The 101,523-nt window shown below is 44.6% G+C and overlaps 4 protein-coding genes and 3 long non-coding RNA genes across 10 annotated transcripts; 2 read left to right on the top strand and 5 right to left on the bottom strand.

Moving 5' to 3' along the window:
* Window positions 1-18,542: 18,542 nt before the first annotated feature.
* LOC9269634 (uncharacterized) lies at window positions 18,543-20,353 on the bottom strand. 2 transcript variants are annotated; one of them, XR_010742822.1, is made up of 4 exons: window positions 20,195-20,353; window positions 19,972-20,068; window positions 19,266-19,364; window positions 18,543-18,837 (listed from the first exon to the last, which is right to left on the bottom strand). It is a non-coding gene; the product is annotated as an uncharacterized lncRNA (long non-coding RNA). The 2 variants fall into 2 exon arrangements; XR_001544597.3 differs by lacking the exon at window positions 18,543-18,837 and having other exon boundaries at window positions 19,133-19,364.
* An 11,632-nt stretch (window positions 20,354-31,985) lies between these two features.
* Window positions 31,986-47,411, bottom strand: LOC112939034 (uncharacterized). Of its 2 annotated transcripts, XR_010740022.1 has the most exons (3): window positions 46,986-47,411; window positions 32,643-32,858; window positions 31,986-32,509 (listed from the first exon to the last, which is right to left on the bottom strand). It is a non-coding gene; the product is annotated as an uncharacterized lncRNA (long non-coding RNA). The 2 variants fall into 2 exon arrangements; XR_010740021.1 differs by having other exon boundaries at window positions 31,986-32,858.
* Window positions 47,412-49,581: 2,170 nt separating this feature from the next.
* Window positions 49,582-66,516, bottom strand: LOC4325446 (bifunctional 3-dehydroquinate dehydratase/shikimate dehydrogenase, chloroplastic). Its single transcript, XM_015765669.3, has 11 exons — window positions 66,189-66,516; window positions 59,120-59,225; window positions 57,505-57,723; window positions 53,788-54,134; window positions 52,484-52,547; window positions 52,278-52,383; window positions 52,049-52,189; window positions 51,584-51,732; window positions 51,062-51,227; window positions 50,928-50,974; window positions 49,582-49,803 (listed from the first exon to the last, which is right to left on the bottom strand). Exons 1-10 carry the CDS (start codon window positions 66,377-66,379, stop codon window positions 50,931-50,933), a joined length of 1,533 nt encoding a protein of 510 aa, XP_015621155.1. The 5' UTR covers window positions 66,380-66,516; the 3' UTR covers window positions 49,582-49,803; window positions 50,928-50,930.
* A 2,397-nt stretch (window positions 66,517-68,913) lies between these two features.
* Window positions 68,914-82,292, bottom strand: LOC4325444 (bifunctional 3-dehydroquinate dehydratase/shikimate dehydrogenase, chloroplastic). Its single transcript, XM_015765667.3, has 11 exons — window positions 82,009-82,292; window positions 76,912-77,017; window positions 75,526-75,744; window positions 74,161-74,507; window positions 72,905-72,968; window positions 72,709-72,814; window positions 72,484-72,624; window positions 70,566-70,714; window positions 70,226-70,391; window positions 70,071-70,117; window positions 68,914-69,283 (listed from the first exon to the last, which is right to left on the bottom strand). The coding sequence occupies exons 1-10, from the start codon at window positions 82,194-82,196 to the stop codon at window positions 70,074-70,076; spliced, it is 1,530 nt and encodes a 509-aa protein (XP_015621153.1). The 5' UTR covers window positions 82,197-82,292; the 3' UTR covers window positions 68,914-69,283; window positions 70,071-70,073.
* On the bottom strand, window positions 73,482-73,894 carry LOC136352512 (uncharacterized). The gene is made up of 2 exons (XR_010735850.1): window positions 73,774-73,894; window positions 73,482-73,678 (listed from the first exon to the last, which is right to left on the bottom strand). It is a non-coding gene; the product is annotated as an uncharacterized lncRNA (long non-coding RNA).
* A 1,724-nt stretch (window positions 82,293-84,016) lies between the features above and the next one.
* Window positions 84,017-89,743, top strand: LOC4325443 (uncharacterized). Of its 2 annotated transcripts, XR_010742514.1 has the most exons (5): window positions 84,017-84,217; window positions 84,293-84,387; window positions 84,494-88,822; window positions 88,910-89,029; window positions 89,174-89,743. XR_010742514.1 is itself a non-coding variant. In XM_015765662.3 (3 exons), exon 3 carries the CDS (start codon window positions 84,639-84,641, stop codon window positions 87,663-87,665), a length of 3,027 nt encoding a protein of 1,008 aa, XP_015621148.1. In that variant the 5' UTR covers window positions 84,017-84,217; window positions 84,293-84,387; window positions 84,494-84,638; the 3' UTR covers window positions 87,666-88,068. The 2 variants fall into 2 exon arrangements, 1 of the variants encoding a protein (XP_015621148.1); XM_015765662.3 differs by lacking the exons at window positions 88,910-89,029; window positions 89,174-89,743 and having other exon boundaries at window positions 84,494-88,068.
* Window positions 89,744-96,506: 6,763 nt separating this feature from the next.
* On the top strand, window positions 96,507-100,122 carry LOC4325442 (guanine nucleotide-binding protein-like NSN1). Its single transcript, XM_015765383.3, has 8 exons — window positions 96,507-96,810; window positions 97,323-97,461; window positions 97,549-97,722; window positions 97,811-98,025; window positions 98,497-98,761; window positions 98,956-99,135; window positions 99,217-99,428; window positions 99,586-100,122. The coding sequence occupies exons 1-8, from the start codon at window positions 96,547-96,549 to the stop codon at window positions 99,910-99,912; spliced, it is 1,776 nt and encodes a 591-aa protein (XP_015620869.1). The 5' UTR covers window positions 96,507-96,546; the 3' UTR covers window positions 99,913-100,122.
* Window positions 100,123-101,523: the final 1,401 nt, after the last annotated feature.

Genomic DNA, 101,523 nt, shown 5'->3' with positions numbered 1-101,523 from the left:
ATAAATTATAATTACATAAATCTTTTTACTAAGACGAATGGTTAAACCTGTGAAAAAAAATTAACGGTATTATCTATTAAAAACGGAGATAGTAAGATTGCTAAGGCTAGGTCGGCTAATAAAAGGTCAAGCAGTTAATTTGTTACTAAAGCCTGTAGCCATGGCAGTGCATCCATTGGCCAAAAATGCGTGGTAGTATTAATTAATGGATCTGTGTCAAAAGTCTCATGCCATATGCATTTGACCAAAGATAGCTCTATCGATCGCTTATACGGTGTGTCGTTGATGAAGTCGGATTATTCTACATGGTACCATTTGTTCTAGTTCTTCCGTATATGTTTGTCATCCTTGTTAGTCAACAGTTAGTTATGCACCTAGGGTGAGATTGTGAGTTTGTTTGTTTCGTTCTCCGCGTGACGTTTCCCGAACTATTAAATGGTGTGTTTTTTGCAAAACTTTTTTTATAGGAAAGTTACTTTAAAAAATCATATTAATCTATTTTTGAAATTTAAAATAGTTAATACTAAAAAAAAGTCTCTTTCTTTCCCCCCACAAAAGAGTACTTCTATATTTTTTTACCAGCAATGGCGCTATATTTTCCCAATAAAAAACAATCAAATCGTTTTTATACTGTGAATTTTAAATGTTACACCGCCGTAAATCACTTTACAAATTTCAATAATTACAATCTAAATTTTATAATACAAATTTTATAATGAAATTAAGACTAAAAGTAATTGATCAGAAGAGGAGATAGATGAGATAGAAACATGCTTAATTAGATATAACATACAGAGATACTAATCACTACTACCTCCGTCCCAAAATAAGTGCAGCCATGAGTTTTCACGCCTATCTTTGATCATCTATCTTATTTGAAATTTTTTCATAATTAGCATTTTTGTTGTTATGAAATGATAAAATATGAATAGTACTTTACTCATGACTTATGTTTTAAAATTTTTTCAAATTTTTTTTAAATAAGATGAACGGTTAAAGTTGGGCGCGAAAAACTATGGCTGCACTTATTTTGGAACGGAGGTAGTAAAAAAAATTGACTGAATCAAGTAAAATGTGGCCCGTGTTTTTGAAAACAGAACATATTGTCTTAATTAATGCCTAAAATACCGTTATCTGCTTTGTACAACCAAAATTGTATTCCATTTTCCTTTTTAGTTTTGAAAAACAAACGAGAATCCATATATCACGATCAGAGAACACTACAAGAAGACATAATTCATACTATATATTCATCTTACCGATGTGCAGGAAAAAAAAACAAATGAGTAAATTTCCAAAACTATTGATGTTTTGACCAAACTATTACAACACTAAAGATTTAGGGTGTTGTACTACAAAATTATAGAATTAGCTCAAAATTTATCACCAAACTAGAAGTACAGATCTATAGATTTGGGAGTTTAAGTCCAGTGATAGTTTCATTATTATTGAATATGTTGTTTTGCTATATATGCACTCTGCGTTAAATATGTAGTTAGTAATAAATTATCGCTAAATTCATAGTTATGATACAACATCTTAATTAAGTATGCAGTTTTGTAGAATTCAGTCTAAATAAATCTAAATTTAAGGATCCAACTATAGGGACTAAATTAGCAAATAGCCACCGCTAGCTACAGCACAAGTTACTATATATATATATATATATATATGCTCTTATTAATCTATTATAGTTTTATTCAACTACACAAAAGTTTTCAAATCTAGAAATATATTCCACGGTTCTAGATGTCAAGCACATGGTACTACACGACTATAGCCAAAGTCAATAATGACTACTCTAACAAACCTGTATACTAACATAAGTAGTGTAGGAACATATCACGTGCGTACTCTCACTAATTGCAAGTATAAGGCTGTGTTTTTCTGAAATTAGGAAGAAGTTTGGGGAAAGTTGGTAGTTTAAAAAAAAAAGTTAGAAGTTTATATGTGTTGGAAAGTTTTGATGTGATGTGATGTGATGGAAAGTTGGGAGTTGGAGTGAAGTTTGGTGTGAACTAAACACACCCTAAGTCATCTTATATTTATGCATGATAATTGAGGAAACAACACAACTTTGTAACCCTTTATTCATTCTACTGATTTACTTGTGAGAACAAGAACACATTAACTTATTGAAGTTAATGTTTTTGAAGAAGAGTTGATGATCTTAAAGAAAGACTTACATTTAGAAAAGAGTTAGTGCAACTAAAACAACTTACACTGGGAAAAAAAAAGATGAATTGAGCTCATTTCATTACTTTGAAAAGTGGAATTTCAAATTAATTTCAGAGAAATTTTGCTACATGTCATCCAAAATTTGTGTAATATGCTGATAGATATTAAAAAACATGCTAAGGCTAAAAAACACCTAAAAATTGGTAATTACGAGAGGACATTTCAAGCTCAATTAGAGAGAAAAATTATTTAAAAAGATAAGAATGCTTCTGAAACCACAAATTTCTAACCTGATCATGCAGTGAAAATTTTGAAATTATGCAACTCTCAATCTACCATCACCCAAAGTACACTAGTAGCGCACATCATACTTCATCTTTACTCTTGCATCAAGTTAGAATTTCTAACCCCAAGACATTCTTATCTTTCTTTTTAAAGAATTCCTCTCTCTAATTAGGTCAGAAATATCACAAGTTACCACTTTTTGGTTGTCATATAGCCATGATACATTTTTTTGATACCCACTAGCATATTACACATACTTTGAATGCCCTATATCATAATTTGTCTTAGTATAATGGTCACCTAAGAAACTGCCCCGTTTTTTTCTATTCTTAATTCATTTTTTGCTCCTTTTCTAGGGGTATACTTCTGCTGATCGTTTTGGAGAAAAAGGGAATATTAAATAAGATTTTCTAGTCAAACTTTTTTCAAATAAAATTTTCTAGTCCAACTTGCTTTGCGTTGAGATGCAGACTGACTGGACGTATTGTCCACATCTAGAACGTACAGGACAATCTAGCACGGATTGTACATTTCTAGAAGCTCTAGGACGTATGAACTGGTCTTCCTTTGTCTGCAAATATAAAAGACATATACTCCCTCCATCCCCATAATACAGGAGATTTTGAGTTTTTGTTTATATTATTTGACCACTCATCTTATTCAAAATTTTTTAAATTATTATTTATTTTTTTTGGCTTACTTTATTATCCAAAGTACTTTAAGCACAACTTTTCGTTTTTTATATTTGCACAAATTTTTTGAATAAGACGTGTGGTCAAACAGTACAAGCAAAAACTCAAAACTCCTTATATTATGGGACAGAGGGAGTAGTATACTGACGAACTTAATTATGCAGGGTCTATTCTGCAGATTACTGCTAAAATAAACCGTTTTAAATTTTGACAATACCAAAATTTTAGAAAGTTAACATTATTATTAAGGAAAAAGTACGAATTACCCCCCCCGAACTATCGTGGTAGGCCGAATTACCCCCCTGAACCACAAAACCGGACATTTTACACCTTCAAGTATTCATACCGGATAAATTACCCCCTTAGCACTATTTTGAGTGGTTTTGACTTAAGCTTGCACACGTGGCGCCAACGTGGCAGTGCAGTCAGCAAATAAAAAAAAATGTTCGGGCCCACCTGTCATCCCTTAGACTCAACAAATTCCTATCATTCCCCTGGGCTCTCTCTCTCTGGCGACCGGTGGCGGAGGTGTACCTCGTTCCGGTGGCCGACGGCGGAGGTGGACCTCGCTCCCGGCCGGGACGGGCGGCGGATGGCGGCGCGCGGGAGGCTGTAGCGGGGCGCGCGAGGACGGGCGGTGGACGGCGGCATGTGGAGGTGGGTGCGGCGAGGATGGCCGACTTGGGCACGCGCTTGGACGGCCGGCTGTGGCGGTGGAGGTGGAGGCGCCCGGGCGGCTGGTGTCAGCGGACCGGGCGGCGGGTGACGGCAGCGCGCGGGAGCGGGCGGCGGGCGGCGGACGGCAACGCACTGGGGCGGTGTAACGCCCCGATTTTTGTTCGGGAATTAAAAATCATTAAATAATGCATTTTCTAGAAACTAAATAAAAGTTAAAGCAATTTAATCAAGTGAAATACTGGGAGAAATAAAATTTTACTTTAAAAATCATTGGCCGGAAATATTTTGTAATATTCTCTGTGCCCTAAAATACTCTGTGAAATTTTCCATTAATTTTCGGAGCTCGAGTAATAATTTGAATAGCACAAAGTTTATTTAACCAATTTAATAAAAAGAAAAACAATTAAATCTACCCTCCTTCACTTTGGGCCACTTCCGGCCCAAAGCCCTCCTTCCCTCCCCGCGGCCCGTCCCCTCCCTTCTTCCTTCCTTCCTCCTTGGGCCGTCGACCCATCTTCCTTCCCCTCGCGCAAAATCTAAATAACCCCCCTGGGTTCTCCTCCCTCTCTCCCTCCCCGACAGGTAGGCTCGGCGACCCCACCTGTCAGGCCCTCCTCCTACCTTCGGCTTCCAATGCCGAAGCCGCCATGGCCGGCGGTTGCTGCCCACGTCCCGCCAAATCCAGCGCCCTCCCGCTCGCACCCTCACACCCAAACCGAGTGAAACCAGTTCCCCTCCAACTCCTCCACATTTTCCCCCACTTTTCCCCAATTTTTGGCGCCAAATCGAGTCCCCACTCCGCCCACGTTGAGTCCCACGTCACCGGCCGGTTGCCGCCCGATCCCGCCCCTCTTGGCCACGATTTCACCCTCCCGAGCCTATATAAACCCTCCCCGTGCTCTCCTCTTCCGTTTCCCCCTCTTTCCCGAGCCCATCGCGCCTTCTCCCGCTCTCTCTGCACGAGCCCGAGCTCTGCCGCTCACCGCCGTGCTTCCAGCTGCATGCCATCGCCCCTCCAGACGCCGCCGCGCTGCGCCGCCACCACCGCTAGCCTCGCCGTCCCGAGCTCCACCCCGGCATCCACTTTATTTCCCTGAACCACCGCCGTGATGCCGTGTCCACGCACAGCCCGAGCCGCCGGTGCTTTTGCCGCCTCCGGCCGCCTCTTGCTGCCGCTCCCATCGCCGCTGCGCCGCGCAAACACCGCCGTCGGCATCGCCATGCCTTGCCGCACACTGGCCTTTGCTTGGTTTTCCCAAATCGCCACCGCATCTACCACCCCACCGTGAACCCGAGGTCGCCGCCGTGACTGTCGCCTCCGGCCACCTCTTGCCGTCGTTTCCGACCTCCTCACGGTGTGCTGTCGCCTCCGTCGGCTTCTCCGTCTGGTGCCGCACCTCGGCCGCCCCATCGCCCTCGCCTTCCACCGCCGGAGTCCTCTCCTTCCCGTCGAGGTGAGCTACTCCCCATGTCGCCGGCTTTCGGCCGAGTTTTCCCGCCGCCTCGCGCCTCCTCCCTTTTCCCTAACCCTTCCATCGTGCTCCCCATGTCGTCCCGGTCGCCGTCCGCAGCCTCGTCGCCCGTTGGCCGCCGTTGGAGTGCCGCCGCTATCTCGCCTCCGTCCGGTGTCGTGCCGCTTGGTGAGCATCCCCTTCCTCCTCTCCTTTCCGCCACCCTTCGCGCGCCCTCTCGCGCCACCGCTCGCCGTCGGTGGCCGTTCACCGCCGCGCATCGTGTCTCGGTTGGGCCGGCTCTAAGCCATGCCCGTGCTCTGGGCCCTCCCCTAGTCCCGCTGACGTATGGGGCCCGCCTGTCGGCGCGCCCTTCCTCTTTGATGACGTCAGCCGTGCCTTTTCCCTTGAGAAAACAATTAATAATTGTGCAATAAATCGATATTAATTCTAGAAATTCATTTAAATGGCTCAAAACTTCTAAAATTCATATCTAATTCATTCGAACTCCGAATTGAGCCATTCAACTTGCAAAATTCATCTAAAATTAAGCTCTACATGTTTGTTTACTTTTCATGTACTGTTTTCTTGGTGTTTATTAGAGTTTTTCCTCGTTTTGCGTGCTAGCATGTAGGATCCGTCGTTTCGGAAGTTCGCGGTCGCGAGGAAAAGAGTTCGGAAGATCAAAGTAAAGAAGCAAGGCAAGTCACACATTCCCCTTGAGCATGTTGATCCCAATTTACAAATGTTTTACCATTTGCAAATAAATATGCATGTTTTGCTAATTACATGGGATCAGAGTTTTACCTATCTGCTCGCTTGTGCCATGTTTACTTGATATCCGTCCTTTGTCAACATTGGGTAATAAATTGGCTAGCTCATGTTACTTATGTGACCTAGCTAGAACTATATGCTTAGCCATGCTTAATTACCACTAGCTCAGTTGATGGGATAATTACAATATTAGACCTTTTTAGTATCAGAATGAGCTGCGTGCTCGAGACATCTGGCCATGCTTCATTGTCGTAATTATCCAACTAGAATGCGACTGAATGGTGGGCTGTGGGTGCATGGTTATGCTAGTCGCACCCATGGCAATTAAAGACCGGTTCGTGGGATGCCCTAGAAGAACTTATCGTACTTACCACAAGCCAGCGTGGTAACGGCTGGGCTTGTAGTGTAGCTTTCCTCTAGCCGACGTACCCAGGCGAGGGTGGGCATGATGGAGTTGGGTCGGCCGGGGTGTCCGGTTGATCGGCTTCTGGATTCATCGCGGCACGAGAGGAGGGCTGCCCATTGTCTGCTGGGGGCGGGGGCGAACCCTAAGGTGTGGTGCGATCGGTTAGAGGGGGTTATGCGAAGGGTCCTGTCACGGCCTCTTTCCAGTATGTCGTGGTGGCATGTCGGCGCACGGAAACGTGTCGTGGGGCTGAGTCTTGTGGGTACAGTTGTACACCTCTGGCCAGAGTAAAACTATTCGAATAGCCGTGCCCGCAGTTACGGGCGGTCGACCAGATTCACCGTGATTAGTCCCACCTTAATAAATCGACTCAATGCACTGTAGTTCAGGTGGGTTGGTTGGGCCTGTTCAACGTGGTGTAGCGTTGATGAGTGGAGATTTAATGTTACTTTAATTACTCAACAGTTTTACTGTTTTGCTCAATAAAATGTTTTACAACCGCCTTTATGCAAATAGCCACAAACCGTCCTTGTGTTCCCCTTGCACGTCTGCATCATTGATGTGGCTTGCTGAGTACGGTGGTTGTACTCAGCCTTGCTATTATTCCCCATTTTCAGAAGTATTGTGCTTCTGAGCTGAAGACGAAGTTAGAAGACCAAGGCTCAGACCCCAGTTGAGTTTTGCCTGTGGAGTGGAGCTGAAGCCCCGCTAGGATCGCCTTTTTCCGCTGCTGCTGCTTTTGTTTCGGTGTGAGGACTAAGTGCCTCTTCTGTAAGTATTTTACGCTTTATTTACGTTTGGAACGGTATATTACTTGTCGTTTTGTGTACCCTGGCTGGTTCTGGACAGAGATTTAATACACAAAATAGTCTGGAAATTTGGGCTAAATTTCTGGGCGTGACAGGCGGGCGGTGGATGGCGGCCCTGTCGCACTCGTCGGGGAGGGACGAGGCTGTTGCGGCGGTGGCAACGGCAACGGCGGTAGAGGCGAGGCGAGGCGAGCGCGGCAGGGATGGCCGAGTCGGGCACGCGCTCGTCAGGGCGGGAAGAGGCTGCGGCGACGGTGGCAACGTCGGTAGAGGCGGCGCACGACATCGACGTCGGCGGCAACGACGGCAGAGGCTGCGGCGCACGATGGCACTTCCCCCTCGCCGTCTTCGAGGCCCCGCCGCCCTGCACCAGAGACGGGATTGGAAGATAGTGGCGGGCGGGGGCGGAGGGCGGTGGCTCGCTTGGGCAACAGACGGCGGCGCGCGAGGAAGTGCGGCGGGCGGGGGCAGGCAGTGGGCGAGGACGGGCGGGGGTAGGCAGAGGGCAAGGACGGGCGGAGGCGAGAGCGGCGGACGGCGGCGCAGGAGGAAGGGGGCGGCCGCCGCAGTGCCGGTGTGTCCGAGCTCTGCGCCGCCGCGACGGTAGGGAAGGAGGTCGCCGTCGCCGCCTCACTCCACGTCCCGCCGCCCTTGCCTCCGCCGCCGCTACCACTGGAGCCGAAGATGAAAATGAAGATAAAGATTAGGTGTTTCACACGAAACGAGGCGGTAATAACATGTGATTAATTGAGTTTTAATTATTACAAACTTGAAAAATAGATTAATCTTATCTTTATAGCAACTTTTATATAGAAAGTTTTCGCACGAAATGTACCGTTTAGCAGTTTGAAAAGCGTGCCATTTTTATCCAAAAGTTTATCCAGTTTTTGTTGGAGAAAAGAAGAGGGCCAATTTATAATATACAATGCATTCAATAAGAAAATACTTATGATCCATTTCATCATCTAAAAGAAATTAGACTTAGTTTGTTTTAAAAACAAGTAGGTGTAAATTCCTTTTCTTTATGGAAAGTTTAGGGGCTCTCTCTTTTTTTTTCACAAATATAAAAGCACTATTGTTGCTAATAATTATGTTTAATTGTACAATCAAATTAGTCCTCCCTTGTAGCGCCCGTTCCATCGTGGCGCCTAGCGGGAAAACTATCTCTTAAAAACCCTATTTACGAAATCCGTTTCTTTGCTTGTTGTCTAGTGTCCATGCCATCTCAGATCTCAAATCCCCAATCTATCGTCGAGTTCAATCCCGAATCCAAATCCTTCCCAAATCAAATCTCTCCGCAAAAGTCTATTTTGCCTCCCTCGGGTTCGATGGGCCGAACTCCTCTCGGCCCATCTCCCCCTCCCTCCCCGGCTCTCTCTCTCTCTCTCCCTCTCCCTCTCCCCCGCTCTACCCGTGCGCTGCGCACGCGTGCGCGTGAGCCGCGCCGAGCCGAGCGCTCTCCGCCCTCGCTGCCGCTTCTCGCCGCGCCGCCCGTTGCTTCCCGCGCGCGCGCGCGCCATGGTGGCCGACCGCCTGGTCGCCACCGCCGTCAGCGCCTGCCCACGCCAGCCGCCCGTGTTGTCGCTCCGCTCCAAACCGCCCCGCCGTCATCGCCGTCGTCATCGACTCGGCCCCGCCTCTCCCCGCGCTAGCCTCCAAGGGACGAAGGCAGAGCTCCTCCTCCCTCTGCCGCGTCGCCCCCATCCCCTCCTCCTTTTCCCAAAGTGGCAATGGGCAAGCCCCCTTTCTCCCTTCCTTTTTCCTTTTCCCCTCCCCGCCGACGTCATCCGCCTCTGTCGCCGTTTTGGCCGCGAGCGCCGAGCGCCAGCTCGCGCCTTGACCGCCCAAGGTCGGTTTCCAAACCGACATCGTCGTCCTATAAACCAAGGCGCCCTCCCATCGATTCCTCCTCCCGTTTCGCTCGCCGCCACCGCGCCATTGTCGCCCCTCTGTCTCGCCTCCGCCGTTCATCGCCAAGCACCGGGAGAGCCGGTGCGTTCGTGGACGCGGAAGGGGACTCCGGGCGCTCGCCTTCTTCCTCTTCCCCGGCCCGAGGCCGGAGAGATCACTCCCGTGCCGTCGGCCTCTTGTCACAGCGCCCCGCCTCATCTCGGTAGTGCATCTCCCCGTTCTCCCTCCTCAATCCATCTCTTCCCCTTAGTTTTCGGTAGTAGCATGTGTAGCCCCCCCTAGCTAGCCGGCGCCGCCCCGACTGCTGCCGTCGCTCGCCGTGTGCTCGCCGCCGTCGCCGCCCGAGCTCGGAAGCGCCTCTCGTCGCCGGCCTCCCTCGATGCGATTCCTCCTAATCCGGCGCAAGGGGTGGATTCCCGTAGCCGCGTAGATGCTCTCACTGCCAGGAATCGGCCCCTCGTGACCTCGTCGCCGTTTCCCCCTTTTCTCTCCGCCGGTTGCCGCCGCCGCAATCCGCCGCCGTCGAGCATCCCCCGGCGAATCCGAGCCATTGGCTCGTCTCCCCTCGTCCTGCGCAACATCCCGGTGTGCTCGCCTTCGCCTGTATCGCCATGGTTTGCTCCGCCGCTCGCCGCTGTCGACCGCCGTCCGTTCTGGCCGGCGTCGTCGTCTACCTCCCACCGGCCCGCGTGGCAGCCACGTAGGCGCCACCTCGGCGCCACCTCGGCCGCGACCGGGTCAAGTAGACCCCGGTCCGCCGCTTCCCTCCGCCCCCTCGCGCGTGCGGTCCACCGCGAGCCGTGAGGCTGCGCGTGGGCCCGCCGCACCGCGTCCTCCGCGAACCGCGCGCATGCGCCGCGCCTCCCTCCCCAAACCCTAGCACGCCCCGCGTGCACCTCGCTCACGGTGAGCCGAGTCGCCGACAAGCGGGTCCCACCCGGGACCACGCGGGATGGACCCGGCCCACCGGCTCTCTCTCTCCCCTCCCCGCCCGCGCGCGCGCCTTGGGCCGCCTTCTTGGGCCAGCCGGCCCATTAAGGTCGGCCGAGCCGCCCCATTCTCTCGGGTCGCGCCCTAGCCGCCCGAGGGAAGTCTAATTTCCGTCCCTCCTTCTTTTCTTTTCTTTTATTTTTCAAAAAGGATTTAAATAAATCCTTTTCCTTTAGACTAAAAATCCAATAATCTTAGAAATTCAATATCTTCCCAACAGTAAGTCCGTTTGACTCCGTTCAACTTCCAAAATTCCTCAAATCTCGAGATCTATCTAATGGCACGCTTAGAGGTCAATAATAAGGCTTTATTTTCGCCGTTTGCTGAGTTGTCCCGTTTCGCGTGTAGTTTCGGAGCCCGAAGACCCGTAGTGCGAGGATTTCGAGGATCAAGCTCAAGATCTCGAGCGAGGCAAGCCACCTTTGAACATCTTGAGCCTATATTTGAACTTAATTATATTGCTTGAAAAATATTATGCATTGATAGGATCGCACTTAATCTGCTTGTCCCGTCTGCAAGGCAGATTGGCGGACCTACCTAATTTGTTGCATTTGACCCTTCCATTGTAATTGTTATACCATGTTCCCTTGTATACACCTAGTTGCGCCTCGGTAATCGTGCACTCTGCACAGGTATCGACGGTCGCCTTCAAACTTAAAATCTGAGAAACTTCTTGGGTAAAACTTGGGTTTTACAAAAGACTTGGAAAACCCGACAGCTGGGTCGGTGCTTGCGAACTAAATGAATTTCCAAAATCGCGGACCGAGGAACGTACCGGGTGTACGGTTTCCCGCTCTTGCACTTAAGGACCGTTTCCTTGGAATTTCATCCGAACATAAGACAAGTACGACCACATGGGTGGAATGGGACACCCCTGGCTGAGTAACTAGCTTATCGGGGGAGCCATGATGCCAAGAGACATGTGAATTCGCCGGGGTGGTGTCGGGGAGGACCCCTGGGCTTCCTGGCATAGTATGGTCTGGGACCTAATCTGGTGTTGGTCTGGGACCCCTCTCGTTGGCATATGGTGAAACTGTGTCGGCTTTCGAAATGCCTTGTTATGAAAGCCTTAAGGTCTCTAGTCGTGGCCGTTCTGCATGGGCTGGATGATCCGGGTTAGTAATGTCGTGTGGGTAAAGTGTACCCCCTCTGCAGAGGTTATTAAAACTGTTCGAATAGCCGTGCCCACGGTCATGGGCGGATGTGAGGTGATTCCTAGCGTAGTTTTTGTTTGACTACTGCCTTGTGAAATTTGCTGTTGTGGAATGGGTTTGATGTTTGGAAAATCTGCGGCTGATGGGATCAGCCAGGCCCGGGTGGCCGTTTGAAAGCTTTTGGCCGGGTGCCAATCTTGATCAATTCAAAAGACTGAATCATTGCACATACTCCGACCGGACGAGACGCACTGTCTCATCCGTGTCATTTGAGAAGCACTCCCTTAGTTGTTTCAGAAAAGAGTTTAAATAAAATCAATCGCAAAAACAACAGCCTTTCTTTGAAGCCTACATTAAACACTTATTTCCCATGGCTTGCTGAGTACTCCTGTACTCACCCTTGCTCTATATAAATAATTCCCCCCCAGTTGCTGAAGAAGATGAAGCGGATCCCGCTGACGAGGAGTTCTTCCAGGAGCAAGCCGGCTACGATGAGTTTTAGGGTTTCGGCCTAGTTCCCAAGTCGCGCCTGTGATGTTTGGTCCAAGTCTTGGCTTCCACTTCCCTTTTGTAATGCAGTTGTGAGCTCGGGATCTGTCCGCAGCCCAACATGACTGTACTCCTACTCTATAATAAAGAGACATCTGTTGCTGTGATATTCCGTCTTCCTGTGATACCAGCACTGTTTCCTGGGACTGGTATCGGTTAACAGGTTAATTTGGAGCGTCACGGGCTAGTTCCGCTCGGGACTAGTTCGGGGCGTGACATCCCTCTAATTGGATCATACAAATAAAGATAGAGAAGAGACATATCTAGACCATGCTTCCTTCGGATGTGTGAGATCCATAGTACTTCCTCCGTTTTACAATGTAAGTCATTCTAGTATTTCTCACGTTCATATTGAATGAATATGTCTAGATTAATTAGCACCAATATAAATATGGAAAATATTAAAATGATTACATTGTGAAACGGAGGGAGTATATCTTAAGGAAAAAAAACATAGTCAATTATGTATTGCTACCTTAGTGCCCTTATATATGTAAGATATGGAGGAACTAATAACACCGTATAGGACTGTGAGAAGGCTATTAGGATCTAAGCAATTAAAAATTATGTAATGCTACGATAACGGGTGTTCCAAATTTGGTGAAAAGGAACTGAGATTTTTATAAGATTTTCTCGAATTGATCATTTTACTTCTTATTGGCATTTCCTACATAAAATTATTGTTTCATGTTCAACTTCTGTGAGATGGTAAATAGTGACATAGAGTTGCACCATTTGTAATTTTTAATAAAAACCAATCACCTTTTGTATAAGCAGCTTGTCATGACCCAAAATTTCTCATTTTTTTTTGGAGTCTGTCGTATCCTTATAAGCATATATACTGATTATATATATACATATGTTCCATAAGAATACAAAGGGATTATATATATACATATGTTCCATAAGGATACAAAGGTAAGATGTAATGTCTAACTATCCCAACTAGAGTTTGCAAAACTAGAGCAATGGCTTCATTTATTTTGCACCAGCTACATGGCTTAAATACATCCACTGGTCCACTGACCACCATGTTGTCATCAGGTCTATTCCCTACACCTGGCAAGCAGCTATATATCCTCTTAATTTAAACTGAAGACTAAAGAAGACAACACTCCCCATTAGGCCTGTCTGTCGCCATCCCCCTTTGACATGTCATCATGACTAGTTTCTATGCACATCAAATAGCAAGAAATAATATGAGTATGTTACACATACTAAGCAAGATTAGTATATTTACTCTTTTTCTTAGATGAAACATTATTACTGTAGATATTAATAGCCATCCATTAATAAAAGATACTAAATATAGTGGTTCAAATACACTCTTCAGAGGTATTAAAATAATTGTTATAATCTTATTCCTTTAGTCTATTTTCCCAACCAGTGATACCTTTAACTGAGAATCACGTCACTGAATTCCCTACTTGTGTGAGGTATTCCAGATATCGGCTGACCCTATATTGTTGTTTCAGATATCGGCCATCTCAGGCTAAGTATCACAATCATGTTCTATGATTATGACATTATTATTCTCATAGATAAAATCATCAATCTGTTATTCTTTAATAATATTTATTGTTAGCATCACCATCTCAATATATAATGCAAGTAAGCAAATTTAGTTAGAGATGATTAAGGGGGTGTTTGGGAGAGAGGGGCTAAAGTTTAGCCCTAGCCCCTCTCTCTCAAACATCCCCTAAGTAAAATAATCGATGCGCACAGTTTTGCCTGGTCTCCTGCTGTTCTACTGGTGCGTCCCACCTAGTCAAATATACAAATCTTTGACATTAATTGATATCTAAATTTTTCATGTATGGCATTAGCTGCTAGCAACATACTCCCTCTGTTACCCCTCCTAGGTTGTATTTTTTTAGGACGGAAGGAGTAGGTAGCTAGTTGACGTGACTGTACTAGAGAAAGAGAACCAACATGTAGGTGTGCTTTCATGCATTAGTCCAGCATGCATGCATGTAGCCACGGCCAAATAACTAGCCACTGAAAGTACTAACCTTTACACTAATATATCTACTAAAACTACTATAAAACATCAAATAGGTGTCGGCACTGTAGGTGCCGGTTTTACTAAAACCGGTACCTATAAGCCTTTTCCCACCTCCGTGGTCCGAAAACATAAAAAAGGCATCTTTAAGATGTTATAGGTGTTGGTTCTATGAAAAAAACACCTATAATAAATTAAAGGTGTCGGTTTTTTTAAAAAAGCTGGCCCCTTTCTGATCGAGCCATGAGCCGAGCCGCCTGAGGAGCGGATAAGGAAAAGCGCCTCGGTCTCATCGAGCAGATAAGGGAGACTGCGCCTTTCTCACGCGTCTCTCTCTCTCTCTCTCGGTCTCTTCTCTTCCTTTCTCTTCTCCACCACATACCTCCTCTTCTCTTCTCTTCCTCCTCTCTTTCTCCTCTCCCGGTGGCAGGAAGAGCGGCAGGAGGAGCGGCGACATCGGTATTGGCATTGTCAGCAGCTGCAGGGAGGAGAGGCGTGCGGCGGCGTCGGCGTCGTCAACGTGCAGCGGGAGGAGCGGCGGCCGCCCGGAAGTATCTAAAAGTACCCTATTTCTATCGAGAAAGTATCTCACAGTTCATTTACATAAAGACTAACCCATTACCCCAAACATAAATCACTTATCCATCTACTCCGTAGCTAGACATCAGAAGTTCGTACTATCCATAGAACTAGCCATATGCTCGTAAAAAACCAAAGGACAAGGTTCTATGCATCACCGAAGGCTTCTACTAGCTCTACTGCTCTCCATCTCCCATGCCCCTTGTCACAGCAAGAGTAGAAAGAGTTATACTGATGGTGTAAGTATAGTATAGGGTCAAGTATAGGCTTTATATAGGGCAGTTTCCTTCAGCCTAAAGGAGAACATATGTCCCAGATTCATGATGAGCTGGATAGGTAGATAGGTTTCCCCCTCTCTCGTCCTCACCTCAAGAGTGGTTGATCCTATCCATTTCATCAATACACAGATATATTTGTCTGTCTTCCTCTCCAAAATAATTCAAGAGTTAAAACAGATTGTACATAGTTAAATGTCATGTATAGTACTATTCCTTATTATTATTATTATTATTATTATTATTATTATTATTATTATTATTATTATTATTATATTCTTGTTGTTTATTAATGGGTGGATTTGGGTTGGACATGATCCTATGCTTAATGCACAGGCTCGTAAAGTCCAATTCAATTGCACAGTGTGGAAGACAACCCATCAAATAACTTTTCGAGCAGAGTGTGAGTAAAGAGTCCACGCAATCCAGTGAGAACACAATGGCTAAATATAACTATGTGTGCATCATTGTTATTTATATGATTTTTTATGATTGCTTCTATGATTTAAATACTTTTTCTAAAAAATCAACAATTAAATATTATGAATTATATGTAAGGATGATCCACTTTTTCAACGGTTTGTACACTAGAACAAATTATGTTCATCTATGATGTATTAAAAATACATTAAACATTGTCTAAATTCGATTAGATGGTAATATAGAATATATTTTAAAGCACTTATGTGAAACATTATTTGGCTTGCTTGGATTATTTTTCTCTCACTGAAGGCATCAGATTGTTTATGTAATGGTTTTAGTTATTCATTTTGGGTTAGTTCTTTTTTCTTACATAGTTTATATTTTATCTATTCACATTTGCAAAATAATGTATAATGGTGCAACCTTTGTTGTTGAATAATTTTGTAATGTTTTTATGTCAGTTGAGATGAAGTTTAGAAGGGTAGGGTGTTGTCCCTCGATAAAATATCGCTGAATAGTTTATTTTCTAATCTTTGTTTGGATACTGGAAATTTAATTTAGCCATACATATGCCTATAGAATGGTATATGGTGATGCAATATATGCTAATTTTTAAAGTAATTTATTGCTATTTATATGGCATGCAAAGTGCACTGCTTTTTGGCCGAATGACATATATAGCAAAAATAGGGGCACTATGGATTTAATTATGAATGCAACAACATTTTAGTTAGATTAAAAACATTTGATTTTTTTTCTCTTTTAATTTGATATATAGCTACAAAATAGGAATAGGAGCTTCAAAATGGGAAGCAGGAGGGGAAGCAGGAAACGGGTATGCGCAGCTGCATGCACATGCGAGGGGATGGGGAGGAGGTGAGGTGGGAAGAGGGTTGTGGATTTAATTGTTTTTATTTTCCTTACTTATAAATCCAATTCATAGATATAATATAGCTACAAAACATGAATGGGAGCTACAAACTAGGAAGCAGGAACGTTTAGGACTGCCCTAGAAACGTTTGTAGAAAATTTAATGGACTAGATTATGTGGGATGATGATTTAATATATTTGTATGTATAAGCTTTAGAATATAATACATATAGATGATATAGCAATGTTTACATGAGGATTAAAATATAATAAATTACTATTGCATGATGATGTGTTATTTTTGCATGTTAAGTATTACAAATTTAGAATGTAGTAGGTTATAGTAATTATTACATCTGGATAGGACAAATGTATATTAATTTGAGTTTTACTCTAATACATAAATTTTTGCTTTCCCTGATACGATCAGTACTCTAACACGAAATTTGGAAAAATGATGCAAATCAGCAGCCCAATGAATCGGACGAACCCTGTTACTGTCACATGCATGTCTAGCTGTTTCTTCTCCTTCTTTCCTACTCTCTTTAAATATTCTTTCTCCTAAATTACTTATTCAATCTACGATCCGATCACACCGTTGTATTCATTGCAATTAAATCTTCACAACAATATATCATATGATTATATTATGTCAAAATAAAAACATGTGTTTTAAACCGTTAAAACTAAATTTTTTATACGTGGTAGTGATATGTTTCAATGTGTGTCTTCATTGTGTTCCACAAAATTCCTTAAACTACTTGCTACTACTCTCTCTCTCCACTTTCTCCACCTCATCCATACATACGTGCATGTATTTTAGCAAGCTTCAAAATGATTATTTTTCTCCTAAATTACTTATCCAATCAACAATCCGATCACACTATTGTATTCGTTGTAATTAAATCTTTAGAACAAGATATCGCATGATTATATTTTGATGAAAGGAAAACATATATTTCAATCTGTTAATACTTGTTGTTTCATATGTGATAGCTAGGTGATTTTCCTATTAGATATCTCGGCATTCCTATGCATTATAGAAAGCTTAGTAATAAAGATTGGATAACAATTGAAGAAAGAATTGAAAAAAAAACTTAGTAGTTGGAAGGGTAAACATATATATGTTAGTGGGAGATTGGTTTTGATTAATTCTGTTTTGTCAAGTCTAGTTATGTTTATGATATCATTTTTGATATTCCTAAAGGGGTTCTTCAAAAAATTGGTTATTATAGATCCTGTTTCTTTTGTCAAGGGGATGAACATAAAAAAAGTATAGATTGACAATATGGGATATTATTTGTCAGCTAAAAGATCAGGGCGGACTTAGAGTTCACAATTTAGAAATAAAAAACCAATGTCTTTTAAGTAAATGGTTGTTTAAATTAATAAATGAGCAAGGTGTGTGGCAAGATTTACTGAAAAGAAAATATCTTACTGGTAAATCAATAACTCAGGTTGAGAGGAAACAAGAGATTCCCATTTTTTATCAGGTCTGATGAAGGTTAAGAATTCATTTTTAAATATGACTTCCTGGATTATTAATAATGGTGAACAAGTAAGATTCTGGGAGTAAGATTCTGGGAGGATAAGTGGCTAGGGAATTATTCTTTGAAGGAAAAGTACCCTTCGTTATTTTCTATAGTTAGAAGGAAAAATGCCTCAATTGCTAATGTTATGGGTTCTATTCCGCTTAATGTTACTTTTAGAAGAGCATTAGTTGGTCAAAATCTAATTAGGTGGCATAATTTGTGTGCTTCCATTGTACATATTAACTTAACAGACGAGGATGACATTTTTAGATGGAATTTTCATCAAAATGGCCAATTTTCTGTTCGATCTATTTACTTAGCTTTAATTAATAATACATAGAGAGAAATAAGATTATTTGGAAACTTAAAATGCCTATTAAGATTAAGATTTTTATGTGGTATCTCCTTAAAGGGATCGTTTTAACTAAAGATAATTTGACTAGAAGGAATTGGAATGGTAGTTTAAGATGTTGCTTTTATATGAAAAATGAATCAATATACCATCTATTCTTTGAGTGCCATGTTTCTAAATTTCTTTGGAGAGCTATACAATTATTTTTTGGACTTTATCCTCTACATAGTACATCTCATACGTTTGGGAATTGGCTTTTGGGTGTTAGTAAAAAAATAAAAAAAATTATTCTTGTTGGAGCTTCCGCTGTATGTTGGGCTCTTAGGCTTAGTAGAAATGATATGGTTTTTGATAAAAACACCATCAAAATCTTATTTGCAGGTGTTTTTCAGGGCAACATATTAGTTTCGAGGATGGGTTCAATTACAAAGACATGATGAAGATATCAAGCTAATAAATGATGAATGTCGTAAACTTGACACGACAATTATGCATCTATTTGCCAACTTCGGGTCGAGGTTCTCTAATAGAATTAAGTAGTTAGGGGATCTTTTTCTTCGGTTGGTGTCTATGTAACATCCCAGGTAACCACGTACCTAGAGTGCCATACCAAAATACACTCAAAAACCACTTAACTCCGAAAATTATTAGAAATTTCGGCAGTCTCCTCCTAAAATTACGGACATCCACGACAGTCAGTTATAAGATAACTCAATAACGATATAATCCACACAATCCAAACCATCCTAGCTCCTCAAATTCCACGTGAAAATAAGGACCGGAACTTTAAATGACCGTTACAAGTTCTACGCAAAACTTATGCTAAGCAGAAACATAATCTAAAACTAAATTCCAATAGTGTGCAATAATAATGTGTAGTCCAAGGGTGCTACTCCCGCCCCATGCCGATCAATGTCATTAGGTACCTAAAAACCAAATTAAACACAAGAGTGAGTAAAGAATACTCAGTAAGTACAATATTGAACTAGTAAAACATACGCAGGTTTAGTGCAATAAGAAACCAATATGAAGCATTTGCTTTCCATTAATTTAAAACGAAGGAGACAAAAAATAGTAGTTCCCTCCCGAGCAGGTGTGAATATCCTCTTAGCATTACCGGTAAGCCGAGCAAGCGTGATCAGCGCTTCTTAAGGATCATGAATAAAGATCCAAATTGCACTCCCATAACTACGCATGGTACTTGAATAACGTAAACAGAAACTTCCGGAAGAAAGAAACATGAATAACGTCGTGAACTTGAACATGAAGTGAAATATGAATATGTAACATAATACCAAAACCACACAATTGATAATAGGAAGCTTCGAATAATAATTGGGTAAATAAAACCAACAAAGCAACACAGTTTATCCATCGCACAAGTCCGTCTTGTACTTGCTTTAACTCCTTCGATACTCCGACTCAACTCCTTCAACGTTGGAACCCTTCATACCTGTGGAGCAAAACTACGCATAAACCACTATATCGAACTAATGACAGATATAAGGGATATTTACTAAAATCGATAACCTGAACATATAAAATAACCTATAGCAGTTCCCTTACTATTTTATACGTAACTCACAAACCGTCTAACGGAATCTAGCAAATAATATAACTTCGGACATCTAGACAAAATTGTCTACAACCTTCATGTTGAGTGAAAAATCAGATTATGCCTCTGAAAATCCCAGATTAAGGAAAACGAATTTGCTGTCCTGATTTCAGGACCCGGTCAGCAGTACTATTTCTGTTGTTTGTCCTAAACCGTTTATCGGAATCGAGCGAAACCAGCGGCGTTAGAAAGATATCGTCGATGACTACAAACTTTATTTAGGACAACTAACCTGAATCGTGAAGGTTTAATGTCAGTTTTGAAAATACCGTTTCCAGCCCATAACCAATAATCTCAGAAATTGCACAAACTGCCAACGAATTAATTCCTATTGAAATCTTTTACATCTAGAGACTAAAAGAAAGTTCCAATTGCAGAGAAACACTACTTTGCAACAAATTTCCCTAATCTGCGAAATCGCTGAAATTCCCCAAAGTTGTTCTACCTTTTCCTTCCCTTGTTACTCCTGTTCAACTGCTTCCTGTGCTGTCTGGAGCCTTCTCGTCTCTGATCGATGCAGCAGCGTCAAGCAGCAAGCCACGCTATAGCATGAGCAGCAGCAGGAACGTTAGCATGCACAGGCAGCGGCACCAACACCAGAACAGATCCAATTGGCGGCAGCATTAGGGAAAACAGGAACAGCAGGGAAGAACACAGCAGCAGCTCACCAAGGAGACGAGCGGATGGGGTGGCGAAGGACGACGACGGCTGAACCGGCGGCGGCGGCGGCGCCGGCGGAGACAGGAACAGCGGCGGCGGTGGTAGGACGCAGGAGATGTGGCGGCTAGGGCTTGCAGGAGCGATCCCCCTGTTTTTTTTTCTTTTTTGTTTTTCGTTTTTCTTTTGGTTGGGTATATAAGGAGACTGAAAAGATCTAACGGCCCACATTGTTTTAACTTATAGTCTATTTGCACTACTCGGCGAACTCTATGCATCCACGATTCCTGATCGCTTATTCGAACAATGGTTTAAAAATTAAACTTTTGCGCATTTGTTCTAATATTCCCCAAAATATACTAATTCGAAACTCAGGGCATTACATTCTTCCCCCATTTAAATCGAAATCGCCCTCGAATTCGCCCAACCATGCTCAAGAACACCGGGTATTACAGTCTATTAGTTTGTGTTTGCTTAGCTTTGTTTCTGCTATCGTGAACTTTCTTTGTGAGTTTTCTTCTATGTGAATTATGTAATAATTGGCTGTAACTCTTTGAGTAAAGACTAGGATGTTTCATTCCATTATATAAAAAATATGTGATAACGACATGTTTTAACGTGTATTTTCACCATGTTTTATAAGATATTTAAATGTTTTAGTTGCTGATTTTTTTTGTTTCACCATATATAACTTAATGTTTCAGTTGTTGGTCAACTGCAATATTTGATCATCCTCCTATTTTTTGGAGGCATTGGGCGTCCCACTCCCATGGGTAGATTCCTCCCGAAATTGATGGCTACTGACTATCTAAGATGCCATTGGCATCGGGCGTCCGCGATGCCTTCTTCTTCAGTTCTCCTTTTACTTCTTGGTTGCACTGTAGATGAAATGCACGGTAGCTCTAGGATCATCGGCTAGACAAACTTTGTTGGAGGCATGCCATGAAGCCCTTCGGCCAGATCTACCGAAACCATAGTACCAGCAAGGATTCAAGCCAAAGACATCAAAACCATTCAGGCGAAGCCCTATGGCGAAAGCCATAAGCGAAGATGGCGAAGGCTGGAAAGCCGCATCGGTACTCCGAAAGTAAAGGCATCTCGAGCGAACTACAAAGACTTCGCCATGACGAGTTCGGCATCAAGGAGGACCAACAGGCTGCCCCCGGCCTTTTAGGCCCGTTCGCCATAGACCAGGCCCAGCCTATCAGCCCATTAACGGCCCATATGTACAAATGACACTGCGTACCCATGTAAATGTCCCTTTCATAAGGGCAACCATGTAAAATCCCCTATAACCCTAAACCCTAGAAGGTGCAAGCTTGTGCTAAGGCTATAAATAGACCTCTAGGGCCATGTAATAGGGGGATCCCTAAAAAATTTTACGAATTAATACAATTGCTTTTACATTCCAAATATTGTTGAGAGAACCACGCCTTTCAATGTGACATAGTTGTCCATTCGACAACAGCTGGCGCCGTCCGTGGGGATACCCAGACCGAAAGGGCAAAATGGGACCCTTCTCGCCACACGCCACGCCCTTCGCCATAGTACCAATAAGGTACGTCGTCAAGGGCTGCGGGTGAATAGGTTTCGCCACACCCACGCCCTTCGCCATAGTACCAATAAGGTACGGCGTCAAGGGCTGCGGGCGAAGAGTTTTCGCCACACGCCGCGCCCTTCGCCATAGTACCAATAAGGTACGGCGTCAAGGGCTGCGGGCGAAGAGGTTTCGCCACACCCACGCCCTTTGCCATAGTGCCAATAAGGTACGGCGTCAAAGGCTGCGGGTGAAGAGGTTTCGCCACACGCCACGCCCCACGCCACGCCCTTCGCCATAGTACCAATAAGGTACAGCGTCAATGGCTGCGGGCGAAGAGGTTTCGCCACACCCACGCCCTCACGCCCTTCGCCATAGTACCAATAAGGAACGGCGTCAAGGGCTACGGGCGAAGAGGTTTCGCCACATGCCACGCCCTTCGCCATAGCGCCAATAAGGCATGGAGTCTAGGGCTGCGGGCGAAGAGGTTTCGCCACAACCACGCCCTTCGCCATAGTACCAATAATGTACGGCGTTAAGGGCTGCGGGCGAAGAGGTTTCGCCACAACCATGCCCTTCGCCATAGTGCCAATAAGGCACGGCGTCAAGGGCTGCGGGCGAAGAGGTTTCGGCACACGCCACGCCCTTCGCCATAGTGCCAATAAGGCATGGCGTCAAGGGCTGTGGGCGAAGAGGTTTCGCCACACGCCACGCCCTTCACCATAGTACCAATAAGGCACGACGTCAAGGGCTGCGGGCGAAGAGGTTTCACCACATGCCACGCCCTTCGCTATGGTGCCAATAAGGCACGGCGTGATGGGCTGCGAGGCGAAGAGGTTTCGCCACACCCACGCCCTTCGCCATAGTACCAACAAGGTGCAGCGTCAATGGCTGCGGGCGAAAAGGTTTCGTCACACGCCACGCCCTTTGCCATAGTACCAATAAGGTACGGCGTCAAGGGCTGCGGGCGAAGAGGTTTTGCCACACCCACGCCCTTCGCCACAGTACCAGCGAGGTACGGCGACAAGGGCTGGGGGCGAAAATGGGTTAAGGAGTTGCTCCCAAGAGCAGCCGAAAGAGATTTATCATTTTTCAAGATGCTCCGAGGGGCCGGCAAACTCAATTGGACACCTGAGTGTCAAGCCGCATTCGATGGGCTAAGGTAGTACCTTCGGCACTAGTGTAAAAATCCATTTGGAAAAACATTTTCTGTTGATTCGGTGTGCCGAAAGAGTTCATTACCGGCAATAACAAGCGGTTTGACTCCGAGAAGTCCAAGGAAATATGTGAGGGGCTAAAACTTGAAATCAAGTTCGCATCGGTTGCACACCCGCAGACGAACGGGGCAGCCGAAAGGGACGAACGGCAAAACCCTAGCAGCACTAAAGAAAAGACCGAAAGCCGATAACAGTTAAAAAGGTCGAAGTACTAAAAAGACCAAAAGCCGGCAATGGTCAAAACGATCAAAGTACCTAAAAATACCTTTGCCAAAGGCAAAAAGGGGAAAGTACAAGCCGAACAGCCGTAACACGCACCACACCCCATTTATTTGCCAAAAAGCACAAGTTACAGATAAATTCCATTGCCCACCAAAAGGCATTCGGACTTTACATCCGATTCATCAGCAAAAGCAGTCCTCAATGGCGAAGGACTACCCCCTTGAGCATCTTCTTCATCGCTAGTTGTTAGATCAACACAAAAAAAATTTAAAGCGGCGAAGAAGGAAAAACGGGGATTATGCTGCGTCGACGCTGGGCAATGGCAAACTGACGCTCAGTCATATAAAATTCATGGGTGTCTTCGCCTTTTTTGTGTATGATATTTCGTGGAAAAACCCCAAGGCAAACGTTTGATCAACGAAAACACCAGGGGGGCGATACGAATCGGTCGAAGCATAGCTCGCCGAACGTTGAAACCGCGAAACCGCGACAGCTCGTTTTCAGAAAACATACCGATCGTCGCTACACTCGACTTCTGCAAATACTTAAGCATTTCTGGATGCATATGCCAAAAGTCGAGAGCGAATGATGCGGGCTAAAAGTCAATGTGAATTCCTTTTGCTAACACACAAGGGGACCGACATGCTTCACCCTTCCGAACGTACAAGTTACAAAATGCAATGATAGCGAAAAGAAACTTAAAAACACGCACAAGCTCCATCGGGCAAAAGCACATACGTGTTATACAAAGGAGCAAAAAATTTTATAAGTATATTACATCATCCGTTTCAGGACATTTTCGCCTCGCCCCTACTAAGTCCGGCGAACACGGTTCGTCATCTATACTGTACACGACTTTAAGGTGGGAAGGAGGCGAAATACATACCGACGTCAAGCGATAGCAGCTCAATGATTAGTCATTTCGAAGTCTAACCAAAGTGTGGCAATGTCATCGCGGCGCTGGATGTGGCACCGGTCGTAATCCTCTAAGGTTCGACCAGGATGTCTTCGCCTCCAATTCGCCATTTTGACAACCACATAGCTACATAAGAGGCGAACGCTTGATTGACGAAAATGCCAGGGGGACGAAACGAATCGGCCGAAGCAACGCTCGCCGAACATTGAAACCGCGATAGCTTGTTTCAGAATAAAGATACTGAACGCCGTTACATTCAACTTATGCAAAACACAAGCGTTTTTCCCAGCGCAAAATGCTACGAGTCGAAAACAGAAGTCGAAAGCTGAAAAGTCAACAAATCTTTTCGCCAATCCCCGAAAGGGGGCCGAACGCATGACTTTTGGCAAAATCCCCTCTAAAACAACAGGGAAAAGGGGAAAGAAAAAAAAATACAAGTCAAGAATCGTGCAAAGCAGACAAACTTGGCAAAATATAATCACCCAGTGTCATAATACAGCTTCGCCATTTTCGAAAGGCGAATGCCAGTGTTCATATTTTTTCTGCAGGAGTCTAAAAAGAGGTTTCGACAGGAACATCAGCCGAAAGGGGGCGCCTCATGCCATACCGTATAGTTTGCACGGTCTCGGCCGAAGCTCCTTACTCACCCTTGCCCGTGAGGGGCTTGTTGGAGGCATGCCATGAAGCCCTTCGGCCGGACCTGCCGAAACCATAGTACCAGCCAGGATTTAAGCTAAAGACATCAAGACCATTCAGGCGAAGCCCTATGGCGAAAGCCATAAGCGAAGATGGCGAAGGCTGAAAAGCCGCGTCGGTACTCCGAAAGTAAAGGCATCTCGGGCGAACTACAAAGACTTCGCCATGACGAGTTCGGCATCAAGAAGGCCCAACAGGCCGCCCCCGGCCTTTTAGGCCCGTTCGCCATAGACCAGGCCCAGCCTATCAGCCCATTAAAGACCCATATGTGCAAATGACACTGCGTACCCATGTAAATGTCCCTTTCATAAGGGCAACCATGTAAAATCCTTTGTAACCCTAAACCCTAGAAGGTGGAAGCTTGTGCTAAGGCTATAAATAGACCTCTAGGGCCATGTAATGGGGGGATCCCCAAAAAATTTTAAGAATTAATACAATTGCTTTTACATTCCAACTATTGTTGGGAGAACCACGCCTTTCGACGTGGCATAGTTGTCCATTCGACAACAAACTTATTAGAGAAGGTTAGTGATTTGATAAACAACGTTAGTTAGTCAACTGGTTGCATCATTGCCCCATTTTCAAGGTAAACCAAAAAATTATCAAGAGTAATGCAAATTAACAGCCTGCATTATCTCATAAGTTGAGAGTGTAGCTCCTGAGACAAGTCATCTGGGCTGATGGACAGGGGTGGACAGAAATTCCCCGAAGACCGAAGGCCGACCCAACCTGACCCGAACCGAACTACCGGTTTTTTTCGGTCTTCGGCTGGAGCTTGGGTTTCTAATTTTGTTTTCTTCGGTGTTCGGCTGTTTTATCAGCTTGTAGATAACGCAAACCGAACGCACCGCATACACCGATCTACTATAGCATGTCTTGTGTCTCACAATCAAGAATGGCATGTGGGCCCCACATGTGGGTGGGTCCCACATTATTTTGATGTGAATGACAAATGGGTCCCACACATATTTTTTTAATTCTAGAACACATAAGCGCCACATCAACCCCATATGGACCGAAGACTAAGTCAACATCGCCACGTAAGCGCCATGTCAGCGAAACCGCCCTCCAAAACCGCCGAGGGAGTCAAATTGTACCGGTTTTAAGAGTTGGGGGTTGAGATATCCGGTATTTTGGCTTAGGGTCACGAATTAGATTTTGATCAGTTTTGAGGGTCACAGAATAAACTTATTCCTCAGATAAAAGGCAAGCAGAACTGAAAAAGTACACTGAAGGTCCCTAAACTTGTCATCGGGATAAAAAACGTCCTCAAACCGCAAAACCAGATATGTGGGGTCCCTTAACTATATAAAACCGGTCACCCGAGGTCCTTCGGTGGTTTTGACCCTGGTTTTGCTCTACGTGGCGGCTGAGCCAGCGTGGCACCCACGTGGGCCCCACATGACAGGTGTCCACGTCGCCCTCTCTCTTTCCCCTTTCTTTTTTCTCTTCTCTTTGCCACGAGTGAGTAGCAAGGGACGGGCGGCGGTGAGTGGGGCTGAGCGACGATCGGCGGAGGCGGCTTGCGAGCGCACAGCGGCCGGCGAAGTGGAGTGGAGCGGGGGCGCGGAGGAGGAGGCGGGAAAGGAGGAGGGCGGCGCCGCGACAGCGGAGGACGCCGGCGGCGGCCGCCGCCGCCGGCGTGGGGAGGCGGTCGTTCCATGAAAACCTAACCACTACCAACCCTCTTGCCCAGACGCGGACAAAGTGGCGAAGCTCGGCGCCGCCGTGTCCGATGGCCGGAGCGAGCGCGTCACCACTGCGGCGGACAACCCAGAGACGCTGGAGGAGGTGATTGGCTTCTCCCCATAGAAGCTTGAGGCTATGGGTGTGGACGCACTCATGATCTAGGCGAAGATGGCCGATGAGGACGTGCCGTTCGAGGTGGCGCTGGCCGCGGGTGACACCATCACCGTGTTCGACACGCTAGTGTCACCCGACGAGTAGTTGGAGTCACACGGCTCCAACGCCTGTGTCACGCTGGTGGCGACCGTCCAGCTACGTGACCCGTCACGGCGCTGCGATGCGTTGGTTGCGCCCTGGAGGCTGGAGGGGGGAGAGAGAGGGGGGAGAGAGAAGAGGGTATTTAGGCGTTGACTCAGCACCGAAGACCGTGGTGAAAGCGCCATGGTGGACAAAACCAGCGCCATGGTGGACAAATCTGGCGTCAATACTGTCCTGGGACCTCAGGTGACCTGTTTTATACAGTTAAGGGACCCCGTATATCTGGTTTTGTGGTTCGAGGATGTTTTTTATACTGATGACAAATTGAGAGAACTTCGGTGTACTTTTTCCCAACCAGAACCAGTCAACCACAATCTCATGGAAAGGCATGCTGAACTTCTCTCGATATTTAGGGAGTCGCTGCACTAATCCCTCTCGGAAGTGCGGAGCAAGCAAAAACGTTGAGGGGCGGAGCCTGCGACACGAGCAGCGGAGCGGGAGCGCGCAGCTAGCAGGATGGCGAGCACTGGCGCTCGTCAGAGCGGCTTACTCCATGGCAGCGCTAGAGCTGGTCTGCGGAGGACTCGGCGGCAGCGCAGAAGCTCTGGTTGAAGGGGCACTTGGCGGCAGTGTCAGAACTTGTCGACGCCGCTGCTCAGTGCCTTCGAATCGAGTGGTATCGGCGCATCCGCGCGGTCAAAACTGAATCCCGTAAAAACCGAACCGATTTTCTTCGGTTTATTCGGGTCGGTTTTATTTTTTGTAACTTTTCTCGGCTTGTGTTTTAGAGAAACCGATCTAGGAGAAAACTGAAGAAACCGACCCAATTTATCCGAGTAAACTGAACGCCCACCCCTACTGATGGAGTTCATGAAACTATTCATTTCTCTGCTTGGGTATAAACCAAAACTCTATACAATAATTCTATGATTGGATTAGAACATTCATAGGTCAAACGTCACTCACGTACACCTTTCTTCTGAAGACTCGCACGAAGTACGATGGAATAGATTAGAACATCCTCCTTCTGTCCCGAAAAACTGTACTAATTTTTCCTAAGGGTTAATTAGATACCTATCATGTGAAATCATTGTCATGATTAATATTTATGATGAACAAATTGACTTTGTAAATGATTTAATCAATGAAGTGGTTTGGAATTATGTGTGGATGTTTGTGTGAGTGCGTGTGATTAATGTGGGTCAGGTTATGATATATGTACTCAGGAACGATTGTTTTATCTAATTCGATTGTTTTATCTAATTGTGTGCAGGTGACTTGAGGTTAGTCTTGGTCAATGGTGAGGACCGGGACTATCTCAGGGAGGAGCAGAGGTCTAGTGCGATCGGGATACCATGTGAGAAGGTAAGAGAGTCAGGATTCTTGAAGGACAATTTCAGTCAACGGTGGGGATCGGAACTAGACTCAATAAGGAGTTGAGGTCCAGACGGTTAAGAATGCCGGGTGACGAAGTTGGATACGACAGTACTACAAAAACCCTCATAGACAACGACTCAAGGTGCAAGGTTCATTTAAAACCGATACCAATGTAGCTTTTCCCACCTCCCTACGATGAAAAAACATAAAACCGACACCTATGCCAGTTCTAACAAAAAAACCGACACATATACTATAGGTGTTGGTTTTTTAAAAGAACCGACACCTATAATATATTATAGGTACCGGTGTTTTTTTTAAAAAAACGGCACCTATAGCTTTGAGCCAAGCCCATCAGCACCGCACCCACCGCGCATCATTATTATCTACTCGTTTCTCCGTCAACCCTTATCCATCCACCTTCTTTCTCTCGTTTCTCTGCTCTCGCGTCTCTCTTCCTCCCTCCTCCCTTTCTCTCTCTCTCTCACGGTGGTTGCCCGGCGAAGGCGGCGGGCCCTGCGGCTGGTAGCTGGCCTAGCGGATGCGGCAGCGCCCTCCCCTCGCGGCGGGTTCCGTGGTCGGCGGCGGGCACCCCACGAGCAATGGCGGCGGGCTCCCCTCCGCTAGATCCGGCGAGAGGGGAGCCTGTGGGGCAGGAAGTGGGGATGCGGCGGGCTCCCGCACCGACGGCTGCCTGGCGGAGGCATCTGCGGCGCACCTCAGCAACGGTGGTGGCCATGCCATCCCCATGCGGCGACGGCGACAGGGGTGGAGAAGGACGCCGATGGTGCGGGCGAGGTGGCGGCCCCGGCATGAGTTCTTGATTTTTTTTCTTTTTGAGTTCTTGTGTTCTTGAGTTCTTGTTGAGTTCTAGTCCCAAACTTGTTGAGTTCTTAATGCTTTGTACCATGCATATACTAGTTTGTTGTTGATTTTGATCTCGGATCCGAGAGACGGTGATGAAGGGGAGTAGTGCTGGGCTCGAGGGAGGATGACAACAATGGTGGTGTGTGGTTGGTGAGTTTAGCTCGATTCGAGCCGTCTCTCTTTTTTTTTTTTGCTCGAGCAAAGCTAATAGTGCCGGTTCTATTTTTCCACATAGGTGCCGGTTTCTTGTATTAGTGCCGATTGAAAAACCGGCACCTATAGCCCGTTCCCAACCGGCACCTATGATGGTTTCGGTACTAATGCGAGATGGCACACGATGGATGGATATCGTGTGAGAGAGATCTTCGCAACGGGTTTCACGAGATGTGCGTGCAAGCGTCGGCGTTCGCGAAGGAAAACTGGAAGAAAAATTGAGTGATTGCTACAGTTCTCGCGGTACTGTAGCATGGCATGCATATGTGTGTGCACTGTGTCCGGGCTGGTGGCGAGCAGTATGCATATGTTGATGCATGTAGGTGTGTGTTGACGTCAGCTTGCATGCACGGGTTTCGGTTGGCTCGGTTGGTTAGTAAACCGAGTCGGCTAGGGAGCAGCAGCGGTCGGCCTGGTCCGAGCCGGCCCACGCGAGGACTCGCAGGAGTCCGAATGGAAGTCCGGCTGCGGTTTTGGAGAAAAAGAAATATGATGGATTGAGTAATATCGTGAAATGGAGTTTTACACGTCCTTTAAGTTGAAGTTGAAGGTTCTTGGTATAAATAGAGATGGAGGTTATGCCTTAAGGTAAGCCAAGTTTGAGAGATTAGAGTGATAATCCTAATTCGCACGCGCGCGCCGGCAGCGCGCACTCCCGGCCCATACGGCCCACGCGGCGCGCACACGAAATCTAACCACCGCTGTTTTCTTTTTTTTCCGCTTTCTTTTGCTTTTTTTCCTGATTACTTTTTAATCTTCCAGTAGCAAGTGTTTTCATTTTTTAAAAAAGTTTTTAAATCTTGACTTGAAAATTTTTAAATCTTAATTTAAAAATTTTCAAATCTCGAGTTGAAAGTTTTCAAATCCGAGTTGAAAGTTTTCAAATCTCAAGTTGAAACTTTTCAAATTTGAGTTGAAAGTTTTAAAAAATTTTCTTGCAAATTGAAATTTTTCAAAGTTTGAGTTGAAAGTTTTCAAAATTTGAGTTCAAAGTTTAAATCTTAAGTCAAAAGTTTTCAAATGTAACTTATTTTTTTTCAATCTATTAGTAAAAAAACTCTCCTAATAAAATAAAAAATCTATTGTTAATTACCATCATTATCTTTAACTAACAGAGTTAGTAAGGCTACCGCGTCCTTCCGAAAACGTGTGCCGCGTGCGCGCTAGTTCTGCTCGCGGCGCGTACGCGCGTACTACGAACTCCCATATTAGAGAGGGTTTCGTGAGAAATTTATAAGGGGTGTTGTAGCTACACCTTGTGAACAATATATTTAAGTGATAAAGATCATATTCAATCATCAAGGCATCGATGATCTATTCTGGTTTCGTAAGTTTTACGTTTATATTTGGTTTTGGCATTAACTTGTGATTGTTTGTTTTGCTGCGATTTTGTTCAAGTTAATCCATCCAAAACCTTTCTAATACTTCATAGATCAGATCTGGAAAGTTTCGTTGATTGGTTCTTACTAGATTCGAATTTGCTTAAGTTTTAGGTTTAGTTCAGATTTGCTAAAATTCTGAGACAGCTGACTTTCGAGGGTGTTTTCTCTTAAACCGTTTATAGTTTGCAAATCTCTCAGGTGGAGTTGTTCCTTAGTTTATTTAGTTTATTCTATCGAGTCTGCAACTCGATCTAATGGTTGGTTTAAGAGAGATCAAGTTTTCACAGAAGCGTTGTCGTGCTGGTTTTAGGGCTGACGGTTAGACCGCCGAGTGACCTGCGGTTAGACCGGCTAGGTTTTGGTCAGACCGACTCTAGTAGGTCGGATAGACCGCCGGACGTGTATTCCATTGGTTTTTGAGGTTGGGGTGTACTTTTAATCTATTAAGATTCGATTATTTGTTTTCCGCTGACATAATCTACCATTCACCTCCTCTGGTAGGCTTGTCATCGTAACTTTTGTAGTTTTGAAATATAACACTACCATTTATATATTTGAACATATATACCATTATAAACTTGTAGATATTGGATATATGCCTCTCACTGCCCTTACAATGAAATTTTGGACTAACTTAGCATTTCTTCCTCCTCCATCCTCTCTCTTGTTCATCTTCTCGCCAATTCGATTTGATAAAAATTCCATTAGCACTATTCCGCGCTCTACAGCGCGGAATATTAGTTCGAGTGCCGCACAACGCTCTCTCCTTCCGGTTTTCCCTTTTTTACCACCCCACCTTTCCTCCGCATCCCACCTTTTCTCGGTTCGTTTTTTTCGTTTTTTACCACTCCACCTTCCGTGTTTCTTTTTCTCTTTTCCATCTCATCCGTGCTTCATCAATGGGCCCACTAAAATATTAACCATCCAGATTTTTCTGTTTTTGGTTCCTTCTCTGTAGTTTTTCTGTTTTCGCGTTTTAGTAAAATATTTACCGTCTAGTTTTTCTTTCCGAGTTTTCCATTTTTCTAGTATCTCCGCACGTTTCAAAAGTAACGAATTTACTCCGTGGAGTTTTTCATTTACTCCCAGCCTCCCACATCTGCTCATTTAAAAGTAACAAATTTACTCACATGAATGTCTCCACATCGTATGACGCCATACCTAGATGGTCGTAAAAGAATTACTACCAGCTTACAATGCTAGTAGTTCTTTTACCAATATTATAAATATTGTTTAGATTTTGTGGTATGTTAGTAAAACAATTACTACCTTCCTCTCGATATAGCCCATGATCTCGTAACCACCATGTAGTAATATGTTTACTGATGTGTTCAATACATAGTATAAGAGTAAAAACTGAGATTCCTTGGTCTGCGAGTAAAACAATTACCACCTTCCTCTCGATATAGCCATGATCTCGTAGCCACCATATAGTAATATGTTTACTGATATGTTCAATGTACAGTATAAGAGTAAAAAATTGATACTAAGAGTATTGTTGATCTGTATCATAAAATAGTCATACAAGTGAAAAAATTACAGGCTCAATCACACACAAGCGATAAAATTACTCACAGGTGAATCAAACTAGAAATGAAAAAAAATGATTCAGCTAAAAATCCATCTGGTGGCTTTGCTGGATCTTGCTATAAGGATGAAGAGAACAGTCTGTGTCTTCTGACTGGTAACACAGACTGGTAGTGGAGAGGGCAACCAGGGAGCGAGTAGTAGTCGACGATGGAATAATAGAAGGATGTAGCGGTATGGTATAGAGATGAGCCCGACGTTGCGCAGCCATCCATCATCTAGCAAGCACGAAAAAATGTAAAAACATTCTCGTTCATGTCAATAGAGATGACGAGCAAAAGAAAAATATCAAACAACCTACATCACCGACGGACTCCACCCTATCCTCTACGGCCAGCCACATGGAGCACGATGTGCAAATGTAGGACCTGTGCAGCCCATCAATTGAGATCAGGTAATATTGGAGATTGCACGTTAATTTGATTTGAAAAAAATATTGGGGCTTCATGCATGAAGTTGAAGGAGAGTATGCAGATGCAAATCAAAGTGTCATTTCCTTACTTGCTTATTCTATCAATGCCGCCGACGTGGTGGAGTAGCCGCTGGTTGTTGCTATTGGCCCAGGTGAATACCTTATTGCTGGTTAAGGTGCTGCCCAACGTCCGGCAACGAGGCCCGAAGCAGTGCCTTCGCCTCAACCGCCGCCGGCCATCGCTCACCGGCCACCGCCATCAACCGCCACGGTGTCATCGTCCTCCTCCATGGTGTGTCGCCGATCTGTGGGGTGGGATGGTGGATCGATTTAGATCCAAAAAAAAGAGAAAAAAAAGGAAGTGAGGCGAGAGTGGTTGGTTGGGTACGGGAAAAATAGAATATATACCGAAAACAGAAAAGTTGTTTTTATCGAAGTAAATCATTTACTCCAATAATGGTCGGAGCACGATGCGGGACGTGGGGTGGGATCAGAAGCAGGGGAGTTGTTTTTATTATCAAAGTAAATCGTTTACTCGAATAAAGGTGGGTGGTTGAGGCGTGCGATAGGAGTAAATCGTTGACGGAGCGTGGGGCTCCTCACCGGGAGACCGCGCAGGCCCCCCTTTGCCGGTTCGGCCGGGGGCGCTAAGTGAGGTTCTTCGCCCTCGATCTGAGGAATGTCAGCGAGAAGAAGCGCACAAGACACGGGCCACGTAGACAGGTTCGGGCCACTGAGAAGCGTAATACCCTACTCCTGTGTTCTGGTGGATCTGTGTGTGAAGGAAAACAGAGAGCTCCAGAGCCAGAGAGCTCGAGAGCGAGAGAGAGTTCAGGCTCTCCGATCAAGTGGCCAGCCTCTCACCTCCCCCCCCCCTTTTTTGTCTCCTTAGGCCTGGGCCTCCTTTTTTTATCTGGTTAGGGGTCACCACATGGGCCTCTCTCTGCCTAAGAAAAGAAACATGCTTTTTACAATGAGGGCTAATCTACAGCCGGAAATGACCTCTGACAAGCAGTACACACGCCTCCTGCTCCGCTCGTCAGCTCTCCCGGTGGACGCCCGTTTCATCCTTCATTCAATGGCCAGCGATTTTCTTGCCATGCTTGCACTGAAGCCTGGAATGGATCTGACCAGGACTGACATACCAACTCCAGGAGTCAGCACGCCAGCTCCGGCTAGAGACGAGAACCAGGAAGCTCTCATCATTCCGACGGGACGGGGCGAGGCGTGCGACAGGCCGCCTGTTGCCACCTAACCCGCGATCTGACCGGTCTGTGACCGGTCACATACCGCGACTGGTCACAGATCGGATAAGCATGCGCTGCGCCGCATTGAATGCGGCGTGACGCGCTCGTCTAACCCGCTATAAATGCGGTTAAGTGAGCGCCGCTGTGCTCACCTAACCCACACACGTGGCGCCAATCACCACAGGGGGTCGGGGTGCCCCAGCCCTCGGGGCCGAAACAGGAGCGGCCCGACCCCTCGGGGAGACAGAGGGAGAGGTGGCCACGTCACCGTCGGGCCCGACCCCCCCGAGGGGGTCGGGCCACGTGAGTGATCGCGGCTACCCAAGCCTCTAGTCACGATACCCCCGGCCCCATGTCACCGACAGTAGCCCCCGGCGTCACGCCAGGGCGACCGCCCCCCTCGAGGGAGGCGATCGGGCATGATGCCACTCCTTAGGCCCGGTGACAGGTGGGGCCGGTCCCCACAGGCAGGCAGAAACCCAACGGTCGCAAATCGCGCGCATCGGCAAGGGAGAAACCGATCGACAATAATGAGCGGCCTCTTCAAGACCGCTACATTACTCGAGCAGCGCGCGAATCGGGACGAGCCGGTTTGTTTCGCCTGGGGACATGATGATGGCGTTTTTCGCGGTTGGCGAGCGCGGTTAATGCGCGCACGATCTGCCCCATCTCAAACGCCACGGCCGCACATCTATCGCGTGCGCCGCAAACGGGCGAGTGGGGTTAGTGGAGGCGCGGGCGCGAGAAACGAGGGGGCGAGGTAGTGGGTGCGGGAAGCGAGGAGCCGGGCATAGCGTTGGCAAGGGTACAAAGACGCCAAGGAAGGGATTTGTTTCCTTCCTCTCGCCACTCTCCCCCTTGCCTTCGCCACTTGTGCTCTGACTCTCCGTTTCCTGCGCCCTAACCTTGCCATACTCGCTCGCTCTCAAGCTCCTCCTCCGCCGGCGTCATGGCACGGGGCTCCGCACCGCTCGAGGGTAGCGTGCTGCCGCTTTCCCGCATCGTGAGCGAGAGGCAGGCCGGGCTGCCGCGCCGATTCAAGCCGGAATCTGCCACCGGCCGGGAGGTGGTCGCGCTGGGCGAGGGACGCCCGGCGCCACACTACCCGGGGCGGTCCGTCTTCTTCCTCTCTTTCGCAATGGCGGGGCTGGTCCCGCCATTCTCTATTTTTTTCATGGATATTCTGGAGTTTTATGATCTCCAGATGGCACACCTCACCCCCAACGCGATAATGACATTGGCCATCTTTGCGCACTTGTGCGAGATGTTTATCGGGGTACACCCGTCTCTCCGGCTGTTCCGGTGGTTCTTCACCGCACAGCCGGTGTCGCCGCCGACGGTAGTCGGTGGCTGCTACTTCCAGCCGTGGGGGCAGGTGCTGAACCGCTACATTCCCTGCGTCGTTCGCAAAAAGTGGGACGACTGGAAGAGCGATTGGTTCTACACCCCCCTCGCCGACGAAGCGCGCCTCCGACTTCCGAACCAGCCTCCGGCGCAAGCCTCCAGCTGGCGGGCGGCGGTAGATCTGGGAGACGGCTACGACGCCGTTCTTGACCGCCTGGCGGGTCTGCGATCCCAGGGGCTCACGGGGGCCATGGTGTTCGGCGACTACCTTCGTCGCCGGATCACGCCGCTCCAGCGGCGCGCCCGGGGCGCCTGGGAGTACACCGGGCCCGAGGACGTCATGAGGACCCACCAGGGGCGCAAATGGGACTGGGACCCTGAGGACTTCAGGATGGTGGTCCAACGGGTGCTTAATCTCAGCTCCGTGGAGGCATCCCTCATCCCCCAAGGGGTCCTCCCCCTCTGCTGCGATCCAGAGCGCGCCAACATCCTGACCATCATGCAGTAGGTCGGGGCGTCGGGGGAGCGGGCCCCCCGAGGCCACGATGGCGTGGGCGGGAGCCGCAGGGGGGAACAATCTACCCCGGGAGAAGGTCGTGCTTCTGGGCCCCGCGACGGGGGCCCGGGGGGCAGCCGCCCTGCCGACGCCCGGGGGAAGAGGAAGCAGGAGGGCACCCCTCCCCCATCTCCCCGAGGGGACGGGGCGGTGCGTGCCAGCAGCAGGCGCCCGGAGGGTGCCGTGCCGACGCCGCAGCCCGAGGGGGAGCGAAAGAAGAAACGGCTCCGCAAGATGGGGGGGATTGTGCCATGCCGGGGGAACCTCATCTCGCCCCCGAGGTGGTCGTTTAGCCGACCTCCCCGCAGGTTCGTCCCCGCGCCCATCGCGGCCATATTCATTCTCCCGTCTCCCAAGGCAAGTTTTCACTCACCCGTTTCTTTTTGTCTTCTGGTTTTTCTTCCGCCTCAGCGAGATCCCGTCGCCCCGCCCCCCCCCCCCCCGCCCTTCCAAGTCCGGCCGGTCTGAGGCCGAGGAGACGGCGACCGCGGAGGCCCGGAGGCGGGAAGCTGACCGGCGAGAAGCCGCGGACCGTCTCCGAGAAGCCGAGGAGGCTGCCCAGGAGGCCGTCCGGGTTCGCCAGGCTGAGGTGGCCGCTCGGGAGGAGGCCAGACTCCGCCGGGCCGGGGAGTCCGTCCGGGAGGCAGAGGCGGCGCGCGCACGCCAGGCGGCCTGCCAAACCCTCGACCCGACTCCGCCCGAGGGGACGACAACTTCCGAGGCCACCCACGACGAGGCCGCGGGCACGCCGCTCGGGCCCGACCCCTTGGGCGACACTTGGGACGAGCCAGCTTCGAGGGACGCCCCCGAGTCCGGCACGTCGATCGGCGGGCCGAGCCGCGCGGCGCCCACACCGAGGCGGCTCTCCCCTCTGTCTTCCGCTGCCCCACTGAGCGCGGAGCCCTTCCTGCAGGCCTTGGCCGCCACGAACAGCACGGTGCTGGACGGGTTAAGTGCCCAGATGGAGGCCCTGCAGGCGGAGCGGGCGGAGCTCGACACGGCGTGGGCGCGCGTCGAGGAGGGGCGGCGCTCGGTGGAGGCCATGGTGGAGGCGGGCCGCAAGGCGCACCACCGGCAGACCACACAGCTCAAGGCCCGTCGTAGGGAGCTGGCGGAGATTGCCAGGGAGGTGGAGGAGGAGCGGGAGACTGCCCTCATCGCCACCGCCGTGCTCGACGAGGCGCGGAACGACCTCCGCCTCCAATACGGGAGCCGGGCGGCGAAGCTGGAGGAGAAGCTCGACGCCGCCCGGGGAGTCCTTGATGTCGCCGCTGCCCGGGAACGGCGGGCGGCGGAGAAAGAGGCGGCGTCCCGCCAGCGCGAAGAGGCCCTTGAGGTTCGCGCCACGGCGCTGGAGGAGCGTGCCCGCGCCCTGGACGCGAAGGAGAGAGACCTGGCGGACCGCGAGGCCGCCGTCGCCACCCGGGAGGCAACACTGGCGGCGCACGAGGCCGCCTGCGCCGAAGAAGAGTCCGCACTCCGCCTCCGCGAGGACGCGCTCACCGAACGGGAGCGAGCTCTCGAGGAGGCCGAGGCCGCGGCGCAGCGGCTGGCGGACAGCCTGTTCCTCCGCGAGGCAGCGCGGGAGGAGCAGGCGCGCCGCAATCTGGAAGGCGCCCGCGCCGAGAGGGCCGCACTGGATCAGCGGGCCGCTGAGCTCGAGGCGCAGGCGAAGGAGCTGGACACGAGGGCGCACAGCGGCGGGGCGGCCGCGGGCCACAGCGACCTAGCCGCCCGCCTCGCAGCCGCCGAACACACCATCGCCGAGCTGCAGGGCGCGCTGGACTCGTCCGCTGGGGAGGTCGAGGCCCTCCGCTTGGCGAGCGAGGTAGGGCCCGGCATGCTTCGGGACGCCGTCTCCCGTCTAGACCGCGCCGGGCGGCAGGCGGGTCTCTGGGGCGGGCGGCACGCGAAGTACGCCGCCAACCAGGGGGGCCTCGCCCAGCGCCTCTCAGAGATGGCTGGGGCCCTCCAGCGGCTCCCCGAGGAGCTCGAGGAGACGATCAAGTCATCCTCGAGGGACCTCGCCCGGGGGCGGTGGAGCTCGTACTGGCAAGCTACCAGGCCAGGGACCCTGACTTCTCCCCGTGGGCAGCGCTGGAAGAGTTCCCTCCCGGAACCGAGGATGGCGCGCGCGCGCGGGTCCGGGACGCCGCCGACTACATCGTCCACAGCTTCGAGGGTACGGCCCCTCGGCTCGCGTTCGCGCTCGACTCCGACGAGGAGGGCGGTGACGACGGTGCGGACGACAGTGGCGACGAGGCCGACGGCCCGGGGGCGCCGGAGTGAGCCCCCAGGCCCCCGCCAATCTTAATAGCTTTTCCTTCTTCTTCCGAGGCCTTCGGGCCCCCTTCTTGTATAGACTGATTTAATCTGTAATCAAGTAAAGAGGAAATTTCTGCGTCAGTTATGTTTGTTGTGTGTATGAGACGAGGATGGTCTGTGCCGCGGTCCTTCTGTGTCTTGGCTTGAACGAGGGCTCGTGCCCAGGTCCCAACCTCAAGCGGCGCGGGTGGGGGCTAGTGCCTGGGGAGATCCGCATGTCGAGACTGGCCAGGCCGGGAGCGTGGTGACCGAGGGTTATGGATGACCCGATTGTGGGCCTTTGCCGATTCCCCCCCCGGAGTTCACCACGCCCCGGGGCACGGCTCGGTTCTGGGCCTCGTTTGGCGATTTTAGCCGGCCCGGGCCACCGAGGGCAGGGTCGAGCACGAGCGTGCTAACTCAAGCCAAGATTCTTCAAAAGGAAACGATGGCACAGGCACAGTCCTCAGGAAATCGAAAATGCTTTTATTGAAATACGGAAGAGAAAAAAGATAAGGATATGCATGTGGTAGCCCCCGGCCAACCCTGCACGCCCGGGGGGTGCGGGGTTGGCCCGAGCCCGAGACATGACGCCCGACCCCCACTAGGGGTAGAAGCGACGAAGGTGTTCGATGTTCCACGGGTTAGGCAGCTCTGCGCCGTCGCCCGTGGCCAGCCGAACGGAGCCCGGCCGGGGGACACCGATCACTCGATACGGACCCTCCCACATTGGTGAGAGCTTGCTCAGTCCAGCACGCGTTTGGACGCGGCGTAGGACGAGGTCGTCGACGCAGAGTGATCGGGCCCGGACGTGGCGCTGATGGTAGCGCCGCAGGCACTGCTGGTATCGCGCGGCTCGTAGGGCCGCGCGCCGCCTTCGTTCTTCCAAGTAGTCGAGGTCGTCTCGGCGAAGCTGATCTTGATCAGCCTCGCAATACATGGTGACCCAAGGGGACCTCAGGGTGAGCTCAGATGGGAGGACCGCCTCCGCGCCGTAGACGAGGAAGAAAGGCGTTTCCCCGGTTGCTCGGCTTGGCGTGGTTCGGTTCGCCCAGAGCACCGCTGGCAGCTCCTCGATCCACGAGTCGCCGTGCTTCTTGAGGATGTTGAAGGTCTTGGTTTTGAGGCCCTTGAGGATTTCCGCGTTGGCGCGCTCCACTTGGCCATTGCTTCTAGGGTGGGCGGGGGAGGCGAAGCAGAGCTTGATGCCCATGTCTTCGCAGTAGTCACCGAAGAGCTCACTAGTGAATTGGGTGCCATTATCCGTAATGATACCGTTAGGCACCCCAAATCGAGCAGTGATGCCCCTGATGAATTTAAGCGCGGAGTGCTTATCGATCTTGATGACCGGATAAGCCTCGGGCCACTTAGTGAACTTGTCGACAGCGACATACAGATACTCGAACCCGCCCGGGGCCCGCCTGAACGGACCCAGGATATCGAGCCCCCAGACAGCAAATGGCCACGAAAGAGGTATGGTCTGCAGGGCCTGGGCCGGCTGATGGGTTTGCCTGGCGTGGAACTGGCACGCCCTGCACCGCCGGACCAGGTCGACCGCATCGTTGAGAGCCGTCGGCCAATAGAAACCCTGACGAAAGGCCTTGCCAACCAAGGTGCGTGAGGCGGAGTGGGCTCCGCACTCGCCTTCATGGATATCGGCGAGAAGCTCGACGCCTTGTTCCCGAGGAATGCACTTCAGGAGGACTCCGTTAGCCGCGCGCCGGTAGAGGGTCCCTTCCACCAGCACGTAGCGCTTGGAGATGCACCGGACGCGTTCACTCCCTTCGCGGTCCTCGGGTAGAGTCTTATCTACGAGGTATGCCTGGATCTCAGTGATCCAAGCAATCAATCTAGGGGAGCTGGGAGCGCTTCCCTCGGGTCCCGAGGCCTGGACTCCGACGGGCCTCAGGGGCCGTTCAGGCGCGTCCGTCTCCCCTAGGGGGTCGGGTCGCGCCGACGGCTGGGCAAGCCTTTCTTCAAAGGCGCCCAGTGGGGTCTGGGCTCGCGAGGAAGCGAGCCTTGAGAGTTCGTCGGCGACCGCGTTATCCCGTCTGGGCACATGCCGAAGCTCTATCCCGTCGAAATGGCGCTCCATACACCGCACCTGGCACACGTAAGCGTCCATCTACGGGTCAAAGCACCGGTACTCCTTACAGACCTGGTTAACGACTAACTGGGAGTCGCCTAACACCAGGAGGCGGTGGATCCCCAGTCCAGCTGCCACTCTAAGTCCCGCAAGGAGTCCCTCGTACTCCACCATATTGTTGGTCGCCCGAAAGTCGAGGCGGACCAGATATCTGAGGACATCTCCGCTCGGCGAGGTCAACGTGACCCCCGCACCGGCGCCCTAAAGAGACAAGGAGCCGTCGAACTGCATCACCCAGTAGGCGGTGTGAGGCAGCTGCGGGGGGCCCGAGCTGGCCTCGGGGGCGGAGACGGGCTCGGGAGCTGGGGTCCACTCCGCCACAAAGTCGGCGAGGGCCTGGCTCTTGATCGTGTGGCGTGGTTCAAAGCGCAAATCGAATTCAGAGAGTTCGATTGCCCATCTCACCACCCGTCCAGTACCCTCTCGGTTATGCAAGATTTGGCCGAGGGGGTAAGACGTAACCACCGTGACCCGATGCGCCTGGAAGTAATGGCGCAGCTTCCTCGAAGCCATCAGAATAGCGTAAAGCATCTTCTGGGCCTGAGGGTATCGGGTCTTGGCGTCCCGGAGGGCCTCGCTAACGAAGTAGATGGGCCGCTGCACCTTTCGGCGGGGCCGATCCTCTTCGCCAGGGGCCGCATCTCCAGGGCGCTCTTCGTCCGAGAGGCCTCGCGGCCCCGCACTCGGCTTCTGTGCTGACGACCTCGGGGTCAGAGGGCGATAGGCGCGGCCTTCCCGCAGTGGCCCCGGGGCCATCCTGGGGGTCGGGGGCGCCTGGCACCGTCGGACAAGCAGGCGGAGGGCCAGCTCCGGCCGTCGGGGGCCTCGGGCCGCCGTTCGGCTCGGGGGCCTCTCCTCCCTGCTCTCTCCCGGGTCGAGTCGACACAGGGTGGGGATGCACGGGGTGAGGGTTGTCCTCGTCGCGCTCCACAACCAACGCCGCGCTAACCACCTGCGGGGTTGCCGCCAGGTAGAATAGCAACGGCTCATCTGGCTCCGGGGCGACCAGGACTGGGGGAGAACTGAGGTACGCTTTCAACTGAGTGAAGGTCCGCTCAGCCTCCTCCGTCCAGGTAAACGGCCCGGAGCGTTTGAGGAGCTTAAATAGGGGTAGTGCCTTCTCTCCCAGCCTCGATATGAACCGACTTAGGGCGGCCATGCAGCCGGTGACGCACTGCACATCCCTAAGCTTGCTGGGGGGGCGCATCCGCTCTATAGCTCGTATCTTCTCGGGGTTGGCCTCGATGCCTCGGGCAGAGACCAAGAACCCGAGAAGCTTGCTCACAGGCACGCCGAACAGGCACTTATCGGGGTTCAGCTTTATGCGGGCGGAGCGGAGACTTTTGAAAGTTTCCGCTAGATCCGAGAGTAAGGTCTCTTGGTTGCGCGTCTTCACAACCAAGTCATCAACATAGGCCTCAACATTGCGTCCTATCTGGCTACCCAAAGAAATTCGAGTAGTACGTTGAAAAGTAGGACCTGCATTCTTTAACCCGAAAGGCATTGTCGTATAACAATAAGTTCCTATGGGGGTAATGAATGCAGTTTTTTCCTCATCCTCCCTAGCCATGCGAATCTGATGATAACCAGAGTATGCATCTAGAAAACACAAAAGGTCGCACCCCGCGGTGGAGTCGACAATCTGATCTATGCGTGGCAGGGGGTAAGGGTCCTTAGGACATGCCTTGTTAAGGTCGGTGTAGTCGATGCACATCCGAAGCTTGCCGTTCGCCTTGGGAACGACGACCGGGTTCGCCAGTCACTCCGGATGGATGACCTCACGGATGAATCCGGCCTCCAGAAGTCGCGCCACCTCCTCGCGGATGAAGGCTTGACGTTCCGGGGCCTGCCGCCGCACTTTCTGCCGGACCGGCCTTGCGCCCGGCTGCACGGCAAGACGGTGCTCAATCACCTCCCTGGGGACCCCGGGCATGTCCGCCGGTCTCCAGGCGAAGACGTCGGCGTTTGCCCGCAGGAAGGAGACGAGCGCGTCTTCCTATTTATCGTCCAGAAGACCACCGATTCGTGTGGTCTTGGACGGGCCGTCGCCTAGGACAACCTCCTTGACCGGGACCTCGTCGCACGTGACCATCCGCCGCCTTGGGGCGGCCGGGACGGAGGTGCTGAGCCTCTCGTCGCCGCCCGCGGGCTTGGACGCCGCGGCAAGGTGGTCCGCGCGTTGCTCCATACAAGCAAGCGCGACTTTGAGGTCGCCATGGACGGTGATGGGGCCACTGGGGCCCGGCATCTTCATCTGGAGATAGGCGTAGTGGACCGCCGCCATGAACTTTACCAACGCGGGCCTCCCCAGAACCGCGTTGTAGGGCAGACTGAGGTCCGCCACATCGAAGTCCACCCGCTCCGTGCGGAAGTTGGCGGAACCACCGAAGGTGACCGGGAGGTCAATATGACCCAGCGGCCAGGTGTGCCCCGGCGTCACACCGATGATCGGCTGGGACGGCCGGAGCACCATCCCCGGGACCTTGATGGCGTCAAAGGCCGCGGGGGAAAGGATGTTGAGGGCTGCACCCCCGTCTATGAGGACACGCCCCAACTTCACATTGCAAACGGTGGGGGAAACCACCATCGCGATCTGTCCTCCCCGGGCAACGCACGGCGGGTGGTCGGTCTGGTCGAAGGTAAGGGCAACCTCCGACCACCGCGCCCGCCGCGTCGCCTCATGGTAGGGGCCGCGGCCAGAAGCTCTCACTTCATGGCCTTGAGGCTCCGGCGAGAAGCGTGAGCGCACGCTCCCCCATCGACGGTGGCGACGGTGGCCTCAGGCTCCTGGAACCCCAGGTCATCGTCGCCATCGTCGATGTCCTCGGCGATGGCCTTCTGCTTGGCCTCACCTCGCCGGTTGCCGGCGGGAGCCGCCAGGGTCTTGCCCTCACGGCGCTCCTGCCTCTTCTCCTCCTCCCACTTCCTCGTCCGCTCAGCCAAACTTTTGACCGCGCGGCAGTCCGCGAGGTCGTGGAGGGAGGTGTTGTGCACGGTACACCACTTGCCGGTCGGGCGCTCCCTGCTGGGAGCGCCGGCCTCCTTCTTTTTGTCGCTCGCAGGCCTCCCCTTTCGGGGGGCCCGCGAAGCGCCCTCGACGGCGAGGACATGACCCTCGTCGTCGAAACGGGCCGACCCCTTCTTCCTCCTCCTGTCCCGCCGCCCTGACCGAGCGGCGGACCCGGGGGCGGCCGAAGCTGCCACACCAGAACCGGAGGAGTTCCAGGTCCAGGCCTCCTCCTTGCGAGCCACACGGTCCGCGAGCTCAAAAAGCTGCGCGGTGGTCTGGGGCTCCTTGGAGGCGATCTTCTCGAGCATGCGGTTGTGCCGCACGCCCCCCCTGAACGCGTAGATCACCGCGTGTGCGGGGATGCACGGTATGGTGTTGCGGACTTGACAGAACCGCTGAATGTACGAGCGAAGAGACTCATCGTCCCTTCGCTGTACCGCGTGCAAGTCCGCTTCTTCGCCTGGGCGCGGATATGTGCCCTGGAAGTTCGTGGTGAACTGCTTGGCACAAATTCTCCCAAGAGTGGACCGACGCGGGGAAGAAATTAGCCATGACCCTGTCGTCACCCCCGGCGGCCTCGATCCCGGTCGTGTAGATCTGGAGAAACTTGGCGGGGTTGACGCTTCCGTCGTATTTTTCGGTGATGGTGGGCCGGAACCTTGGGGGCCAACGGACGTTCCGAAGGCTCGCCACAAAGGCTCGACAGCCGGCACCGCCAACCGGGGACACGGGGGGCCGGACCAGTGCCCAGACCGAAGCGGCGCTCCGGACGAGGAAGCGCCCTCCGTTGCGCGGGCGGCGTGACGAGCGTCGCGCTGGCGCTCGATATCGAGGCGGGCATCCGGCCCCCCACGCACATCTTCTTGGGTTGGAGGCATTGACGAGGGAATGGCGGACGAATGGCGGGTAACGGCCGCCGCTCGCCGCGCCCTCCGCCTCGACGACTTGGAGCCGGCGGCGGCTGCGCCAGAGGCCTCGGTGGCGGAGGACCGCCCGCCGGCGCCTAGTCGCTGCTGCGCCGTCATGACCAAGTCGGCCACGTCATCCAGCCAACGTCGGGCTGGAGTCTCTGGATCGGGGACGACGGGCGGGTGACGCAGGAGCGCGCCCGCAGCCTGGAGCGCGCCCTGGGGCGTACCGCCATCGCCGTAGACGAGGCGGCGACGCGCTCCGTCTCGCCGTCCTCCCCCGTCGACCGCGAGTGGCGAAGTCGCGTGTCCTCCGACCTCCCTGAGCGCCTCCCCCGCCCAAGATTTCGGCGAGAGGGGGACGGTGGGGTGCGAGCCCGACGGCGCGGGTTCTGCTCCCCGTCGACACCGCTAGCGTTCGGAGAGAGGCTGTGCGCCACTGCCCGTTCGGCCATTGGGCTGAGCGGGCGAAGCTTGGCGCACACGAAAGAGGACGAGGGCTTCGAAAGACACGCGCGCCCCCTACCTGGCGCGCCAGATGACGGAGCGTGGGGCTCCTCACCGGGAGAACGCGCAGGCCCCCCTTTGCCGGTTCGGCCGGGGGCGCTAAGTGAGGTTCTTCGCCCTCGATCTGAGGAATGTCAGCGAGAAGAAGCGCACAAGACACGGGCCACGTAGACAGGTTCGGGCCGCTGAGAAGCGTAATACCCTACTCCTGTGTTCTGGTGGATCTGTGTGTGAAGGAAAACAGAGAGCTCCAGAGCCAGAGAGCTCTAGAGCGAGAGAGAGTTCAGGCTCTCCAATCAAGTGGCCAGCCTCTCACCTCCCCCCCCCTTTTTTCTCTCCTTAGGCCTGGGCCTCCTTTTTTTATCTGGTTAGGGGTCACCACATGGGCCTCTCTCTGCCTAAGAAAAGAAACATGTTTTTTACAATGAGGGCTAATCTACAGCCGGAAATGACCTCTGACAAGCAGTACACACGCCTCCTGCTCCGCTCGTCAGCTCTCCCGGTGGACGCCCGTTTCATACTTCATTCAATGGCCAGCGATTTTCTTGCCATGCTTGCACTGAAGCCTGGAATGGATCTGACCGGGACTGACATACCAACTCCAGGAGTCAGCACGCCAGCTCCGGCTAGAGACGAGAACCAGGAAGCTCTCATCATTCCGACGGGACGGGGCGAGGCGTGCGACAGGCCGCCTGTTGCCACCTAACCCGCGATCTGACCGGTCTGTGACCGGTCACATACCGCGACTGGTCACAGACCGGATAAGCATGCGCTGCGCCGCATTGAATGCGGCGTGACGCGCTCGTCTAACCCGCTATAAATGCGGTTAGGTGAGCGCCGCTGTGCTCACCTAACCCACACACGTGGCGCCAATCACCACAGGGGGTCGGGGTGCCCCAGCCCTCGGGGCCGAAACGGGACCGGCCCGACCCCTCGGGGAGACAGAGGGAGAGGTGGCCACGTCACCGTCGGGCCCGACCCCCCCCCCCCCCCCGAGGGGGTCGGGCCACGTGAGTGATCGCGGCTACCCAAGCCTCTAGTCACGATACCCCCGGCCCCATGTCACCGACAATCGTTTACTCCGACAATGGTGGGAGTGGGATAACGGGACATGGGGTGGGGTGGGCCTGGGCTGGGACATGGGGTGGGGTGGGCCTGAGCTGATGCATGTTTGGCGCTTGTAATATTAGGAGCGCGCCTAATAGTAGAACTACAATTTAATGATAGATTTTACATCAAGGACCTTAGAAGTTTTTGGCCATGCTCAACACTTGGATAGGTTTAACCCAATATATAACTAAACTAATTCCTAAAATAATATGACACTATAAATCTTGAAATACTAGCACTTAGCAATACCTACGGGCTAAAAATCACAAGCACGCCCATTTTCTAGTCATATCTTAACTAATATAAATATTGCTATTTTTCCAATCGTCTCATCCTCTGATCCGCATTTTTTCGTCCATCACCGCGTTTTTCCGATTTCTAATCTGGCGCTATTTTTTCCACCGCATCCGATTTCGGATCGGGACCACCTATACATTTGTCGACAAATTTTCTTCTAAAAATTTGATAGGTGTAATTATAGTACAATCGTAGTGTAATTATACTGTAACTTATATGTAATTACAGTGTAACTTATATGTAATTACGCTGTAACTTGCATGTAACTACCGTATAACTTGTATATAAGTTTCACGTAATTTTGAATCGTTAAATAAAAAATCACAGCACACACATATGTGTAAGGATTTGTTCCCACAGCCTCCATTTTACCGAAATAAAATATTACAGAAAGATTTTTGAAAGTTACATACAAGTTACACTGTAGTTACAGTGTAATTACATGCAAGTTACAGTGTAATAACACTACGATAACTGCAGCGTAATTACATGCAAGTTACAGTGTAATAACACTACGATAACTGCAGTGTAATTACATGCAAGTTACAGTGTAATTAAACTACGATTGTACTGTAATTACATCTGTCAATTTTTTGGGATAAAATTTGTCAACAAATATATAGCAAAAAAATTTGTTTCGGATCAGATTTGGTTAGATCGCATAAAAAAAGCGCGCCCAATTGTCACGCAAAAAAGAAACCCACACCGATTCCTACTCCAGTTTGAGATTAAGCCCATAGGCCTAAATTAAAAAAAAAATCGCATATACCGTCTGTTCCAAAAAAAAAAAACCAAGTCGTTCGGCAGCTAGCCCGTTTCCAAATTTCCAATTCGTACGCGAATATGATAAAGAGAACTTTGAATTGTCAAATTGGACTCTAATCCACCCAAATAAAATCAGCAGAGGGATCCATGAGAGAACTCCAATCCACCCCAATAAAATTGCATTGCAACATGAAACATGAGAACTCCGGTACCGGCATGAACATGAGGCGAGATGCACCTTGGACTGACAGACGCGATGTGGTGGCGGCACGAGCTTGACGCAGCGCGTGCGCCCGAGCAACAGTAGACAACGCGCGCCGCCATCGCTGGGACCACCGCTGCCGCCGCCCTCCCCCCTCCGGCCAGATCTGGGAGGGAGGGGAGGGAGCGCCGCCTCCGCCACCGTGGCTCCCTCCTCCAGCCAGATCCCGCCTCGACGACCTCCCCGCCGGCCGTCTCTCCCACGTCGCCGCTGGGGAACAACTGCCTCTCCACACGCCTCAGCCGCCCCTGTCCGGATCTGAAGAACGGCTCCACGACGACGAGCGCCCATGGCCTCCACCGCCTCCCGCCGTTGCTGACGTGCTGCGCCAAGCCGCCAGCAGCCACGGTGTTCAGTGTTCACACATGGATGGAGACATGGAGTAGGTCGTGGGAGGATAAGGGCAGCCACAATGTGGCCATAAGAAGAGGCCATAAGATTTTATAGTGACCATATACATTGTGAAACAAAGCCATAAGGCATTAAATGCAAAAGAAAGCTTTAAGCTTATGGCTTGACCACAAGCAATAAAATAATAGGGTAAAATGAATGTGATGATGAAAAATTTGCATGGCTGATAAAAGAAGTACTAGAATAGTACATTGTGGGACCCATCTTAAAGTTTACTCTTGCTTCAAACATTGTGGTAATAACCATAAAAATAGTGAGACACACCTTAATGCTACTCATGATCATAAACATTGGAGATGCCCTAAGGCTGATATGGCCATATGGGGTCGGCTGACTGGGTTTCGACAGGACATGGACTTGGTCTATAGACCATGGAGCACTATGGGCTGGTTACTGTGCTGCGCTTGCTGTACCTTTTTGTTTTTTTTTTCCCTTCAATGAACGGGTTTGCGTCGTCGACTCTTCGTGTCCCCGACATCAGCATTAATTCTGCTCCGTCTTCGTCGTCTAGCCCCGCGCAACTTTGACTTAATCACCGTTCAAGAGCTCGGCTACAACGATTTCCTCGACAATGCCGTGATCGACTACGGTCTACGCGGCATCTCTCACTCCAGTGTCGTACTGTGCGTGGTTGGCCTGATCACCCAATCAAGCGCCCATCTGCGACACGTCTTCATGGGATGAATCGTCTTCGAGCAAGTGTACTATGCCAAGCTTCGGTCTCTTCTATACTATCCAACACTGGAAGCTAGGGAGGGAGGGAGGAGCTCCACCTCCATCACCTGCAGTGGCCGCCCCCACCATCGCTCCCCTCCTCCGGCCATATCCAGGAGCGTGGAGGGAGGAAGGGGAGGTGAGTGTCGCCTCCACGCCGCCGCCTGCAATGGCCACCTCCATCCGCGAAAAAAAGACGAAAAAAAATTAAATCTGTCCGATTCAAAAAAAGAAACAAACTCGGGCGAAAAAATGGGGCGAAAAATAAAATCGAATCCGATTACATGTGACGCGGTAAATCCATCCACGGGAAGCTGTCGGCGCCATCGGTGAAGCCGGATCGGTGATGTCTACGTCATCGCTGGATCCACCGCAGGAAGCCGCCGGTATCGGATCCGGCCGCGGGAAGCCACCGCCGTTGGGAGGACGCCGCCGGATCTTGAGGCTGAGAGGGAGGGACGGCCATCGAGGCCGATGGGGAGAAGGAGAGGGGGAGGGACGGCCGTCGCTGCCATCTCCACCGTACCCCGCCGTCGCCGCGCCATGCCGGTGAGACAGGAGGGAAAGGGGGAGAGGGAGCAGCACCACCGGAGGGAGAGTGGAGAGGAAGTGGCGCCGCCAGAGGGGTGAGAGGAGGGGGAGATGCGGCGCCGGTGGGGGGAGGCTGCGTCGGGCGGGGGAAGGCGGCGTCGGGCGGGAGGAGGCGGCCGATGGTGTGGTGGGGAAGGGTGGGGGGAGAATGATTCTAGGGTTAGGGTTGCACTGGGGTTGTTGTCCATCGAAACGAACGGCTCAGATCGATCGAGTGTTGGGCAGGCCTCCATCACCACACGGTGACACTTGAGCCGCATGCGGGCCGACAGTCCATCACAAACGTGGAACTGAGAGGAGTATGGAGATGTTAGTTAGACTTTAATACCTTGCGGCCTGAGAAAAGTGGGACGGCTCGGTTGCGGGCTGAAGAAGAAAATGGGCTAAAAATGGCCCATAGAGAAAGAATGTTTTTTATTTAAATAAATGCTAAAATGATGTTTAGTTTGTATTATCAAAATTAACAATTAAGCTCTGTAAATTTCAAGAAAATTTCAAAGAGTGTAATTAATATGGAGAATTTAATAAAAAATAAATGCAACCATATCATTTTATTTCTCACACTTAGTTTACTTATAAATTAATTTAATTATATACCTACCTACTTAAAAATACCCAAATATTCCAAAAAATTTATATTTCAATTAATTAGAATTTAATATGTTTGAATTCAATTTTCTCTTTTTTCTTCCCGTTGCAACATACGGGCACTTTTGCTAGTATTATATATTTTAGTAGCAAGCAAGTCGACAGGTGTAATCTTACGTGATGAACATGGAACCATCTGATCGTATAGCTTGATGCTTTATTAGTTTCTTTGAAGCCCATCATGATCATCATGCAAACTGCATAGTCATGGATGCAAGTTCTTAATTTATTGCAAGTACGATGAGATTGAACACTTAGCATTTTCTGTTTACATCTCTGACAGGCGACAAGTCGGAGAAATTAACGTTACAACAAAGAATCTCCAACCGAGGACAAAACTGGCATCCAAAACTTTTGTTAACTTAACCCAGAGGAATACTTGGGCTATAATTACTCACAACCGTTCCCGCTTCCCCATTCGCCTACAGCCCTACACAAACACTTATATCAAAACAAGTTGATTCCAATGAGCGCTAATATAATAGGCTAAGGTACTACCTTAGTAAATAAATAAATAAAAGGAAATGGTCTCCACAGAATTTATTTACAACTCAAGTCATTTCCACATGGCCAACCTAAACAAACTGCAGATATATAAGGGCACCCACAATGGTTATCTATATGCTCTCTACAAGATATTCATGTCAGCATATTTTACTATATGGAAGAGACTAAATGAAGAGAGAGAGCAAAGCTATCTACTAACTTGGAGATAGTCTATAGAGAAAAACGAGGCAATATATTAGAGAGCTATAGATACCCATGTAGACACACTATTGAAGCGGTTTACTATTAATCTAATCTATTGCTGAGATGTACATGTTTTATAGAGAGCACCTTACTTTACCATTGCGGGTGCTCTAAGTGACCACAATTCAACTAGGTAAGAAAGATCACCATAACCACAGTAAACTAATTGAATGTTTGGTTTGTGAAATGGAATCTTTTTGCTCCATCACCACCTAAATCCCTCCACGTAGGCATAGGCAATAATTTCTCGACGACATTGAATTTTTCACATACGTTTGGTCACTCATCTTATTTAATTTCTTTTTGCAAAATTATGAAAATGCAAGTCATGCTTAAATACCTTTAATGACCAAGTTACAACAAAATAGATAATAATTATGTAATTTTTTAATAAGACAAATTGTTAAACAAGCGTAAAAAAAATCAATGTTGTCAACTATTAGAAACCGGAGGCAATACAAATTAAGGGACAGGACCATCCCGCCAAAGTTCATGGCGTGATCCATGATAGACCAACCAATTAATCCTACAAGGAGGTTCTCAAATAAAAAAACCACACTAAGAATCAAATCCTACAACCAATAGTTAAACATTATTGGCATTATATATAGTTTGGCGTTTAAACTATATTAATTCTATCGGTTGGTTAGTTGGTTTACAAAAACATCTTGCCCTTGTGGTTTTGGCATGGTGTTAGAGAACGTCTTCAATGCAAATGATACAACAGAATCTAATAAATATACTAAACCATCATCACTACGACTAGAAGAATAGAAATGAAAAGGCAAAAGCTGAAGAACGAACCTGTTATGTGTGTTTTGCTAATACCTCACGCATCAGGCTTTCAGGAGCTGTAGAAAGTAGATTATCAGAAAGAGGAATGGGTGATAGCATTTGGCATAACAAAGTGTATGATATAAGTTAGAAGGACACAATACCTTCAATACCATTTGTGAAACGCTCGAACTGACCCAAGGCTTGTCTGAGAAACATCTCCACACCGCTGACAACTTTAACCCCACATTCTTCTGCTTCTCGTAGAAGCCGGGTGACTTTCGGAGCATATACCGCATCGAACACAACATCGTAGAAGCTTAGTGCTTGCTGCACATACAAATGGAAAATATTGTGGCCGCAATGAGCGGACAGGTATATCAAGGTAGTATCAAATGTGCTAATTAGAGAGCATGCCAAGATTAATTGAAATTAAAGATGGTAACAGAGTAGAAGGGAGGGTTCCACCAGTTTATAGCTGGAATATATATGTTAAGAGTTTGTTATTGCTACTTCCTGTAATTAGGTTCGGATTCCTTCTGTACTCCCGATTCTAATTTTATAAGTTGGTAGAGATATAGAAGGCCTAACCTATATATGTACTCCCGCTATCTGGCAATAGATTATTGTGTTGAGTATATTCCGTCTTACAGAATATTAACATGGCGTGCGTGTAAGAAAGAGACCTTTGGAATAGGGGTGCCATCCACATTGGGGTACATTCCCAACGATGTTGCATTAGCAAGGATCATCCCTTCTTCAGGCCTGAAAGTTTCAAGCTCGGCTAATCTCAGGGCATGACCACCAACCGCGGCAGCAAGACTTACTGCTTTTTCTGAAGAACACAAGAAAATTATCATATTAAATGATGTACGTACTCAAATATGATCAGCTTTGAGCTTTATAACTAGTGCGAAACAAGAATTGATGGAACAAAAATCACCCATGACAATGATACAAACATGGATATAAATGGATGCAATATATCTTCCCATATTTCAGCATTGATCATTGTCTGAGCGGCATAATGAGTACAGAACTTCCAATACTTTACACTAATAAAATGAATTATGCTTTGCATATGAATAATTGAATAACTGCAGCCAACATAGAACATTTTGTCTCAGAAACAAATACAAAAAAAACCTTACCGTAGGTACGATTTGCTACTACAATTCTTGCACCCTTCTCCTTTGCCCCGTAAGCAATTGCCTTGCCAGCTCCACCAGCACCTACAACAACAAGAAGCCTGCCAGCCAAAGGTGTGACGGCAGCATTCTTTGATCCTGGACCTGTGAAATGTAAATTATCAGCTACTTTTTTCCCATGACTCCGAAAAAACAGTTGAACGATTGTTTCAGGATTAAGATTATAAAAAACCTCCTATGCCATCCTCAATGGCACAAATTGCTCCAATGTAGTCATTATTGTAGCCCAGTAGTTTGCCATCTGGCCTCCTAATTATAGTGCTTATGGCACCTATTGACTGCAGATTGAAGAAATGTCAGGTTAAATAAGTCTAAAAAGGTAAGTAATTAATTAAATCAAGTAAGCAATTAGAGAAAGTGTACCACACATCAAGGTACCTTAGCAACTGGATCATGTTCATGACAACACTGTACGGCATCAACTTTAAAAGGAAGAGAACAACTGCATTACATAAAGTCATATACCGCTCAAATTTGTTCTTGTGAAATACCCCCTCCAGTTGTCAAAAGTAGTAGTTTGAACATACATCAAGTCAAATAACTAAAACTAGAATCGTCGTATAATTAAATACATCGATGTATATTTGAATATTTATATGAAAATCAGATTTCTAGATGTGTCTTGAACAGTGCTTTCATTACATCATAACTCTATTGGAATCAACAGACATATTAAAATAGAAAAGAGTGGTCAATGTTTCATCTTCCATACCCAGAGGAACTATATACTAACAGAAGGCTTTCCACAAAAATGACTTTGTGCATCTGAATTACCAAAAGTCTGGTTACTTTCAGCAAACTGGATTCTTGTTTACCGTCAAACTAAAATATCTATTCTGAGCTCTCTCCCAGAATGTGCAAAACTTATTTAAAAAATTTTTTACCATCAAACAGTGGAAAAGCCCCTATGGTTTATTTCAATTATATAAAAGAGTTATTTACAAAAGGGAAATAAATTAAAAACATCGCAGAGGGACCTAGATTACAAGTAATTATCCATGATTCAAACAAGGGTCTGTCATCTTCCCTAAGCATAATCAGATGTAGGCTCAGTTCATTTTTAAGGAGTTGTTTCCATATATTTGTAAAAATATGTGCAAAGCTATGTTCAGTAAGTACTCTGTAAATGTTAGAATATCAAGGGAAATGTAAAAGAATCACAGTAACAGACCTAGACAAGGGAGGGGGAGTGGCCGTTTCACATGTTCAGTACTATTTTTTGCTATGTTGGCTAAAATTTAGCTTAGAGAGTTGGATGGAGAGTCTCTTGGTGATGCTCTAACTGCGGGTTGGGTGGGTTTTTTGTGTGGATTTTTCGCTGTGATTTCCACAATTTGAGTATGTCACATGTGGACAGTCAGTGATGATATGACTGTACAAACCAATTATTCATACCCAGTCAAAGAGCTGCCAGGAAAAATATATATAGCTGAATTTTTCCCATGAAAACTAACAAGGGATTCATTAGGTGAGGTTTGTACGAATGAGGTTTGTCTAAGGAAGACATCAGATTGGGGGATCCCTCATGTATGATTTATCAAAAAATTACAACAATCCTTATTCATGTGGTCCCTTGAGAGTCAATACCACTTAAATCTAGTATATCCAACTCCTAGAAAAAATTAGTCCATCCAATTCCAAGAAATAGTAAAGTAATTATTTCTACTTTTTGAAATTAGTACCTGAATCCTGAAAAATCCGGAGACGAATATGTGCTAAGAAATCTAGCAATGTTGTCTGCCAAAAGTGGAAGATAAACAGCATTGTATCCAACAGATTGAAGACATGTATTGTGCAAAACTGGGCTCTTGCTCTGTTTTACTGGGTTGGCTATAACACCGAGAACCTTTGTATCAGGTCCTATGCGCCTTATATCATAAATGTCTATCAGCTCTTCGACGGTTGGCTGCCCAGGTGCTGATACCTTTGTAGCATCAAGACTCCCAAAGGTTAGATATCCCCCAAACTTGGGGGATAACACCCTTGACATTAAACCTTTTTCGCCCATAACTAGTCCAATCATAGGCACCTGTCATTTCCATTTCTACTGGTCAGTCAAATGGAAGTTAATACAAAATGGTATGGATTAGAGGAAAAATAACATAAAAGTACAAGTCAGACATATTACGACATTATCCCACATACTATTGCATACCTCCTAATATAATAACACCAAACTTGATGAAATACAACAAGAATGAATAAGCTAAGAAAAGAGCACAACTTTTCCATGAGCTTAGTGTTTTTTTCTTCTTAAGAATCTCCTCAACACATAAAGGTTTAATAAGGCTGAACTAGTCCCATCGTAAATTCACATTGTTTTAGTTGCTTTCACTAGGAAAATAGGGATTACGGAGACTCGAATATGGAAAGAACATGAGAACAAAAGGGGTTATATATTTTTTTCTTTCGTTTAACAGGTTCAATTCCATTTTTTCTAACCAATTGGTTTTTCGAAAAGTTATTTTGAAATTAGACCGTGCAAAAAACTTCAACAAAAAATAGGCCGTTGGCTCAGCACCAACTGTCTTGGCGCTAAGGCTAGACGGCTCGTGCCAGGGCTGTTGGTGCTGAACCCCCTGCCAACATGACAGTCGAGGCAATCCCCTCGTCTACGTGGCAGGGTCTCAGTGCCAACCGCCTTGGGGCTGAACCGTCTAACCTCAGCGCCGGCCGTGTTGGCGTTGAGCTAGGTTACTAAGGGCGACACGAGGCCGCAACAACCCAACATCTCTTCTTCCTCTCCTCTCCTTTCCTCTCCCCTAGTGCTCGTGTGACGACGCCAAGTTCTCTCTCCTCCCTTCCCCAAATCTCTCCAAATCCACACAAAATCAAATGGGATTTCGTAAGGATTGAGTGTGGGGTCGAGTTTAAAGATAAACTCCCTCGAAAACCCTAATTTCTTGAACATTTTATTATGTATTTTGGTTGTTTTGGTTCTAACCATGATTTGAGGAATGTGGCTCGTGATCTATTGTTAGTTGGGTTGTCTGGGTCGTGATTAGTGTGGAAGTTCCATATTGATGTTGCTTCGGTTGATTAATGTTGATTTGTAAATTTCTGAACCTATATTTTGAATGTGTGATGATGGCTAGGGTTAGATGTGTGGTTGTAACCCGAGATAAATGATTTGTTTTAGGCAATTTGTAGGAGTTTGAAAGTTAAGTTGTACTATGATTCATGTGTTTTTTAAAACATTAGGACTTAGTGGTGGGGTTAGTGGTAATTTATAATTTGTACGTTGTTAGATTTTATTTAAAACATTTGAACGTTCTTAGGTTTGTTAGTTTTGGGATTGGCGTGGCATTAATCAGTTATTTTGAAATACTTTATTTTTATTTATCGGTTACATATTGGATGGATAGATTAGTATACGTTGTTAGGGTTTTTTTTTGAAACATTTGAACGTTCTTAGGTTTGATAGTTTTGGGATTGGCGTGGCATTTATCAGCTATTCTGAAATACTTTATTTTTATTTATTGATTACACATTGTAGATGAATAGATTGGTAGCTGTGTGGTAGATGAAAGTACTGGTGGAAGCCAATTTGCGGGGGAGACTGTTAGATAGTTAGTGTTTCATGCCAAATCCACATTTGAAGAGTTAAAGTCCCGCACGAAAGATGAATTGGATTGGAGTGATGAGTCGGTTGGTATGAAAGGAAGATACAATGTGGGCGCAGGTCCCATATCACATAATTTTATGTTAGACTTGAATAGAGAGGTGGAATGGGAAACATATGTAGATATAGTACTAGGGTCACAATTCAAATCGCTTGAGATGTTTGCTTGGAAGAAAGAGCGCAGCAAATCGGAGAATGAATTTTTAGACCTCAATTAAAGTTCGCGCATAGAATCCCCCTGTACTGTCATGAACCGAAGAACGATATGTTTGTCGCGGATCGGAAGGAATAATTAATTGTGGAAGATGTGGAGGTAGGGCAGGAAGTACAGGTTGAGGAGGATATGGAGGTAGGGGGAAGTACCCGTTGAGGATGAAGTGGAGGTAGGGGAGGATTTGTCAGATGTTGGCCTAGATGTGAATCAAGTTGAGAATGAGATGAAAGTTGAACTTGATGATAGGCAGATGGCTTCATACATCAGAGAATTGCTTTGAAGAAAAATTTACACCCGACAGGAGTGTGAGGAGGCTATGGTATTTAATGGATTGAACATGGATTTGTTGAATGTGCATTCAGATGATGATGTGGATGAGTATGCTTCTAACTCCAATGACGATCGTCCAATGGGCAAGATGTCAGAGGAAGAGAGGAGAGTGTTTGAGAAAATCGTTGGTCGCAATCCGGAAATCACTCAATTCAAGGATCTTAGCAATGATGGGCTCGCAGTTGCCGATGGGGATCCACAATAAGATGGAACCATCGATGCCATAGGGGAGGAATCGAGAACGGGGTTGGAATTTCAATCTATGGAAGACTTGAAAATATGGCTGCAGAGCTACTCTATCCGGGTGCATCCATGTTTCATGTGAAGGAGTCCAATGCATCTATCAAGTACACCATGGCTTGCCTCGGGTATTGGCGTTGAACCCTCGCATCAGGGCAGAGCCCAACACAGGAGCTGTGTTGAGCGGGCCTGTGGTGAGCGACTAAGTCACAAAACTTAGCGCCGAATTAGTTGGCACTGAGATCTTTAGGGTCATTGCCAATTACGTTGGCACTGAGATTTGACGGCTCAGCGCCTCTGGGCCGCCCAACATATGAGTTGTGTTGGGTGGCCCAACTGCGAGCAGCTAAGTCCCAAAGCTCAGCACCAGAAATTGGCACTGAGATTAGTAGCTTAGCGCCAATGCGGTTGGTGTTGAGCCCCTGCCATGTAGACGAGGGGATTGGCTCGGCTGCCACATTGGCAAGGGAGTCGGCGCTGATCAGTGTAACCTCAGCGCAAAGGCGGTTGGCGTTGAGCCGACGGTCTATTTTTGGTAAGTTTTTTTGCACGGTCTAGCTTTGAAATAAGTTTTTGAAAGGACCTATTTATAAAAAAAATAGGGTTAGATTGGTGTAGTTCTCATGTAGCTTAGCTGAAGTACAATTTGTGAAATACAATTTTCTGAAAGCCAACATGCTAAAATTAAATTACAAATCCTAATGTTTTTCACTTAAAAAATACTTCCAAACCATAGAAAATCCCCCATGCCGAGTGATGTTTACAGGCCTTAGGGACCATTACACAAAGTTTTGACATGTGCAATAATTCAAAAACATCATGGATCTGAATAGCTTCCTTTATTTTTTTAAAAAAAAAAGAATCTAAAGGGGGCATGCAGTAGTAGTGGGCTAGAGGCAAGATGTACTGGGACAACTATACAAGATAGGTGACATGCAAGTTTCCATGTAGAAAAGTGAAAGCATTTCTTGGATTTTATAAAATGACACTTACTTGGCAGTGCACCATCACTTGGAACATCTGTGACACATCAACAATGTCATTAGCTGTTGTTGCGATTTTCACTATATCAGCTCCAACTGCTTGTATTCTAGCCACAAGATCTGCAAGCTCCTCACAGGATGGAGTACTTTCATAATTATGTGCCGAGACAATAAGTTTGCACTTCTCTGGCTTACTCCCATAAATAAAGCTGATAAATTTGTCAGCAACCTACAAGAAAAATAAACTTGGTTAGTACATATAGTATGCATGCCGTTATGTATGTAAATGCCTAGTGGCTAATGAAGATACAAATGTGCCCCCATACAGTCCTAATCATGTACTTAGATAAATGAGGCATAGAGCCTACATGGCTAGATGATTGGTGAAAATTAAATTATATTAAAGCATTTGGCTTTTTAAATTGCTTAAAACTAGGTTTGCATTGTGTTCCAAAACATATACTCCTTCTGTTTCATATTATAAGAGTTTTGATCTTTTTTTCCGAGTCAAACATATTTAAGTTTGATCAAGCTTATTGAAAAATTAGCAATATTTACAACACCAAATTAGTTTCATTAAATCTAACAATGAATATATTTGATAGTGTTAATATTTTGTTATAAATGTTGCAATATTTCTCTATAAACTTAAAAAGGTTTGACTTAGGAAAAAGTTAAAACATCTTATAATATGAAACATATAGAGTATGAGATAAGAGATACAAGAATAAAAACTGAAGAATCGTCCCGAAAAACTATTGGCTAGAGCTACCTTGTGTTTTTTTTTCTTTTTTTAGGTTGGCATTTTTGTCTTGAACAGTTACATGTTACTTTTTTTTCCAAATTTTTTATTGTTTGTTTGCTCTCCTTACTTAACATAAAGATGCAAAAAAAAATATATTTGGTGTGTTCCCTAAAGGAACAAATGGAAAACATGAATTTTTTGACTTCAAGTTTATTAAGTAATTACAAAAGGAACTTTTTACAATTTCATTCCAGAGCATCTTAAAAGAAACCACATGAGCATAAGAACGATGTATTGAGTATTCATTGGACGTTTTTAAAATAGATTTCCCCCTTCAGTGTTATATTTTAGTTAACCTTCCTAATGCGATGGCCAAATGGCAGCTAGACTCTAAAGAATAAAATAGTATGATTGACAAATGGATTCAATTTGAACTTAAGAGGAATGATCTATCTTGTCATGAGCAATAGAACTGAATATTAAAATACATAAAAATATTAAAATTGCACCATCCATAATGCATGAATGAGTGTCATATTTGTACCTCCAGCTATGAAGCTACAACATGATATTCCAAATTTACTCAAAACTCATTTTCAAAGTTATGTACAGGCCACATTTTCATGCTCAAATTAGTCATATTGTGGTAGAATGAAAAATGGAGGCAATGTGGATGCACTTGTGTTCCACAAATAAAAGGAAAAAGTAGTGGTGGGGTTTAACCATGAAAAGAAGGCATTTTTCAGAATCGTTTTTAATACAATGTGTTATGCATTTTGAAAAATAGTGGGCACTAATCAATTTGAAATCTAAGGATGCTTACAATATTACATATTAACTGGGAACAGCGTAACAGTTTAACTTATTTGAGGTAACAAACCTTCAATTCAATATCGACATAATTTACTCCTAGCTCCATTGCTAAACGGAGTGCTTCAAATCTTGTAGCATCATCACCTTCATATTGGCCTCCTTCCCAATTGGGTCTGCAAAAGAAATATGCACATACAAATGTCATTTATGCAAAGCATAACGGTGAATCTAATATGCAGTAGTTATATAAATATAACCAACAACTACAAAGTGGGGAGCAACATTGTGAAGTAAAACAAATGTACCTGCATTGCATAGTAAATCAATTAAAGCACAGAAATTGAAAAGATAAATATAAAGAAGAGAGAATCAAATAAGTCTGGTCATTCTGTTTACGTGGACCTTTTTTTTTTAAATCCCAGCATAATATCAATTTCTAGAGTGTCAAGGGTAATGATGAACGATCTTATGCCACTTGTCAAGGGTAATGATGAACGCAAGTCCTCTCAACTAGTTTAGCAAGCACCAACCTTGTCAAAAACGACAAATGATTTCACCTTGTCTCAATCGGAAAAGGACGAACAAATAAATTGGGTTTAGGTTCTTAGCTGGGCACTTTTCAAAATTTGTGGTTCTACTTGAAATCTTGAACAATTTATTCACATATTAATAAATATTCAAACTTAGTCAAACAATATAGATTAAGCTATATATTCAGGAACAAATATAAGCTTACAACTTTTGCTAGTTTTAATGTCCCACAAAATTTAAGAATGTGTTATCACAAATTCACAACAGCTCCATAATCCCCCAGAAAAACAGAGAACTAAATTTTCTCCAAGTTGTTCTCTATATTTTAATAGAGAGAATTATGTTTTTCTTATCTCCTCTCTAGTGGATCTCACATCAATTTGCTCGTTTATTTCAGATCACAAAGCCATGTAGCAGGCCAATGTGGCAAAACTTGTGGAATTAGCAATTGTAAAAGATAGCTAGGTATAGATTATTGCCTATTCTATCATGTCTTAAAGAGCATGCATGCTGGATTTCTCAATAACCTCGTGCCTACTTTCACTGAGTGCGTAGAGAATGTGCAGTAATATGGTCCTATACTATTGTAGTAACTATGCCATGCTCATGCAGTAACATAGTGCTTCCTCTTTCCAAAAATCTGAGACCTATTTCATTCTTTAGTTTTTCTAAAAATCTAAGTCCTATTTATAGTTACTATGTGCTAAATTAAATTGTTGATCAATTGCATGTTTATTTGTTTTGCCACATGGTGAGTGAGTTAATTGCTTATTGGTATTGATGAAAAAGAAATAGATCTCAGATTTTTCGAAGGAGGGATTAGCTTGTATATAGGTAGAGTAACACGCTCTGGGATAAGCAACTGGTGCAATAACATGTTGTTACCAACTATTAGCCATGTCATTGCTACATTTGCCCTATTTATCCTGATATGTTGTTATGACACAAGTCTTGACAAAAAGAAATGGTTTCACTGCCATTGGTAATACTGTTACTATGATCAGCATCTACAATATGAAATAGGGAATTAAGTAATTGTTAATTGCCAAAATAATTATAGCTGTTAAGGGTAGCAGTGTGCGCTTAGGCCATCTCCAATGCTAGGTGCTTATATGGGAGCTTAGAAAAGAAAAAACAAAATCCATTTTACTACCCAAACTAATCCAATAGCTAGATCACTTAATCTCTGAAATATTTTTTATCCTCCAAACTATTGAAAATGGCACTTTACTTCTTAATAACATCTCTTTTTTTTACTCTTTATACAAGACTAGAAAAAATGCCCGTGTGTTGCAACGGGTGAAGTTTATTTTAATCTTATTATTGCTATATTGTTTAGTTGAGATGAAATTCACTGTAGTAATTCGCTTAGATATATATATATATATATATTTTAAAAAAAATCATGAGCTGTATTTAGGAGTCCGATTGTCTCAAGCTAGCATGCGAGTGTTTTTAAAGAGGCTTCTTATATGACTCCTTTATTTTCAAAAGCGAACGAACTTAAAAACCGACTCATACACAGAAAACGTTCCAAAGTACCGATAAAAACTTCTTCAATTTTTATAAGAGTAGAAATATATTTTAAGATAAAACTTTTTATAATCATAGATGGCGCTATCATTAAAGTTAAAACTACACGAAAATTACTTTGCACCGGCCAAGTAGAGACGCCTCGCGCAGATGCCATGGATTAGGCTGCCGAAGATGTCAAACTGATAAGTTTGCTTCAACTTCTTACATAATACTTTCTCAGAATAAGTTCATTTTTCACCAATCTCACACATATCAACATAAAACTGAAAAGACTAGAATACATCCACTTTATCAAATTCTAATTCAATTATTTGCACTTTATCTGCTCCCAATGCATTTATCTGGCCTCTACTTTCACAAATACCGATGTAATGTTTATCTAAAAAAGAACTTATTTTGAGATAAATAGGAGCAGCCAAAAATAAATGGAGGGAGTATATGTCTGCTTCCTCTCCTCTCATTGATTGGTGCCAGTTCTTTGCCGCGTGAGCATGGTGGCAAAACAGGATAAGAGAACCTGAGCTGCTTTCTTCGTCTCAAAATACAGCAATCTAAGATTGGATATCGACAGGGGTGAAAACGGGCGGATACGGTCGGATTATGGCATTCCCATATCCTAACCCATATTTTTCTTTAAACTCGGAGTCGGGTACGGTTAGTGACGGATAATATATCACTCATCTCGTATTCTATCCCATATTATTTTCATCAAATCGGATTCGGAAACGGATATCTATTTGTATCTCTAATTCATAGATATTAAACATAATAAGGTAATTAAAGTATTAAAAGAGATACATCAAGAGAAAAATTATGCAATATTACATGTGAGCTCATAAAAAATAGTGATTAACCAATCTTTTATCATGTTTGTAAGTGGATTTATAATAGATTTTCATATATATTTTATAATATGGGGTATGCGGGCGGATACATGTTTTCCCGTATCCTAACCCATATTTTCTAACGAATTCGGATTCGAACTTGGATAGTATTGGGTATCCCATTTTTTCTCCCATATTCCTCCTGTGAGCCTCGGGTAGGGCGGGCGGTTGGAATATACCCGCCCCATTTTCATCCCTAGATATCGTTATGTTACAAATCCGAATAAGTGTACTCCTTTTTTTTATTATTTCTTTTTAGGAATGCCTAGAATCGGGCGCTCGACGTGGGGAGTAAAATCGGGCGCCACACGTCATGCCCTCCCGCGCGCGCGCCCTACCCGCCACATGTCCCCGCGCTGCTCCCGCCACGTGTCCCCACCATACACGCCGTTGCAACAAATCACCCACATATTATGGAAACCCTCTATAATGTACTCATAATGTTTCACTATGTATGGATCAAATGTTGCAGTGAATTGAAACAATTCTTTTGTAACAAATTACCCACATATTATAGAAACCCTCTATTAAGGGAATCCATTTCATTTTTTTCCACAAAAAAGTTCACGTAATTTACTTATTGTTTCACTATGTATGAATCAAATGTTGCAGTGAATTGAAACATCATTTCGCTATTCGCTGAAACATTGTTTTCATATAAGGTGAAACAGCGTCCGATGAAACATTTTCGATCTACTTAGTAAAACAATTCCATATACTTAGTGCAACAGCGTGCAACATTTATTAAAAATAATTCAATAATAAGCTTAAAAAAGTTCATCGGATTATATTCATGTGTGGTCTTGTTTTAAAGATTTAATTGCAATAAATTTAATGGTGCAATCGGATCATGATTTGGATAAATAATTTAAGAGAAAAAAATAGTTTAAAGTTCACTTATGTATGCAGGATGACGTCATGATGACGTGGTCGTCCGATTCGGACGTGTCGCCTCCAGTTTTTTCCCTTATTGCCGCCTGCTGTAGCACTGTAGCAGTGTAGCTGCTGTTTGAGTGTTTGCTTCGCTCTCTCTTTCTACTGCGCATGGACCAACCGGAGAACTCTCTATCTTGACCAGATAAATAATTAGCCTTGTTACCTCGAGTATCACGAATTGTATATCTTATCTACTATCCCATTTGATTTTTAATTTTTAACGCCGTTGCCTCGTAGATACAAGTTTGATCATGAAGCTATAGCACCATACGCATATGCAGTATTTCTTCTCTTTGATCGCAACAAAGCATGTGCTCGTTGTTCTTCGGGAAGCATATGCGACAGGAATCGGCAGAATTATCTATCTCACGATTAGTTCGTCGCCATTCCCGTAGCTTCAGAACTTCATGACCGCCAGACTGAATGAATTTGGGCCTGATATGGGCCTTCCTGCCCCCGCAATCAAAACACGCCATGAAAAAACTAACCGTGCAATTAAAAAGCAATGGCAGAGCGATTTTGCTATATCTCACTCGAAAGATTTTTTCTTATCTCTCACTCGATTTTCTCACTCAAATTTACAGTGCATTTTCTTGTAAGTTATAGTGTAATTTATGAAACTTACACTGTAACTTTTGTAAGTTACACTGTAATTTTTGAATCTTCACATGTAAATTTTAAATTTTATATTTGATTTGGTCTTTTTCTTGAGGATATGGTAATTTAATGTTCATTATGGTGTTTCTTAATTGCTTTTTGCTTTTTATTATATCTATCAGATTTTAATACAAAGATTAAAAATCTGTGTGATACGATTATAAAAATCTTTCGAAAGATGTATAGGTACTCCCATGGCAGAGATAACAACAGCATGTCCGTACTATTATAGTATACTAATTTTTGGTAGAATGATATTGCTAAGATTTTGTTTTAGATTATTACCCCTATCAAAATTTAGCAAAGTTAAAATGATGATAAAGTGAACAACCGAACATATACAAGCTTATAGTATCGCAGATCGCATAGCCTCACTTGACACTGCCTCCCTCCCAGTACAACTCTCCCAAGTCCCAACACACTCTGACTGCCACAACTGCCTGTGCACATGTGAAACATGCAATGCGAAAAAAAAAAAGTAGAAATAGTACTAATACCAGTTCTAAAAAAAAAAGTACTACTAATAGCGGATAGAGCAGAAGTGTCACGTACTGTAAATAAAATACATGCTAGTTGTTCGCTTAGATTATTTGTGCCTACTAGTCTGTTCTAAAAGAAGATAAAACCCTATATACAAACCTGACACGCATATATCTAGGTTTATAATTAGAATTGATTTTTTAAGAATGCAGGGGTACATACGACTTTGATTGTTCAAAACCACAGCTGACATGTACGTGAAAAGAAGCAAACAAAAATATGGTTTAATATTTTTATTAGCGGTTTGAAAGCCTATATTAAAAAATTGTTTTCATAAAATGACTTCAAAATCAAACTCTTCTAAATTCAACTTCTGGATGTGGTAGAAAAGCAGGCGAAATCTTTATATGTATCTAGTACGCATCGACGGCATCGTACCTTGGCGCAAACTCATCTTGTTGAAACAAATCGCAGTACTAAAAACTATATCAAGTCTCATGAAGAATTAACCTATATTGTATTGACGAGTGACGGAGTGAGTATAGGAAATACTAGAGTACAAACTACAAAGTGTTTGATTCCTGAGGGAGCTCGTGACTCTTATAATATGTATATGGCCAGCATTAAGGAATAAAATTGTTCACTCTTTAGTCAAGTTGCCGTTTTATTTTTCTTGTCGTATCCTCTCTGCACCGCCTAAAGAAATAGTTAGAAAAAGCTTGGATCTTCCTCGGGTACTGATGTGACCATGGCTACTACGGATACAACCATTGCTCACATAATGCGTGAACAAGAAGACATCAAGATCAAGGTCTCCAAGTGCTGGAATCCGATTCGGCCACCTGCTGCACTGTTGATTTCAAACGGCCGCCGAATCTGCATACGACCTCCGTTTTTGGCCCGTGAGTACTTGATGGAAAGCCTACGGAGTCCTCTTTCCAATGGATCCAGCCTCATCGCCAAATTCCATCCTAGTCATCCGCGGATGAACAAACAAGGTGCTGCGTCACCTGTCATGGGCCTTTGGGCTTGTAACTTCGTTTGGGACCCTGGCCCAAGTGGGGCCCAAGTGGGGTGCGCCCCAACCAGGTGGAGCACGACCCTAGAGTGCCCTTGGTCGTCCTCCTATCTCTTTAAATAGTTAGGTACCCCTTCAGAGTTTCGCGGGTTTTGATTAATTGTAAGTTTAGCCATTGCTACTTCGCTTGCAGCGCGCGTGTCGGCTAGACCGTCCGTCTGCTTGTTCGGAACCCCACTTTATCGTGTATCAATTTATCTTTGTGCGTCTTGTCTATCTAGCAATTCAGTTGCTTTATATCTTGTTCTTGCTTGTTCTCGATAGCTTGCAGGAATAAGGTTGATCTGCACCGGCAAGATCAACAACCCACGGAGAGGTGTATCGATCGCTAAGGCGCAACGCAACGGTTTTGTACAGTTGTAGTCGGATCGTCAACGTTTCTCCCAAATCGTAGTTATCACAACTCACCGAAAGATCGGGCCAACAACAGCCTTGAGTGTCGAGATGAACTCAGGGTTCATCAGGTATGTTTCGCTTCACTTTTTTTAACTACTACTTTCTTATTTTCCACGCAAACTTTTTACGAGGTGGTAAATGTTATTTTCTTAAAAAAATTCTACGTAAAAGTTGCTTACAAAATCATATTAATATATTTTAAACCAATACCTAATTAATCATACACTGTTCCGGTTTATGTGGTTTACGTGGGAAAGGAAAAAGATCCCAATCGTTTCAAACGAACGCAGTCTAGCCGCATAAGTACTAATTAAAAGCATTAGAGAAATCACACTTTTAAAAGCATTGAGTAAATAATCTGTGCTAAAAATTCAAAAGAAAAGGGAAAAAAACAGGGAGCGCCCAAAATCCATCCCGAAAAATGTATACAACCCCAAAAGCAAAGCAAAGCAGGAATAATCATGCATGGTAAGCTGAAACACTCGAAACGTTGCAACTTGCAAGCTGTGCATATGAACACGCGCTAAATGGACGCAAATCCTGTATCAAACCAGTCCAGCGCGCGGTGCGCGGTAGCTGCCTGAGAGAGCACGACGTACGGTAGGGTAGCAAGAGCGGGAGAGGGCCGGGGTTCTGACCTGTAGGTGACGATGGCGGGGAGCGGGCAGCCGCGGAGCAGGCGCGGGAGATCCTCCCGCGGGCGGAACTTGCTGCCGATGAAGTCGAGCCGGATCTCGACGAGGTCGGCGCCGGCGGCAGCGGCCGCGGCCGCGTCGGCCCGCATCGCCTCCACCGTGCGGGCCACCAGCGGCACGCACAGGAGCGTCATCTCCTCCTCCTCCTCCTTCGGTAGCGACGACGTGAATGCTCGCGCGAGCGAGATCGGCAGTGGCAGAGTGCCAGAGTACTGATGGTGAAGTGTGAGGTGGGGGGCGGGGCGGGTCGGGTCGGGAGGTGTGTTGGGTTTGGGTGTGGCGGCTGTGGCGGTGGGCGTAGCAGGGTGGCGTGGGTTGGTGAGGTGGGAGTGTGGGAGTGTGGGAGCAGCCGGCCGGGCAAGGGAAATTAAGCAATTTGGCATTGTGTCGGAGACTCGGGAGTTGCCAAATTGGGGTTGCCGCCGGAAAAGTGATAGGACTATATTTTTGCCGTTCCGGAAGATGACGCGGACACCGCGTGTCGTGGGGCATTGTTCGTCAAATTTTCTAAAAATTTGACAAATATAATTATAGTATAATCATGATCTAATTACACCGTATCTTATATGTAACTTGTATATCACTTTCAAAAATTTCTTCGTAACATGCTATTTCGGTGAAGAGGTCGTGGGAACGAATCCTCTTGCATATATGCGCGCAATGACATTTTTCCTTCTTTAGTTGCACAAATCTTGAAACAAATCTAACGGTTCAAAATTATGTAAAAGTTACATACAAGTTGCATTGTAGTTACATACTAGTTACATTACGATTGTACTGTAATTACATCCGTCAAATTTTTAGGAGAAAATTTGTTGATAAATATACAGCAAAATTGCATATACGTACATATAATATTTATATGTACTAGCATAACGTTTGTGTATTGTAATAGATTCTAGATAACTTTCATTGACATAAATTAAAATCATATATCATAATTCGGCATAAATGATGAAAGAAATATAATAAAAAAATAACGACATGAAACCACAAATAAGTTTGGTCGGAATGATAATTTAATATTAAAACAATTATATAACTAAATCCCCTTTTTTCATTTAGCTATAAATAATTCAATACAGAGAAAAATTATAAGTTAAAAATAATTTTTAGTGGATCAAATAGTGCTAAAACTAAAATTGTAAATGAAAAAACAAATGAAATTAGCTAGAAATTGAAAAAGCTTACTTTAACTCATAGATGAAAATTTGATCCATTAATTCCGAACGGGTGCCCGTTTCATTAACATAAATTAGAATTTTCCTATTATATTCATATTACTATGGTTTCAATATTATGTGAGTGATTCAGGAGCATGGTTAGGTTGGACAAAGAAGCAATAGCACCCAACAGGCATTGTTCATCGTCTTTCCTAGCCAAAAGCGAGAAACAAAAAGGAGGGAAGATGGATGCTGGTGCTTCGGTGAACCAATAATAGTAAGTAAGATGGTAGGATGTGTCCCACGATGTGACTCGTCCATAGATGATGGATATTGGCAACGAAGAAAATCATAACAGCAAGAACGTGACCGATAATGACGTGGTCCCGATAGAGAGAGAAACTACAACGGCGAGTTCTGACGATGAACACGACGTGAATACAACCGGTACCTCGACGGTTCATGTAAAATATAAATGCATGTGATTACGTCAGTATGCAATACTGGTCATCATTGATGGTTTCAATTATTTTATCTATATTTAAACAATATTCTTTTCTTATTAAGATTCGGATTTTACCCCAATTTCAATTAGCACGTTTTTCAAACTACTAAATGGTGTTTTCCGTGCGAAAATTTTTTATACAGAAGTTGCTTTAAAATATCAAATATATCCATTTATCAAATTTATGATAATTTAATTTAATTAATCATGTACTAATAACTTTCTTATTTTATTTGCATCTACTTAATCTTCATCTCACCAGTTTCGAACACCACCGGTTACTTTTAGCATTTAACTACTTTTGTCAGTTTCTGCTGCTAGTCCAGCATATAAAAGCTCAAATACCACATGATTTGTTGCATCAACTGGTCATTACAGTTTTCATAGACCGTCCAGAGGGTTAATAGAGGCAGTCTAATCCTTTGGAATCAACTGATCGATACAGTTTTCAACCAGCTAGAACCTACTCCCCCCATCTTATAATAAATTTATTTTTGACTCCTCATTTATCCTAAAATAAACTCATTTTTTAAGTAAATGTATCAGAGTTTGTGAAAATAAGAAATAATTATATTAAAAATAAATAAAGTGAAGAATATCTATATTGAGATTTGATAAAGTAAAAGTATTCTTATCTTTTAAGTTTTGTGTTGATGTGTGAGATAGGTGAAAAAATAATTTATTTTGGAATGAAGGAAGTATTAGAGAAGCTTAGTGATCCGATAACAACCGTAGTCAACTAAGAAATCTTAGGTTACATCCTTGCCCAACCCAAAAGAGAAAAACATCGAGTGATTCAAACTGCCACGTTATCAAAAGATCATACTCATAGAGTACAGATCCTGAGACAGAGCATCCTTGCCTGATAAAGTTCCATTTTAAGCTGCAAACTTAGGCATAAACCAGAGCTTTATATAATAATTCTCTGAATGGACTTGAACATTCATAGGTCAAACGTCCAGCAATCACGTACACCTTTCTTCTCCAGACTGACATGAAGTACAATGGAAAGGAGTAGAGCATAAGCAGCTGAATATTACAATGATGTATCATTGCCAATCACAGATATTGGTTCCATTACGAATGATGAACATGAAACCACCTGATCATAGCTTGATGTGTATTGTTTCCTTAAAACTCATCATGATCATCAAGCAACTGCGCAGTTATGCATGCAAATTCTTTATTGCAAGTATGATGAGATTGAACACTTTCTGTTTACATCTCTGACAGGTTAAGTCGGCGAAATCGAACATTACAACAACTAATCTCCACCTAGCACAAAATTGGGCTGGCATCCAAAACTTTTATTAACTTAACCCAGAGGAATATTTGGGCTAATTACTCACAACCGTCGCTTCGCCATTCGCCTACAGAAACATGGTTATATCAAAAAAAAAGTTGCATCCAATGAGCATTAATAAGCGATGGTAATGATCAGTATATCTTAGTAAATGAAAACGAATGGTTTCCATGGCATTGATTACAACTCAAGTCATTTCCACGTGGCTAACATAAACAAAACCGCTGATTTATAGTGTCCACAGCTCAACAAGGTGGGAAAGCCTATCAAACCACACTAAATGAATGCATGTTGGAACCAAACAAGATTGTTTGGTTTGTGAAATGGGATCTTGTTGGTCCATCACCACCTAAAATCCATCCACCCCTCATAAGCACGTATGCATAGGCAATACAAATTATAGGATGGGGCCATCCCACCAAAGTTCATGAGATCATCCCATGATAGACTAACCAATCCTACAAGGAGGTGGTTCTCAAATCAAAAACCGTATCAAAGAACCAAATTCTATACTCCCTCCGTCCCATAATATAAGGGATTTTGGAGGGATGTGATATTTTCTAGTACTATGAATCTGGACAGAGTTTGTCCCGATTCGTAGTACTAGGATGTGTCACATCCCTCCAAAATCCCTTATATTTTGGGACGGAGGAAGTAACTAGTAGCCTATCATTATTAGCATTATATGTAGTTTGGGTCCTAAACTATATTAGTTCTATGGGTTGGATTACATATACATCTTGCCCTTGTGGATTTGGCATGGTGTAATATGCTAACAGAATCTAATATGCTAACCCATCATGACTACTTGACTAGAAGCATAGAAATGAAAAGGCAAAAGATGAAGAATGAACCTGTTATGTGTATTTGGCAGCTATCTCACGCATCAGGCTTTCAGGAGCTGCAAAAGCAGATTATCAGAAAGATGAAGGTGTATTAGCTAAGTAGGTCCACAAAAAACATTCGACATAATAAGGTATATGATATATAAGTTAAAAGAGCACAATACCTTCAATACCACCTGTGAAATGCTCAAACTGACCCATGGCTTGTCTGACAAACATCTCTACACCGCTGACAACTTTAATCCCACATTCTTCTGCTTCTCGTAGAAGCCGGGTAACTTTCGGGGCATATACCGCATCAAATACAACATCATAGAAGCTTAATGCTTTCTGCGAAAACAATGGAATTTATAACAAATATTGAGGCAGCACTGAGCAGACAGCTATATCAAGATAATCTCAAATGTAACAAGAGAGTATGCTGAGGTTAATTCTAAAGGTGGTAATAGAGCTTCCAAGTATGCTGTTCTGGAATATAACATGGTGCATGCATGAGCAAGATACCTTTGGGATAGGGGTGCCGTCCACATTGGGGTACATTCCCAATGATGTCGCATTAGCAAGGATCATCCCTTCTTCAGGCCTGAAAGTTTCAAGCTCGGCTAATCTCAGGGCATGACCACCCACTGCAGCAGCAAGACTTACTGCTTTTTCTGAAGAACTCAAGAAAATTATCAATTACATGATGTACTGAAATACGATCAATTTTGAGCTTTATAACCAGATGCCTCATATCCAGTTTGAAACAAGAATTGATGGAACAAAAATTACAAAAAAGATATACATATTTTATTTGCTAACTTAAGAATAGTTGATGTGATCAGCATAGACTGCTACTGTTGATTGCAAGTGCAGAAAGAGTTGTCCAAATAACTACACAAAGAAATACTAGTATTTTTGGGGTGGCTTATGCAATGCACTTTGACATGACTGTTCCATGAACAGTAGCAGTCTATTCGAGCATAGTTGACATTTAGTACTAGAATGATAATGCAAGTGTAGTATATTCAGTAAACAAGGTACTCTACCGTTTTCAAAATACAGGGCTTATTTAGGACGAGAATACTAAGAAATGTATGAAATAAAGAGAAAGAAGATAAAATGAGCATACTACCCATACTTAAATTGATTCGAAATTCGTATTCAAGAAGAAAAAAAATCAAAATAAGAGAGTACTTAGCGAGAGCATTGTTCAATCTATTCGACATAGATGACATTTAGCAGTAGAATGATAATGTTAGGGAGAAATGTGCCAAATAGGGACACAGAAGATATATCATAGTAAAATCACATGCAGGCTTTATATTTCGAGAGAAATTTTGTGAAAAATATAGGCACCATCTTTTCAAAATGGAGTAATTACCCATCTTGGATAATAAAAAATGCATGCGTTAGTAATACAAGATCACAAAAGTTAGACAATATTCTGCATCCCCGCAAAATATATATATTGTGCATACATTTGGTTGAGATCACTTGCCAGAGTAACAAAACATGAATGCTTATGGCCATAACTGAAAGACCCACTATGTCGGAGACAATAGTGCTAGCGTGCTACAAGCCTCTGGGAATCCAGTAGTAAATATGCTTATTCAACCAGTGACATTAATCATTCCACTCCAACTTTACTCAAAATTGGATGTACAATAAGAAACAAATGACCAAATTCCAGTGAGTTCTACTCCTACCTTAGAGAAAGTTAATGTCCTAAGTCTAATGCCAAGAATGCCTGATCAGACGAATTTTTCTTGTGTTTTTTTCTGTTATGGATTGAATTTACAAATTTGATCTTAACGTGAAAACAGTTGACAAGAAAATATCCTGAGGCTTATATACAGGATGTCAACTTAAGGATCAATAAAGAGGGAGTTGATGTGGAAAATAGAATAGTTGTATAGGCTACTACCAGGACACAAGTTCTAAAATGAAAGAAATGCAAAGCATCCTGAGCAGTAACCACCCTTTTAGATAGAGATAGGAAATAGCTAACTAGTCAATCTAATCCAATCTCTGACTAAACAGCCATCGTGAACAACGATGCAGTTACTGTTGACCTGCAGTACCGCAGACCCTAGGCAGGCCTATTGCTGCTTTGGACCTTAATGGGCTGCACATGACATTCACCCTTCGCGTGGGTACTGTTCACGTGTGCAATGCTGCTGGCCTAGAGTCATTGACCAGTGTTTCTATCTGGCCCTAGTGGGCTCCACATGACTGATAAAAACATGGATAATAAAAATGAGTTAATATATCTTCCCAGATTGCATGCATTAATCATTGGCTGAGGGAGTGAGGAGCATAGTTCAGAACTTTATATCACAAAATGAATTCTTTATGATTTGCACATGATGATAGAATTAGGTAGGCACAGAAATTGCATAATTACAGACAAAGAATATTTGGCTCAGAAACACAATCTTACCGTAGGTACGATTTGCTACTACAACTCTTGCACCCTTCTCCTTTGCCCCATAAGCAATTGCCTTACCAGCTCCACCAGCACCTACAACAACAACAAGCCTGCCAGCCAAAGGTGAGATGGCAGCATCCTTTGATCCTGGGCCTGTGAAACATAATTTATCAGATATTTTTCCATGACTCCCAAAAAAGAGTAAAAAAATTGCTCCAGAATTACGATTATAAAAACCTCCTATGCCATCCTCAATAGCAGAAATTGCTCCAATGTAGTCAGTATTGTAGCCCACTAGTTTGCCATCTGGTCTCCTAATTATGGTGTTTATGGCACCGATTGACTGCAGATTGAAGAAAATATCAAAGGTCAAAGAAATCTGAAAATGGTAATTAAATGAAGCAATTAGATCAAGTGTACCACATCAAGGTACCTTAGCAACTGGGTCATGTTCATGGCAACACTGTACAGCGTCCACTTTGAAAGGAAGAGAGCAACTGCATTACATTTAGTCATATAGCATGAACTCAGATTTGTTCTTGTGAAATACCCCCTCCAGTCGGGAAAACAAAACATGTTATTTTGCATATGCATCAAGTCAAATCTCTACTCCCTCCATCCCAAATATAGCTACCTTTAGCATTCAAATGTCATCCCAAAATATAGCTATTTCTCCACCGACTTCCTCACCTCAACCAGTCACGACCACCATCTCATTTAATTTCTTCACCTACTTTCTCATCTCAACTAATCACAATCATCCCTCACTTTACTTTAATTTTCTCCTTAATATCCGTGTCCAACTATAAAAGTCCTTATATTTTGGGACAGAGGGAGTAACGCTTTGTGCATTTCTATATATACATAAATACATCCATATATACATTTAAATATGTATTATATTGGAACATGGGAATCATATTTGTAGATTTGTCTAAAAAAGTGCTTCCATTATATTAGAATTTTATTGTAAACAATAGAAATATTGAAATTGAAACGAGTCGTCAGAGTTGCATCTTAGAGACCACTGTATATTCCAAATTGATATTTTTCATGCCAGGAGGGGAGTATGCTAACAAAAGTCTTTCCACGAAAATGATTTGTTGCATTCAGAGTTTCAGACAACTGGCCTCTTGTTTACCCCCAAACTAAAATGTCTATTTTGGGCTCTCTCCCAGATTGTGCAGAGCTATGCACAGTAAGTACTCTGTAAAAGTTTGGATATAAAGAGAAGTGAGAAAAAAAACACAGTAACAAACCAATACAGAGGGTCAGATATTGCATATCCCAACAGTGTTGTACCTTTGTCTCTTTGGCTGAAGACCAGAGCTCAGATCCTACTAATTGTGGATTGGGTGGGTTGTTTGTGTGAATTTTTCACTTTGATTTCTGGGATTTGAACATGTGACCTGTGGGTTATCTGCCAATAGATGACTGTTCTAAGCAACTATTCACCTCCCTTGCGATCAAAGAACTGAGAGGAAAAATACAGATAGCTAGGTTTTCCCATTAAAACTAACAACCATTAGGTGACGTTTGTATGAATAAGGTAAAGTGTCTAAAGAAGAATCCAGATTGGGAGTATCCCTCGTGTATGACTCAGAAAAATCTAGTCCATCCAAACGTTTCAAATTCCAAGCAATCCAATAGAATAGCTATGTAATTTTTTCTATCCTCTGAAATTAGTACCTGAATCCTGAAAAATCCGGAGATGAATATGTGCTGAGAAATCGAGCAAGGTCATCTGCCAAAAGTGGAAGATAAACAGCATTGTATCCAATAGATTGAAGACATTTATTGTGCAAAATTGGGCTCTTGCTCTGTTTTACTGGGTTGGCAATAAGACCAAGAACCTTTGTATCAGGTCCTATACGCCTTATATTATAAATGTCCAACAGTTCTTTGACGGTTGGCTGCCCAGGTGCTGATATCTTTGTAGCATCAAGAGTCCCAAAGGTTAGATATCCTCCAAACTTGGGGGATAACACCCTTGACATTAAACCTTTTTCGCCCATCACTAGTCCAATCATAGGCACCTGTCATTTCTACTGGTCAGTCAAATGGAAGTTAATACAACATGGTACAAATTAGGAAAAGAAGAGCATAAAAGTACAATTTAGACATACTACAACATTATCCATACTGTTGTCTACCTCCTACTCCCTCCGGCACAAAACATAGCTACTTATGCCTTTTTTTGGAGGGATTAAGGTTGAGGTGGGAAATGGTTGTGGTTGGTTGAGATGAGAAAGTAGTTGAAGAAATTTAATGAGGAGTGGTTGTGATTGGTTGAGATGGGGAAGTAGGTTGAGATGAGACAAATTTGAATGATAGAAGTAGCCATATTTTGAGACCGAGGGAGTAATAAATAACACCAAACATGATGACATAAGAATAAGCTAACAAACGAGCACAGCTTTGCCAATGAGCTTAGTTTTCTTCTTAAAATTCTCCTAAACACATAAAGTTTTAAAAGCTTAATTGGTCCGATATTTCAATTTGCATCCTCTCTGCAAGCGACCAATTTTATCACTATTCACATCCTCTGTGCAAGCAACCAATTTTATCACAATGGTAAGTAATGATTTTCTATTAAAAATTAATGATATTATTTGCTTTCACTGGTAAATAGGGAGATTTGAATATGGAAAGTACAGTATAACAGAAGGGACTGAAAAAAAAGTTTAATACTACAGGTTAGATTGGTGAAATTCTCATACAGCTTAACTGAAGTACAATATGTGAAATGCAATTTCCTAAAAGCCAATATGCTAAAATTAAATTGCAAGTCCTAATGTTTTCATTAAAAAAAATGACTTCCAAACCATAGGAGCTAGGAAGCATTTCATACAAAGTTTGAGGAATGTTTACTGGCCTGAGCTAGGGATCATTAGACAGAACGATTTCCGTGTGAAGTAATTTAAAAACAGCATGAATCTAAAAGGAATGCAGTAGTGGTATCAAGATGTACAGGATGATTATACAGGATAGGTGACGCAAGTTTCCAGATGGAAGAGTGAAAATGTATCTTGGATTTTATACAATGACACTTACTTGGCAGTGCACCATCACTTGGAACATTCGTGACACATCAGCAATGTCACTAGCAGTTGTTGCGATTTTCACTATGTCAGATCCAACTGCTTGTATTCTAGCCACAAGATCTGCAAGCTCCTCGCAGGACGGAGTACTTTCATAATTGTGTGATGAGACAATAAGTTTACACTTCTCTGGCTTACTGCCAGAAATAAAGCTGATAAATTTGTCAGCAACCTACAAAAAAAAGGAAAGTTGGTTACAATTGTGTGCATGTATTCCAAATCGTGAACTCAAATAAATGAGGCATATGGGTGTACATGGCTTGATAATTGAGGAAGAGTAAATTATTTTAGAGTGTTTTGCTAAATGTTTGTCTTAATCCAGTTATAAACAGGCCTTGTATTGTGTTCCAGAACATATGACATAAGACGTGATAGAATAACAACTGAAAAAAAAATCTGCCTGCAAGATTATTAGTTAGAGCTACCTTGTATTATTTTCATTTTCTGGGCTAGTCTTACTGTCTCAGACAGTTAGGCGTTCCTTTTTTCTGTTGTGAGACGTTTTATTTGTTAGTTTGCTCCTTTGTTAATACAAAGATGCACAAATCTTTCGTGATTTACCTAAAACAACTGGAAAACATGAACTGTGCAACTTTAACTCTATTTAATAAATACCAAAAAAATTACAATTTCATTCCAGAGAAGCTTAGAGGAAATCACAGGACACTAACCACAAATTGAGCATAAGAAGGATGTATTGAGCATTCATTATCAATTATAGGACATTTTTCAATTAAATTTCCTCATCTGGAGTTATCTTTTAGTGTGATAGCCAAATGGCAGCTAAACACTGAAGTATATAAAAGAATGATTGGCAAATGGATTCCATCTGAAGTTAATGGTATGATTAATCTACTGGTGAGCAATAAAATTGAATATTAAAAGCAATAGAGATACTAACATAGTATCATTTAGAATGAATGAACAAGTGCCCATATAGGCACCTCCACCTGTGAAGCTATAATGTGCTTTTCCAAATTTACCGAGAACTCATTTTCAAAGTTATGTGCAGTACATACACACCACATTTTCATGCTCAAATCATTTGTATTGTGGAGAACAGAAAAATGGGGGAAATGATTATGTATATTGCACAATGTCCAGTGCATGCATTTACAAAAACACAAACAAAAAAAAATAAAGTAGAGCAGCAAGGTTTAAATATGAAATTTCTTGTGTGTATTACATTACATGTATTTTCAGAAGTTTTTTACACAGTGTATCATGCACTTTCACAAATGGTGGGCACTAATCAATTTGAAACGCTAAGGATGCTTACACTATTACTGCATACTAATTGGGAACAGCGTAACAGTTTAACACATTTATGGAAACAAACCTTCAATTCAATATCAACATAGTCTACGCCTAACTCCATTGCTAAACGGAGTGCTTCAAATCTTGTAGCATCATCACCATCGTACTGGCCTCCTTCCCAATTGGGTCTGCAAAAAAAACAATCAGATACGTCATTTATGCAAAGCATAGTGTTGTAAACTAGTATACATAAGTTAGACAAGTATGACCAACTACTACAAAGTGGGTTGCAACATTGTGAATATAAAAAAGTACTCACGTTGGAAAAAGCTACAAAATAAATCAACTAAAGCTCACAAAATGAAAAGATAAATATAAGGATGGGAGAAGCATATACCTTTTATGTATATTTTTTTTACAGATCCTATAATATAAATATTCATTTCTACAAGTATAGAAAGCTAATTAATGGCCACAGATACGCTCAATCAGTTTAAGTGTTTAACCAAACGCCGGCTTTTACGAAAATAAGAAATGATTGTGCCACGTCTCAATCAGAAGTGAACGAACAGATAAAAAACCTTTTAGGTTCTTGGGTTTAGTTCTTTTCAGATTATTTACCAGATTGTTGAAATGGATTATTTGCTCAACACTTCAAAAAATACATTTTCTCCAAAAAAATATACTCCTGATGTATTGCTTAGACCACTTGTTTTAAGTTATTTGTTAAGTAAATTTATCAAAATATTTTATTTCTCCCTATCATCAAGTAGATTATCCGCAGCAACAATCTGCTCAATAATCTGTTTCGAACTGAGCCTTGGATGGACTCTTTTCTTACGTTATGGTCATACTTGAATAAAGTATTTACAAATCTACAAACTGAGTCAGACAATATGGCAAAAGATGTGTCTCAATTTTGGGTACAATATTATGCAGGAATGAATTTAGGTTTATACTTTTGCTAGTTTTAACCTTCCACAAAATTTAAGGATGTGTTATCACAAATTCATAATAGCTCCATAATCCAAAAAAGAAACACATGGATCTAAACTTTCTCCAAATAGTTTTCTAGATTTAGTAGAGTTAACTTTTCACCAGGTTGTTGCATGAGGCACCAGGGTATCAATGCAGTGTGAACCCAGCAGCATTCCAGCAATGACATGCTAACTGAAAAGGTGGGCAGCATTCCATTCAATTCCTTGAGATATTGACTAGCTCAGCATGAGATTAAGAGATATGTGTGCTTCACTATTATATGTTTGCTATGGGATACGTCCAGTTTGCCCAGTTTACATTCATAAATATCCAGATTGGACCCTCTGCTCTAAAACCGGTTATTTAAACCCTTAACTTTCCGAGTCATCAAAGTATTGAGCCATATGAGTAAGCCAAATCATGCCATGAATCAACAAGTTAACTGAAATCAAAAGGCATTTCTCTGATTCTCGCCCTCTCTTTTGTCTCTTTTCCTTATCTCCTCTCTAGTGGATCATGCATCAATTTGCTGGTTTAATGCAGATCAAAATGCCATGTAGCAAGCCAATATGGAAAAACTTGTGGAATTAGCACCTGTAAGAGAATTCCAGAATATATAGATTTACATGTATAGCGAATTAACACGCTCTATACATGTACTCCCTCCATTCTTTTTTGAGATGTCCTTTTAGCATGTACGTCTTCTCATCTATGATCATGTGTTCAGTTTGCTGTCCATGTATTCAATGAGCCGTAGTCAACCCCTTTAGCTCGACATATCTCACCTTGAGGACACCTAGGGACCAGCCTAGACATCGTGGCGTCCTGGTGCCCCCCATGTGCCATGATTGCATGGCAACCATGTCATTGACAACTATTGGAGTCATAGATCCATCAAAATGGCCAAGGTCTCTGATACAGTAGTTGGAGGACTAAATAGTTGTCTATAGAGCAAACAATAGTGTTGTGTTTATGCAAAACCCCTGTAGGTGGGTTGGTCTGTGATATACAGTGGTTAGCCCATGCAATGCTTTTGGATTGCTCAGCTAGGTTATGGCCTTGGTTAGTTTGTATTTGGCCCTTTACTTTGTGGGGAACCTCAACAGGCTGATCATCCCCCTTTGTGCCCCTAGTCTGACCAAATGTTACCATCAAGCTTGCTACGAGGATGATACTTCTTGATAGTTGGTGTAACACTTCAATTGGCAGGTCATAAACATCGTTAAAAGGAACATTTTTATATAACAACTCAACAGATATGAAGGGAATATTTAAAGTCCTAATGTCAAATTAACCCACTTACTATGAATAAAATAATATATCTGCAAAAAAACATCTAAAGTTGACAACTAATGAACTCAGCTGGTGCACATTATATTGCACCAGTATTAAATTCTCCACGAGTTTATCATTATAGTATTGCTTTTACAATGTATAGAAACTAGGATAGTACACAAAGGAAAAATATGGAAAAAAAAGAATTGGATTATGATAACACGATAGGCAGTCATTTTCAAGGTTCTAAAACTCAGCAGCTAGTATTCATTCAATCACCTCACTGTGGAATGCATATACAGGAACCAGCCTTGTACTTGGCATTATACTCAATTTTCAATTTAAAGTTTGAATTTATACATGATGTTTATATGGTATCAGAACAAAAAAAAAATGTTGCATCTTTTCTATTTATGTAGGCTTCAAAAGCTATCCATAGTAAAAAAACGCAAGCTGCCAGGTAGAATGATCAAAAGGGGGAATCACGACAATAACGACATGAATAATAGGAGTCAATCATGTAATTCTAAATCAGCGAGTAGAAATAGGACTAGTTTGCATCAACAGTTCATAACGACATGTTAAATCAGAATGTGTGATCAGAAATCAGCAAGACAGATCAAAACCTGACAAAAGTTGATTGCAAGTTTTTTGTGCCACAAACTTGTTAACTGACCTGGAACGCACTAACTACATAAATTACCGAACAAATGGACCAGTTAAACCTGTTAGCATACTCGTTTTGCAATATACTCCTAAGGAACAATCACTCAATGAATCATCCAAATCTATCAACATACCTTTTCAAAAGAAAACATATCAATTCGTGAGTTGAATTAAAAAAAAAAAAACTCGACTGGCGGGGGAATGACTTCCCCATGGCTTTTCATTAAGAAGAAGCCTCAACCAAACCGGTCGAGAAAAGCCACGAACCCTGGCCCCCCACACGCGGACTCACCCCCTATGGATCAGTCCGTAACCTGTGCTTTGAGGCCCCTGCTCCCTATACGAGGGCCCGCCATAGGTCAATTCTTAACACGTGTTTTTATGAGAGGCCAGTGAGTGACTTTTTTTAACTAGGCCTGAAATTCGCTTCATGGGGAGTGAAACCCAGGACCTACACGTGCTACTTGAGCATTATTCATTAGGCTACAGGTCCTTCCGTGAGTTGAATAAAAAAAAACTGTGGAAGGCATATGATGCAAGTACTCATTTAATCAAAACATTGGATAGCTTTCTAGAATATTGATGTTGTTTCTGTTTATTTTATGTGGTACTGAGAATTTAATAGTTAGTCAAAGATTAATTGTGTCATGTGCTCTCTTTGGGACAGAATAAATGCCTCCGCTCCAGATAACTTGTTTATATCTAGTCTTGACATGGCTTTAGGTTTCAAACCATGGTTATGCTATGAATAGCATGCGTACATGGACTCCACTTGGAGAACAAATATTCCATGTTCTAGGCAACATATGCTATGTGGTCACTCTTTTGGATATGCAACTGTCATTAGTGTGTGTATTAAAATTAACGTGAAATGTACAGATTTCAACTTCAAATTCACTATCCCCTCCGTCACATAATATAAGGCATCCAAGAATTCAAACTTTGTCCCAAAATATCTGCTTCCTCCACTCAACCACCTCTCACTTAATTTCCACCCAATCTAACCCCCAAACACCTTCCTGCTCCCCCCCCCCCCCAACAGATACCCCCTCATTTAATGATGGGCATTATAGTCTTTTTCATTCATCCTTAATCTCTCCACAAAAAAAAAACTAGAATCCCTTATATTATGGGACAGAGGGAATATATGTTAAGACCAAAAGAATAACTGACAAATGGCATGATTGAAGCCATGACAGACACAGCAGTCGTATTCACAGAGAACATAGCATCTCTATTTATTCTAATAAATTTTTAACTGAAGTTGAAAAAATTGACATGACTGACATGGCTGCAATCATGCCTGACATGGTGCTTGCGCAGCGGCCTGCAAGTTTGCTAACAATTGCCTGTGAGCCAACAGTCTCCAAGGACATTACCCTATCCTCAGCACCACAACCTATCGTCAATATAGTTGGTAGTACATGAGGATGAGGTTTGTATCTTAGAGATGGTGTTAGGTTTGTAGGTGAGATTTAAATAAGCAATGAATAATCAATCTATCCCTCTAAGGCTGCGTTCGTTGCCTCTAGTTCCCAACTTCCCTTTCTCGTTTTCCGCGCGCACGCTTTTCAAACTGCTTAACGGTGCGTTTTTTACAAAAAAATTTCTATATGAAAGTTGCTTAAAAAATCATATTAATCCATTTTTGAAAAAAAAATAGTAAATACTTAATTAATCACCCGGTAATCGCTGCTCCGTTCTCCGTGCCAGGGATTAATTAAGTCTCCCCTGTTCCTCCATGCACCATGTCTCCCCTACTACCTCGACGAACTAAAGGTCGACGATAATCAACTGAGATTAAACATTCACGAGAATATACTTGCAAATATTAAGGATCAACGGCACAAAGTTGCAAATATCCACCTGCCGAGGGGCATTTCTGCAATTTTTCACATCTTCCACGGACTTATCTGTAATTGTTCACCTCCACCATTTGTGGATACTCAATTGTTGTTAATTTTTGTTATGATCGGGCGGCCTAAACGGCGCGGCGTCAAAAACAAGCTGATTCTAACGGAGAACACAAAATGCAGTTGGCTATGACTAGATGTTGACCCAAAATCCATCCCAAAAACGGGGGCGACGCCACCCAAAACAAAGCAGGAATCAGCTGAAAAGCATCGAACATTGCAAGCGCACGAGAACACACGTGAAAGCATCTGCGCACGCGCTGCGGATATACCGGGAAATGGACGCAGAATCTGGAGCCCGCCTCCTGAGAGAAGGGGTAGAGGGCGAGAGGAGAGGGGGATCTCACCGGTAGGTGACGAGGGCAGGGAGAGGGCAGCCACGGAGCAGGCTCGGGAGGTGCTCCCGCGGGCGGAACCCCTCGATGAAGTCGAGCCGGATCTCGACGAGGTCGGCGCCGGCGGCCGCGGCCGCCGCCGCGTCGGCCTGCATCGCCTCCACCGTGCGCGACACCAGCGGCACGCACAGGAGCGTCATCTCTCCCCTCGTCCTTCGCCGGCGAGCGAGCGAGCGATCGGCAAGCAGTGGGGGTGGGTTGGTCAGGCTGGGTCTAGCCTGGTGGCGGGCGGGCGCAGGTGGAGGGGAGGGGTGGGTGGGGGTGGGTTGGTGAAGTGGGTGGGAGTGGGTTTTTGGTTTTTGGTTGGTTTGGTGTGGGAATGGCCGAATTGGAATTGCCGCTGGAGAAGTTTGATGAATCTTTGCCGTTCAGGGGGTGACGCAGCGGGTCGTGGAATCGTCATACTTTTCTCCGCTCCGTCTCACGTCTCTAATTGTTCAGTGCGCGTGCGCTACATACAAGACGGTGCGCACGGTACAGGGGTTGGATGAAACAAGCGAAAATCTCTTGTCCGTTCCTCGTTGAAATAAGCTTTTTTAAGTACACAATGCAATCGCAAAAATATCGTTCGTTTTATTAAAAAAAACCGTGATTCTAAGTACTACGTAGACCCTTTTCTACCATCGGAAACTAATAGTGTAAGGGTATGATGAACATATTGGCGAAGCCAGGATTTTACAAATTGGGGTGCCAACCAGGAGATGTGAGAACTGACTTTAGCTCAGGTGGACATTGGTGGCATCATGTCATGGCAATTAGAATAAGAATCAAAATCTACAAGTTACGATTCGCATTAGCATCTTGACAGCTCGGCTCCTACTGAGAGTGGCAGCTCGTACTCACCCAGATGCCCTCGTTCAGACTAATATATCTAATTGCGTGTATAAATTTGATATGCCCAAACACTCCTCTATAATTGTTTGTACTAATATATGCATAAAATGATGGTTGATATAGTTTTGAATGTATTTCAACACATTCTTTGTTTATGTTTATATGTCTCCGTATGGATAACAAAATATAAAAAGCAGTTTATTACATAACACCAATTCAATTGAGTAATTCATATATAAGATTACATCCATTCATCTAGCCACCACATTGCTTAGTTAATTATGGACCAAATAATGTAAAACCTGTTAGCCAGGGTGGCTAGCTATCTGGTTTGTTTGCGTCTATCAACTCTTAGACTGTCAATTGGTCGACATCTACGCTTATCATTTCTCCCTCTACTATTGCTGACGCCACCAACGCCCATGTGAACACCGAAGAAGGAGAAAGCGATGGCTTAGCATGTAGGGCGCCGCACTGCCGGAGTTGGTGTCGTGGTTGGGGAAAAGGGATAAATGAAGGGAGGAGGAGGAGAAGAGAAGACGCTAGTATGTAGGACATATGTCTCTTTTTTATTTTATTTAGTGATGGGGCTACCACGTGGACACCACGTCAGCAAATACTGCCAATACTGCTCTGAGAGTCTTTTTAACCGGTGTCAAGAATTGGAGTTGTTATTATATCCGGTTTTGTGGTTGAGGGATACTCACTCCTTTCCAAATTTATCATCATATAATGGAATCCAAAATTTCTCAAATTGATCATCATATAATCACATGGACACGAATTTCATCGGAATAATGCATCATGGGAGAATGTGTGCATGCTAAGGTGTAATTAGTATGGTGTTTTAATCGATACATGTATTGCGGGAGAATATGTGCATGATGTATTAATTGATGCGATTTAAATTATCTTTGGTCTTGATGTATAAACTTATATGATGATCATTTTGGATGGAGGGAGTATAGAAGTATGAATTAGATGGACATATATTTGAGAGAGTTAAAGTGGACTTTATTCTCCCTGACGCTTCGGCACGAATTACCTACAATGGGCTGTGACGTGCTAGCCTGGGTCGGCCCAAGTCCCACCTCTGGCTTACGCAATGCTCCCTCCCTAGTCCGATGTCCGATCTCCCCTCGGCCTCGGCCTCCCGTCTCCTCGGCTCCTCGCCCACTTCGTCCGCCGCCTGCGCTGCGCCGAGACGCCGCCGATCCCCATCCCGCGAGCGGCGGGGCCGGCCTCCATCCCGTGACCGCGAGCAGGAGCGCCGGCGCGGGGCACGTGCTGCTGCTTCCACCAATATCATCGCCGGTGAGGGCACCCGGTACGGAAATCCTCTTCCTCATTTATCTCTACCCACACGCTCTCTCTTTGCCCTTAACCTTGGCTTCTCTTGTAGATCTGGAAGCCTTTTTCTCTTTGCCCTAACCAATAGAAGTTCGTTTCCAAATCAAGATTTTGGGGGTTCAAGTAAACCCCCATGCCCAACGTAAGGTCCGCCCCTAAATTACCATGACCGCATATTTTCACTGTTTTGCATTTGTACCTATAGCCTGTGGTTTTCTATTTACATTACTTTCTTTTTTTTACAAATTTGCAGAACTTGTTAAGCCATAGGCTCTGGTTCCATATGAGAGAAGATCCATATGCTCTTTTGAGATAGTTTGGAAAATGGCATCAAAGAAAGTATAAGTGGGTTATGTCAAGAAGGCCTGTGATTTTCTAGAATCAATTTGGTGAGCCGAATGATGGAGTGCAACAAAGAAGAGGCCCTCAAGGCCAGGGATATTGCTGCAAAGAAGATGGAAAGCAAAGACTTTGTTGGTGCCAAAAGGATCGCGCTTAAAGCTCAAAGGATTTTTCCAGAGCTTGAGAACATATCCCAGATGTTAACTGTCTGTGAAGTACATTGTGCGGCAGAAGCAAAGATGAATGGACTATTGGACTTCTATGGAGTTCTCCAAGTGGATGTAATGGCGGATGAAGCAACCATTAAAAAGCAATTCCGCAAGCTTGCTTTTTCGCTTCACCCTGATAAAAACGGTTTCGCTGGCGCTGAAGCTGCTTTCAAATTAGTTGCAGAAGCTCAGTCAACATTGTCTGATCGAACAAAACGGCGTGCATATGACATCAAATGGAGAATTGCATCAAAGCAGGCTACGCAACCAAAGCAGGGTGCCCAACCAGCGCAGGCTGCCCAACCAAAACAGTGTACACAACCACCGCTGGCTACAAAACGAAATCAGAGTGCACAACCAACGCATAATACACAGCAGAGTGCACAGCCAAAGCAGAGTACACAACCGATGCAGGCTACTCAACCGAAGCATGCTACTGAACCAATGGAGAAAACAGATGCAAATAGAGCTAGTAATGCTAAGGAAGGATATGGATCATCAGTTCGACCACCCAGTGCTGGAGAAGCATTCTGGACAATGTGTGTTAACTGTAAAACTAAATATCAGTACTACTCCAATGTTCTGAATCATAAACTCCGTTGTCAGAACTGCAAAAAAGATTTTCGAGCAGTTATGCTAAATGAACAGGATGTGCCTTCTGTATTCTCATCAAGTGCAGCCAAAAGTGCAGGACAACATTGTGACGTTCCCAAACAAGAGGACTGTTCTACGAAGTTCTCTTCTGCAGCGAATAGAGATGCAAAGCCCATGGTGAATGGAGGACAACATGATGAACAAATGAAAAACAGTGCCAGTGTCAGAGCAGGTGGTGAGGGGACAGTTAACCATACAGAGTCAATCAGAAAAGGGGGACTTGAATTTTCAACACTGCATGTATCTTCTGCAGCAAATGTTGGTAGTAAGGCAGGGGGAAAGATGACATCGTGCCCTACTCCAGATGTTGCTGGTAGACAAAACCCTGGTAATAGGGTAAATACATCAGCAGAGACAGGTGTGATGAATATTCCTAATCCACGGAGATCGGCTAGGAGGAAGGAAAATGCTGATGCCAGCATCATCCAGGATACGCCTAGCAAAAAGAGGCGAACCATATTAGATTGGTTTTCAAATCCTGACTCAAGTCGTAAGAAAGTGGCTGATGATAATGTTGTCCGTGCTGATGGACAAGCTTGTGAACCTCATGTCTCCAGCGAAGCACACAACCACCAGAAAGGAACTACTAGCAATGAAGGAAACCAGGAAAAAAGGAAAGATGTTGCACATGATACAAATGCTCAGAAGAAATCTGGCATTCCTGGGAACTTTTCCTATCCTGACCCAGAATTTTTTGACTTCGATAGGTGCAGGGATGTTAGTATGTTTGCAGTTGATCAGATCTGGGCACTTTATGATGACCGTGATGGCATGCCACGATATTATGCTCGTATAAGACGCATTGATACAACCAACTTCAGAGTTCAGTTCACTTGGCTGGAGCATGATGCAAAGAATGAGGAAGAGGACAAATGGACTGATGAAGAATTGCCTGTGGCTTGTGGGAACTTTTTCTTAGGAAAAACAGTGGTGTCACAAGATGCCCTCATGTTTTCTCATATTGTGTCATGGGTGAAAGGTAGAAAAAGGAGCTCATACGAAATATATCCTAGGAAGGGTGAGGTATGGGCTCTATATAAGGGTTGGAGTATGCAGTGGAGCTCAGATGCAGATAAGCATAGAGCCTATGAGTATGAAGCTGTGGAGATCTTGTCAAATTTCACAGTGGAAGCTGGTGCTGCTGTTGGCCCTTTGGTAAAGATTAAAGGTTTTGTGAGTCTCTTTGCAAAAGTAAAGGAGAAACCATCATTCGTTATACCACCAAGCGAAATGCTACGGTTCTCTCACAGTATCCCATTTTTTAGAACAAAGGGAGATGAGAAGGTAGGTGTTGCTGGTGGGTTTCTTGAACTAGATACTGCATCACTTCCTAGTAACTTGGACGTAGCCTTTCCATCGGTTACTCTTGATTCTTGCATGCCTGTCTGCAAGACAATGAACAGTGGATTTAATGATTTCACTGGATATGAGCAAGGTGCGCTGAAAGAAAATTTGATGAACGAAGGTAAACGTAAAGATCATTCCCTTGAACGAACCCCAGTGCATCAACAGAGTGCTGCCTATTCCTCCCCCAGTACTTTTGATTACCCAAACTCTGAATTTCATAACTTTGAAGAATATCGATCATATAGTAAGTTTGAACGTGGCCAGATATGGGCTCTTTACAGTGATCTTGATCAATTTCCAAAGTACTATGGTTGGGTGACCAAAGTTGATACAGATCCGTTCAGAGTGCATTTGACTTGGCTCGAAGTCTGCCCTCAGCTGGAGCAGGAGAATATGTGGTTAGAGCAGAATATTCCTGTGAGCTGTGGGACTTTTAAAATCCGCAACTGGAGGATAAAGTTAGACACGAATGATGCTTTCTCTCATTTAGTAGAAACTAGCCAAGTTGGTTGGAAACGATACTTTGAAATTCATCCACAAGTAGGGGAAATTTGGGCCATCTACAATAATTGGGCACCTGGTTGGGTTCCTTCCAGCAAGGATACTTTCGAGTACACAATTGGTGAAATTACTGACTGCACTGAAGCTAGCACAAAAGTCTTACTTTTGACCCGAGTAGATGGCTACAGAGCTGTGTTCAAGCCTGACAGTGTAAGGGGCACTCTGGAGATACCTACAAATGAAAACATAAGGTTTTCTCACCTGATACCTTCTTTCCGGCTGACAAAAGAAAACGGTGGCAAACTCTGTGGCTTTTATGAGCTGGATCCAGCTTCTGTTCCTGATACTTTCCTGTTCCGGAGCGGCCGCTGATTGGCAAATGTTGATGCTGACTGTCCTGGAGATAGTAAGGATCTGGTCTCTTGTATGCTCTTCTAGTAGGGTGTTCATACACCACGCAGCTGTGGTGCAAACCAAACCATGCTATCTTTTCTAATGTTGAGGCCTCTGTGCTCATTCAGTTAGTTATTAGGTTAAAATTGCATGTTGCATTGGCATTTGGCATGTGATGCAGTGATTATCTGGTTGTCAATTTCTCTTGAGGCGTTGCCCTGAGAGCAAATGGGAAATGTCATGCATACTGCAATTTTTCTGGAGCCAAGCTTCTTTTCTGGCCAGTGGTGTCATGGGCCTGTGCTCAAAGAAGTATTGCAACCTGTAACATATAGGTTGCTTCTTGCTGTGCTTTAATATATTTGTGCCCTTTCATTTGGTAGGATGCTTCTGTGTTGTGTTCATGCTATGTCTTTCTAGATACAATATTGCTAATGTGATGGTCAATGGTTATATGATTGGAAAACAATAATGCAACCTTAGGGCTTAGGTAGAAAAAGATAGGGGAATCCTTTTTTTGAGGGCTGAGGTGAATGAGATGGTTTTGTCTATCTGTTTGGTTAAAGGAATGGGATGACCCGGATCCTGGAGGCCCAATATGGTAGTATTTGCTTGGGGGGATTAGATGGGACATGAACTAGAAAATACTAGCTCTAACTGACTAGGCTAGAGAAAAAAATTGGAAAAGTATGTACTAAAGTGATTTAGTTATCATTAATTAACCAACTTAATTTCATTAGTACTATTGATGATGTGCTAATATTCCTTGTTGATAATTATCATGTACTTCCTCCGTTTCACAATGTAAGTCATTCTAGCATTTTCCACATTCATATCTAGATTTATTAACATCAATATGAATGTGGAAAATACTAGAATGACTTACATTGTGAAACGGAGGGAGTAGTATATAAACAAACCTTGCACTAATAGTAGGCTAGTAGCTGCTTCCATGTGATCGCCAACAGCAAATAAACCTGACAGAGGATGAGAACCATGGATGACTGAGAATGGAACAGCTGGTTCATGATGATGCAGAGGAGAATGGCATGTGTCTTTTCCAATTGGCTTGCTTCGATCCTTCAATCATTTCCTTGGTATTCATATGAACACAGGGACTGCCAGATGATGCTAAGGTCCATGTGGAGGCACCCTTTTTTTTCAGCAGTTCCTTTTTGGTGTTACAAATAACAACTCATCCTGTTTGCTCCTCTGTAATGCAGGTCTCCCAAGACCAGGGAGTCTTGACACAGATGCTGAGATGGAGAGAAGAGTTTAGAACCAACACATGCCAAGCAATTAGCTAAAAGATTTGGTGATTATACAAGCCTGAATTTTCGCAGGTGCCGTTTACTGATGTGATATATGGTGTTGAAATAAATTTTACTGTTTCTAGCCATCTTTCTTCTACTTTATTAGTAACTGTAAAATTAAATTCTTTTTATAAGCTTTTTTGTGTTTTTATGCACACGTCATTTCTTGGACAGAGAAGGCCGTGGCTACAAAATGGCTGTTACTGTAGATTCTTCGTCACATTTTGCTAGGATGAGAAGTGAGGTGTTCTGGAATTCTTTGGGCACAGTTTTTTGGAAGATAGGACTCGTGTCTACATGATATGCAATATTCTGCTGACATGGATGAGGAGAGAAATTTCATGCACAAGATATGGTCAAATTGTATCAATCTGTTGTATGGTATATAGTTTCGAACGGTCTTCATTTCGGCTACAGGGACCAAAGAAAAATGTTTCTGTCCAAAGATTGAATTTTTTTTTTGGTTAAATGATTCTGGAGTTGGAAAATGTTTGTATACGAGTATTGGTGATGATGGAGGCGGAGGCGTACTCCAGCCGTTTTTGTTAGTTACTCATCCGTTTCACAATATAAGTCATTTTAGCATTTCCCACATTCATATTGATGTTAATGACTTACATTGTGAAACGGAGGAAGTATATATTAACCCTTGTTTGGATGACTGGTTCTGCAACCTTTGTGGTTCTGTTGATGATGGTTTTAGCAAGGAATGGTCCGTACTGAAAGTTTTGTACTGATTGTAAATTTCACTCGGTTGAATTCACTTCCAGTGTTCAATTTCAGTGAAACATAATGGCATTGTTCACTTTTCAGGGTTGAATGGCATTGCACTATAAGAAATCAAGCAGAGTAATTTTTTAGCCACAATCTGTAGGGAAAATCTGATAGTACTGATGCACGTGCAGGACAACATCAATTCAGACCATCATAGAATAAGTGTATAATATAAAAAAAAATCAGACCATCGCATAAATTCAGAGCATTGCTATATCTTGTTGCATCATTGAACATAAGTATTGATCTATTTCATATCTAAGTTCATGTCTCAAAGTTGGACTTGTAGTTTTCCTACTCCTTGTCATTGGTCCAGAATTACCAGGTGATCCAATTTGTTCATGTCCTAAAGTAGGACTTGCAACTGCTCTACTCCTCATCATTGGTCCAGAACTAGGTAGTGAAGTAGTTGGTGGACTGCAGGGTGGCAGTTTTAGCCCTTCCTGATGCAACCGAAGTTCCAGAAACTTCAATTATTATATACATTTAAAATCAAAGTCCTCTTTTACATAAAGGTTGAATAAAATTTTTTAACTAAGCAGGAAATAAATATAACACATAAAATCTTACAAACTCACATGTAAAAGTGTTAAAACTTAGATAAAAAAAAAGGAAGCAACACCATATACAAGTACAACATATTCTATTATATACTAAAAATCCATTAGACTTTTTACAAATGCTCTCAAGCTGCCACGTGACATTCTACAAACGCTCTCATGATGCCATGTGGCGCTCTAATAAATTAGAGAAAATATAAGAAATTCTGGAAAAAAAAATCTAGCCATTGATTTATGCGCAAACATATGGAGCCATTATTTTTAGCCATTAGATTAGATTTGTTAAAATCTCTCTCTCCTAAAAACCGGCTAATGTAACAAATCTAATCTAATCTAATGGCTAAAAGGAAAGAAAAAAATCTGTCCGTACGAATCTACGGTCCATTATTCATATGTTAATGGGTATATACGGAGGCGACGAGACTGTCACGAACCAACGAGTCGGATCGGAATTATCTCCTGTAGTGAACAAAAAACAACCACCAAAACACAAATTAAGTCTAGCACCCAGCAGTCCAGCACGTGATTAGTGTACGTTTGATCAGTTGGATAGTTGAGAAGAGTATTAGAATGATATATATATTGACACATCTAAATATCTCGAATAAATGATAGATATATACTAAATATTTATTACCGTATAATTTTGATTAGTTGTCTATATAACATAATCGTTTAATGGAACCCTACATTCTGTATTTTACAATACAACTACGTAGGACCCGGCCGTCTGGTAGTTTTCTCTTTCCTTCGATCTCTAAGTTATTTTTCAAACTGTGCATATGTACCAAAAGTACTCCTACGAGGTCGAGAAGAAGCCACACCACGGCGGCGCCTCACGTTATCCATTGCTCTGCTTTCTTACCGTCGATCTATCTATTATATACTAAAAGTCCATTAAACATACTATAAACGCTCCTAAACTGCCATATGGCACTATATAAACGCTCTTAGTCCGCCATGTGACAGGAAACATTCAAACTCTCTATTTTCATTTAAATCGGTGAACCCATTATTTTAGACCATTAGATTAGATCTTTTAAAAATCCACCACTCCTAATCTTCTTCCGTGTATGTACTAGGTTGTATACAACGACGAAAAAAAAAACCTCCCTCCTAATCTACTGCACGTGCAGGTATGACACAATTATGTGTGTGTGAACTTCTCTTTTTGAACAATTTTTATGCACGAGAAGTTTTGTAGGAGTTGGTCTTAGCAAGATGGACAAGCCTAGCTACCTTCTGAATATCTTCTGAATATCTGATACATATAACAATTTAGCACGACACACAATCCATACATTAATTTGTACACCAATTGAAAAGCATCCATCCATATGTCCATACGTGTATGTACGACGACAAGAAAAATACGTGCAAATTGTTCGCCGGATAAAAGCCGAAAAAATGCATACATACGTAGGACACACCATTCTCCCAAAAAAACATACATAATACCTACATATACAAGATCGGGCAAAAAATCAATTCTCCCCTCTCGATACTCAGATTAAATGTTGTTATGTTCGTATGCTTATGATCTGTCCGCCTAAACTTACATACGTAGTACAAGCTATTCGCTGAAAAAAAACATACATGCTACCTAGGGATGTAATATTGCACGGGAAAAAATTTAAAAAAGTTCAGATATAATACAAGAAAGAAATATTGAAACCCACTAACCCCTGTGTTAGTGAGAGATTGTTACTCAAGCAAATGTTTTTTTCACATGGTTCTTAGAAGTGTTAGCCGGTCTCACATGTTAGAGAGACATTCAAGTTTAATTTTAATTGTACTACCCTATTAATTGGTAGGAATAGCTTAAGAATATCTACAGATAGATTTGGACATAAGATAGAGAATTATGTGTGAAGTGTTCGTGATTATTTTATTGTATTACTTATGTGTTAGACTCTTTTTATGGTACTAATACAATTCCATTTATGAAAAGGGACCCAACTTTCAAGACAATAATAATCTGTAGTGGTGATAGGTGAGTTTATATCTAAGCATGGACTAAGAGATTTTTGTTTGAAATTTGAGAGACATTATAATTTAGTATATCAAAGTATATGATCTATTTCACGGCATGAGTATTTTTTCTTCTATTTTAGTTACCATTATAAGAAAATTTACCATCTCTTATGGTGAATTTATAAGATGAATATGGTAAGATAATACTACTTTTAGTATTCTCATTATTATTAAAAAATAAAATGCCCACGCATCACCGCGGGCTTCCTTCCTTGTTGCAGTTAAAATGAAATAAAATTGCACATTGTATTTGTATAGCATTGCAATTTAGGATTAGCTATGTGCCATTTTAGGTGACTGGAAACTTAAAATTTTCAGGTGCATCCAACAATTAGCTATTCATATACTCCATCCGTCCCATAATATAGCAACCTAGGACCGGATGAGACATTTTATAGGACAACGAATCTAGACAGATGCATAGGTTACTATATTATGGGACGGAGGGAGTACGTAGATTTTCTTATAGCCCTGTTATATAGCTCACGTTTATGTAGACGGGCTACTGGTTCCATTAACAATAGTCTGCAAGCTTACAAAATCAATAAGGAATTAGATGATGCCTCACGTTTTACTGCGGGATATATGTTAGATATTGGAGAAATGATGAAATTATTTGGATTGAAATATTATGAAATGATTTGTGAATGATGATTTATCATGTGTAGCATGAATAAATTGTAGATATAATTACTATATATTTGTATGTTGAGCTTTGTGTGTTCATTGGGTTGATGTGACATGCTTGTATGTAGATTTTAGAAATCTATGCTGAGTTTTAGGTATTTAGTGGCATTAACTTTTTAGAAAGAAGGGTTTTCTGAGTTGATAGGAACAAAACCCTGGTTTCTGTTGTTCAATTTATTTCATTTTACTTGTGATGCTCCTGGGACAGAACAACGGGAGACCACACTGAAGCATATATACTGTATCATTTAGGGAGCCTGCAAATTATTCACTGACTCAAAATCGAGATTTTGGGATGGAAGTAGTATTATTCTGTCTGTTTTACAATTTCTGTTATTTCCTTTCAAGAAAGAAGCTGGTCTATGCGTGGCAGAATAAGGAGAATGGAGTACTCCTGAACACGTGTTGACAGAGAAACACAAATCACTTGCGCCTGAACACATGCGGTGAACAGAGACATTTGCCTGAATTGACAATGGAAGATGAACGATACATCTGCAGGCTGCATCCTCTACACATAAATACATAATAATGTACCCAGGCAAGAGTACAGCAAAAAACTAAAACATCCAGTAGAGGGTGTGCCGCCTTTATCTTTTCATTGGTCATCTTTGTCAAGATTGTCAAGATTAACATATATAACTATTATGCTTTGGTTCTGATCGTTTAAGCCGACAATCCATAAAAAAATGAATGAAGCAAGATAACAATTTATGGTAAAACTTTTTCATATATGTGTTGTTAATGATTTAAAAGCCAATAGTGAAAAATATACTACGTTGACAAGACTACAAAATTAACTCCAAAATTAAGTTTCAAAATTCAAAATTTGGCAGTGGCAAATAAGCTAAGAAGCTAATAAATCAGGATTGAAAATTTGTGTAATATTCAGTTTTGTCCCACATGGTCTTAGGTTTATTGCGCATTGCTGAATTTTGTTCGTTCTTTTTCTTGATAGTTATTCCCTTTTTCTAATGATAGAGAATATATGATGGATTGGCTCTGAGGTCCTTCTACCGGAAGAAAATACTTCATTGAAGCTTATATTGGTTAACAGGTGCTACAAAAACAGTAGTTATATGCACGTCTTACTGTGTTTGAAAACAAAATCAAAATTAAGGCCTTACTCCCTCCGTTTTTTAATAGATGACGCCGTTGACTTTTTCTCACATGTTTGACCATTCGTCTTATTCAAAAAATTTATGCAAATATATAAGATATAAATCACACTTAAAGTACTATGAGTGATAAAACAACTCATAACAAAATAAATTATAATTATATAAATTTTTTGAATAGGACGAATGGTCAAACATGTGAGAAAAATTCAACGGCGTCATCTATTAAAAAACGGAGGTTGTATTTTGTAACAGAATAAGTTCACTTTAGGTCCTTTATGAGCTTGAATTGCATCATTGAACCGCAATACCAAATATAATATGTCCCTTATCTTTCAAAACCAATATAACTACGGTTCTAAAAGCAGTATTGAAGGTTATTTTGGCTAACATGACATTGATGTAGCACCAGAAGCAAAAATTAAAAAGAAAAACATATGAGACCCACATGAAAGTGAAACAACATCTTCTTCCTTCTTATCTATCTATCGGATGCGATTGCAAGATGGACAGCAAGGAGGAGGTGAACAGGGAGCATTGGTGGGGGAGAGTACAATGCGAAGGACAGACGCAACGGGGACATTGGGGAGGAGCGCCACGAGGAGAAGCGGTGGGAGTGGAGGAGGAGCGAGAACGGGGGAGGGTGGCCATGTCCAAGCACGACCGCGGGTCACTCGTTGATGCTGGTGGTGGCGGTTGAGCAGCGCGGTGATATCATGCTCCATGGACCTCCCTGCTCTCCTCGCCGAGCTCGTGCTTCCCTCGTCGCATTGTTGATGACGATTACTCCTAGCTTCCCTCTCTCTCCTTTATCCCCCTATCACCCTCTTTGTTCTCTCCTATCTTCCCAACGTCGCTGCCCTTCTCCCTACCGACCACCGGCCATCCTTCTCCCTATTGGGCGCACGCTTGGAGGCCTGGATAGAGATAGGGAAGAAAGTGGAGGGGGGGGGAAGACTGGGCCACTAACATATTGGGCCTAGCCAGTGCCTCAACCCGTATCGCCGCTCCCTACTACTGCCTCAACCCGTATGGCTGCTCCCTAATCTTCATGCGGGCCCTCACTCTTCGCGCCGTACATGTGACTGGGGCTCATCCCCGGTCAATGGCGTCCTTTGGGCAAGGTCGACACAGACCCTCGGTGTGTGTTGTAGTCCGCGACAAGGGAGTGGGAGGAGGAGCCGCGATGATGGGGAGGGTACGCCAAGACATGTCGAGGGGCTCTCTTTTATGCCCTGCAAGTCGGTACTGCTCGATTCTGCACGACCAAGCTGGATTAACTACTTCGGTAGGTGGCTACGATGATGGCTGTCACGTGGGATAGGCGGGGAGGAGGTAGGCCTTGTCCACCACTCCACTCCACGCTCTCCAATCCTAGATCCCAATCCACCATGCTCCAAACCCTTGTTGGCGCCGCGACCATGGCGCAACCGCGACGCAATGAGGAGGATGTGCTCGTGGGCTTCACCGTTGACGAGATACTGCGACGGACCGAGGGACAGATGGACGCTAGGATGCTGGACTCCAACATTGGCATGATCTCTATGGTCGTGCACTACTTCGTCCTGCTACCGCTTGTTGACACTAGCCTCCTCACCTATGCATTGAAAGCGAGCCGTGGCAGCTTCAACCGCATCAGCAGCCTCCCCGATGTGCACTTGCATGACATCGTGTCCCACCTCCCCGCCAAGGACTCGCCCCTAACAAAGGTTAGGTGAGCTCGCCGGCTGCCTTCCCCACCGCCCGCCTTTCGCCCTCACCTTCGATCCCCACCCCTCACTGGGCATCGTGGTCCACACGTAGGCGGGCACACCACCCCCCATGTTAGGTCGCTCCTCAACTGCACTATCCATCAGCTCTCCAAGCTGCACCTGCGCGCTGCTTGCTCCTCTCGAGAGTTGGAGAGAAAAGGGGATAAGAGATGGAGAAGAAAGGGGGAGGAGTAGAGTGAGGATGACACGTGGGGCTCATTTTTTCCCCACGTAAACGTCTAGTCATAAAAAAAACAGCCATCTATACTGCCGGAGGATCTGATTTTAACGATTTTAATAAGTTAGGGGGTGAAGATTTCTCGTATTGCGGTTTAGAGTTGCCGATTAAACTCGACGGAAAGAGGAGGACGCAATGTGGACTAGTTCCTTCCTCTTGTAACAGAAGGGTACTTACGTGGCAGCCCAATAGCCACCACGACCCTCCGATTTTACGGTCGGCCCAGCCCATTACTGAGCGGAACCACGCGCAGCCGCCAGCTAAAACCCTAGCTCATCTCCCTCCAACGCCTCCTTCCTCTTTCCTCCTCCTCCCCTCCTCGGCCCTTCCTTCCCTTCTTCCCTCGGCGGCGGCGGCGGCGGCTAGCAATCGCGAGGAGGAGAAGATGGTGAAGAAGAGCAAGAAGAGCAAGAGCAAGCGCGTGACGCTGCGGCAGAAGCACAAGGTGCTCCGCAAGGTGAAGGAGCACCACCGCAAGAAGCGCAAGGAGGCCAAGAAGGAAGGGAAGAGCCACAGGAAGAAGGTCGAGAAGGACCCCGGGATCCCCAACGAGTGGCCCTTCAAGGAGCAGGAGCTCAAGGCCCTCGAGGCCCGCCGCGCGCAGGCGCTCCAGGAGCTCGAGCTCAAGAAGGAGGCGCGCAAGGAAAGGGTGAGCCGGGCACCGCCTTTCTCCCTCTTTGTCTTTCTTTCTATCCTTGCTGCTGCTAAAGTTGTTTTGCCAGGGTCGATTTCTCTGGTTTCCTTTCGATTGGCGATTCTAGTCGTTGAATGAAATTCTTGGATTAGATGTTTTAACTGAACGGGTAACTGTTACTGTAAGCAAGGTGTTTTTGGGGGTAGATTTCATGCCATATGTCATTGTCTGGGGCGCTAATTTTTATTCCTGTAAAAAAAAAACGATGATTGTGAAATTTTGGGACATCTGTTCAGAAGTGTGTTGAATGCACATATGAATGGCACTGAACTTTATGAGATTTCATTAGAATGTTGTATGCAAACACTACACATTCAGTGCCTTAACATGGACTTGTGTGAGTAACACATACCTGCACTGGGAAGAGAGGATTAAATATTTCTGCACCTTATTTAGTTTCATTTGTATTATACATCTTGCTTGTACTGTTTGACCAATGGTAGAATATTGTGACCACTTCTGTTCAGGCTAGGAAGAGAAAGCTTGGATTGCTTGAGGACGAGGACATTGCTAATTTGGCCTCTGCAGCTTCTGCTCAGGGCAGCGAGTTTGCAGAGAAGGATGCAGCAAAGGAGAATGCCTCTTTAGACGTGGTTAAGAGCCAAGGTGAGGTTCAATGTTCCTACTTGTCATGCTTTGCTGACTTACTGTTTGCAGTTACGTTATTCCTAAATCTGCTGGTTGTATCTCCAGATCATTCAGAGAGAGCCTTCTACAAGGAGCTTGTTAAAGTTATTGAAGCGTCTGATGTCATTCTTGAGGTTCTCGATGCCAGAGATCCACTGGGCACTCGTTGCATTGACATGGAAAAGATGGTCAGGAAGGCTGATCCCAGTAAACGGATTGTGCTACTTCTCAACAAGATAGGTACAATTCAAGTTTTCTTTGAGTTCGGACTTCACTCGTGTTATGTCTACTTTCTTGTAACATCTCAATTTCAATTCGTGGCATCCAGATCTTGTTCCCAAGGAGTCAGTAGAGAAATGGCTTACGTACCTAAGAGAGGAAATGCCTACTGTCGCATTTAAGTGCAATACCCAAGAGCAGAGGACAAAACTGGGATGGAAATCATCAAAGATTGATAAATCAAGCAATATCCCACAAAGCAGTGATTGTCTTGGTGCTGAGAACCTGATCAAATTACTCAAGAATTATTCCAGGAGTCATGAGGTAACTGATCAACGTTCACATGTGTATCATAACTTCAGTGGGCAGTGTAAATGGATTGTTGTTAGAGTCTGCTTGTTGAAATAATCTGTAGTAATTGTTAAAATTGCCATCTTAGCAAACAGTACCTTTGATACCTCACCTGGCATGAAAATATTGAATTTCCATTCCGTTTGTTCTGTGTACTGCTTTATGCAAACCATATTAACATTGATGATAACATCAAGTAGTAATAATTTTCTAATCTCAAGAATGGCCTACCTTAATTTGTTATATGGGCACAGTTGAATTTGTTGTTCCAAGTAGTTCTCTTTCATTTTGTCATGTTTGTACAGTGGTACCGTCGCTAGGGAATTCATGAGCTTTTAATTCTCATTTTGCACACTCTGACCTGTAGCGATGCATATGAGTTTTTTTTTTCTTTTCTGCTTTATGTTGCCCTTTTAGATAATTTTTATTATTTATATGTTACAGCTCAAACTGGCAATTACTGTGGGTATTGTTGGTCTTCCTAATGTTGGCAAGAGCAGTCTGATTAACAGTTTGAAGAGGTCCCGTGTGGTTAATGTTGGGTCCACTCCAGGAGTTACTAGATCAATGCAAGAAGTTCAGTTAGACAAGAAGGTGAAGCTGCTAGATTGTCCTGGTGTTGTGATGCTGAAATCTTCCAATAGTGGTGTATCTGTGGCCCTTCGCAACTGCAAACGAGTTGAGAAGATGGAAGATCCAATCAGTCCTGGTAAGTGTTGAAAAATAGCTTGCATCATTTTGGTGCTATTCAGATAGTTTTGCTGAAATCTTCATTTAATTAGCTATATATGTTTTTATTATGTGTATACTAATACTATCTCATTCAACAATATGCATTAAATGTTGCTGGAAGTGCACTGTATTATAACTTGTTCCATTTTTCTTCACTTTACATCCTCTCAGTAAAGGAAATTCTCGATCTATGCCCGCACGAGAAGCTGCTATCCCTTTACAGGGTTCCAACATTTACTTCAGTGGACGATTTCCTTCAGAAAGTTGCCACACTCCGGGGGAAATTGAAAAAAGGTGGTATAGTGGATGTTGAAGCTGCTGCAAGAATTGTACTTCATGACTGGAATGAGGGTATGGTCGATGATTCCTCCTGTACTGATTTTTCTTTACTCTTATTCCGTTTCTGAGTCATGTGACACTGTTATTTTTTAGGTAAAATACCCTATTTTACGGTACCACCTAAAAGGGATGCTGTAGACGACTCCGATGCAGTAATTATTTCAGAGACTGGGAAAGAATTTAACATTGATGAAATTTACAAAGCTGAGTCATCATATATTGGTGGTCTGAAATCACTGGAGGAGTTCCGTCACATTGAGATTCCATCTAATGCCCCACCGCAGATTGACGAAGAGATGCTAGAGGTATTACTATGGTTTTCGTCCCATTGAAAATAATCTCTATTCTTTATGGGTGTGATTTGCATGACATTTGTGCTAGGAATAGGATTGCCATAGTTGGCATCATCGATGAGTCATGACACTGCAATTAGATAATGTACTTGTCTTGTGCTTGATATAGGATGGCAAGAAGCAGAATGAACCTGCGCAGGAAAACCATGATGAGTCGATGTCCGATGCAAATGAGCGTGAAGGAGCCAAGACGGCCAGCGCGAGCACACAGAATGACAAGCTGTACACAGCAGAGGGAATACTTGATCCTCGCAAGAGGAAAGCCGAGAAGAAGAGGCGCAAGGCAAACAAGTTCAGCGTGCTGACCGACATGGATGCAGACTACGATTTCAAGGTGGATTATCAGATGAAGGATGCCCTGGCCGAAGAGGGCAACGATGGTGGAGATGAGGAGCCCAAGGAAGCTGACCCTATGACTGGTGTCGATGATGCGTGAACTGATGGAACTCGGCAGATTGAGAATACGAAGTAGATCATATAATTATAATATGATGGTGGACTGCCATCCCAAGTTTTGTACCCTATTAGTTGAATGAGAGAAGATAATGGACGCTGCTTGATTCACATAGCCACTGAGCTGGAATCAGAATTTTTTGCCCATATGCATGCAATGGTTGCAAAATTGCAAACCATCTTCCAGCGATCACTCTATTGTTTGGGCTGGTGGAGAGCCGTGCCTATCAGTCTCGCATGATATCTCCGCGACTGTCCTCTGTTGGGGCTAGCGAAAAATTCACAGGTAATGTTTGACATATCCTAGTTACCTCTTCTACATTAAGTAAATAAACTCACCTAAACTTCATTTTTAAGATCAACTCATGGGTTTCTCGCTCCTATCCTATGTTTTTTAAATAGATTCTCTACTTAAGTGAACTAAATTTCACTCCTAAGATCATTCCATGAATCTCTTGCGCTCGGCGTGGAGTGCAGCCTAATAAATAAATGAAACTTCCTTAAATCCTAGTAGAGATATTTTGTATTAAACATAAAGCATCAAGTTATACTTGTTGAACTATCAAAAGTTCACAAAATAGGTTTAGGTCGGCCTTTTCCTCTATTATGGTGATCAGATCTGAGCCCTCTATACTCTCCTTCCTCGCTTTGTTCTGGATTCTAGGGTGTTCGGTGTAAATTTAGGACCTCCACATAAATTTTTTAAAAAGAGAGCTAATATAAAAAGTATCAAGGGGCTGAAATATAAAATTAAATCTACTCCTAGAGTCACTTGTACTATGAAAAACTTAGATCTTATATCCATTGCCGTAGCCTACGTGACGTGACATTACTGTGAACGCCAAAAACTTAACTAACCACATGCATGAACCTCAAAGCCAATATAATCCACATGCCATTTTGCCGCTCAACGTGAGGATTCAAAGCGAGAGTAAATTAGATCTCCACTGATCAACGCTACACCACGTTGAACATGTCCAACCAACCCACCTGAACTATAGTGCATTGGGTCGATTTATTAGGGGTGAGACTAATCATGGTCAATGTGGTCGATCGCCCATAACCGCGGGCACGGCTATTCGAATAGTTTTACTCTGGCCAGAGGTATACGACTGTACCCAGAAGACACAATCCACCGGCATGTCACCGTGTCATCATGCACCCATGATGAAAACGTCACCATGTCGAGTGGTTGTGACAAGACCCTTCATATAACTCCCTCTGACCAATCGCACCACACCTCAGGTTTCACCCCCACTTCTCGCAAGGCAGCCGACAGTTCCCTCTCGTGCCACGGTGAATCCGGAAGCCGATCAACCGAACACCCCGGCCAACCCAACTCCATCACGCCCACCCTTGCCTGGGAACGTCAGTTAGATGAAAGCTATACTTCAAGTCAGGCAGTTACACATTCCCGCCTGTGGCAAGCGTTGTATGTCTTCCAGTGCATCCCGTGAACTGATCTTTAATTGCCATGGGTGCGACTAGCAAAACCATGCATCCACAGCCCACCATTCAGTCGTATTTTAGTTGAATAATTACGGCCAATGAAACATGGCCGGATGTCTCGAGCACACAGCTCGTTCTGCTACTA

Source organism: Oryza sativa, chromosome 1 (assembly GCF_034140825.1).
Source record: "Oryza sativa Japonica Group chromosome 1, ASM3414082v1".
Lineage (NCBI taxonomy): Eukaryota > Viridiplantae > Streptophyta > Magnoliopsida > Poales > Poaceae > Oryza > Oryza sativa.
Note: the sequence above shows the minus strand (reverse complement) of the source record. Positions and strands in the feature narration are given on the sequence as shown.

What these genes read in the sequence shown, in the direction of transcription:
- LOC4325442 (XM_015765383.3), top strand. Translation starts at nt 96,547, where the DNA reads ATGGTGAAGAAGAGCAAGAAGAGCAAGAGCAAGCGCGTGACGCTGCGG. An exon ending in AGACGTGGTTAAGAGCCAAG is followed by an intron (nt 97,462 to 97,548) that starts GTGAGGTTCAAT and finishes TTGTATCTCCAG; the next exon opens with ATCATTCAGAGAGAGCCTTC. An exon ending in ATTATTCCAGGAGTCATGAG is followed by an intron (nt 98,026 to 98,496) that starts GTAACTGATCAA and finishes TATATGTTACAG; the next exon opens with CTCAAACTGGCAATTACTGT.
- LOC4325444 (XM_015765667.3), bottom strand. Translation starts at nt 82,196, where the DNA reads ATGACGCTCCTGTGCGTGCCGCTGGTGTCGCGCACGGTGGAGGCGATG. An exon ending in CCGGATTTTTCAGGATTCAG is followed by an intron (nt 72,969 to 74,160) that starts GTACTAATTTCA and finishes AATGTAATGCAG; the next exon opens with TTGCTCTCTTCCTTTCAAAG. An exon ending in TTTCACAGGTGGTATTGAAG is followed by an intron (nt 70,118 to 70,225) that starts GTATTGTGCTCT and finishes CTGCTTTTGCAG; the next exon opens with CTCCTGAAAGCCTGATGCGT.
- LOC4325443 (XM_015765662.3), top strand. Translation starts at nt 84,639, where the DNA reads ATGATGGAGTGCAACAAAGAAGAGGCCCTCAAGGCCAGGGATATTGCT.
- LOC4325446 (XM_015765669.3), bottom strand. Translation starts at nt 66,379, where the DNA reads ATGACGCTCCTGTGCGTGCCGCTGGTGGCCCGCACGGTGGAGGCGATG. An exon ending in AAGTGATGGTGCACTGCCAA is followed by an intron (nt 54,135 to 57,504) that starts GTAAGTGTCATT and finishes TGGAAATGACAG; the next exon opens with GTGCCTATGATTGGACTAGT. An exon ending in AGTAGCAAATCGTACCTACG is followed by an intron (nt 51,733 to 52,048) that starts GTAAGGTTTTTT and finishes TGTGTTCTTCAG; the next exon opens with AAAAAGCAGTAAGTCTTGCT.